The sequence below is a fragment of the Pygocentrus nattereri genome, chromosome 1, assembly GCF_015220715.1.
Source record: "Pygocentrus nattereri isolate fPygNat1 chromosome 1, fPygNat1.pri, whole genome shotgun sequence".
NCBI classification, from domain to species: domain Eukaryota; kingdom Metazoa; phylum Chordata; class Actinopteri; order Characiformes; family Serrasalmidae; genus Pygocentrus; species Pygocentrus nattereri.
This window is the reverse complement of record NC_051211.1, coordinates 47,354,722-47,498,900: the sequence shown is the minus strand read 5'-3', so window position 1 is coordinate 47,498,900 and position 144,179 is coordinate 47,354,722. Positions and strand designations below refer to the sequence as shown.

Genomic DNA, 144,179 nt, shown 5'->3' with positions numbered 1-144,179 from the left:
AAAAATGCATATGAATGGGTATCTGTTAGGATCTGTTTCATGCTGTAACCAGTAGGACAGTTTAAAATATGCATTACAGTCAGGCAAATTGATGATCCATCGAGAAGGCAGTGATTTTTCTAAACTGAGTAGCAGAGATCAATCGATTGTTTCTGAAAACCCTATTTCAAAGCGCTTGAGATGTTGTCTTTTGAATACCGCCAGTCCTGGCTCTGTCGCTGTTAGCTGCTTTGGAGTTTTGATGAGTCACCAGTAGCCGATCGACTGATGCAAATGTCACACTGAAAACCTCAGATGAGAAATGTCTTCGTGTTTTAAAAAGACTGAAGAGTGGGCACGGCAGTGTGTGTGCGCCATTTCCTTTTAAAGGCAGCGCTACTGACGGTTCTTTTTCTACGTGTTTGCTGAATTGTTTAAAGGGAAATTCTACCAGTGTTCGAAAATTTCTGCATAAATCAGCCTCCGACACGTAACCAAACTCATTGTGTGTTTTGATGTCAAATAGTGCAGAAACTTAATAGATGAGAATGTGAATTACTTTATAGTGGTGGTGATGGGAACCAGGGGTTGTGATGTCTATAGTGCATATATGCATATTTGATTTACTATCCACTGAACCTATACATGTTTTCTGTCATATTGGTGATAGTGGAGTAGCTGTAAATCTGAACAAAGATGTATTATTTTGATTTTACTATTGTCAAAACTATCATAAAACAATGCCTCAGGCATCAGGCTGAGTAATCATGGTCATTTCATATATAAGCTTTATGTGATGTAACTTTTAGATACTCTTCAGATGTCTGGTTCCTATCGCCACCACAGTGAACAATTCTGTAGAACTGCCTTTTGCATCAATCACTCTGAATGCCCTCGTTTACGTCTTAAACAGTTATTTATCCAGAAATTTTGAAAAATCAGAGGAATTCCCCTTTAACATGTTACGTAAGAGGCGAGTTCTTGCGGCAGGACATGGCAAATAGGGTTTACGTATGTTTACGTTGTGGTTATATTCAGAAGTGTACATGTTTGCATATAGGTGTGTTTGGTGTGGCAAAGTTGTGTCATGACGTTCATAAAACTTCCTGAATTGATTATGAACGTCATTAGCTGATGTGTGTCAGCGTAGCCTGTGCTCCTGTTTCAAAAGGAACTTTTCTGAAAGCCCTGACAGCCTGAAACTTATGCCAGCTGGTAATACAACATCAGAACAATAACAGATGTGCTTTATTTACCCCCTGAAACCCATCAGTTTAATAGTTATAACTGCTCAATAATGTATAGTGATTTCTGGAGAATTAACTCAATATTAATAACGGAGTAATATGTCTTTGGTTTAAGGGATTAGTCTCACTTATAGCCCTATGGGGATATTGTCGTGTGTGTCTGTGTGTGTGTGGGTGTGTGTGTGTGGGTGAGACCCAAGCTGGTCTTTAGTTCAGCTGTGAAACTGCTAGAGGGTGTGTGGTCATGCTTTTGCTGTTCCCATGTGACTTTGTGTGTTTACATCCGATGGCGAACAGGAGGGAAGTGAGCGATGACGCAGGAAGAGCCGTGCAGGAGCAGAGACTGCCGCCATTACCCTGCTGCAAAGAGAGAGCGAGAGAGAGAGAGAGCGAGAGAGAGAGAGAGCGAGAGAGAGAGAGAGAGAGAGAGAGAGAGAGAGAGAGAGAGAGAGAGAGAGAGAGAGAGAAATACACATAGCAGAAAGCTACGATGCAGTAAGAAGAAGCAGAGAAAGACTAAAACACAGAGGGAGACATGATACAGTAAGATGAGACAGAAAGACACAGAGAACAAAAGAAAAAGAGGCCAGTAAAAAGAGGGTGAGTAAGTGAGAGAGATAGAGAGAGAGAGAGAGAGAGAGAGAGAGAGTAGAACACGCTCTGCAGTGTGGGTTGGAATTACCATCACCTCTTGCACGCAGCTTTTAAAACTTTGTCATTTACAGACGCTTGACAAATCCCACTCTAACTTTAAAACACAGTCCTACAGCAGCTCTGTTTTACAACCAGAACAGGACATCCACCTCCTCTCAGACGTCCTCAAGCTCTGCAAAAGTCCTCCAGGCTTCATCAGAATGGTTTGACCCTCTGATTTAAACAAATTGGACAATTTTCCACAATTTTCCCCTTACCGCAAATTTGCTCAGTCATAGGCAAGTTTTGTGTGTACACTTTGCTTTAGCTTTGAATTGAAGCTACAAAGCTAATGTGGCTAACATGGGGAATTGTCATTTTCATTGGCAATAGCTCTGTGTTCCCATAATGCCTCAGTCATTTTCCCTCAACATGAGAGTAAGAGAAATATCCATGCCTCTGGCATATTTACAGCTGTACATATTTCGATGCTGCTTCCAAGTAGGTTGACTTACTGAATCACGCTCAGTGTGCACGTATTTGTTTTAGTCATAATTTTGTTTGAGATTTACTTTAATATCAGCATTGAAAAACGTTACCAATGTTGGCATTTGTGTTAACAGTGGAATCTTTGAGCATGTCATCAAATACAACATCCTTTTGGGAAATCCATTATAGTGTTTTTGTAAAGCTTGTTTCTTTATGCTCTAACGATGATACAGGGACCATAGAAGCTTGGGCACATAGGACCTTGGCTACATAGAACCTTGGGCACAAAGGGCCCTGGGGACATAGGACCGTGGGAACATAAAACCCTGGTAACACAGAACCTTGGAAACATAGGATAATGGGACTTTAGAACCTTGGGAAAATACTACCCTTGGAGCATAGAACGTTGGAAACATAGTGCCTTGGAAATGTAGCACCCTGGGAACGTAGAACTCTGGAAAAATAGAACTTTGGGAATATTGACCCCTGGGATCATTGACCCCTGGGAACATAGGATCCTAGCAACATGGAACTTTTTAAACATAGGTCTCAGGAAATATAGGACTTTGGGAACATAGGACCCTGGTTACAGACTACTTTTAGAGCATAGGACCCTTGGGACATAGAACCTTGAACATAGGTATACTCCCCTAACAAGAAGCACAGTTAACCACCCTGCAAATTACTCTAAATGCGAACTGCGTATCTAACTCTTCATATTTCAGCTGCACTGAGATGTTTAGTAATTGCAAATAGACCTGCATGTGTGGTTTCAGACACTGTAGGAAATGCTACCATCTATAAAAATAGACAAGTGTGTCTCACGTCAGAAGAAGCATTTTGAAGTAGAAACATCTTAAAGCTGGAGTCTGATCTGTACTTTTCTCAATATTTATAAATGACAGTAAGTTATACAGTGTCAGAAACCACATGAGGAAGTCTATTTAAGATTACTGAATAACTCCACATGGTTTGAGGCAAATGTGTGAGGATTTAGGGAACCGTATGCAGTTTCCACAGTGCTATTTGTTGAGGTGTAAGCTTCTGTTACTTGTTAGCCACATTAGCTCTAGTAGCTAAGGAAGCAGACATGTCTTGGCTGATAGATTGTGTTTGTGTAAGGGGGGAAATGTGTAAATCTTGATGTGTTGGCTTAAAGGTAGGGAATTACCAAGCCCAGTGAAGGCTTGGGGGGCAGGGCTGGGAGATATTTGTCCCCTACTCTCCTGGGCTCAGCCTTTGGTTCCCAAAGCGCTGAATGGGAGAAGAATGTGCCTGGGCAAGTGGAGCTGGCACCATCCCGGCCCGGGCTGCACTCAATGCGAAACCACATCTCACTCAGGACGCCCCTGACAAAGAGCAACTCTCCATGGGCACTCCACTCCACCTACTCAAAACCCCATCTATCAAGACCTGGCCTGAGTTTTATGTGAGAGAGAGGGGGGCTGGGGTGGAGAGTGAAACGGGCAAGGGCGAGTGAGAAAGACAAACCACATCTTTGAAAGTGACCGGCATGAAAAGGATACGTTTTCACAGAGTAATGACACAAGCTTGACTTGGCAGAGTCTGCCGAGAATGCTTTGATTGCAACCAAGCAAAGAGGACAAGATGTTCCTTATACACAGTCCATCCCTGCCTCAGCCAGAGCCCAGCGCAGCAGAGTTAGGAAAGCAGGGGGGTCAATAGGGACCTGCTGCAGTGTTGCACTGTTGTTACCTATGGCTGCCTCACAAGCTCTAGGGGTTATTGCATAAAGCAGAATTTCTCTGTAAAACCGGTCAGTTTGAGGGTTGGCCAATAGGGATGTTCGTGACCTTGCCTCCTATTGGACAGGCTTGACTTTGGGCTGAACCCTGTCTTACCTAACACATTGTTAGTGACATGTTCATTGACTTTGTTTTTTTCCGCTTTAACTCATTGAAAACTACCACCACTATAGTTGGGAGTGCAAGAAACAAATATTTTGATATTTTATTATTCATGTGAATGAATCGGCTAATAATGAATTGGCTAAAATGTGGCATGTACATATGAGGAGCCATAACAATACAATATTCTGACAAACTGAGGTAATATTTATCATTTATAAGAGATAAACTAACCCATGGCAATTTGTTTTAAACTGCTCATACTTTTAAGTTACATTAAGAAATAAGCAATTTGAGATGATACAGTGATAAGCTACAGTGTGATTTAATCTGATTAAAAAGTAATGTGAAATTTCTCTAGACAAGCTATGTGTAAATGTCTCCAGAATGAGTGGATTGTATTTTAAGATAATTATCCAGTTTTACGTAGCTAGCTCACATATATGATGCGGTAGCAGAATGAGCTCTGAATGTCCAATAGCGTTGTTAAGTAGTCTCTTAAGTACTTCTAATCAACGGAAACTGATATGTGTAACGTACCAACCAGATTCAGACGCTCATGGATTTAATTCACAATTCAGGTTTTGCTGAAAGATTCAAAGTTCAGAGTCGTTGTCACAAAACAGGCAGGGGTCAAATCCAAAAGGCATAGCAAAAAAAACAGATGTACATAACACAGGGCATACAGTTCAAACGGGAGAGGCAAAGGCGTAGTCAAAGATGCAGGCAAAAGGGTCAAAAAACAGAAGTCAGATGATAAGAGAAACAATCCACAGGGCAGAGCAAAAAGGCAGAGTCAAAAGAACGAAAGGCAAAGGTCATGCACAAAATAAAACCAATGACAGACCGCTCAGTACACCACTAAATGGATACAAAGCCTCCCAACTAGTTAAGGCTACAGCCTGGACTTATAAACTAAACTGTACTCTGGTTATGCAGAGCGCTGATTGGAGCATGATGCCAGGAGTCAGGTGATCTCTCGGAGGATTCTGGGAGATGGAGTGCGTATGAGTATCTGCGTCAGAGGGAAGTTCAGAAGTCATGTGATCTCCAAGAGGTGTCTACTCAAAATTATTTTAATTTTCAACTACTTAAAAAAGCTATTGGACATTCAGAGCTTACTGTGTTATATATATATATATATGTAAGCTATCTACATAAAACTGAATAATTAGCTTAAAATACAAGTCGCTTGTCCTGGAGACATGCATAATTCGTCTAGAGAACTGGCATGCTAATATTTTAATCAGATTAAATCACACTGCAGCCTAAAAAGGACACATTTCTTGGACAAATTATTGATAATGTTGAATAATCAGTTCAACCCTAGTTGGGACATGTGCATGTGCACATTGAACAATAAAATGCAAATTAAAGCTTTTTGTATAATGTAGTGGGTAACATGTCTGTCTTTTATGCTATAGACTGAGGTTCAATTCCTGCCTGGGTGAGCACCCTACACTGTAGCAATGAGAGTCCTTGGGCAAGACTCCTAAAACTACTTTCGCCTACCTGTGTAAAATGATCAAATGATCAAAGTCGCTCTGGAAAAGAGCATCCAGATGTCGTGAATGTACCCTGTTTTCTATCACAGTACGAAAGAAGCACAGTCCAGCGATTCAGTTCATTAGAGTAACAGTAATAGGTGACTAAGGCAAATCATTTGCTTGCTCGAAGTGGTACTTTGTGATGCGAAAATTGAAAAATCGACACATTTACAGCTTTGTTAGACCAGGTTGCTTTCATCTTAAAAGAAATGCAGTCAGAGCATTGAGAAATCGTTATTAAGGAGAAAAATACATCAAAAGGGAATAAGTAGAGGCCTTTTACTGCAGCATTAAAAGGTATCTGAGAAATATTGCTCTATACTTTCTACATAGATTTCAGTAAGATCCACACTCAAACACCAACAGAGGGGAATCAGGAGTGATGGTTATGAAGTGATAGAGGGATCAACCTATAATGTTTTAATTTCCAATGAGCAGGAGCAATATTGTGAGGAAAAAAGGTCACTTCAGGCCTTCTGAAAGTTCTAGATACATCACTCACTGAATATGTATGGCAGCTAATCAGTGAGCTGATAGAAACGGAAGATGGCAGAAGCTCTATACCATGCAAGAGTCACTATGAAACTGCTATAAGGTAAAATATATGTTAATATACCTGTCACAAGCTTCAGTTAAAACATGACACGTCTTTAAGAAGCTTTAAATATCTGTAGTTAATCTAGAACTGCTAAAAACATGAATGCATCACAGTTAGCGTAGTGCTAAAACAGTGCTAGAATCCCATAGGGACACTAGCAGAAGTTAGCATTACTGTAGAAGCTTTTTTCCTCATGTTTTGGATGAGTTTTGACATTTATGGCTCGAATGGAAAGAAGAGCTGTAATAGTCATGCTTCTCCACTGAAAGCCAAAAGTTTAGATGTGTAATAACTTCATCTGAAACATGTTGACGCCTGTAAAAGTTGTCCTAACCTTGACGATGATGAACAATCTTTGTGACCAAGTAGCTCTGTCCTCTTCCTGTTTGGCTGACATTCACTAACCTTTCCTTGACAGGCTTGTAATGAGAAATCAAAAAATGCCCTTCTGTCAGAGCAGCAGAACATTGTATTGGCCAGCCTCAGAGCCAAATGAGCTATCGTCTGGTTTTCTCAGTCTCGGGGGGTGTGAACTAACGGTAAGTGGTGGTTTTCAGACATTGGCAGAACTTTAGGTGGTGAATTCCATTACAAATTCCATTGTGGTGGAATGTTGTCGAGGCTCTCTGCAGTACCAAAAGGAAGCCGTGCAGTTATGTGGCTTGTTTTGTTGGAGCATGAGGCCTTTTGGGGCAAGTGGAAATCAGGTCAATTCCACTGGGTCATCTCAGTCAGAGGAAAAAGCTAGCCTCATCCCATATTTAAAACCACACCGTCTCTCCCTCACTGTCCCTCTTTCTCTCCCTCTCCTCTTGTGAAAAGCATGATGGATCTGAATGCAGCGGAGGGAAGCGAGTAAACGGGCAGAAAGAAAGCTCACAAACAGATCAATGGGACCCATTTGTGCAGCCAGCAGGATGCTATTAGTCCCTTCACCATGAGCTCGATTTGCACCCTCATTACCTTCACCTGGACCGCCGCTCTGCGGCTTTGGACGCATCTGTCTCTTGACCACGGAACGGCCTTTATTTCGCTTGTGCTGCCTGTCTGTCTGATAGCGGAGCAGCAGTAAAACAGCTGACTCATAATGGCCTCCACAAACATCCAGCAGGATTAGCCTATACAGAGTTATGGTCAAGTCTGTTAAGATAACTGATACTTCCCTCCAAAAGCATCTACTGCTGTAGAATCAGAATCAGTATCAGTTTTTATTTCGCAGAGAATGTTGGATAAACAGTCTTGTGCAAAATGTGGCTGCTCCTGGTCAAATTAGGTTTATGTATTATGTTTTGTTGATTTTCTGAAGAAAAAATAAGTTCAAACATACTCTGTAGAGAACAAAATAATGCACATTTTAATGCACAATTATTGTTTGTTTGCTGCATTTAATATATTGTGAGAAAATGAAATAAAAAATGCAGAGTGATGGCATATTTTGTATTTTATTAAGTAATCAAATTTAGCAAATAAAAGTCAGCTGTTGTGTTCATTTGTTTTCGTAATCAACAATTTAATTTGATGGGGGTGTTCAAATTTTTGCATATATCTTTACAGGGACTTTGTGAGCGAACACGTGCATGACATGCTGAACAGATCAGACAAGTATGTAAGATCATTAACAATATTTTCAAGAGAAAATGTGACATACAGTGCAACAAGTGCTGTAGCCGTGTAAGCATTGGCCCCGTCATCAGGAGACAGCAAGTCCAGTCCCCAATGATGCTACAGCCATCTTTGACCAGGGGTCCAAGACCATTGGCTTTCCTCTCTGGGTAGGTAGGTTGGCCTTCTCCCCCCCAGCATCACTGAGCGTCTGTTGGCTAGTGAAACAGATCTGGTGGTTAGCATTCTCCTCTAAGCGTGTTCAGCTCTCTAATGATGTTGCATCAGCAAAAAAATCGAGAAGTTAAACCAATGATGCAAAAGGAAATGCATATAATGACTGAGCTGAAACTGGTCTTGGTTTATGTTGAGTCTACTTTGTTGCAAGTGTTCACATTTTGAAGGTAGCTGCCTCAGCAAAGCTGTAAATCAGAGTTTTGTGCTTCGTTGAGATCTTTCTATGTTTACAGGAGTGGCTACACAATAGAAGAAGTTTAAATGTTTATTACACAGGTCCAGACTAAGCATGTGGTGCCATCATTCAGCATTCTGCTCATAACTGGCAAGCTGGAAACGGAATAGTACGATCAGTGCCAGCCTGTGGTTATAGTGAATGTTTGTGCCATTAGGGGTTGAAGTGTTCTAGTGGTCGTTCAGATAGTTGAGTGGAATATTCCACACGTCACACATGTTGAATGGAGTGTGGGAGTGTGTACGGCATGTTCACAGCACAGTGGTGAAGAAGGGCAATGCTAGTTAGCTCATAGATACAGATTGTTGTGTGTTCAGATGCTCTTTGTACACTCATAAAATCGTAAATTGCTAAGTTGCCCTTAAAAAACAGTTACAGTGATACTAGTTGTATGTTTTATGATTTGTGACATATCACGATACTACATGAACATTAGAGACCAAGCTAGCAAACAATATATCAGTAGTAAATATAACAGTTTCAGTATTGCATTAGACCTCTGAAGTTGTGCTTCATTTGTAGCTTGTCATACCCATATCAGGAACTCTGAGTGTAAACCATTTTTCTCTATGTGAAAACTCAATGGCATTTTTAAAAAACAAATTGCTGCTATCATGTCCTGCGGTAAACAAAAAACATGATGCATGTTGTCTTATGTAAATTTTTCCTCCAAATGTCACCAGATTTTTTGATATTCACTATATCTCCAAAAGTATTCACTCATCTGCCTTCACACACACATGAACTTGAGTGACATCACATTATTAATCCATAGGGTTTAATATGATGTCGGCCCACCCTTTGCAGCTATAACTGCTGCAAATTTCCTGGCAAGACTTTCAACAAGGTTTCTGAAAGTGTTTATGGGAATTTTTGACCGTTCTTCCAGATTTTTTGGGGTTGGATGAGAAGACCTGGCTCACAGTTTCCACTCTAATTCAGCCCAAAGGTGTTCTGTCGGGCTGAGGTCAGGACTCTGTGCTGACCAGTCAAAAAGTTTGCAGCATGAAATTGTCCAAAATTCTTTTGGTCTACTGAAGCATTAAGTGTTCCTTTCACTGGAACTAAGGGGCCGAGCCAAACTCCTGAAAAACAACCCCAAACCATAATCCCCCCTCCACCAAACTTTACACTTGGCACAATGCAGTCAGACAAGTACTGTTCTCCTGGCAACCACCAAACCCAGACTTATCCGTCAGATTATGCACTCTGCGCACTATGCGCCTCAGCATCCGCTGACCATGCTCTGTCATTTTACATGGCCGACTACTTCGTGGCTGAGTTGCTGTCGTTCCCAATCGCTTCCACTTTGTTATAATACTACTGACAGTTGACTGTGGAATATTTAGTAGTGAGGAAATGTCACTAGACTTGTTGCACTGGTGGCGTCTGATCACGGTACCACGCTGGAATTCACTGAGCTCCTGAGAGCGACCCATTCTTTCACTAATGTTTGTAGAAGCAGTCTGCAGGCCTAGGTGCTTGGTTTTATATATCTGTTGCCATGGAAGTGATTGGAACACCTGAATTCATTTATTTGGATGGGTAAGTGAAACTGGCTATTCATACGTCATAGAAGTCTAGATAATATACAGGGAAGGGTTCATTAGGCTACATGACACCTGCATAAGCCTTTCATGACCATTGACCTAAACCTATTAAAACAGGATTACCTAAACAAGGGTCAATTGTCCTAAAACTTTATGCCTCTATGACAGCTTAATAAAGCTAAGCTTTCATAAATGTTAATGTAGGTTTATGTCTTTTGCTATAAAAGTCTTATTTGGGTGTTTATTATGAATGATGCTCATTAGTAAACGTGTATAGTAAGCTTGGACCTGGGTTCTGGATATACGAAATACATATTGTCAAGGTGATAAATGAATATAAAACTAAAAAAATGTCATTTTGATTACAGGTTAATGTAGGTTTGTCTGTTGTTTTGTCTGTTGTCTGTTTTATTTAGGTGTTCACGAATGACACTCATCAGTAAAAGTGTATAATTAAAGTTTGGACCTGCCAGGGGGTTCCGGACATATGATATACATATTGTTGAGTAATAAATGTTAAAAATAGAATTGTGATTTGATAACATGACAGTTTTCTAACTTTATGAATTGACAGGGATGTCCACACGCAGCGTGTGTGTAGTGTGTGAGTGTGGCTCTACTTTAGCTTCTGCTTTCTCTCTCTCTCTCTCTCTCTCTCTCTCTCTCTCTCTCTCTCTCTGTCTCTTTTTGTGTCTCGGTGCTAGAGTGTCCTACATTCGATTAAAACGGACCTGGTATGGCCGCCATATTTAGCCACCGTACCCACACTCCTTCATCAGCTGCTGGGTCATTTTCTGCCTTATAATATATTTGGAAAGCCTGTCTCAGAGTACGTGCTGTAAAGTCTGTAGCAGTACGAACACAGAGTGCCTAAGAAGGTATAATGGAGGTTATTAATGGTATAACTGAATCGTAATAGGATGAAACACAATTGCAGTAATCTTGTTTGTGGTGGAGAGGCTGACAGTGAACTGACTTGTTTTGCATATTTGAAGTTAGATTATGCTAAATTAGGTATATTTCACTGTTGACAGATTGCAGTTTTTAGACTGCGGTTATCTCCGCATTTCCTTCTCCTTTAAGTCTCTGGAGTAGCAGTCAAAACCAGTAATAATAAACTTTTATATCATTCTTCCTCACCTGTATTTGTGTTTTCGGTCAGAAGTGCAGATTGTAAAAAAAATACATTTGTTTTGTTGATAAATAGTTGAGCTTCAGTTATTATAAATATTATTATTGTTATTATTATTATGGTTTTTATTAAAAGTTATTGTTATGCTCACAGTCTTGTTGGCAAGAAAATCCTTTACCACGTTTTGTTCTTTTTTTGACACCAAAAGAAGCAGAAAAGTCAGAAATGCAGACTCAAGCCTGTCAATACTGAATGTAAACCAAATATAAATAGAACTAATTACATTTCTACGAAAATGTGTTTTCAAAATTATGTCAAAGGGCCACATCATGGAAAACCAAATTTCCTTTGCTTTTTTAAAAGAAGGGTGTGATATAATATGTAAACGCTGTAAAAGGTATGAAAAATAAGCACCAAAAACTGTCTGTTTTCAATTTGTGTTTGTGATGTAACAAAAACCGACACATTTACACATGTCTGCTTGTTCAGTCTACCACAACACAGGACAGCCAATCAGAACAGAGCTTATTTAAATATATCAGTTTTAAAGGCACAGAAACAGCCTGTTTCATTTAAAGGGATAATGCGAGTTTATGGCTAAGTAAAAAGGTATTATGACCATTTTTGGTATACAAACCTATAAAACTTCATAAGTAGACCTATAAAAATGAAATGCTAGAAAAATGCAGGATATGGCGCCTTTAAGTAGTGTAGAGATGTGACAGTGATAACTCTCGACGTCTAAGAGCTAAAAGGCAAAAATGGGCAGCTGTGAATGAAGAACTTAAGCCAGTGTCAGTCTTTTCTAAAGGCGGTCGTTGTTGTTGTTGTTTTAATCATGTCAGTCAGAAGCTTGACTTTTTTGTTTTCCTCAACGCAAAGGCAAAATTGAACTCAGCTGCTCCCGACCGGCCACCCACACAATGCCATTACATCAGCACAAGCCGCACTGACGCAACCAATCAGTGACCTGCCACTGCGGTCATCATGACCATGCATTATTCTCCCGGTCCAGATCGGAGTGGACACACCTGCCTCCACCTAGTGGCCGTTTTGCAGTGTTTTTATACCAAGAAAGCGCTGATTTAGGAAGGCTCTTCTCAGAGCGGCTGGTGTGGAAGCTGGGGAACGGAGGGCTAAAATCGGTTTGTAGTGGACGAGAGGAAGTGGGGTCAGTGCCTGTTTGAGCCTGCCAGGTCTTCCAGAGCTTTCTTTAGTGCAGCCGGCGAGGCCTTTGACACGGATGATTTCTGCGCCAGACACGTAGGCAGCTGGCTGGCACACGCACGGAAGGAGCTGCTGTTACACTGCTGCTGCTTTACTAAACTCACTATCATTCAGAAGTTTGGATGAAATTTGTTTAATAATTCAAAACAATAGAAATAGATAGAAAGCATGTACAATAAGATCCTGTTATGATGCTACTGCTGTTTAAAATGGATGGCTTAGATGATTCGAAATGACTCTAACTATACCACGTAGGAAAGTGGTATTCAAACCTCAAGGCAGAAACATACAAAAATAGGTAATCACAGTATAAAATGCAACAGTTAATAATTTATTAATGTTTTCAAGAGAGTTCAAATAAAGAATGAATAAAGTATCTAAGCATAAAAAAATCCGCTGTCTGGTTTGAATTAGACACAACATTGCATGTTGGGACAAATACCTTGTACCTCCATTTATATATAGAGTGCCCTGCATACATATTTGCACCCTGTATAATCAAGAGCAAAATGAGCTGTAAAAATATTCTTAAATGCCAATTCTTTTGATCTTTCATCCAAAATATTAGCAAAAATATACCCTTTTAGAGTAAAATGAATGAAAGAAAAAACTATTGCCATGAAAAATACTCTTTCCCCAATTGTGGCACCCCTAGAAGTTCTTAAGAGTGAAATCTAACATTCCCATTCATAATTTATGTTTTTTAACTTCACCTGATTAGGAACACTTAAAAGGTCAGGCATGACTTTCTGTTTCACTGGGGAATATATATGAGATGAAACACAGGACAAATCCCCTCAATCATCCATCATCATAAGAAAGACCAAAGAAAACAGCAGTGACAACAGAAGGTTGTTGAGCTGCACAAATCAGGAAATGGATACAAGAAAACAGCTTGAAAATGCAGTTTTCACTACCAGGGCAATAATTAAGAACCTAAAAACAACTGGAGATGTTAAGAATGTGACAGGAAGAGCATGGATGTCTATACTGACCCCACACAGAGTGAGAAGGATGGTTTGAATGGACAGAGAATCTCCAAAGATCACATATGGGGAATTGCAGATAGTAGTTAGGTCTTGGGGTCAGAATGTCTCCCAAACTATAATCAAACATCATCTATATAACCACAAGTTGTTTGGGAGGGTTGCCAGAAGAAAGTCTCTGCTGTGAAGGACCAACAAACTCAAGCTCCTACAGTTACTGGATCTTTCAGTGGGAGCTATGGTGTTCTATGATCAGATGAGACCAAAATAGGAGTTTTTGACCACAAACACCAGAGGAGTTTGGAGTGGACCCCAAGATAGCCATGCAGAAAAGTGCCTCATTCCTGTTATGAAGTATGGTGATGGATCTGTGATACTGTACTGCTGTTTTTCTCCATCAAGTACCAACAGAAATAAAATCAAAACCTGACTGGAACCAGGAACCCTAAACCTTAGCAGGACAGTGATCCAAGGCAAACATCAAAATCATCACGAAAATGGTTCACTGAGCACAAGAACATGAAAGTTATATAGTGTATGAGTGTCATATTCGAATGGGTGAATAGAAACAGTACGATTATTTGGATTATAAACAGCATTTTCCCTTTTTTTGTAAAGTTACCACTACAAGGTAGCACAAGGAGGTACAAGATTTTGTACTTACAGCCCCTATATTTTTTTAAGGAGTAAAATAATTCAATTAAGAATATATTTTATTATGTGATTCTACATGTTTCTATAAATAATACTACATGTTTGAATGGTACCATATGTACAGTATATGTGTCACAGGGCTGCACATACAGGTTTATCTTTACACAGTACAGCAGTGATAAACACTCATCAGCCTTCAACGTTGTGTTGATATCCCTACTGAAACAGACACGTCAGCACAGCGGATACACACACAGGACAGACACTCAGCCGCTGGTCTCTCTGTTTTAACTTTGTTTTAACTATCAGTCCATTTAAGTTTTATTGTGTTCTGTTTATCTCTTTCTTCTCGACCCTTTAGTCCATCTGTAGTTAAGAGAGAGAGAGAGAGAGAGAGAGAGAGAGAGTGTGTGTGTGTGTGTGTGTGTGTGTGTGTGTGTGTGTGTGTGTGTGTGTGTGTGTGTGTGTGTTGAGCGGGTGGAGGAAGTTATTTGTGACTGTGTTCTGGTCATTACGCTCCAGTAGCCTTCTTTCTCTCTCTGTCTCTCTCTCGCTCTCTCTCGCTCTCTCTCCGTCTTTCTCTCTCTTGCGCTCTCTCTCTATCTCTCTTTCGCACTCTCTTTCTCTCTCGCATACTATTCTTTCTATTTCACTCTATCTCACTCACTCGCTAGCACTCTTTTATTGTGCCACACTCTTTCTTTCTCACCTTTATTCATCTTTCTGTCCCTCTCACACTCAGTCTTTTATTCCATTTTTCTTCCTCCTCTCTTGATCTGTCTAACTCAGTCATCCTCCTTTATTCTGTCCATCTCTTTTTCTCTAACTCTCTCTCTGTCCCCCTCTCTCTCTCTCACTCTCTCTTTCTCTCTCGCTCTCTCTTTCTCTGTCTCTCTCTCACATCTTAATTTATTTTGTTTTTCTCTCTCTCCCTCCTTCCATCTCACTCTCACTTATACTAGCTCTCTCACACTCTTTTTAACTCTGTCTCTTTCTCTCTCCCTAGCTCACCCGCTCTTTTATTCTCTCTCTCTCTCTCTCTCCCTCTCTCTCTCTCTCTCTCTCTCTCTCTCTCTCTCTCCCACTCCCTGAGGCCACAGCCCCCACTGTAGCATGCATGGAGAAAAAGGCCAATGCAACTGGATTATAAGGAATATAAGGCATATATCAAACTGCAGAACTAGGTATAAAACCAGACCACATGCAGACGCATACAGAGGCTGAGCAGAGTGAAATGCGTACATCATTCCCACATTAATAAAATGTATTACATCAAAGCAATTATTGCCAAAAACTAAATTGAAAGACAAGTTTGTTATATGTACATGTTATACAATTCATTCACATAGAAATGATGCACACTTTTTAACCAGTTACATTTAATGCATTTAATTTAATTTTTTCTATATGCTGACCCTGAGGCTCCACCACTGGGAAACAATCAGACATTTAACATCATTAATGTTGCATGCTCTTGTCCTAGTTCACTTCTGCTGTTCTCTTGTACTCTCACTTTCTTCCTCTTTCAAGCTCTCTCTCTTCCGCTGTACATGCTACTGTATATACGTTATATAACCATCTGTCTCATGATCTTAGTGTCACGCACGTCTGCTCGTTTCCCCTCTAAGCCGCTGCAGTTCGGTGCTGAGAGCAGCGCATGTCTTGCTCCGCTAGAGAACAGCTGCTTGCCTGTAAATCATCTCACTGATTGATTTTTCATATTAAATAATGCAGTAATGGCTGTAAGATCAGTAGAGATACATACCTTACGTCACAGCGCGGTAGGTTCATGCACTGAGTTACCACTAGAGGGCGTAGCTGCACTGATCCTGTGTGGAATATGATGTACTTTTGCTGGGGGGCTTTATTCAGTGGAATGGAATACATCTTTAATTGTATGACTTTGCAGGAGAGGCCTTGCAGTTATTTAGTTAGCAGGAGAGGAAGTGGTGAGTGTGGATGTTTATATGTCTGTTGGCTGCTGTGTTTGTGGTTTAACTTTACATCCCAGTGCTATTATCACGCTGAGAACACGAGTCTTCCTCTCATCAAGTTATGTACTACACAAACAACCTCACACATGTACACAAGGAAATTCGTAATTGCCTGCACTCAGAGGTAAAGCTTCACCCCTAGCATGCGGGAAGTCGTACAGTGACTTATGTCCAGAGGAGGACTCTTATAATACTGTCAGCACAGATAATGAAATAATAACTAACAATAACAAACGTGGTGTCAACAGTAGCAATGAACGCAAACTGAGTTACCACACATTCATTCTGGCTTAGGCCCCATTGTAGCTGGCTGAGGTACAGGTGTTTACCTGAGGAGCTGCTATAATTTAAGCGATTACCGTTGAAACCCATCATTTCAGTCCAGCAGTGTGCACAGTTCGTGCTAGTCAAGCAGTGATAACTGCAGAGTGAATGACCTTCTATGACTGGTTTTATGGTACACAAGCTTTCACAGTAAATATTGTTCTCTTCTAATGACCCTCACGCTAATGTAATTACCAGACCCTGCCAATTGGCAGAGTTCAGCGCTGTGATGTTATTGTTATATTCTCAGCACCTGTTTCATATGCATTTGCACTATAAGGCATCAATCTGGGCTGTAATGTTGTAGTCAAAACTGCTAATATCTGATTCCCAGTCAGAATCAAGGCCAGGACATGCCAAGACCAAAACCTGTAGTAGTCAAGTCCCAGTCAAGTCGAGACCTGGAGTATTTAATTGTACATTCACTGTCATTAACACACACACACACACACACACACACACACACACACACATACACACACACACAGCTTCAAGCTGCTTCTCCCTCAGGGTCGAGGGGGGTTTTGGAGCCTATCCCAGCAGTCATCAGGCGGAAGGCAGGATACATCCTGGACAGGTCGCCAGTCCATCACAGGGCAGACAGAAAGACATACACGTTCACTCACATACTCACACCTAGGGGCAATTTACCATGTCCAATTGGCCTGACTGGATGTCTTTGGACTAGGGGGGGAAACCGGAGTGCTGTTGGAACAAAACTTTTATTTCCATTTTTGTTGTTTTTCAGTTCTTGACATAATTTGAAAATGCCCATTGCTCTTTACATTGTGTGCAAATTTCATGATGAATGAATCAAGAGAATTGGATCAAAATGACTTGACTAATATATATATGAGCACACTTGCCCGGAGCGGTTGGGCAGTCTTATCCATGGCACCCAGGGAACAATTGGGTGTTAGGTGTCTTGCTCAAGGACACCTCTGTTATGCACTGTCAGCACTGGGGATCATACCAGCAACCTTCCAGTCACAGAGCCAGTTCCCCTCCAGCCCACGACTGCCCCATTCATGATGAACAAACCAACAGAAATGCCCAGAAATCACTTGGAAAAAATAATTTGTCCATTCACTTCCTTTAAAAGTTAAGAATGTTTTTCCATGTCCTGTAAAGTTTGAGATAGATGTTCTGACAGCAGCGATATACAGCTATGATTTTCAACCTGTGGGCTGTGCCCCCAGTGGGCCATGGTGGTACTACAGGTTTTTTTAAAACACAAAAAAACTGTGAAAATACACATTTAACCAAATGTGTTTTTAAATATGACAAACATTGTTGATTATTTGCAAAAATAAAACATTTTATGGAAAAATGGTAGCTAGTTATGTTTATATGCTGAGTGCAAGCATAAGCAAAATGAAAAAAATAAGTGAATATAAAGCTCTGGACTTCACCTGCATGAACTGAGTAACTACAACTCTGTGCTATTTACTCAGATAAAGCTTTGAAACCCAACAATTACTCCATGACTTGGAGATTAAATATAGTGAATATGTATCTAAACCTGTCGAATTAAGCCAGAACCCTCTGCCTTCCTCTCTTCATCCTTTCTCTCTTCAGTCTTTTTCTATTCAGCCTTCCTCTCTTCATCCTTTCTTTGTTTAGAATTCTGTTAGGTGAGAAAAAAATGATGTCATCAGTTAAATCCTCAGATGCTTTTATGGTCATTTGTGTGGGTTATGAGTAGCAAAGTTTGGGAAGCCCTGATTCGGAGGAAGGACAGTTCTGCTTTTGTTGATGTTCTAGAATAACTCAGCATCCAGTTAATTCAGACGGAGGCATCACACTTGGCTGGTCTTGACAACCATTTCTGAGTCCGCCTTTCCCCGAGACAGAGTCGAGGCTGAGTCCTGATGAGCTTGCGACCAAGATGAGACCGAGACCCCAGAGTATGGTCTTAAGGTTCTGGGCTCTAATTCTAAAAATCTACTGGACTGTTTGTGGTAGTGCGTAGGAATTACACAGATAGTCTGTCCCATGTTGATCCCTTAGAAATCCCTTACAAAACACACACACACACACAGACACACACACACACACACACACACACACCATCTTCCAATGTCTAGCTTAACAATTTGATTGTAAAGTAAAAAATTTCTTTTACCTGAATTTCAGAATTTCTCAGTATTTGATTCTATATGTTCCCCTTATGCTTTAATGACAGTGGGCACTGAGCAGTGGACACAAACTTAGGCAGAAGCCTCCAATGAGCAGATCAAATCCATCTTAGAGTCGTCTGAAAAGGTATTTGGATAATGGAAGCAAAGAAAGCTGTGCAAAAGTTTTGGCTGCTGAAGCAAATTCTTTTAAACCATTTATCTGGGCAGTTAGTGTGTATTTGTTTGCAAAAAACATTATAGATCAGTAAAATAAATACAAACAAATGCAGTAAAATTGTTTAAAACTGTGATATCGTGTGAGCTGATTATAATACAGATTTAGTTCCAGATTTCTCCTCAGTGCCCTCAGCCACACACATAGATTTACTAAATTCCATCAGCAGGACAGCGAATTTAACATTATGAAGTACTGATTAGTCAAAGCAGGGGTTGGTTGATTATTACAACTCTGGGCTGTTACGAGGAGAGATTTGGAAATGGCTAAATGACTTCATTGAAATACATAAAAATCACTGCTTACTGTGTTAAATTTATTTGTATTCTTTCTAATTTAAATGTTTTTCAGAGTAACAGAAATAGAGACAGAACTTTTTGCATTTAATTTAGATTCCTAACATTTCTGTACTGTATATAAAGATCCTAGTGTTCATCGGGATGCATCAAAATCTGGTCATCTCTGAATTTGAGCCCCAGACCACTTTATCCCCTTAATTATGTGTAACAGAACACAGAATAGCCTATTAGTCACAGTCTCTTAACACACACCCTCCCACACGCGTCCACTCCACTTGTTTGTGTGTGTGTTCCTGTATCTGGCTGGGCCAAGTGAATCTCTTTTATCCATGAGGCTTTCAGAGCAGATTTTCAAACTGCAGGGGTTCTTTTTGAACACTGGCGTCTAAAAAATGGAGCCCTCCACCCCGCCTACAGTGGACATACACAAACACACACACACACACACACAGATTTGTTTCTGTACAGTTTCAGGACATGGAGTCTTACATAATGTCCCTTTTGTGTTTTATACGTTATCTTCTAAGCCGCTCAGAGCTGAAGCCTATCCCAGCCTATCCCAGCCCAGGTCACCAGTCCATCACAGGGCGTACATAATACAGCAATGGTATTTTTATTTTATTTAAATAGATAATTACAGTATATTATTTATCATTATATTCACTAAATATACTGCTTGCCAAATAGTTTTTAGTATTACAATTCACAATACATAAGTTTCCAAACTGCAGTCATTGTGGAACCAAGTGATTTGCATCTTTACTTTAGTTTCATATTTAGGTATGAATATAAATTTAACTGAATTATTGAAAGTATACATTCTGCTGCAGCTTGCTTGGTCCTTCACTTAGCTATAACCAAACACACTGCTTATAAAATTAGAAAAACAAACCCTCTTTTTAGGGTCAAATTTGAGCTGATAAGACGAATGCAGTTAATTACAATTAATTACAAAAAATACCTACTTATCTTAATTGTACTGGCAGCCCTAGCAATTACAGTTGTATAAAATATCTTGAATATCTCTGGTCAAATGGCATGTTTTGTTGATTTCCTAAGTGAACACATCCTCTACAATACAAAAAAAATTCCCTCAATATGTTACACTCTGCGGATAAACAGTAATTGATTATTAAAATGTGTTCCCTGTAGAGGACGTGTTAACTTATTTTCACATATATAATCAACGAAGCGTCATTTAACCAGGGGTGCCAAAACATTTGCATACCTCTGTATCTGTATGTGATAAGAATTTAGAAGTCCAACCATAACTTTCACAAACGGTTGACTTTTCTAGCTTCTTCTTAAAAGCAGATTACAAAGTCAAGCAGTGATATTGCAGTGTGGCCTTATAGCCGGTCTTCGTTCAAAGTCTTGTATATCAAACACAAGGCCACAGCAGAGGTGATAAACAGGCAGGACCATCTCTGAGTGCACTTCGTTGTCTGATTTACAGAGAATGGCTACCTCCGTTGTAGAGCTCAGTGCTGAAGTGTGAGCTTCGGGGTAAAGTCTGTGTGTTTGAGCGTCATAAAGGAATGCAGTTAGCTGTCTAACTGAACATGACTCAGTCTGATCATATGTCATGCTTGTGTTCATGTCACGCTGTTGTCACAGTGCGTTCACTCTCTAAATAAATCAAATGACTCTTTGCTCCATTTGCCAGCAGGGCACATCAAAGGACCTGTGTGTTGCCCTACGGAAGCTTTACTCTTTCTGTGTGCAGCCGTGTGCGGATACTCAGCTCAGCTCATTTCTATGCAGAGTCATACCTACTTTCCTTCTTGGGTTCGGCTAAAAAAGTGTGTTCGGTCTAATAGACTGCGGATTCCTTAGTCATGATGGAACATAATACCTCTCTGACAAGCTCACTCTTTCTTATATGCATATAAATACAGTGCAAACACACCCATCTCGCGCTTCCTCCTTCATGTAAAACACAAGGCTGTACTTGTTCATCGTTCCTCTAGGCGCCCTACGCAGAGGTGAAAGGCGAAAGTGCGGACACAGGAGGAAGCATTGTCAAACTGAAAAATCCTTAGTCATGCTGACTAGTAGTAGAGCTATTTCGGCGTTTGTTTTTTTCACTACAAGTGGATTTTCAACATCTATCCAGTTTAAGAAATGTTTAAACAGCACTACAAAGGCCAAAAAGGCTGTCTAGCTGCTGGCTGACCACTGCATCTGTGTTATTTATTTATTTTTGAATTTCTATCCCATCTTTAGCGCCGTGTAGTCAAGGTCATTTAAAATGTGGGCAGTATAGCAAAAATACAGTAACACTTTCTATGTGTGTCACATTTTTATGCATCTATACACACATTCATAACATGTTATAATGCATTCATAAGGTGTTATAAACATGGTTATAAGTATTTATAAAAATGACTTACACTGAATTGCACTTTTACATGTTTATTATACATTATACATTATGAATTGTTAACATAGTGCATCATAAGTGGTGTTAATAGCATGTTATATTTGATAGACTAAGTTGGGCGAAAATTGGGGGGAAAAAATAGAAAAATAAATAAATAAATAACATGAGCATGGATTGTATTGTATCTGACTCTCAGTGTAAATAAATGAAAAAAATGTGTGTACATATGCAGTATTTTACAGTGGCTTTGAGCTCAGCCAGTCAGGTTCTTAGAACTGATCTACCAGACCCAACCAGAACCAGCTGGACATTACAGGCCGAATCAAGCGGATAAAGAATCCAACTGGCCGTTTCAGTACATCCCTGTGACACAGGTTCTGTGAATCTTCAGCTTGGGCTGGATGTAGATCTCTTAAGTGGTAGATCTCCAGGACCACATCTGGCTTAGGTGTGCTATGTGACTCTAGTCACCACATCCTTTCAAACAAGTGCACCTGCTAATGGAACATGATTTGATAGCTCAGCCTGCTTGGAACAGAACATTACTTGTGTTTTCATCAGATAACCGGTGCCTGTGTTGGCTAGAATTGCGCTGAGTGAAACAGAGAGAGGGAGGGACATCCTACCCACCCACAGACAGAGGTCAGTTATGTTCACTTGTGGTCGTTTGTGTACATCTTAAGTGAATCTTGGCATTCATTTTTCCCATCATACCCTACATGAGCTGAGTAAAATCTAGTCAAGGAAATGTTTAAGTGGGGAAAAAAATAATATATTAGTTTTCTTTCAGGGACCTCTTTAGACGTCTGGTTCCTATAACCACCACTGTGAAAAATTCGGACTTGGTATGTTTCTCTAGAACAGGGCATTTCACATTAAACTACTCGGAATGACTTTGTTTACATTTGAACAATTTAATTATTCAGACAATTTGAAAAATAAGTGAATTTCCCCTTTAAAATGCTTTATATAAGTGGCCATTGGTCTCCAGCATTTGTTAAACTAATCTTCAGCATATGATTGTTTACCACTGATGAAAATATGACTCTGATAAGAAAAGCACGGAAAAATCTTGACTCCTCATGCATTTACAATAGAAGCCAATGAGGAGGTGTTCAGCAACTGCCCATTGGCTTCTATTCTAACTGTGTCTTGACCCAACAGTTTTTCTGTTCTTTTCTAAGTACAGACAGAAGTATAAACACTATTGTCCACAGTAATTGACCATGCTCCACTCAGTCAGAGGGTAGACATTAGGTTAAAGTAAGCTGAAGTATTCCTTTAAGTGTTGCTCCTGGGGCTCTTGCTGAAGGTCACTTTTGCTTTAATGTATATTGCTTGTTTCCTATTGGCTGCCCGCTTGGACTGACACTGCCTTTAGCGCCTGCTGTCATCACGTGGCACCATGGCATTGGCAGAGGGATCTGGGTCATTTGTCATCAGTTTGCCAGAGTCCGTCTCCTTAGGGCTCGATCGCCATAGCAACCTCCCGGAGGGTCAGCATCTGGGAAGGCATGCGTGAGTCATTTAGCAATAAACGTCCTTCATTGTATTTTTCCCTTGTACACAGAGTGACAACAAAAATGTCCTGACTAAGTTAAAAAGAAGAGAGAGAATATAGAGAAGTGCAGAGAGAGAGAGAGGGTCCCCCTATGTGTCACTCTGTGTTAATAAGTAAAGAGAAGAGTTGTTAAATGCTCTGAAAGCCAGTGCATGTTGAATGGAACCCAAACAGTGTTTTAAAGTCTCAAGAGTTCTTCCATGCGTGCAGTCCAAGGCCTAGTTTATCGTTCACCATGTCATGTCCTTGACCTGTTGCCCAGTAACACTATTTCAAACCCAATAGGGGAGCAGATATTATAAGCATCCGGAACTATTGACTCGACAGCGCTGTTGTGGTGTAAACAGGTTACATTTTTGTCTTACATGAACGAAGTGCATATGGGCTACGTGACTCATCTGTGCTATGGGATACACGAATAGCATTGAGTTCTAGCCTTTCATCACGGTAGAGCCTGCAGCCTTTTCCCTGTAAGCACTTTTAGCGCTCTGATTCAAGAGCTGGGTGTGTGTGATTATGCTAAGCTCTTTAACCCTTTCATTTAACCTAGTCGTTTTGCTGTAATGGTGCTCAGTACCATGATATCAGACAGATATTATGCATAATTTGAAAATGCATATTTTCCTTTACATTGTGTGTAAATTGCATGATGAATGAACCAAAGAATTGACCAGAAATGACTTCGGGAAAAACGTCTGGTTTCATTGACTTCCATTAAAAGTAGAGAAGTTTTTTTCCTTCTCCTGTAAAGTTAGCATTTTGGAGATAGGAGGTTTTGTCAACAGTGATATAGTTGTCTTCAAAGGTTTGAACATGTTTTGTTGATTTTCTAAGTTACCACATCCTTTACAGTAAACACACCTCTGAATTTTGGGTGGAGGGCAAGGGGGCAGGCCCAGTGCTACTATTTTTGTATCATTTAAAACAGTTTCTTCTCTTTTTTCAGTTTGAAAAACTGAAAATATGTGGGTTAAGCAACTTTTTTAGCCCTTTAAAATCATTTGTCAGTCACAAATATTTTACTGATGATGTAACTAAAGATGAAAGCAGGACAAAAACCTCAAATTCCTGAAGTTGGCCGAACTTTCTGTAAGAATCAATAAGGCACTTGTTGCTCATGCTTTTTTCATTTTTTTCCTGCTCCTTTCCCCCCACTCTTTCTCTCTTTTTCTGTGTGTGTTGGAAAGCCTTGATAAAGTCTCAGCACAGATTGCCATGGAGATGTGGTGAATGTGAAAGCGCAGGGTCGTGTTGGGGAGATTATTTCAGCATCCATCGACTGAACTCTGTGTGTGTGTGTGTGTGTGTGTGTGTGTGTGTGTGTGTGTGTGTGTGTGTGTGTGTGTGTGAGTGAAAGCTCACCCACGTTAATAAACATTAACAAGGACGATAAGATAAGATAGAATGACCACCCACACATCAGCACAGCTGTCATGCCGTTGTCAGGGCAACACAATCATGTCACAACTGCCAAATCACACCACAGACTTTACGGTCACTCATCCACTACAGAATCACCAGGCGTCTGACCGGTGTGAGAATTTTATGACTGATAACAATTTTAAAAGAGCTAAAACTTTTGATAAATGATGTCAGCCAATATAATTTAGTATTATCAAAAATGAGACTCCAGTACATTTAGTTAAACAGTTCTTTACTTGCTGTTGTGATTGTTACCTGTGAAATATGATTGTCAGTTCTCAGTTGCTGCATCTCATTAAATTTTAGGACACCCCTCTGAATCATTGAGTTCAGGTGTTTCAGCCAGACCCATTGGTAACAGGTGGATAAAATCAAGCCCATAGCCTTGCAGTCTCGGGAGAGAAACACAGGCAGTAGAATGTATCGTAATGAACATGACTTTTAACATTGCACTGTCATAAGATGCCACCTCTGCCAATCAGTTTGTGAATTTCTGTCCTGCTAGATCTGCCCCAGTCAACTGTAAGTGCTGTTATTGTGAAATGGAAGCATCTAGGAGCAACAGCAGCTTAGCTACGAAGCAGTAGATTACACAAACTCACAGAGCAGGGCCGCAAAGTGCTGAAGCGCATTGTGCTTATCCACTGTTAAATTACTCACTACAGAGTTCCAAATTGCCTCTTTTCAGCTTCAAGAAATGGCTGAGCAGCTACACACAAGCCTAAGATCAAAATGTACATTTCTGTACTCTGTGAAGTGACTATTCATGTTTCTCTATTTGGCAGTCTGATGGATGAGGCTGGGTTTGGCAAATACCAGGAGAATATTACCTTCAAGACTGCATTGTTCCAACTGTAGAATTTGGTGGAGGAGGGATAATGATATGGTTTTTTTTCAGGCCCCTTAATTCCAGTGAAGGGAAATCGTAATGATTTAGCAGACCAAAAGATTTTGAACAGTTCTATGCATCCAACTTTGTGGGAACAATTTGGGGAGTTTGGCCCTTTTCTGTCTCAGTATGACTAAGCCCCATTGCACAAAGCAGGGTCCATAAGGACATGGCTGGGTGGGTTTATGGTTGAAGAACTTGTCTGGCCCCCATCAAACACCTTTCGGATAAACTAGAATGGAGATTGTCAGCCAGGCCCTCTCGTCTAACATCAATGCCTGACCTCACAAATGCTCTTCTGGGTGAATGAGCAGAGATTCCCACAGACACACGGCAAAATCTTGTAGAAAGCTTCCCAGAAGAGTGGAAGCTGCAGAGGGGGACCAACTCCATATTAATGCCTATGGATTTAGATTGGGGCATCATAAAAGCTCCTGTAGGTATAACGTGTCCCAATACTTTTGTCCATGTGTCTATAGTGTGAGGGGCAGAGCTTCACAGAATTAATTGTAGTTTTAAATTCTGTTATTCCTCTTATTTTTCAGTACTTCTATTCACAGATTTTTTTGTATGCAATGCTGTTCGCAAGCTAAATGTAAGCCTTCGATACATTTTACATATTTTTATTTTAACCATGATGACTAAGAAAAAGTTACGATATATTTTATATGCAAAAGATCTAACAACCCTGGTCAGATGTTATGTTTTGTTGATTTTCTATGTGAAAATAAGTTCACACATCCTCACCCTCATCCTCATCCTTTCACCTAGAAAATCATTTATCTTTGCAGGCTGATTCCAAATAGTACAACACCATCTCCATACCAGCACTGATACAGATACTTTCAGAAATCTGTGTGCGTGCAGAATGCAGGGTTATTTGTGAGAATATGGTCACAATCAATCTATTTGAAAGTGTTTGCAGTAGTAGTAAACAAACTGCTGCGTAAACTGACCGTTTAGGCCGGAAGCCACACCAGGGCTGGATGGCACAACATATTTGAGAGTGGGTCACACCTGTGGGTGGGGGGGCTCTATAACTGTGAAGCAAAAGCTCATAACACACTGAGATCATCACAGACAAATATCTGTGCTTGTATCTCTTGCTTTAAATACAAAATAATGCCAAAAATAACTTAAATATGCTTTTGTTATTCTACTATTTTGCCATTCATGCCTTCTGAATTGTTGAGCTGATTAATGATTTTGCCACATGCATTCAGAGTTGGGTAACTGTTTACTGTATGTATTGGCTTGTATATGGTGTGCTTGTGTTTTAAACAGGCAGTGTTTGTGTATTTTCAGTCCATATGGAGATCTACATGCTTAGCAAACACCTTATAATAATGGTCATTGTAATAAGACAATAAGATAATAATAGACTAGAGCCACTGAGACCATTCACGCTGCCTCAACTGGTTTAGGTGTGAAATGAGTACATGTGATCTGCTGTTAAAGCATAAAGCATTTGCTTGGTGTCATATTTGCTACAATCCTTTTCTTCACTTTCAGACTTTCAGTCAGTTTTATGGCTTAAACAAAACATGGTGACTCTTTGCTTGAACCTGCTACATAACATTGACCTAACTGTGCTTGACATAACAAACGTGTCATTGCAGTTGTCATAGGCTGTCATGATTCGCCAGGGCCGTAACTGGCATGAAAATTTTAGCGAGGTCCTTTTAATGTGACCTAATTCTCATAGTGAACAAACTAACTGCTCCTTTTTTTACCCATGCAAAACTGTTATGCGCCTTTTGCTTTCATTTGTTCCTTCCCCATCTCTCTAATCTTCCATGCGGTTGCATGTTATGAGTAGATAACAAAACACAGCTTAAATTACATTTTTATTATAGCAAATGTTATATGTAAGCCTATAGCATCAAGTTATTATTTTCAGGCCTGTATAGTGCCTGGTATAGATAAGCAGAGCAGGCAGTTAAGTCTAGGGCCAAACCACAACTGTTCTGAGGTCAGCTGAAAACCAGTCACTGCATGTTGTGTGTATATATATATATATATATATATATATATATATATATGTCCCTGTTTTCCACACTGAATCTCATAAAACCCTTCAGAAACTTCTGAATGCATGGCTGTCCGGACCTCAGTGTCCTCATAGCTAGTTACGGCCACGTGAGTCGCCGTGACAGATTTTGTTCAATGATAATAACAGTGTCATGCTACTATTATCAGTAACGTGACAGATGTCCTAGTATGTGATGTGATGTCCGAATATCTGATGACTAACTAGAGTAGATGAGCAAAAATGACATCATAAGCTGATATCAAACAGCATGGTATCTGTAATGACAACGACTGATGATAGTAACATCTTACATTACTGAATAAAGTCTGTCATGACTGTGTTTGACATCTGCAATGGCATGTTAATGATGTAGTTCTGCCAGTGATATTTAGCAGAGCTCAGAAGAAGTGTTATTTTAATGATATTTTAATGTGAAGATCAATTCTGAAAAAGAAATGGTGAGAAATATGGATATATCGATATCAAAATATTGACATTATTATAGCAGGCTTCCTCAGGTCTGAGCCTTGTTGGATAAACATTGTGGCCTGTAGATGGTGGTGCTTTACTGATGGGATTCTCACAGCTTCCAATCAGTCCACCAGACTTTGGATGATACTGTCAAGAACCCGATATATCAGTCAGGCCCTGGTGTCAACTGAACTTAACCGAGTCTAACGCTTTGATGGTTAGTTTGTGGTTTATAATCTTTCAGTCATCTTTCTGCCCACTCAACCAGAAACTCCATCCAGTCATCACACGCTAACGAAATAATCAACCGTCAACTCGATGTGGTCCTGCCTGCCTTCTTCAGCTTGTCTCAGACGAGTCCCTCTTTGTGCAATTGTGCTTGTGTTTGCACTCTCGCTGACCATTTTTTCCCCTGTTAATTGGAAACAGTTTCCGTTTCCTGTAAGCCGTAAGACACGTCACCCACATGGTCCAGTTAAGCCTGAGGGCAGTTAGGGACTTTTAATAGACTTCTGACCCATGACTGTTCCTGCTCAAGAAGTTTGCGTTTGAGTTAATGTCCTGTTTTTGTGCTAATACAGAGAAGTACGCACCCAGACTGCAGTAATGAAAGCAGTGTTTCCCTGAACTGTCAGAAGCTCTCAGGCTATTGTGTAGTTAAGGTTGATACTGTGTACATATGTGTGTGAGATGTAAATGCTGTTCATGCGTGTGTTGATATGTGCGTGGTCTTTGTCATGTGTGGATGGAAGGTTGCGTGTATGAATGTGTATGCATTCGCATGTGTATCTAAGGAGGGTTTCTGCAAATGTACTACTGAGAGAGAGAGAGAGAGAGAGAGAGAGGGAGAGAGAAAGAGAGAGAGAGATTTGTGGGGAGAGAAAAGAGAAAAGACAAAAGGAGGTGAGAGAGAGAAGGGGAGGAGAAAGAGAAGACAGGGGGAGAGAGAGATTAAGAGAAGGAGACAGAGATAGAAGAGAGAGAGTGAGAAAGAATGAGGAGACAAAGAGAGAAAGACAGAGAGGGAGAGAATGAGAGAGAGAAAATGAGAGGAGACAAAGAGAGAAAGACAGAGGGGGAGAGAATGAGAGAGAGAAAATGAGAGGAGACAAAGAGAGAAAGACAGAGAGGGAGAGAATGAGAGAGAGAAAATGAGAGGAGACAAAGAGAGAAAGACAGAGGGGGAGAGAATGAGAGAGAGAAAATGAGAGGAGACAAAGAGAGAAAGACAGAGGGGGAGAGAATGAGAGAGAGACAATGAGAGGAGACAAAGAGAGAAAGACAGAGGGGGAGAGAATGAGAGAGAGAAAATGAGAGGAGACAAAGAGAGAAAGACAGAGAGGGAGAGAATGAGAGAGAGAAAATGAGAGGAGACAAAGAGAGAAAGACAGAGGGGGAGAGAATGAGAGAGAGAAAATGAGAGGAGACAAGGAGAGAAAGACAGAGAGGGAGAGAATGAGAGAGAGAAAATGAGAGGAGACAAAGAGAGAAAGACAGAGGGGGAGAGAATGAGAGAGAGAAAATGAGAGGAGACAAGGAGAGAAAGACAGAGAGGGAGAGAATGAGAGAGAGAAAATGAGAGGAGACAAAGAGAGAAAGACAGAGGGGGAGAGAATGAGAGAGAGAAAATGAGAGGAGACAAAGAGAGAAAGACAGAGAGGGAGAGAATGAGAGAGAGAAAATGAGAGGAGACACAGAGAGAAAGACAGATGGGGAGAGAATGAGAGAGAGAAAATGAGAGGAGACAAAGAGAGAAAGACAGAGAGGGAGAGAATGAGAGAGAGAAAATGAGAGGAGACAAGGAGAGAAAGACAGAGAGGGAGAGAATGAGAGAGAGAAAATGAGAGGAGACACAGAGAGAAAGACAGAGGGGGAGAGAATGAGAGAGAGAAAATGAGAGGAGACAAAGAGAGAAAGACAGATGGGGAGAGAATGAGAGAGAGAAAATGAGAGGAGACACAGAGAGAAAGACAGATGGGGAGAGAATGAGAGAGAGAAAATGAGAGGAGACAAAGAGAAAGACAGAGGGGGAGAGAATGAGAGAGAGAGAATGAGAGGAGACACAGAGAGAAAGACAGATGGGGAGAGAATGAGAGAGAGAAAATGAGAGGAGACAAAGAGAAAGACAGAGGGGGAGAGAATGAGAGAGAGAGAATGAGAGGAGACAGAAAGACAAGAGGGGGGAGAGAATGAGAGAGAGAGAATGAGAGGAGGCAGAGAGAAAGACAGAGGGGGAGAGAATGAGAGAGAGAGAATGTGAGGAGACAAAGAGAGAAAGACAGGGGAGAGAATGAGACAGAGAAAGAGAGGGGAAGAGAATGAGCGAGAGAGAGAGTGAGAAGGAATGAGGGGGAGATAATAAGGGGAGAGAGAAAGGGGGAGAGTGAGTGAGGGAATAAGAGAAGGAGACAGAGAGATGGAGAAACAAGAGAGAAATAGAGAAAGAGGGCAGGAGAGCAAGTGGGAGAGAATGAGAAAGAATGAGAGGGGTGACAAAGAGAGGGAAAGAGAGGGGTAGAGAGAATGAGAGAGAATAAGAAAAAATGAAAGAGGGAGACAGACAGAGAGGAGGAGAGAGAATGTGAGAGAGATTGAGAAAGGGAGAGAAAACCAGAAAGAACGAAAAGAGAGAGAGAAAGAATGATAGAGACAGAAGAAAAGAATGAGAAAGATATTGAGAGAGATAGAGGAGACAGAGAAAGATTGACAGATAAAGAAGGAAAGAGTGAGTGAACAATTGAGATAGTGAGGAAGACATTGAGAGAGCAAGAGAGAAAGAATGAGAAAAATGAAGAGAGAAAAGAGAACGATTAATAGAGAATTAGAGAAAGAGAATAAGAGAGATTGATTCATATGTAAACACTCCATTAGAAGAAAACAAGTATATATTTTTAGAGTTGATGAGTTGATGATGAGGTTGGAAATTTCATTGCATATTTTTTGCAGTTTATTGGCCACATTCAGTTTGTTATCTTGTCATTAATCGCTCAGCATTAAAGGGCCCATATCATGTGAAGAAACTTTTTGTTTCAATAAAGGAGTTTGATGTGGAATGCAAACCTCATTACAGTCTCAAAATATACCGTTCACTCCCAGGTCAACCAAATCAGAAAACTAAGCTGCAATAATGAACCGCTTTGAATTCAGCTTTTGTGATGTCACAAAAATCAGTAATTTATGTATATGTGCCTAGCTCCACCCCCTCAGACTGAAGTTATGGGAGAGAAAGAGGGAGAGAGATTGATGGGAGAGAGAAAGAGAGAGGGTAAGAGAGATTAATGGGGAGTGAAAAGAGAAAAAAAAGACAAAAGAAGATGAGAGAGAGATGGGGAGGAGAAGCGAAGAGAGGGAGAGAGGGAATAAGTAAGAGGGAATGAGAAAGAATGAGAGGAGACAAAGAGAAAGATGGGAGAGAATGAGAAAGAGAGAAAGAATGAGGGGAGAGAGAGAGAGAGAGAGAGAGAGAGGCAGAGAGAATGAGAGACAAGGAGAAAGATGGGAGAGAATGAAAGAGAGAGAGAGAAAGAATGAGGGGAGAGAGAGAGAGGCAGAGAGAATGAGAGAGAGACAAGGAGAGAGAATGAAAGAGGGAGAGGCAGAGAGAAAGAGAGAGAGACCTCTTTGAATTCAGCTTTTGTAATGTCACGAAAAATCAGTAATTTATGCATATGTGCCTAGCTCCGCCCACTCACACTGAAGTTATAAGGAGCCTGAACTGAGCGTAGAATGAGGCACAATAAAGAGCAGCCAATCAGAACAGAGATCATTTGCACAAACTAGTCATAAAATGGAATTGAATTGCATGAAAATGCATTTAAACCTTTTTAAAGCATAAATTTATGCAAATATTAGTGGATCCTGGGGAGAAAATAAAATCGATGAGAAATGTACGATTTGGGTTCTTTCAAGCCTCTTAAATATCAAGGTATAATACTCTATTAGAATTTGATGCCGCTTGCTGGATCTCGAAGGACCTTGAAGGGAGTCTGTAATCAATTTGTTTGGCTGCATCTCCGCCTCATTTTCTCACAGTTGGCCGTATGGGCTGTGGTGGTGATGACACCAAATGTGCTGATAAGGTCAGATAGTGAAGTTCATTTTGTTTGTGCTGCTTCTTCTTATCTCTAAGTTTTCAAATATGTTGGAATTGTTTAATGTTTGATATTGGAGACATTTACACATAGCTGCACTGAGTGTAGGTTGTCAGTTTGATTGTCTGCATGAGTTTTGTTTAAAACAACATTAAAGTGATTAAAGGAGAAAAGCCAAACTGAAATTATTTCAGTATGAAGGAAAATATCTTGCAAAAATTCAAGCAACCCTAAACTGGCACTTTTTTCAGTGGAACTAGGTATTGTTATATAAAATGATATGCATACACAAGGGAAAATACTGTATATAGTTATATACAACTATATATCACTAGAATTATGCATTTACATCAGTATACTACAGTTTTGAAGTGTCTCAAACACAGCACTGATCAAATTAAGAGCATGAGCGTCTGTGCTGCAAATAGAAATACATACATTTTTGTAGTCAAAACATGCTTTAAGTGACAGTTTGTAAAACCAGTGAAGATCTTGAATTGTAAAAAACCCACTGAAAACATTTACATTCATAACAGAAGGGCTGTGAAAAGCTTTGTAAGACTGCTACCCACGCACATTTGTGCTATTTTCAAGCTCTTTTCAGAAGTAGTTTATCTGACGCTGAATGAATCAATGAGCTTCATTAATCCGTTTGTTCTAGGAATTCCAGAAATGAAGTCGAACTGAAGTTTAAGTTTGTTGATGATGAGGATTGTAATTCATGTATAGACACTCTCTCTCGGTCAGGATGCTGCTTTGGTGTTGCTTAAAGGGGAATTCCATTGATTTTTGAAAAATTCTGCATAATTAAGTAGTTGAGATTTAAACAGTCACTCAGATTGATATGATGTGAAATGATTCACTGTAGGGAAACTTACCAACTCAAATTTCTCTACAGCGCTAGTGATGGGAACTGTAACGGGTACAATACAAATATAGCCATCTTTTTTTAGTATTCAAAACCACCAGTGAAATCAAACATGTCTTCTGACTTTCATATGTAATGTTGATGTAGTGGGAAATCTGAAAAAAATAAGAGGCTGTTTTGCTGTACGATGTCCTGCATGTACCTCTCTGCCATAAATGGATTTTTGGCCAAAACCTTCTCAATGTCTTGGAGATCAGCCATCAAGTTTATAACAGTTGTATGTAATAACTTTCTGTGAGGGAGCTTTCAGATGCATTAAATTCAGACGTCTGGTTCCTATCACCACCACTGTTAACAATTCAGATTCAGTAAGTTTCTCTAGAACAGTGCATTTCACACCAAACCACTCTGAGTGACTTTGTTTACATCTTAAACATGTAATTATGCAGAAATTTTGAAAAATCTGTGCACTTCCCCTTTAATAGCACCTATAACACTGTTAGAGGAAAGAAAACTCTGGGAAAAACAAGTCTTGTCCATTTGTAACCATTAGATCTCCACAGATGTTGTTTTTTTGCTGCTTGTTGTTGTTGTTGATGATGATCTTGTGAAATATGATGTAAGATGTTGCAGCATCATCTTTCAAGCACAACATATTGGCTAATCCGATTTAAGTAGAAGATACTCAGACAAACTACATTCCAACATGCACAAACAGGTCCTGGTAAGCTGTAATCACTCTCTGTAGTTGAGGGCTTTTGGTGTCTGATGCTAATTTTCATGGGCTGCATCTGGACTTAAAGCACATTTCACACAATTTTCATCATTTCTGCATAATTAAACCAATAAAACTACATCATTCGGAGTGGTTTGATGTGAAATGGTTCATTGAAGAGAAACTTGGCAATTCAGATTTTTTTTCAGTAGTGGTAAAAAGGAACTGGTGTCATAACTATAACATTTTGTGTAATGAAGACCAGTTACACACATACACTGTGTTGCCAAAAGTATGCACTCACCCGTCCAAATAATTGAATTCAGGTGTTCCAATCACTTCCATGGCCTCAGGTGTATAAAACCAAACACCTAGGCATGCAGACTGCTTCCACAAACATTTGTGAAAGAATGGGACACTAGAGCAGTGGAGATGTGTTCTCTGGAGTGACGAATCACACTTCTCCGTCTGGCAATCCGATAAACAAGTCTGGGTTGGGTATGGCGGTTGCCAGGAGAACAGTACTTGTCTGACTGCTTTGTGCCAGATGTAAATTTTGGTGGAGGGGGGATTATGGTGTAGGATTGTTTCAGGAGTTGGGCTTGGTCCCTTAGTTCTAGTGAAAGGAACTCTTAATGCTTCAGAAGATCAAGAGATTTTGGAAATTTCATGCTCCCAACTTTGTGGGAAAAGTTTGAGGATGGCCCCTTCCTGGTCTAACATGACTGCACACCAGTGCACAAAGCAAGGTCCGTAAAGACATGGATGAGTGAGTCTGGTGTGGAAGAACTTGACTGACCAGCACAGAGTCCTGAGTCCCTATAATGGCAAATTGCATTAAAACACCCTACATGTGTAAAAAAGATGGTTCTTCAAGGGTTCTTCAGCAAAGGCAATGGTTATATTCAAAACCATGAGTTCTATATAGAGCCATTTCACGCTTAAATGGATCTTTGCATGGTGAAACGGTTCTTTAGATTGATGGAGAATGTGTATATGGTTCTGTATTGAACATTTTTGAAAATGGTTCTATGTAGCACCCAAAGGGCTATTGTTACGAAGTCAAGATTCTAACAGTAAAAGAACCCTTTTTGGGATTTAAACGGTGTGCTAAAGTACCTGTGATTTTTGCACAGTATTGTGTATATATACACTCACTAAGCACTTTATTAGGAGTGCCTGTACACCTACTCATCCATGCATCTTATGTTATCTAACCAGCCAATCGTGTGTCAGCAGTGCAGTGCAAATAAGCATACAGATATGGGACAGCAGCTTCAGATTCATGTTCACATCAACCATCAGAATGGGAAAAGTGATCTCAGTGATTTTAACTGTGGCATGATTGTTGGTGCTAGATGGGCTGGTTTGAATATTTCTATAACTGCTGATCTCCTGGGATTTTGATGCCCAACAGTCTCTAGAGTTTACGCAGAATAATGCAATGAAGAAACATCCAGCGAGTGGCAGTTCTACAGACAGATATGTCTTGTTGTTGAGAAAGGTCAACAGAGAATGGCCAGACTTGTTTAAGTAGACAGAAAGGTTATGGTAACTCAACTGATCACTCTGTGCAACTTTGGTGAGCAGAAAACCATCTCAGAGTGCACATCAAACCTTGAGGTGGATGGGCTACAACAGCAGAAGGGGGTTTCACTTCTGTGCAGCACACATACGGTGGGGTCAGAATTCGCACCAACAGCGAGAATCTATGCATCCTACCTGCCTTATGTCCACAGTCCAGGCTGGTGGAGGTGATGTAATAGTGTGGGAAATGTTTTCTTGGCACACTTTTGGCCTTTTAATACCGATCAGTCATTGCTCGACTGCCACAGTGTGCTTAAGTGTTGTTGCCCACAATGTGCATGTGCGCAATTTACCTTCTAATGGCTACTTACAGAATGATAATGCACCATGTCACAAAGCAAAAGTCATTTTAAAACTCGTTTCATGAACATGACAGTGAGTTCAGTGGCTTTCCCAGTCGCCAACACCTTTGAGATGTGGTGGAACAGGAGATTCAAAGCCTCAAAGCGAACCTGAAAATCTGTAGGAACTGCATGTTGGAGAATCTCAACGTTTCTAACATCTTGTGGAAGCCATGCCTTCATTAATTGATGCTGTATTGAGAGGAAAGGGAGGCCTTACCCAGTGTTACTGTAACATTCCTCATAAAGTGCCCGACGAGTGTATATGTGTATGTATGGGTGAGCAGTTGCTAGAGGCGATGTCACTCCTGATTGACAGCTGTAATGAGGACACAGATTTGCTTAGCAAACTCAGAGGGACGTAACTGCCTGTGGAAATCCTGTTTGTCCTTATTTTTTTTCCCTTTCTGTGTTGATTCTCCCTCTTTCTCCGCCTCTCCGACTGCGTGTTTGTGTGTGACTGCGTATGTGTGTGTGTGTGTGTGTGTGGGAGTTAGATGGCCTGTTGTCCTTCTTAGTGTTGACTGCTGGTGAGTGTGTGTTCTCTGCCTGGTTGTGCAAGCAGAATGAATCATCAGGCCACAGGTGATAAAAAGGAGCATAACAAAGATACAGGAGTTTGGAGGAACAGTGTTACCTGCAGTGGAAGAGAATATGTGTGTGTGTGTGTGTGTGTGTGTGTGTGTGCGCGAACATGAGTCATGCTCTAGTTTCATTAGTGAGAGAAATACAGTTACCGCTTCTGAATTTGAATTCAGAGAGAGAGAGAGTTAGAGAGAGAGGGAGAGGGAGCGAGCGAGATTCACTTGAAGAAGGGAAACGACTCAGCAGTGAGTGTTTGCGTGTTCTCTTGCGCTGTGCCGTGTTTTTCTGCTCTGTTCCGTCAGAAATAGAGATTAACGCGAGCTGAAGGAGAGTGATGGGCTGAGACCTGAGGTGAGTACACAGTACACTCTCTGTGCTTTGTTTTTTTTCTGTGATTCTCTCTCTTCCAGTTTTTGTCTTTAATTGCTTCTTGTTCTTGTTCTCTTGCGCTCTTTTCTATCTTGTTCTTGCATGCTCTGAGTTTTTCTCTCTCTGAACTCACTCTCGTTACTGCTCTTTCCCTTCTTTCTCTCCTTCTCTTTATCAATTCTTTCTCTTGCACTCTCTCTCTCTCTCTCTGCATTAACTCATTCTCTCTATCTTTTTCTCGCTCTCTAAGCTCTTTCACACTCCCTCTGCATCACCATACTCTCTCACTCTTTCCACTCTTTCTCCCTCTTGCGCTCTCATTCACTCTCTCCACTCACTCCCGCTCTCTCTCACTCTGCATTATCTCTCCCTCTCTCAGTTCTCTTTCTCACTCTTTCATTGTTTTCTCTCTCTCTCTCTCCACTATCTGTCTCACTCTTTCTCACTTTCGCTCTTGCCACTATTTCACTACTTATTCACCTTTTTCCCTCTCTCAGCTCTCTTTCTCACTCTTTCCCCTCTTTCTCTCCATCTTTCTCACTATCTCTCTTCATTATCTCACTCCTTATCTCTCTCTCCCTTTCTCAGCTCTCTCAATCTTACACTCTTCCTCTGCTCTCTCTGCATTATCCTGCTCTCTTTCTCACTCTTGCTCTCTTTCTCACACATTCTGTTACCTCTTTCCCTCACTCACACATGTAAACACACAGGTGGGGGTTTCATTCGTCCCCCAGTGGAGTTTTATTCAGTCAGTAGTTCAGCTTGTAAATGCTGTGTGTTTACTGTGAAAATGAGCTGATAGTTGTTTCTAGCGCTGTATTAATATAAGTGCTCTAAATGAGCAGCAACAGTTGAGTCTGATTTAGTGTTTTGTTCTTTGGGTGATGTGGAACTGAATGGTGATGTGCTGGAATGTTCCATGCTGGTGCTTGATGTTCTTTTCAGTGTGCTCAGTCTTCATGACCTTTTTGACCATATGTGATGGATCGTGTCAAAGTGTCCAGAACTGCTGGTTACATTGGCGCCTTTTTCTCCCCCGACTGTTTGTAGAATGATGTGGTGTAGCTTCCCCCCCCCGTGTGTGTGTGTGTGTATGTGCGTGTCTGTGTAGTACGGAAAGCGTGCACAGTCAGAACAGCACAGGAAGGGCGGGATTAGCCGCAGCGAACTAGTTCAAAAATGACTCGCGCCTGATTGGCTGCGCGAAGCGTCCATCAGATAAAGGGTCCTTGTGGTTGGGTGACGTTCTCCTGGCACTGCGCCAGACCTCCTGCGGGGATTTTACCTTTTTCTCAGGAAGGAGAGATGTGCTGGCCGGGGTTTCCGGGGACCGAGGCCCCTTCAAAACTCATGCGAAAACAAAACTCTTTTCAGTTCTGTAACTCGCTTTGCTGACATGTTTCACACTGAGAAAAACTCTTCACAGCTCGCAGCCGCAAATGGGACTTCATAGCAGCTCTCATTCTGAGAACAGATTTCTCTCTCTCTCTCTCTCTCTCTCTTTCATATAACTCTCATATCAGAAATGAGGGGATTAAAAATGAGCTGTTTATTTGCTCATTTGCATAATGTACTTGAGCTTCAGTGAGCTTCAGCAGTTAAGACCAGTGGATTATTAAAGAGGCAAGCAAATAAAGAGGGTCAGAGGGGGAGTGAGTGAGAAGGGGAGAGCAAAAGGGAGATAGAGGGGGAGAAACAGAAGTAGAGAGAGGATGAAGAGAAAAGACATGCAGGTATATACAGTAGTGGATGCTTTGAGAGAGAGAGAGAGAGAGAGAGAGAGAGAGAGAGAGAGAGAGAGAGAGAGCATGCCAACCAGAGAGTGAGACATACACAAATACGTGACAAGTAAGTGATTAAGAGGGAGCAGGAAGAGGAGAAAAGAAGTGCAGGAGAATAAGATAATGGATAATTTATAAAAGAAAGAAAGAAAGAAAGAAAGAAAGAAAGAAAGAAACAGAGAGAGAACGAAGAGCAGAAAAGAAGGGTGGTGGAATAAGATAAGAAACAGAGAAAAGGTAGATAATGCAGAGAGAGCAAAAGAAAGAGAGATAAAGATAAAGGTAACTTGAAGGAGAGAAACAAAGTTCAGCGGAATAAGCGAATGGATTGTTCATAAAAAGAGAGAGCAAACCAGAGAGAGAGTGAAAGAATGAAAGAGAGTGAGGAAAGAAGTGGAGAAAAGAGAGAAGAAATGATGGAGAGAGTCAATAAAGAGGAGAAAATAAGTGCAGGGGAATAAGATAACACATAGTTTATAAAACAGAGAGAGAGAGAGAGAGAAAGAAAGAGAGAGAAAGACATATAGAGGGAACCTGAAGGAGAGAAAGAAAGTTCAGTGGAATAAGCTAATGCAGTTTATAAAAGAAAGAGAACAAGCGAGAGAGAGCATGAAGGAGAGAAAAGAAGGGGTGAGATAATGTAGAGTATAGAACAGAAGATAAGAGATAACGCAGAGAGAGGGGTGAAAGAGTAAGAGACAGACAGGAGAGAGAGAAAGTCACATAGAGAGAGTGAAGAAAACAGCGTAGATGGGAGAGATAATGAAAAGCTTATAAAAGAGAGTAAGAGAGAGAGAGAGAGAGAGAGAGAGAGAGAGAGAGGACCGGGAGCAGAGAAAGAGAACAATGGCCAAACAGAAAATCAGAAGTGGTGTATCAGGGTGGAAGAAAAGAGGAGAGATGGATGGAGGGATGGAGGAGAGAAACCTGGAACCCTGATCAGGCATGGTGCAAGGAGGTGATGCCAAGAAGCACATTCTTTGGCAGGATAGGTGGCCGCTGTAAAAAGGTACTCTGGAACACAATGTTCGGGCTGAGAACTCCAAGAAACACACAGCGGTAAACAGGGCTCACGTGTTGGGCAGGCAAGTGTCGCAGTAACCCTTCAGGTGCATCAGGGCGTCTGTGGAGTAGGAAGAAGCTCGGGCGAGTCCCTTCCTGTAGTTTCTAATGATTATATGAGTAATCATGTAAACTGAAGATTATTTTCAAGATTAATTGAGTAATCAGAGTTTCATTGAAAGGCCTAACATTGAAAATGGACTTAATGAAAGAGTAACAAAGTACGTAGAGCCTTTAAAGATATATGATATATTCAGAAACAACAAACAAGCCTTTCAAAAGGCTTAATTAAAAAAATCGGTGTGTCCAGAAATACATGAATGTCTAATAAGCTCTATTTTTTTACCGTAAAATAGACCAGTGGCAGAAGATAAAGGGGAATTCCATTGATTTTTTTTTTTTAATTATTTCTGCCTATACCAGTGGTTGAGACGTAAACAAAGTCGTTCAGTGTGGTTTGATGTGACGTGGTTCATTGTAGAGAAACTTGCTGACTTAGATTTCCTTGCAGTGATGGTGATGGGAACCAGGGGTTGCAATATCTACAATCCCAGTACAGCTGTTTTATCAACTATCTATAACCATCAGTGGATCTACATGTGTCTTCTGAGTTTTTATATGTGATGTTGATGATGATAAAACAGGGAGGTCTGAGGGATAAAATGCCTTACAATGACCTGCATGTACTGCTCCACCATCAATGGCTTTTAAAAAGCAAGTTTTGACCCAAATTGTTCTCGAACTTATCACAAAAAGGCACCATATTCATAACCGTTTAAAGGCTTTTCAGACGTTTTCAGGTTCCTATCACCACCACTGTAAACAATTCTGAGGCAGTAAGTTTCTCTAGAATGATGTATCTCATATCCGTCCACTCTAAATGACTTTGTTTACATCTCATCAATTTAAATGCACAAATTTTTGAACAAAAAGGTGCTATTCCCTTTAAAACAATACCATTTTTAGGTTAATTGAGTAATTGTGACAGGCCTAATTGCATCAGCATAAGTGTAGATGGCTTATTCCCAAAGATGCCCACCTTTATCCAGACCCCTGTCCTAAGCATCTCCGCTCTGCACGGTGGGACGCATGCTAAACTCAGTTATGTCAACACACATCCGTGTAGAAGGGTTTGGATAACATCATGGGAACTGAGCTTGGCTCACAATGAAACTGTTTAGTCACTCGTACAATTTGTCCATTCACAGATAAAAAGAGTCCTGAGATGTTTACTTGGAATGACTCTCCCTCTTGCGCAGAGGTGCAAGTTCTAAGTCTGCACACAAGGGGGGGCTGTGGAACCTGTCTCAGGTGCAAATCCCTTCACTTTGGTGAGAATAGCTGAGCTCCTGCTGGTGAAATGTGTGATCTGGGACCAGCTTTCTGTGCATCAGCAGTAAACCGAGCTTCTTTATCTCATTAGTGTGAGAATGTTCTGGGATCCGAGCCTGCAGGTTTTAAAGCGACCCTTTTCTGCCTGGTGTTCTGACTGAGAGTCTGATGTCTGTGTTTTGGATGTACAATGACTGTGAAATGCTCTGCGACACTTTGCCGTCTTTTGAATATTTGATTATCACACATACTTTTCGTTTAATTAAAGAGAAGTCTTTTTTTGGGGGGGTACATGTTTTGCAGCAGTTTTTTTGTTCATTGTCTTCTTTGATGTGAAGAGTAGGTTTTGCCTAAAAACCTTTGGCACATAGGTGATTCAAACAGCTGAAAGAGTTGAGTGCTGATGAGTTGTTGCTTCCATTTTGTATGATGTTTTTGCAAGTCTAAACAGTTTCTATGTAATATTTTACTTCAAGGTGACAAAGAAAACATGATTGGTTGCTTTCAAAAGCTGCCCCTATACTTCTGACAGGCAGTGTATGTACAGTTGTATGCAAAGTTTGAACATCTAGGGTCAAATTAGCCTGTTTTGTTCGATTTTTCACATGAAAAAAAATTGTAGAACATATAGGAAATTCTCTACAGCCATACTTTTGCACACTTCATGTTTTATATATATATATATATATATATATATATATATATATATATGCATGTATATGTGTATGTATAATTTTAAAAACATGACATTTGACCAGGGGCATCCAAATCTTTGCATATTCATGTTTGTTGTGTCTGAGTGTGCTGGGAAGTGGTGCAGTGTCATTACCCTGAGAGAGGAGACCACTCAGCAGAGAGAGACCTGTTAATGACGGCAGGTTCTAAAAACAGCCGTTATTAAGAGATACAGCAGACAAACAGCTACAGAGAGAGAGAGAGAGAGAGAGAGAGAGAGAGAGAGAGTGACAGAGAGAGAGAGAGAGAGAGAGAGAGAGAGAGAATGAAAGAGCATGCACAGCAGATGACAGAACGAGGAAAATAGAGAGACAGACAAACAGACAAAGAAAGAGAATGGCAATAGAATAAAGAGAGTGAGACAGAGGGATCAGAGTGAAAGAGGGAGGAGAGCGAGTGTGGAGGGGAAGAGGGGGGAAATATAGAGAGAGTGAGAGAAAGGGAAAATGGAGAGAGACAGACTGAGAGTGGAGAGAGAGAGAGTGGCAGAATGGTGATACAATAGCAAATCATATAGCATAGAGAGCAAGAGAGGGAATGGACAGAGAGAGACAGAGTAAAGAAAGAAAGAGAGTGAGACAGTGAGTGCAGAGAAAGAGGAAAATAGAGGAATGTGTTAAGAAAGGAAGAAAGAGAAAAACTGAGAGAAAGCGAGAGAGAAGGGAGAGAAAAGGAGAAAGACACACAGACAAAGAAAATGGTGACAGGAAGAGAATTGAAAACAGTGCGAGAGAAGGAAAACAGACAGGCACAGAAAGAGACAGAGCGGAGAGAGAAAGAGGGAGGAGAGAGTGTGACAAGTGGACAGAGTGAAAGAGGGAGGAGGCAGCGTGAGTGGAGAGCAAGAGAGGGAATGGAGAGTGAGAAACAGAGTGGAGAGGGAAAGTGAGTGAGACAGGAACAGAGTGCAGAGAAAGAGGAAGAAAGGAACATAGAGGAATGTGGAAAGAAAGAGCAAGAGAGAGAAATTGAGAAAAAGAGAGAGGAAAATGAAAGACAAAAATGTAAAGAGGAAGAGAGAAGAAAAGAAGGAGAAAGTGAATAGAGAAGTAAGTCGAAGGAGAAATAATGGGAGAGAGGGAGAGAGAAATGGAGAGAGTGGTCAGGTTGGTGTACGGATGGTGAGGGGTGTTGTCCGGTGGCATAGCTGTGGTTCAAACACATGCAGGCTTGGAGGAGCTCCCGGAACACCAAAACAGCTTTTTAGAGGCACTGGCAGAGGCTGTTCTGCCCAGCTGAGCGCAGGGCCGGCTGGAGCATCTCACCACTCAGATGGTTTGGTCTGGCCTGGTCTGTGATGAGGTTTCTCAGCCTTACACGCTCGACATGTTGTTCACAAACGCTTCCCGAGCTGCCGGGGCTCTGTGTGAAGAGAAGCTTCAGTGCTTCTGTGCAGGCTGAGAGGCCCTAATGTTTTCAGTACCAGGACTAGTACTTGAGGAAAAGTGAGAGTCCATGGCACCTTTCATTGAATTAAATAAAAAAATATATATAAACTAAAAAATCCATGTCCACAGCTATGCCCTGCTAAAGGCTCTTTAATTCAATGAGTGCCTGTGTTCCTCATGTGTATGATGATTTATCTGCCTGTAGATTTCTCTCTAGATTACATTTACATTTACATTTACAGCATTTAGCAGACGCTCTTATCCAGAGCGACTTACAAGAAGTGATTATCACTAATACTAATGCATTTACTCCCATTGCAATTCCTGAACAGTATTTTTCCTATTAAATATGATTAGTAATCAGTAGGAGTGCAGTGCAGAATAAGCATTAAGTTTAATAACATGTACAGTGCTATGTGCCCCTGCCGTCAAATGACAAATGATTTGCAATGAGCTGTTGCTAGAATTTTCTGGATTATTATCTTGAGATAACAAGTTAACTATCTTGTGACTTCAAGGTACTTCACTCTTTATCTAAAGATAACAACTTTGCTGTCTTGAGATCACAAAATACTTAACTCATTATCTAAAGGTAACAACTTTGTTATTTTGACATGAAAAGATACTTAACTCTTTATCTCAAGATAACAGCCTTGTTATCTTGAGCTCATAAGATACTTAGCTCTTTATCTAAAGACAGCAACTTTGTTACCTTGATATCAAAAGATACTTTACCTCTTTATCTCAAGATAACAACTTTGTTATCTTTGCATCATAAGATACTAACTCTTTATCCAAAGATAAAAACTTTGTTATCTTGACATCAAAGGCTACTTAACTCTTTATCTCAAGATAATGATTTTGTTATCTTGAGGTCATAAGATACTCGACTCAATCTCAAGAAAATGACTTTGCTATCTTGAGATCACAAAATACTTCACTCATTATCGAAATATAATGACTTTGATATCCCAAGAATGGAAAATACTTAACACGTTCATCCCATAAAAGTACTGAATGTGAACTCTGAGCCCAGCATTAGAAACTACTCTTTATTTGTGTTTGTGTGCAAAACACGGTGTGTAATCAGAGCCCTTGTATCTGATCAGTGCTCAGTATTGCTGTCTAGATATCAGAATCAACACTGAAAGAGAATTTGCATCGCAAATTTTTGACAGAAGTAACTTTCTAATCAGCATTCGCTGCTTGCAGTGAGACTCACACAATGTATGTCCACTTCACATAAGAGACTGTAAGCTTTATATGTTCCTGATTGCATCTCAGGCTAAGTATAGATGGCATTTACCTCTGTTCTGTAATAAATCCATAGGTGTCATAGCTCAACGAGTGTTCATTAGGTCCACTGAGCCGCTTCCTTTTAAGAATCTTCAGCCGATCGATCCATAATTTTCTGGGCTGGTATTGATTCAGGATACTCATTAATAACATCTCCGCTAAGTGGCTCGATAGTTCACTGAAAGAAAAGTGTGGTTTGGGAGGGCAGTAGAGTGCATGTCGGGTCAGCTGTCCTGAATGCTGATAGACCGCTGTGGTAATAAGTGACTCATGAGTTTTATAAGAAGAAGGTTGTAGAAAGGAAGAAGCAGTTTGACTGGAATGATGATAGAAGAGCATTTCAGATCTTTTCAAATATGACAAGTGTGTGCGTGCTTGTGTATACAGTCCTAAGCAAATGTTTGAACACCCCTGGTTAAATGACACATTTTGCTGATGAGTGAATATATCAACTCATCATTTTTGTCAACAGTATAAACAAACTTCAATAGAACATTGCTCTGGATTAGAGCACAAGCTTTGTTTTATCTGCTGAGTTTAACATATGGGGAAAAAACTAAGGAACAGAAAAAAAGGCTCACAGGTAGCCATGATCTGCTGTAAGAAGTGCTCTTTATTGAACACACTAGCAAAAAGGGGCACAAATAGACCACCTAACCAGTAGCCATACTCGGTGAGCCCTCACCGTCACACAAAACAATTAACACATGTACACACAACTTAAACTAACAAACAACAGCACAAACAACAGAAATAGTCCCTTTTCAGGAGGGTTTGACCAGATCATAAGCCTTTGTGTATGGTCGTCTACATAGCCACTTCTCCAAAGTTTCAGACAGCAGCACCAGCGCCAGGCAGAAGCAGAACATTGCAATATGAAATGTGCCCTAATTTTTGCGCAGGTCACATGTTATGTTTAATTCTGCAAATAAACAGTGAAAAATGTGTCGTCTGTTGAGGATGTGCTCATTTACTATCACTAAGAAAATCAATAAAATGCCATTTAACCAGAGGCACCTAAATGAGTGCAGATGAATGCAGTTTATGTACATTATCATTTATAGGTTTGGAGTCGTTGTTTTCAATAAGCCTAATCAATAATTTTTTACCATTTTTGTTGTATGTGTGAGTCGATTCTATTATGATGCTGATACAGTGCAACTTCAATAATAGACATAAAAAATAGACATCATATTTGATGTAGGTGATTCCATAGTGACTGAGAAAGCTGCAGAACATTGAGAATGAAGTTATAATAAAATTAACATCCAGAGTGCCACATATTTGAAAGTGTAGGCAGATGACTCATCAAGGAGATACTGTAAATAGAGAATTACAACATATTATTTATCATTTAAAGTCTTCTTGATGATCCCAAAATGGCATGGGAATATTGAATAAAACATCTTGAAATACCTTGTGGTGTCTGGTTTATTACATTTCAATCAATAGTTCCAAACGTTTTGTAGTGTGTGTGTGTGTGTGTGTGTGTGTGTGTTGCACCCACACTCATTGTCCATTTTATCAAGCCCATTTACCAACTAGAAGCACTTTGTGGTGGTTGGTTAGTGTAGTGGTTAACACCTTTGCCTTCTACGCTGTAGACTGGGGTTCAATCCCCCACCAGGGTAAGCACCCTACACTATACCACGAAGAGTCCTTGGGCAAGACTCCTAACACCACCTTGGCCTACCTGTGTAAAATGATCAAGTTGTAAGTTGCTCTGGATAAGAGCGTCAGCCAAATGCTGTAAATCTGTAAAATAAAACTTTGTAGTTCTACAATTACAGACTGTAATTGACAGCGCTGCATTAACACTGATGTTAGTGTGCATTGTGCTGGTATGAGTAGATCAGACACAGCAGTTTTTGAACTCTGTGTCCACTTGTTCACAAGTGTGTTCTTTGTGGATGATGTGCACCTATGTTCACCTAGACAATCTACAAAACATATCATTTGATCAGGTGCACCCAAACTTTTGCACACTGTTATTTGCACTAATGCATGCCGGAGCGTGATTGGCATTTTAGCATTCTGACCACTCTACAAAGAAGATAGAGGATGCTTAAGATGTGAGTTAAGGAGTACGATCCTACCTTTCCTGGTTGCTGCTGAAGTGCAAGGTCAGTGAGTTTATGTTCACACAGGCAACTGCACTGACTTTATATAATCTAACACAGTCACTGAGGCTGTTTCCAGGCTGTGTGGGAATATTTAGACTCCGTAGTTTAATATATAGGCTCTGTTTTGTCGTGATAATGACGGCGCGTTTCCTGCGGTTAAATTCACACCAAATTAAAATATCAATAACACCCCGTGTTTTGTGTCACCCAAAATGATGTACAGCATCTCCATGGCGACGGATGAATAAACATCTGAAAGGGATGTGTTAGTAAAGGAGGCGCTTGCAGCTCTGAGGCATATTACACGATGGAATTATATAACCCGTCAGGCAAAGAATTGTTCTGGACGCTTTGTGGCATTGCGCTGAGGTGTGAGAGAGTTGTGAGAAGGAGCTGGAGGGTGACCAGGCGGAGCGCTGGAAATGTGTGTGCTTGAAAGATTCATTGTGGTATGTGCAGCTTCTGATCAAGGTTAATGATGATTGCAGGGAGCCAAACAGCTTGTGCCACTGCCATCAAGGTTAAACACGTGCATGAACACGTGTGTGGGCATGTGTGTGAAGCCTGTGTCTGTATGTGATGTCAAGGGTATCTATAAGGCTGTGCAGTTTGTCAGCCTCCCTGATGCTGCCAGGACCTTCAGCTAGTAGTGGGCTGTTGAAATTTTACAGGTATGAGTTTTATAATAACTGTTATACTGGTGTAACACAAATAACGAGATGTACAAACAGTGTATGCCATGCTAATGATATCCGGTTTAGCTGAATGTCAGAGTGTTTCACGCACATTTCAAGCAAAAATGAAAGCACAGCAGTCACCTACTGCTGTTGAGTCTGATACATCTGAAATTGTCTGCTTTCTTTTCGAGGCAGCAGACATAAAGGAGGATCCATTTTTGGAGGTAAGTCTTAGCCTAATTTGGACACTAAACCTTTTTTCTCTCGTACTACCTGAGGAGCTGGCTTATTCTGTCAGTCGCATCAGGCATTATAGCCTTGGACCTGGAGCCTTGGAGTGCCTATATTATTTTTCCAAATTCCAGCAGTGTCTGATGGTCAGAGGCGTGTATATATATATATATATATATATATATATATATATATATATTTATATATATATATATATATATATATATATATATATGGAGTATACGTTTTTAGCAAAGCCACAACACACTACCTTCAGCAGAGCTCATAATATCTGATAGTTAAGACTGTATGAGTGTTGGGTTAGTTACTAAAAGACAATCAATTACAAAATACTGTAATGGGATTCCTTTACTTAATACTTTACTTAAAATTAAATGCGCTACATATTACCACTGCTATACTTTCTAAAACACATAGACATCTATACCAACTGTACTGTACAAGGAAAAACTTCAGTAGTCCTTTCAGTGCTTTACTTAGACGGAAATAGACAGTGAACATCATTTAAGAGGCATGTGACTGTCCCTGCCTTTGCTCTGACAAACACAGATCCAGTTATACTTGATTCAAATCATGAATTTGACTATTATTTGAACACATAGAAAACTAGTCAAAAACAAATAGAAAACAGCTTGAAATAAAATCTTCATGAATAAAATGTAAAGTTTACAGAGCTGTTTCGGAATGAAAATTGAGGCCTGTTTAGGTGAAGTTCTCTCTTCTTCAGCACAGAGATATTTATCTGTCAGTGTCATATCACTGCACTGCTCACACTGGCAGTTCAGTAACTGTAATGTGATTACAGAAATGATACTGTAATGTGTTACACTGCTTCATTACGGGAAAAACTAATAACATTACCGCAGCGTGTTACTTTGTACAGCATTCAATCCAGCGCTGTTTGTGGGTTTGTGAGTTTGTGAAAAGGTAGATGTGTGTGTGTGTGTGTGTGTGTGTGTGTGTGTGTGTGTGTGTGTGTATTTCCTTTGTTTACCTGGCCAGGAGAATGTGAGGAATGTGTATGTGTGTGTAGGCGGGTGTTTGCCTGACGTTGCTGCAGTACTTTTGGCCTCTGTTCTCCACCACACCTTTCATACTGAACTTTACCTCTGATCGGCTACAGCTAAAAGAGGATTAATGAAAAATCCCCTTCAAACATTCAGCAACAGCATTCCCTCACACAGCACTGACAGGAGGCTGTGTTCTGGAAAACTGACTTTTACTTGCAATTTTGAAACACATAATTGAAGAACTATGCAAGTTTCAAAATGAACTGTTCACCCTGTACAACCTATACAGTCCATATATGGAAACTAAGGCTGCATTCAACAGCAGCTTGGAACTCTGCATTTCAGGCCTCCAACTCAAAAACTAAAAACAAAACACCCCCCCTCAAACTGTGAATTCCATGAGAGACGAAGCAAAAGTGAAAGAAAACATGGATTTTGATTTCAGGTTGACCTTAAACAGTGTGAAATTCCTGAGTGTCAGGAAGCAGATGTACACCGATCAGATGTAATATTATGACCACATCCTTGTTTCTACGCTCATCGTCCATTTTATCAGCTCCACTTATTATATAGGTGCACTTTGTAGTTCTACAGTTACAGTCTGTAGTCCATCTGTTTCTCTGATACTTTGTTACCCGCTTTTACCCTGTTCTTCAGTGGTCAGGACCACTGTCCACCAATCAAAAATATCCAGCCAACAGCGTCCTGTGGGCAGCGTCCTGTGACCACTGATGAAGGACTAGAGGATGACCAACACAAACTGTGCAGAAGCAGATGAGCTGTCGTCTCTGACTTTACATCTACAAGTTGGACTGACAAGGTAGGAGTGTCTAACAGAGTGGACAGTGAGCGGTCACAGTGTTCAAAAACTCTGATCCACAGTGTGTGTACCAACACACTAACACACCACCATGACATAAGTGTTACTGCACTGCAGTACTACTACAGTGCTGAGAATGATCCACCACCCATATAGTACCTGCTCTGTGAGGGCCCATGGGGGTCCTGACCACTGAAGAACAGGGTAAAAGGGGTCTAACAAAGTATCAGAGAAACAGATGGACTACAGTCTGTAACTGTAGAACTACAAAGTGCGAAGAATCCAGATATCCAAAAGTGGTCAAGAAGGTTCAGCCAGACTTTCAGTTTGACCATAACAGTTGGTTCTATACGTTTCAGTCTGCACTGCTTTTTGACTGTGACACAACAGAGGACAGCCAGCAGGAACAGCCAGTTTAATTCTATGGGATGAAGAGCGGTTGGAAAATTGGCATGTAAAGATGAATTACAACACGAAACCACACAAGCGTCTTTAGTGGACCTCAGAACAAAATGCAAAATGTGAGAGACACATAATGACACATAATGACAGGCTTCACAGATTTTTGTCCTTGGTCGTGCTTTAGTCCCCCGCACTACAAGATTCGCCCACAACTGAACACCACACACTTTCGGATTATGGTCACGAACCAGTTGGGTTGTCAGAATTTATTGCGAGCAAATCTGGCCTTAGATCAAGACAAACATGGTGGACAGCAGTTATGAAAGCGGTGTGTGGATTTTGCAGTAAAAAGTAAAAATGGTTTAAAAAGAGTTTTAAACCATCTCTCCATACCTGTGAAAGGCAAATCCCTATCAGCTTAAATAGGATGTGCAGTCCAACTAGTGACATTTAAATGCCCATAAAAGTTCATGATGATCGGATACTCATGTAACTACAGGGAAGGAAAAACGATGGCAAAAAACAACTTTGGCTAAAAGTTTCAATAAGCTTTAGGCTTATCTTTATATGTGACAGCACTGGTATTGCATGAAAACAAAGCAGCACCCAATGTTTCATTAGTCCAAATCAGCTGAGTGACATCTGTAGGTTTTTGTGTTGGATGAGTAACGAAGGCTGCCTCAGATGATAATGAACAACAGAGCTAACGAGTGTCACACTAAATACTGATGGGGACTTGCTATCTTCAACATGAGGACTTTTCTCCTCCCCACATGTTCCTTCTCAGAGAAATATTGTTTCTGTTTGTGGTCCCAGCTAATATCAGCTAGAGTAACTGGCATAGTCACGTCATCATTGGCAATACGCTCACATTCACACACCTACGTTTTTGAGGAGCGAAATACAAGCAAAACCGATGTTTCACTTAATTGTTGATTGTATATTTTCTCTATCATCCTGTGATGAAATAGCGATATCAGTATTTAAATACTCACCTCACACGGTCTACTACCAAGTACTCAAGTACACCTCCCTACAGCCTGAGGTCTACTGCTGGGGACGGCAGGAGAATAGACAGATGGATGGATGGAGGAAAGGAAGAGAGGAAGGAAAGTGTGTCCTGCTGATGAATTCCTACCCTCAGCACAGCTGGAGGGGGTCTGGGCTGTGAATGTGTGAATGACATACAAGAGAGAAAGAGAGTGAGAGTGAGACAGAGGGTTGTGAATCAGGAGGGGATAACTGGGTAAAGGGTCAGTGGGCAGAGAAGGACGTTAGCACATACAGACTCTACAGTCACTGGCCATCACGTTCCTGTGAGCTGAGTCACATGACCACAGCATGAGTCGCTCCTCTGCGGCGCCAGAGCCAATCCCGTCTGCCATAGTGTATCTGAGTGTGTGTGTGTGTGTGTGTGTGTGTGTGTGTGTGTGAGGTCTGCCACTGGATTCCAGACCTGTGACTTGCAGAGGCACCTGCCAGAGTTGCCAATCTGCGGATATCCATTCTGTTTGGTGGTAAGGATGAATGTGTATATGTGGAATTTCCCTTCACATGCAACCTTAAAGAGAGCAATAGGGCAAAGGTACCTGCCATTTTTCCATTAAGCATGTGCAAAATGCTATTTGCTACATCAGTATGGACAGTTGAAAGAATGTGTTGCTTGTCAACTAACTTATTTCTGCATGTTTAGTTTGTACTATATGTAGTGGGGAACACCCGAGACCTTGTAGACCTTCAGAGAGGGTCTAATGATGTCTGTGAACTAAAAATACATGGCTTGTTAGTTTATATTTAATAGAATTGTCATGATTGTTGTGGTTAAAGTATTTTGTATTACTCTTATTTCATTATTTTCATTAAGTTGTAACTGGAAACAAATGGGATAAGATCTTGAAATGGACAAAAAATTGTCCAATCAGGGCTTTTTTGTTATCTAGGTAGATTCAGGTAAGCAAGCTCTCCCTTTGATTAGGCTTTAAGGAACTGAACAGAAGGCTTTACACATTACCAGCATCACTAGGAATCATCAGTGAGAGTGGCCAATCACGTTTGGATAAACAGTGGATGGAACCAGTTTCTTGATAAAAAAAAAGTCACACTATGCACCTGGAAGTCCAAGATGCATCATTGTCTGTGAAAACATGCAGATGTGATACTGTCAGGATTCTTTACTGGAAAAGTGCAAAATGGCAAGTAAAATATATGTTGTCTCTTACAAGCTTCACATAAAAATATGGAATTTTACAAGGTTCAAATGCCCCTGTTTAAAGGTGAATGCCACCTTATTTTTCCAAACTGATGCCTAATTCCATCATTTACATGAGAATAAAACCAAAGTCAGAGTTTCAAGGTAAAATGTTGACCCTACATATTTTTTTTAAAAAAAGTTTAATTTTTTGACAGATTTGCCATACAGTGTCTTGCATGTACTTCTCTGTCTTGAATTTACCATAAACAATGATTTGAGAATCATGCAGCATTTTCAAAACCATTTTGTGTAATAACTTTCTGAGAAGGAGCTTTTATGCTTCTGTTAAATGCTTCAGCTGTCTGGTTCTTATCAGCACCGTTGTGCACAATTCTGCTAAGTTTCTCTGAAATGGCACATTTCACATCAAACCACTCTGACTTTGCTTACATCTTATTGACTTACTTAGGCAGAAATCTTGAAAAATGGTTGGAATTCCCCTTAAATGTATTCAGCCAAAAGATGCTTTTGCGCACCAGTGTTATCGTAGTGCTAGCATAATCTTAGAAATCTCTGTATGTGTGTGTGTGTGTGAGGTCCTTTCCAGCAGTAGCAGTGTTGGTCTTTATGTAACTTCATGTATTTATCTCATTGTGGGGACTAAAGGTTGCCAGGTTGAGGGAAAACATAAAAGCAGGTGGCATTGTGGGGACCTTTATCATGTCCTCATTAGGAAAATGTGTTTTTACTAAAAGTAAGATTTTATTGTGAAAAGAAGGAGCATGAAGATTTTCTTTTGCCAACTGAAGTCATAGTGGTGACATTAGCTTTTAGGTAAGTACTAATACAGAGGTCAATGGAAAGGCAGTAATACAGACTAGTGTGTGTAAATGTGTGTGTGTTTGAGAGAGAGAGATATGTGAACTGCAGTCCATTTGATTTTACCGAAGCAGTAAGTGTTTATCTTACGACTAGTTTGGGCAAAAGTCTCCCTCTTCCTTTCCAGATGATTATACGTTTGGAGGTTCCAGCAAAGAAGAAAAAACCTGTCTGAAACATCTGTTGCGGTGACATGTTGTTTTTGATTTTCACTCTGTCGTCCACTGTGTCCACTCCCACTGACCGTCCCTCACCCTCCATGCACAAACCCGTGAACGGCGTCTGTCTGCACGACTGTGAAGCACCTGAGCGGTGTGGTATGAGGGACGTGTGCGCTCTGGTGGTGAGAGAAGTGAAGTGCAACTACTGATGACTCAGATTTAAATTGTTTACTGAAAGAGCAAAGGGGGGAAAATGTGAGGGAGTTTTGGGGGAGGGAGAGAGAGAAAGAGAAAGTGAAATGAGATTGCTTAGTGGTTGAGTCATTTAGAAGGCATGGATTGACTGGATGTGTCGTATGTGACTGTGTTACTCAACATGCACTCAGGCAGATGCAAGAGAGGCTGCTCAGATCATTCGGCTCAGTACGCTGCTGGAGAAAGAGCTGCTGGGTCATTCTGGAGCTCACTGGCACTCTTTCACTCTGTCTGTCTCCCTGTATTTAACTCTCCTGCTCAGAAGTTGTTGGAGGCCATCAGCATGGACAGCCGCACCGGCCGAGAGATCTGACTGAGTGAGTGTTATGCTTTCATCTGAGCTGAAGGTTCAGGTTGTAATAAGGCTGTGAGTGCAGGTGTAGGTGTATTAGTGTCTGACGCTTTCTGAATGTTGTGTAGTTGATAAAGACGGCATGATATTTTAATTTTTCACTGAAGTATTTCACTTAAAGGGGTGATTTGGTCAAAAGTCAAATGCAGTTGTTTTACTTAACTCAGATAAAGTCTATTGGCCAAGACATCTTTGGTGTCCACATTTTGCTTCTTTAGTTTTAAAATGGAACTATGAGGCTAACATTGCTAACAAACACAAGTCAATAGTCACCCAAATCATTATTTTTTTAATTTGTGATTTAAAATTGTATTGTTTTCACTGTAATTCTTGTACAGGAGGATATTATATTAAGCCAGCACAACAAATAGAAACATTTTGCAAGCATATCTAGGAAAACAGGCATATGTTAGTCTCAGAGTTCTTAAAAAGCTATAATAATAATGAATATGCCAGTCAACACAGAAGTATGAAAGAATGTTACAGAGCTACAGGTCAGTTGAATTTAAGTACTCTACAGCCTTGCTCCACATCTCATTGTATAGTTTATATTTTTATTGAAAGAATGGGATGCTTGTTCTAGTACAGCCCCTCAAATATTTTATATATACATCCAAACTTATTTCAAACAGCTTGAATTGCATCCAGGTATACAGTATGATTGCACAGACTTGCTGATGTGGTTTAGAGTAAGACTTACTGTAAACTATACACATGAACTTCCCCATGCAGCTAATTTTGGTTGATTTATAGTTCACAGTAAGTCATACTGTGTCCTAAACCTCATCACCAAGTCTGTACAAACTTAGAGGATGTGGTTTCCACACATTTAGACAAGTTATGGAGATGTATTTACAGGAAAGATTTGGGTGACTATTGACTTGTGTTTGTCATCATTGTTGGCCTCAAAGCTCCAGCAATAAACTACAGAAGCTAAAAGTTGGATGCCAAACTTTGCTTGCTTGATCAATTTCATCCAGGGTAAGTGGGTAATTCTGTAAATTAGATTTTTTTTGTCAAACTGTCCCCATAAGATGAGTATCTAAGATGAGCCATCATGCACAAACTATTCAGTCTGCTACCCCACTGGAAGACCTACATGTCTAATAACTCACAGTGTGAGTGATGGCTGTTTCAAGGATTGGATCAGATTCATTCTTTTTTGTTATCCAATATTAGTCCAACATTTTCTGCTGATATCAGCCTGATACTGAGACCTGGTATCGGCATCTTTAGTAGTTGATTATTAGTCAATGACGCAGCAGATAAAGGCACTGTAAGTAATACACACTGTAGTACATGGTAACTTGTAATGGATGATAAGCTTCTGTTGAAATCAAATATTTACAGAGCAGCTGTACACTGCAGGTTCTTGATAGTCGGATAAGGAGGGTTTCATTTTGTGTTATGAGCAGCAGTGTTTGACTCTAGTGTGTGCTGCTTTTGCCCAGAGGCTGTAAATAAACAAATATGTTTACAGCTGATTTCTCTGAATGGAGCAATTATGTGGAGATTCTGTGCTAATCTCTCTCCAATCTGTATCTCTCTTTCCTTTTCTTAAAGACACATCCCACCAGGGGTGGAGATACAGCTCCTAAAGTGGTGGAGCCAAATGTATTGGTTAACTGCAACTGCCACTGACTGAGTGACAAATCACAAACTGCTCTGACTGACAAAAGAAAAGTAGCTCACTTACTAATGACAGTGACATATGGCAGATGTCATGGCTGCAATATAATGTCCCATATATACGTATTCATAAATAGTGCCTGTGTTTGTTTGGATCCTGCGGGTTCACTGGATTCCACAAGAAATTCCTTACATTATAAAGGAGGAGGAGACAGTTCAGTGATTTAATAATGAACGGGATCCCTCATATTGTTCAACATGGCGCCTGCTTATGTGGAAAGTCCTGCATTTCAATAAAAAGCCCGTTGGCTTTTTGGGAAATATGCAGGGTAACAATCCTATTGAAACTGCCATTTAATACATTTCACACACTGTGGAACATAAACCGTGACCAAGTACCTCAGTTCGTGTATCACAGTAAAAAAAAATTTTATCGGGTTTGAGATCGTTGTTGAAATTTAATTGTTCTGCTGCTAAGTTTGTCTGTTCGTGCCTATAAGTCGGCAGAGACTTTCAACGTAAGAGTCCTGCACTCAATAAAAAAGTGGTGGGGCGTCACCCCTGTACTACCCCTGTACAAGCTTGCCCCTGTGGTTTCATGGCCAGGGTCTGGTGATGGGTTTGGTCTTGTTTGTGTTTTGTTTGTTTGTGGTGTGCCCATGCCTAAGCTTCAGGAATGATGGTGTATGTGTGTGTGAGTGGTGGGTGTGGTGAACAAAACCTTTAAACCTTTATTAAAATCTTTATACAACACCTAATATAGATACAGATACAATTGTGCACCCATGATTCTCAGTAAGATGCTATTTTTATTTCCTAACATACCTTACCAGTTAGCTTGTGAGCTGCTATAGGACCGCTAGACGCTAGTGGGTGGAGTAGCTTGTTAAATGCCTTGAGAACATCATCTTTGATACCTAGCAATAGTAAGTAAACTAGCAAATGACATTGCCTGGTTTTTATTCTGTGAGTAATTTGTGTATGGGGGGTGAGGTGAGATGGTCCATTCATTTTTGTTTGCACTGGGGCTCATAAGATCCCAGTTACACCTCTGGGTCTGTGTGGGTATTTGCCGAAGTGTGTGCAGTTGTTAGGCCTTATTCTGTCTCCAGAGTTGCTGATTCATTGGGGTTCTGGAAAGTTCACTCTCGTTAGTGTGTTAGCAACCTGCTTCCTCATCACTCAGTGTCACCATGTGCTTTAATCACAGCTGGCACTAATGAGACTGGGACCACGACGCAGGATGATGATGTCAGCACTACTGGAATTTTTTAGGTCAGGGCCAAATGCAGTTAGCCACGGGCGTGAGGAGAGCGTGTACTTCGGAAGTCTAGCATAGTTTAACCTGAGGTTTAGTTATTTATCTTAATGGAATACTCCAGCATCTCTGTTGGCCACATCTGTCAAGTACCGTCGATTACTGCAGACAGTAACTGAGATGCTTTTTCGTAGACAGCGGAAAACCTGTTGACGCAAAACATGCGTATAATAGAAGCCAATGAGCAGATGCTGCACAGACGTTTTACAATTGTATATAAATATGTGTTTATTTTCCCTGACGCTGAAAAATGAATAACTTGTACTGGTCATTTTGACTGGAAGTTAAACAAATGGATGGTGGTCTCTGATTTTGCACAGTACTGAGAGAGTACAGAGAAAGAGAGAGAGAGAGAGAGAGAGAGAGAGAGCGAGAGAGAGAGAGAGAGATAAACGGAGATAGTGGAAGTTGGAAGGGGAGTTCCATTCCGCCCTATCAGAAGTGTGTGTGTGTATGTGTTTGCTCGGTCAGGACAGGGTCACCCAGGCATGAGGGGTGAGCTACACTTCCTCTCCTCCCAGATCTCCAGGGTAACAGGCCCTGGCACTACACTAACTGTAAGCAGGCTTACTGTTTGGGCAGTGTGTGAGCGGCTTGACATTTAAACACCACTGAGCTGCCTTCACTGGCATACAGGAGGCACCCGAGCCAAAAGAGGCCGGATGGGCAGCGGGGGAGAGTCTGAATGTGTATGGACTGCAATGAAGCTCTCAGACAGTAGCTACAGTGCTGAACGATTAATCATGTTCTTTATAGAAATCCAATCAAATCACACATTTATGAGCTTGTTAAATTTCCCTGGAATTTAACAAAAAGCATGGGCATTAATGTTAAGTTTCCCATTAGCATTAACCTTATCCTTCAATGGAATTAAGAAGTCGAGCCCAAACCCTGAAAAACGGCCCAAGACTCAAGCCCAAGAGTTATCTCTCCTCCACCAAACTTTATGCATTCCAATAGGTGGTGTTTTCCCTGTGTCCACCAAACCCAGATTCATCCATCAGACTGGCCACATAGTCAAGTGTGATTCATCACTCCAGAGCACACTTTTCCACTGCTTCAGATTCCAATGAAGGTGTGCTTTACACCATACCAGTCAGTGCTTGATATTATGCGTAGTGATCTTAGGCTTGTGTGCAGCTGCCTGGCTGTGGAAACCCATTTCATGAAGCTCCTGGCACACAATCCATGTGCTGATGTTTCCAGAGGCATATTGGTTCTCTGTAGTAAGTGATGCAACAGAGGCGATATGCGATTTTACACACTACATGCTTCATCACTCAACGACCCCACTATGTAAGTCTGAGGGGTCTACTGCTTAGTGGCAGAGCTGTTGTTGCTCCTAGATACTTCCATTTCACAGCAGTAGCACTTACAGTTGACCAGGGCTGATCTAGCAAGGCAGCAATATTCACGAACTGACTTGTGGGTAAGGTGGCATCCTATGACTATACCGTGTTTAAGGCCACTGAGTTCTTTAGTACAATCCATTCTACTACCAGTGTTTGTCTGTGGAGATTTCGTAGCTGTTTTTTACACCTGTTATCAATGGCTGTGGCTGAAACACCTGAACTTAGGAGGGGTGTTAGGAGGGGTAGTTCATGTACCTTTGACCATATTGTACATTTTCTGCAAAGCTTTTTGTAAAATCATCAGTCTTTTAAGGGAATTAGCATCTATAGAGTCCATTTAAGTCCACTTGGATAAAAACAAGCACTGTAAGAGTGAGTTCAATGCTGGTGACTGTAGTGAACCGCACACTAACACAATGCTGCCAGTATAAAGACCTGCTAATGTTAGTGTTCACGCTGGGAGAATTGTGGAGCTGTGTGTGTGTTTGTGAGACAGAGAGAGAGAGACAGAGAGAGAGGGAGTAAGAAAGTGCCAAGGAGGGTGAGAGGGTGGAGTCGGAGTAATTCTCTCGCTCTCTCTTTTTCTCAGTGTCTCTCGCTCGCTCCTCAACGGTGCCATATTTCTCTAATTCTCTTTCATGGGTGTGTGCTTCCTTTTCTTTTTTTTATGACTGCATGTGTTTGAATGTGAACGTTCAGGAGGGATTAGATGGACACACCCAGTTTTAGAAAGAGATCCTCAAGTGTACTCACTCACACTCCCTCTCTCTCTCTCTTTCTCTCTCTCTCTCTCTTTCTCTCTCCGCACAGCGTAATTGGCGCTCCAGATGCAGGTGCTTTGCAGGGGCCGATGGTAAACGAGTGACCGACCGAGCCAAGCAGGAGCGTACAGAGAGGTCTCAGCAGGATCTCCCTTCGGACGCATAGAGGTGAACGAATCACTAAAGTCCAACCAAAGGCAGACAGTATGAGATCAGGTCCCATTTGAGGTATGTGCGCATAGTGCTGGGGGCTTTATGGCTTACGAGTATATGTTATTATTCTGTGATTTTGTGTCCAGATTGAGAGTCTGTGTGCGTACGTACGTACATCTGTGTGAAACTGAGAGCTGAAAGTACGTCAAACGGAAGGTAACCGAATCTGGCCAGCTCAGGCTAACACTGCACTGCTGCTTTACAGTTTCAGTACTTGGTGCTGCGCAGTTTACCTGCTCAGGGTGCGAGTATGTGTGTGCAGGCTTGTTAGTGTGTGATGTATGAGAGAGCGAGGGAGATAGAGGGAGTGATAAAAATAGGAATAGTCATGAAAGAAGAGAAGAGGAAAACAGTGAGAGAGGGAAATGAGGGCCAGCAGGAGAGAGAAAAACACAGAAACAGGATAAAATGAGGGCACTCTCTCTGACGTAAATTTTGTGTGTGAACCACACCCCCCTTTCGCCAGTGTGCTTGTGTGTGTGTGTGTGTGTGTGTGTGTGTGTGTGTGTGTGTGTGTGTGTGTGTGTGTGTGTGTGTTTTAGGTATGCATGCTCTCTTGTTGTGCAGACAAATGGAGCCCCCGGGAAGACTAGGGAAAAACATGTTTTGTGGAGGGAGGCGAGCTATTGAGTAACACTGGCCGGATTTAATGAAGTGTTCTCACACCAGCCGGCAGGATGTGACAAGCTATGACGACATCACTACGCACAGGAACAGTCAATGGACTGGAACTCACATGGCCTTGTATATGTGTGTTTGTAGTGTTGATATCAGACACCATGGAGCTGTGGTAGGAGGCAACTGGGTGAGTTGATGGTTACTTAGCTTGAGTACAATTAGTTCATAGTACTGTCTTGTAGACTTAGTTGTTAAAGAGGAATTCCCCCAACTTTTCCAAAAATACAAATGTAATTTGGTCTTTGAGTTGTAAACAATCATTTGGAGTGGTTTGATGTGAAATGGTTCATTGTAGAGAAGCTTATATATATATATATTTACCTATCAACACACCACATGTACCACATTTAAAAAATATATTTTAAAACTACCATTAAACAGTGTCTCAGATATCAGGCTGCACACAGTTTCCTTTACTGTGAATTAGTGAATAGTTAGAAGCAACATTAGTGTATTACTTTAATTTTGTACAATTTTGGAGTGAAAAAAGAAAGGAGCACCGTGCAAAAAATTGGGCAAACCAAGAGATTTAGGCTCTCAGATAACTTTGGCCTGTGACAGACAATAATTAGCTTGTGAGGGCTATGGCTTATTCACAGTCATTGTTAGGAAAGACCAGGTGATGCAAATTTCAAAGCTTTATAAATACTCAGACTCCTCAGACTTTGTCCCAACAATCAGCGTCCATGGAATCCTCTAAGTAGCTGCCTAGCATTCTAAAAGCTGAAATTGATGTCCACAAAGCGAGAGAAGGCTCACAGAAGATAGAAAAGCTTTTTTAGATAGCCATTTCCTCAGTTCGTAATGTAATTGAAAAATGGCAGTTAACAGGAACAGTTATGAGGTCAAGTTAGAAAGAAAACTTTCAGAGAGAACTGCTTGTAGGATTGCTAGAAAGGCAAATCAAAACCATTGTTTCACCGCAAAAGATCTTCAGGGACATTTGGACTCTGGAGTGGTGCTGAACTGCTCTGATACCTGTCATACCTGCACAAATACGACCTTCATGGAAGAGTCATAGAAAGAAATTCTTTCCTGCATCTTCACCACAAAATTTTGTATCAGAGGTTTGCTGCATTTTGGAAACAAGTCCTGTGGACCGATTTAAGTTAAAACATCATCTTAAATCTGTTGATAGACCTTAAAATATCAGTGCATGCAAGATGGCCCAACAATATCACAGAACAAGAAGACTTTGCAAGAAAGGATGGGCAAAATTCCACAAATAAGAATTGAAAGGCTCTGGACACAAGCTGGCTACAAAAAGCAATTACAAGCTGTGATACTTGCCAAAAGGGTGTTACTAAGCACTGTCCAAACAAAGTGTCCAAACCTTTGCTACAGGCTTCTCCTTTTTTGTTATTTTGAAACCGTAGAAGATGGAAATTAAATTGTCTGTTTTTTTTAATCGTGCCTTTAAAACTGCTGTGTGTAAATGTTCTCTGTTCTGATTGGCTGCCCTATATTGTGCCACATTCACAAAGCTGTGCAGGCTAAAACACTCTTTATAGCTTCAGTGAGAGTGGGCAGAGCTGAAGTACTGTAAGCTGAATTAAGTGCTTAGAATTTGCACTTTTCACAAAATTTCTCTGCTTGTTTTAATGAGCTACAGGTAAGAAATAATTAAACAAAATGTAAGAAGAGGCGAGAGGTAAACAGTTTGAACAACTTGTGAACAGTAGCGTATATACATGAGTTCTTGGGTATCTGAACGATGTGTGATTGCGGTTGAACTCTATATTTGCTTGACTGGTTCAGCGTGTGTCTGAAGGCACGTAGACTGTTGTGTGTTTGAATGAATAATGAGATTTGGCTCACCCTTTAGTGTTTGCAGTAGTTAGGTCATGAACGGGTTTGGTCTGTTTCGGGTTTCTCTCGGGACCAGCACAGCAGCACCAAACCATGGCATCATTGTTTTCAGAATCAGACTGATCAGGCCAGGCTGCACTGCGCTGTGTGATTGTGTTCTTTAGTTCAGGCTGTAAATATTCTTGAACTTTCTTCAAAAGTTCTCTCATTTGAGCATTTCATAAGTTCCTCTGTCTGAAGAACGAGTGTGACGGGACACTCCACAGTCAGTGCTGATGAGACTGTGCTGTGTGAAAAAAAACATTTAAAAATATAAAAGAGACATTTAGATCACATTCGTTTAACATTCATCTAGCATCTAAAAGTCATATAGCATTCATATAACATTCATATAACATTATATAGCATTCATATAACATTCATATAACATTATATAGCATTCATATAGCATTCATATAACATTATATAGCATTCATATAGCATTCATATAACATTATATAGCATTCATATAGCATTCATGTAATATTCATAATCACATTTCACTGAACACTGAAGTGAGTGTGACTGTCTCTTACTATTTCTGTCTCTTTTTTCTTTCTTCTGCCTCTATAACTCTAAGGCTGTCCCTCTATACATGTGTCTATCTATCTGTCAGTCTTTGTTTCTTTTTTCTTTCTATCTATCTATCTATCTATCTATCTATCTATCTATCTATCTATCTATCTATCTATCTATCTATCTATCTCTTTCTGTCTCTATATCTAACTCTCTCCCTACCTCTCTCTCTCTCTCTCTCTCTCTCTCTCTCTCTCTCTCAATGGTGCAGGTATTTCAGTGTTGCAGCTCTAGTTAGCTGTAAATGTGGCCTGTGAGATGTAAATTGCAGCAGTCCAGGCCATGTTCAGCATGTTGTAGAGTGTCCGGTTACTAAATGAGCTCACACATTGATTTATTGGCAGAGCGAGACGTAAAGGATCCGTTTGGTACAGATATTGATTTTAAAGGCGGCGTACGCTCCTGTGGTAATGCAGGAGGACTGTAAAGTTACTGAAGTAAGACATCAGAGAGATGAGAGTTGGCATGATGCCGCAGAGTGTTTAGGAGGAGCTAATCAGCTAATCACTGCGGGGAGGGGCAGAGAGGTGGGAAGACAATTAGACATCGCAGGGGACTCATCGCTTTAATGCACGGAGGACGCAGTGCATTGATTCACAGTGTAATGTAACCGTGCTGTGAAGAGCTGGAGAGCATATTTGGAAAGTTGCAGTTTCAGTTCTTTGGCCTTCTATTCAGGTGTGCGGAACTGTTTTAAGTGCATATTATTTAATCATCTTGTTCTGCAACATCAATGCACCTCCACAAGCTTTTGGCCAGAGCAGGTGGCTCATCAGGTTCATGAAGATTTCAATCAGAGTGGAGCTCTGTTAGGTCATGAATACTCAACCCTACATGCATGATTTATGGTCAGATTTTAGGCTTTTCTTTTTTGGGGTTCTGTTTCTATTTTAGGGTGCCTTCACACCTACCTCATTAGGCACGGACCAATCTTTTTATTTAGTTTGGTTCGTTTAGATAGGTGAGAACACGGCACTTTATTATGCCATTATGCCAAAAACTGGAAAAAGGCAAAAGTGGAGCTACAAGGTTTTGTTCTGACAGCAGTGACATATTTGTAATACCTTGGGCTAGGAAACAGCAACCTGATTGGTTAAATATAAAAATAAAGCAAAACTAAACATAAAGCCATGTGCATTATGATTATTGTTTTTTGTTTACGACTGTGATACTTAAGACGTTAAGCATCTCTATTTTAATGATTATGATGCATGTACAGATGCATGCCAATTTTGGGTGCCCCCAAAATGTAGGTTTACATGTAGTGCACAACATAATGGGTGTGATTTTACACTTTATCAAGAATATATAGAGATATAGATCTTTATTATCTGTCTTATGAAAGTTCAAATATAGACATTTTAGTTCTGAAACATATAAGTAACAGAGAGCTTATATCTCCGCAAAATGCCTGACCAGTCATAGGACACCCGCTTGGTGCACTTTACTTATGGCAGTTGAAACCAGCTGAACCAAACGAAAAGGTACAGCATCAGAAAACAAGCAATGTTAAAAAAATGCTAAAAAAATTAGCCAATGTTAGATGTAAAAACAGCCTTAAAGTGGTGGTTTGGCTAAGTACGAGATTTTCACCGTACACCAAACGTAGTCAGTCCAAGACATGATGTCTGAAATTCAGTTCTTTAGCTTTGTACTGGAGATACAAAGCCAGAGGAGCTACAAAGTAAGGAAGCTAATGCCTCGAATTGGCATTATGCAAAGTGCATGCCTGAATCATCACACATTGCCTCGAACAATGTCAAGTTGTTACATAATCTCAAATAGGCTTGAAAATGAACAAAAATAAAAACAGTGTTGAGATACTAATACTATTTTTAGCTATGTAACACATTTTTATAGACCACTGAATGTTATACAGTGTTGGAAAGCACTTAAGCAGGTCTGTTTAGGATAACTGAACAACTGAAGATGATTTAAGGCAAGTGTGGTGATTTAGTCATGCAGTTTGTACAATGCTAATTGAACAGGTATAGTGGAGTGGACACCACATGTGATTTGGCAACATTTAGTTAACACCATATGTGGCCAGGGCCAGAGTTTTAGCTCAACCGGTTTGCACTGAAATCTCTGTAATTACTGAATAATAAGCCTTAGTATGTAGTAAGACTGGGATTTTAAGGGGTTAAAGGGGGATTTTGAGTACATTTGGCAATCGTCCCTTGTATTTGTATGGCTTTAACTTTCATGAGCCTCTCTTCTTCCTTAATGGTGCTGCATTTCAGTTTAAAATTCCCTGAATGGAGCAATAAAAGGCCGCATTAACCATTAAACACACCCACTACAATGTAGGTGAGTAGGTGTGCTGACACATATCAATGCGCAAGATTATGGAAGCGCAGGCTTTGAAGTTGGTGTTCTTTGATACTGCTTTGATTCCTCACCCAGCGTCCCTCCGCGGTGCTAGTTCACTAACTTCTGAGAGGTTATTATTGTTCGGTACAGTCATCCAGCTCCTGGTAATTCCAGGAAGGAGAGGGGTGTTTACTGTAAGTCCTTTCTTTCTTTTTTTTTCCTCAGCCGTTTCGGTTTTTGGGAAGTCATCCTGGCCCAGGGCCAGAGAGTCGAGAGCTGAGGGATTTCTCCTATATGAGTCGCCCTCGCGGTTAGCTTGAAGGCCACAGCGGAACGCAGCCCATCTGCAGGCCGTGAAAGCGACAAGGGTGTCCGCTGAACGCAGTCAACTGTGGCTCCTTTTTTCACCCCTTTTTTGACCATTAATCATCACCAGAGGTCGGCGCCTTGACAGGCGGAGTGATTTAAGGGCTGCTTGTCCCCTGACTCAGAGGAAGTGAGGCTCTAAGCTACCGCGCTGAAATGAAAAGCAAATGGGACCTGATCTTAGGAGAGAGAACCAGGTGCAGAAGGCCAAACAGAATGCTGGTTGCTTTGGGGCAGGGGGGAGGAGGTCGGGGGTCTCTGGCTGGCAGCTATAGATGAGTCATTTAGAGTCATATAGCGCCTCTGCTTCCACACACTTCCAGGAGCCTTTAACCCTTTAAATGGCAAGGGCCTGTATGTGGCTCACTTTCAGTACTGCATAGAGATAAGTTCCATAGTGAACTATTGATCTAGTCATGCTCCATCCACAGATATGTTCTAACAACAATTGAGAGGTTAGACAAAGAACATAAATCTGGTTAAAACTGAATTAACTCAGATGATAAACAATATTTATTTTGTGTGAGTGTGAAGCTCACGCTAGCTACGCTTGCATGCAGCCTAATAATCCGTTCATAATCCAACGAATAGTTCAATCAGAATAGAATACATCCATGTATATACCTCAATCGAAATAGACTAGTCCAGTTGAGGCCATTTGGAATACAGTTTCTATCCAAGGTAGGGAATCCTGTAAATAATCTGTTTAATAGAAAAATAATAGCCATGTAAACACTTGTATCTGATTACATTCCCAATCAGAGAGTTTATGTATGTTCTGCATCTGCGTCACGTCATAGTGACAGTTTATAACATTCAACAAGGCGGGAGCAGAAACTGGTCTGCAGAGGAGATGAAGATTATGCTCTGATCTTTAAAAGACGGCGGTTGGATAGACGTCCATCTTATGTGTCTCAGAACAAGACGTCTTCCTCTCGGCCTTCTTTATTAAGGACATGCGAAGGACGTTTTTCTGAGTCTGACGTCATTTAAAAGCAGTTAAAAACACAAGCACTGCTCACTGCTGCTCATCTCACTCTGACTGGACTCACGTGATGCTGGTTGTCATGGTAACATCTACACTAAGTGGGACTCTTGCACATAATTTTGGATTAGATTACTTGTAGTGTGCCTGTAAACTCAGCTTTTCCAGCAGACTGTTGAACAGAGTGAATATAAACACCTGTCTTAATCTGTTATTGGAATGAATTCAATTGGGTTGGCAAAAATCTTTGCATGTAAACACAGCCACTGTTTACTGTGCATGTGAGGTAATATTTGTATGGTGGCGAAATTGTTATTTCTAGCCTGTCTAACGTCAGTTAGGGACAAAGTCAGCTGAATCAGCATCTGAAGTCATAGTGGCATATGATGTTCACATGCATTCATTCGTAGATTAGAGTGTAGTATCTACTGCTCTAGTGCATTGAATGGTGGTGGCAGCAGAGGGAGATGCATGAAGGCAAGACCTACAAAAGTCTTATATAATGCCTGATGCGTGAGAGCAGACGTAGCTGTTCACAGTCGAGTGACAACAATGCATGGACGAAATGAAAACTTCCCAGTTCCAACATGTTTTCTGCTTGCACTGATAGTGAGCAAGTGCTTGTAACTAAGTAGCAATGTTGGGGGTAACAGGACAAAGTAACACTCTGCAGTAAGGTCACAAAGTTATGTAACACATCACATTTTAAATTCTTGTAATTACAGTTACTGACTTCATAAGAAGTGCAGTACCTGCATTCTTCATATTTCGGTAAGAGAAAAAAAAATTGCATTGAAATCATAAAGTATCTTTAAATATATATTGCATTTCATTTTGTATGGTTCTGGTTTATTTTGTATGGTTTTGTATGGTTTGTATTATTCTGGTTTAGAGCTGTTACTACCGGTTAGTTTCTTGGTTTTCAGCTTCTCATAATTTTAATCAGCAATACTGGCATCTTGTTAAAGGCAGGGATATGGACATGTCTTTTAAGCAATGTTAATTTTACTGTAGTTGACTTTCTTTCTGAATAACCTTTGTTCAGTCAGTTCAAGTGGGTTTTAGAGAGAAACGCAGAAGTACTTAGTAGTATTATTAGAAAGTATTACTCTTTCCAGAAGGTAAAAAGTAATGTAATCTCAGTACATTTTGAGAGAAGTAATTAGTAACTTGTAATGGATTAAATTTTTTGAATAGCTACCACAAAACTGCTTAAGCCTAAATGGTGAATGTCAGCACAGTAAAGGTAACATTAAGCTGGAAAACTTGGAAAACAGAACATTTTATGAAAGAGAGGAACATTCCAGTGATGAAGGCCTGCATTGTAAAGCTAATGCCACACTGAGGGAGCTGTTCAACGATGAAATCGTAAAGCTCCAAACTAACGGTATAAGTTTTAGATTCTTTTGGGACAATGATGTTGCTAAATTGGTAAAATATGTAGCCATAATATCTCACAATATGACAGTGATTGTGTTCATGCCAGTCATAGTGTTTAAGGCAGAAAGCTTTAGCTTATGATGTGTCAGTTGTTTCCCAGGCATTTAAGACGCCCCACTCAGAATCATATAAACAATGACAAAAATGGAAAAGGAGGAATGATTGCAGTCTAGAAATGAGGAAACAGGAAAGGTGGTAAATTGAATTAAAAATTAGACCGTTTGGAGACTTTATTTTTCACTGAAACAGGAGCCCAATCATTAAATTGATTGATTAAATGAAAAAAAGTAGTTGATGGATCACATTTAATTATGGACATTGTTAATTGCAGCCCTGCTGTTGGTTTGCTACAGCAACATAGCCCAGTTTGGTAACACAGCATTTTAAACCCAGAACTTAATGTTATGTGGGGACTCTAAAGAAGGATTGCTATGATTTCTCATTGGATTGAATGGGATATTTCATCCTATGTTAAGCTTGTCCAGTATTGCGACAGCTGCTATGAAAACTATGCTGTTTGTATGTGATTTGATTATAGCACTTACTGAATAATAAGTCTTAAGATGTGGAATTGAATCATCTTAAGGGACACTTTAAGGGCTTAACTCAAACAGTGCTCTTTTCCAAGGAATTACTAATAATAGTTTAGTGTTACGTCATATGTCTGGTGCTGGTTTATGTTTGGTGCTGGTATGGTTTTATAGTAGTACTGTGCTCTGACGGCAGAGAGCAATTGATGTGGATCTTTTTAATGGGTGTAGGCGGGCAGTGGAAGGTTACCTGTGGTTGGCGTTGAGTAAGTCATGTGGTCATGCCGAGTAAGATGAGACTTGCAGGAGTAAGGAGAGAAAGACTGAAATGCTGCACTGTTGCTTTTGGCAAAGTATGTTCTAATCAGAAAAATGCTAGAATTCCCAGAAGCTGGGTTCTCTGTAAGGCTCAGCGTGCGAGGGTCTCATTTACGGAAATATCGTAGAGACACAATCACATTTCTTCCTCTGATAAGGAACTTTGCAAATATTTTGTAGGCCCAAAAACAAAAACATACATGCACACACAGAGGAGTAAGATGAATGGTCTTGGTGAGTCACACTGCCCATTATTAAGAGAGGAGTATTTAATATGATGCAGCCTGCATTACATCCCCTCCAGCATCCCACCCGTGCCATACTGAGTGTGTGTATGTGTGAGGCATAGAAACACTCATCCTCTCAGCTTGCTCAAGAAGAGCTGGATCTCTTCCCACTCTCTGTTGTTCTGTTCAATACTGCTCTGAAGTGCTAGATATTTTCTCTGGCCCTAAATTTAGAGCTCCCCTCCAATTAGATTGTTAGGATTGTTTATCTGTTTTGCCACGAAAGGTCCGTTCTCCTGCGGCTGTGTCACACTGCGAGAGCAGAAGTGGGCCAGAGTTCAGCCTCTTCCTGTAAACACATCAAACGGACCAGCCAGATGTTTGAAATTCCCCAGAAAAATGACCAAAGATTCTGGAGAAATTGCTCACCAAAAGCTGGCCAACCCCAGAGCCTCAGGACCACAGGCTTAAGGAGAGAAAATATTTAGCTGCAAGTGTCCAGGAAAGAAAGCGCCACAGCTCTGGTTGTGTTTTACATGTTTTGCATGTGTGGGTGTGTGTTTGTCCAGCTCTGGGTGGTGTAGTGAAGATTATGTATTGTGTTTGATAGGCTCTGGTCTATAGTTCAGTGGAGTATATATAGAGCTCATTCTCTCATAAAGTTATCTGTGTGTCTGTGGAACTGAAGGAAGGAAGAAACATCATTGGTCATTAATATGATAAATATGCATGAAAGAGAAAGAGAAGGAGAAAGCGAGGGAAATAGAGGGATAGAATGAGAGGCCAAGAGAGAAACACAGATAGACAGATAGATAGATAGATAGATAGATAGATAGATAGATAGATAGATAGATAGATAGATAGATAGATAGAAAAGAGAAAGTGGGAGAGAAAGTGAAAGAGAGAGAGAGAGAAAGAACAATAGAGAGGGATAGAGAGAAAGATAGACAGAGGGGGATAGAGAGAAAGATAGACAGAGAGGGGGGGTAGAAAGATAGAATAAGAGGGAGAAAGAAAGGGAGAGAGGAGAGAGAAAAGAGAAATTGGGAGAGAAAGTGAAAGAGAGAGAGGGAGAGAAAGAACAATAGAGAGGGATAGAGAGAAAGATAGACAGAGGGGGATAGAGAGAAAGATAGACAGAGAGGGGGGGTAGAAAGATAGAATAAGAGGGAGAAAGGAGAGAGAAAAGAGAAAGTGGAAGAAAAAGCGAGAGAGAGAGAGAGAGAGAAAGACAGACAGAGAGAGGGAGAGCGAGAAAGACAGACAGAGAGAGGGTGAGCGAGAAAGACAGACAGAGAGAGGGAGAGCGAGAAAGACAGAGAGAGGGAGAGAGAGAAAGACAGGCAGAGAGAGAGGAAGGGAGAGAGAGAAGGACATACAGAGAGAGGGAGAGAGAATGACAGACAGAGAGAGGGAGAGAGAATGCAGTATCTGCTGACATTATAGCTATCACTCCCCATGGCCCATACATGAACCCAGCAGCACTTGCTGCTGTGCATTAACACACAGCTGAACTCTGTAGGCTGATCTATATTACCCCCCACTCTCTATCACACACATACACAGCTGCATTAAATCGCTCATTTCTCACAGTGGATGGCTTTTATTAGCTGTGTCAGTGCTGTGGTGGGCACTTGGCAAAACTAATATCCCTCAGCTCTTCTCAGAGGGGAGTCTTTAAGAAGATCCTGCCACACAGACTCTCTGCTCTAGACTGCTCTAGACTTCTGCTCTTTGCTTTGGTGGGCCAGGTTATTAGGCTGATGCCTATTAAGGTAATAGGCTTGTTTTCGCATTAGTTTGTAGGGTTAGGCTGAAAGTACGTTAAATGTTCTGAAATTAGGTTTTCTCTGCCTGTTTTAAACGAGTCGCTCTGTTTCAGTGGAAACTGTTTTGATAAGTTGGTGCTTAGTGTGTGTGCGTGTGTGTGTGCATGTGTGTGTGTGTGTGTGTGTGTGTGTGCTCTTTTTTCAACTAAAGTTAAGATTAGGGCTTGGTTTAGCGGTAGACTTAGTCTTAGGTATTTATAATGATAAGTGAATGCTATATATATATATATATATATATATATATATATATATATATATATACATACACACACACATATGTAGCATTCACATTCCGTTCCACCTTACATGACACCACCAGAATGTAACTGCTGCATCACTTAAGGTGGAACGGAAATTTTGAATAAATTGGCAAATAAGAAGGCAGCTTCAGCTTTGTGCATCCATAAGGGATCAGGTCGCAGCAGTAGCGTCTGGGCCTTATTGGGTCGGGCTTTAAGTTTGCAGGGATGAATCATGTTCAGGCTTCAGTTTCATGCCTGTGGAGACCTCTCGACCGAACATCCTGCCTTGTGTGAGTGTGTATATGTGTGCACGAGGCCCTGGCACCAGTGCAGATGATGCGTAACAGTCTTATAAGTGTTCTGTCAGGTTAAGCCCAATTTTATTGTAGCCCTTGTTACAGCAGACATTGTCACAAAGAAGCTTTACAGAAATTGTTATCTGATCACAGGGCTGGTTAAGGAGGCCTGGATTTTATTAAGCAGACGTTTTATCCCTCAGCTGCACTGTGGACCTGTAGTCGTCCCCTACTGCCGCCCTTACTGGAACCTCACTGTTTAATGACTGCTCCCCTAAGGAGCACTTACAGGAATAACACACAGCTCAGAAATCAGCATGTGTGTGTGTGTGTGTGCGTGTGTGTGTGTGAAAGATTAACAGATTCAGTGCCGCTGTGTGTCACGCTTTGATAGCTCGCCATCAGCTAAGTGCTAATTTGCTGCTTTTAATAATAATAAAAAAAATTTCAGCATGAGATATGAGTCACGAGTCATCATATTTATGTGAGAGGGAGAGATCTATACATATCTCTGTCTCCAGCGCAAAAATACAGGATGTCGTGTCAGGACTCTGCATGCTGTGACAGAAATGGGACAGATGATTGTTTCCCCTTTGTAACACTGCAGGGCTGGCTAATAGAACTTGTCATAATAAAGTGGCTGAGTGTTAGGTGCAGTGTGTATGTGTGTTTGGGTTTTGTCGGACAGAGATGGTGCTAATGTGTTTTCTTAAGCCAGAGAGTGGAACCTGATGACTCACTCTCGCTCAAGGCAGTACGATACCTCTCTAAAACGAGGACACACATACACATGTATGACACACGGGAGGGTAATTGTCTCTGAGGCAGAACAGCCTTTTTGCGTGTGTGTATGTGTGTGTGTATGTGTGCCTAATGTTTCCTGTTCAGTGACGGGCACATCCTTCTTCTACCCCCTCCTCAGTTGCTTATTTCTCCTTGACGTGTGGACTACCTGTGTGGACCATTCACATATCCTCTCCTGCCCTTCATCAGTACGCCATACTGACGTGCCTCTCTTTTTTTTTCAGAACAGCCCTTTCTTGTCCATACTGTGCATATGGAAGGTCCTTTCAGCTCAGAGTTGGAAAAATCTCACATCATCAAATCGCACAGAAATGTATGTAAATGTATAACGTCGTCATGGTCAGGACAAAACCTCATATCTCCAGTATCAGCTGTTCAAGTCGTAATTTGTCAGCTGTTTGGAAATTCATGAGTTTATGAGGACCGTCTGAATGTGCCATAAGCTTCTACTTATCTTTACACACCAGTTTTTGCTGTTAAGAACATGCTAACAGAGCCGCTTACCTGAACGGCTGAGCTGCTTCTTTAAGGACTCACTTGTCTGCCGCTGTGTGGTCACTTACAGCCTAAGTTAATGTTATTTAGAGAGCAGAAAGAACTGCTGGACTCTTGCTGAACTGAGCCTCGATTTAGCCTTAGCATAGCAGCCTACTAGCCAACCTGTGTGTCCACTAGCCATACCTGCAGGTCTCGCGGCCCATCGCTTCAACATGAAAGTCGCTTATACTGACTGGTGATATTTACTGAACTGACACTCAGAGACACAGCGTGAGTGAACAAGACGCATGTATGAGACCAACGACTTGAGAAGTTTGGATGTGAAACAACATTCAGCTGTTTTGTAGCCAGAGAAACTGCTGTGTGCTGATGTGGAAACACCACAGGTTTTTCTGTTTACTGTTCGCTCTGTTTTTAACCGTTTTGTACAGTAAAGTTATTTTATTTTAACGTATATTTTACACTTGCTTAAGTTGTTAAACAGTGTTCCTAATTATATAAGTAAATACTAAACTAATTTTCTTAAGCATCTAATAAATATAGTATATAATAAAGTAAATGCCATCTAGCCAAGCTGAGTGTTTTATTTGATGGAGAATATAGATATTACCAAAATAAAATATTTTTAAAATGTAATTTTATAAATATCAGGACTTATATGTGAGGTTAGATAGAGTTAGTATCGGTATTGGTGCGTGGTATCGGCTGATACTAAAGGATCAGGTACTGCTATTGTTATCGGAAGGGAAAAAGTGGTATCGATGCATCTGTAATGGGAGGAGGACACAGGTATTTGACCAGTGTACGGATAGTTCTTTGTTCAGATTTGTAACCATACCGTGCTGTGCCGTACTGCCCAGTGGAATAATGCTATGACTCAACCAAGAGCCCAATCGAACATTAGTTGACTCATCGTCTTAGAGGGAGTGGCCCTACTATATAGTGAATAGGGCATAGTTTGAGAGTGCCATCCTCGAGTATATGCGTGAATAATGCAGGCCTAGCAGAGGGGAACACACCACCCCAGGCAGAGCTGTTTACCCGTTCCAGTTGGGAGCCTGGAAGGCTGTGACTAGGCGCAAAAAACACCGTGAAAGAAGGAGGGTGAGCAAGTGAGTGAGCAGGGAGAGGGAGGTTACATAAATGCCAGCTCTCGTCACTCGCCAGAAAACAAGGCCACGCAGGAGGCGTCAAGAAAAAGGGTGATGTCATCGGTGCTAGTGATCCACGAGCAGCCATTCATCGGTGTTTGTGTGTGTCTCTGCATGTCACTTCCTGGGAGAGAATGGAGCGGGAAGTGGCTTGAGTGGTTGGAGGGAACAACGTCTCTATGGTGGGCCTTTCTCACACATACACTGGAAGTGTATTCACAGCACTGCTCTGCTCTGTTTTAGCTTGTTGTCTGCTGGTGTCTATCACTGCTGTGTTTATATCATGAGGTTTAAAACTGAAACACTGCCCTCTTCTGTTTTCTCACAGAACTGCAGACGTTGCTGCTGCCCAGTTTTCCTATAGGAGCTGGTAAGACCACATTCATTGTGTCATCCAATATCACACACAGTTGTTTTTGCAGTTTAATCCAGCATCTTAACTACTACCTTTTAGCTACTAACCACTCTGCTATCTCCCTGTGTCTGTGTCTGTTGCTGCAAGCCTCAGGGGGTTTGAACCTGCTCATACACGTGACCCACAAATTGATATTTTTATCACAGTTGCTGTCATCTATGTCAGATTCGGCAAAGCCATTCCACCCCAGGGAGTTAGCAGATGACAGTTACCTGTCAGTCTGTGTAGAAGTCACGACTCTGCTTATATAAGAGCTGATCTAGTTCTCATTCTCTCAGCCTTGGCCTTTGTTAATGCTTAAAGCATGGCTGATGCGAGATCCTGTCCTGATGCCACAGATGGACGATCTGGTGGGTAATAATCACATCTGAAGGTGATCTCTACGTGTGGAATTTTAGCAGTGGGACAAAGCAACACTTGCAGTAGAGATGGGTAAGATGGCAGTAGCGTGAGACAGCCTGCCTCTGCTAATGTGCTGATGAGTGTTAAAGTCGTGCGTCATGCTTCTGAACTCCTTCTCGAAGTCGCAGCAGATGTTGCGTTGCTAATTTGGTTGGATTTCTTGCCGTTCAGCATGCACAGACAAATGGGTAAAATAAAAATGGACAAAAATATGTCATATAGCAAAAAAGAATGAAATCTGTACTTTTATTGACAATTTTGTTTTACAGTGGTAGAAAACACACAATGTTGCTGTCATGCAAAAAGTTAAGTACATTTTTGACATTTTGTTGTTTTTTTGACATCATTTGCCAACAAAATGGTCAAATATTACTTGGGGATAAAAATCTAAAGAAAGTTTTTCCTTCTGTAAAGTTACCCCAGTTTACATGTCTTCCCTTAGGCTGTTTGTGTTGCTGTGCCTTTAAGACTGATTATAAATGAGCTCTGTTCTGACTGACCCTGTATTGTGCCTCATTCTGAAAGCAGTCCAGGCTGAAATACTGCTTATAACTGCATCATAAAAACACTGAATACAACAGAAACAGTTTTTTTGTATATTTGGAATATATGGACTGGGAAGTGAATGGTACATTTTGAAACTGAGCCTGTTTGAAACAGTGTTTGCAGACTACATCGAATTCTTCAATTAAAAAAAAACAAGGACATCTTTTTAGGGTTTTATATGATATGAGCCCTTACATGGCCAGGGCCGAACGACCCCAAAGATTTATTTTCACACTCAGAAAAGCTCAACCAGTTTGCATTGAAGTCCCTGTAGTTACTGAACAATAAGCCTTATTATGTAATAAGATTGGGATTTTAAGGGATTAACAAGTTACTCATTTATATTAGCCTCTTAGCTCTGCTGCAAAACTAAAGCAAACATCTGACACATATCTTGGCCAGTTGATTACTTTTGTTAAGGGTAAAATTGAGCAAGTTACATTTCCCTGAAGTTTCAGCACCACTTTAGCCATCAGCTTTAACTGAGTGACTAATGCTTTACCTGCTTACCTCATCTGAAAGCTTCCTGCAATGTTTAGTAAACAGTGACTTGCAGACTCTACCATCTAATCAGAGCTTTTTTCAGCATTTGTATCAGAATCCTCCAAAGTGAAGGGAACGATTTGTGTGCACAGATTTAGTCCTGGACCTTTCAGTCCAGGATTTGCAAAGGACGACTCCATTTAATATGGTCATTTAGTCATGGACACAGCAAGCATGATTGGTTGTTTCCTCTAGAAGTACCACAGGTAAAAGTTTCACTGCATGTCCAGTTTATCTTTGTAAAATCAGCCCACTGAATGCCACATCACAGGTCAGGCAGGTTCAGTGACCGAGGTCCAGACCCAGTTTAAATGATGATATTGTTTAGAGCGCTCTCCATGACTCATGTTTTCCGACTCCCGTTAGTCGCCCTCTGAAAGTGCAGACGTCATCCTCCCACGGCAGTAACTGATGCAGGGATTCTTCTGGCCCTTTTAGACGCTGATAAACAGCTAAACAAGGCAGCTTATTACACAAATACAAAGACACAAAGTCACCCCATCATCGTGACATTCTCCTCAGCTGATCCGCCACAACACTGAAAGCTGAAACCAGGGTTGGTCGACGTCAGTGCTCATAGGTGCACTGCCCTGGCAACCATGACGGTGACATTTGTTTTAACAGACACAGCCTCTTCCTGTTACAGTGGGACCCCTGCTATGTCAGCCTTTCTCCTTTACTGTTGTCTCCCATCGGCCTGGCCTGGCGATACCATCAGACAGACGAAAAAAAACTTCTCCCGGATGCTGGTTTCATATGGTGGTTTAGATGTGTTCTATCCAGTGTCTAGCACCATTTGAAATCAGTGTTCCTGAAGAAGAATGACGGCCAGTGTACGGCTGTGGAGTTGGGTCGTCATCTGTGGTAGAATTTATGGCAGAAGAATGTGGAGTGGACACTCCAGATCAGCCTATGTGGAGTTAAACAAACCTGGCTGGGTTTCCCAAAAGCGTCTCAGCACAAAGATGATTCTTAAATGGTAGATCATCATATCGAACATGGCCTCTACCAGTTAAGATAATCTTAATACCACAATGCATTTGGGAAAACTGGGCCTTGTCCGTTACTGTTCAAATACCTGGACTTCTCAGTAAGGGGGATTTCACAGATTGTTCTAAATCTCTACATAGATAATGAAAAGGTATACAAGGTCATTCAAAGTGGATTGATGTGAAAAATATTGCATCCTGGGGAAACTTGCTGAGTCATAATTGTTCACAGTGTTGGTGATGTGAACCAGACGTTTGAAGAATTTGATGTCTCCCTTTCTGTAACCTGTAACGTGAATTGGTTATGAGACATTGTTTTATCATATTTCTGGGGGATTTTTCCAGCTTTCTTCCCAATTTAGTCATATATAATTTCACCCACTACTTTTCACCCCCCCATTCACAAAATACCACCACTGCCAGGAGAGCGAAAGCCAGCACAAGGTTCCTCTGAGTCATGTGAACTGAGCCACTGCATTGAACTGTCTCTAATGCAACATCATTGGACAGCTGAAAGCGCTTGGCCAACATTTAGTATCATGTTGGGGGGGGATGCCATCCTGTCCACCCAGGGAAGCAAGGCCAATTATGCTCTCTATAATTTTATGTAAGTTTCTTGACAATTAACCACTTCACATCAAACCACACCATATCAGTGGAATTCCCCTTTAAGCAAGAAAGGACTGTCCAATAAGAATGTCCCTTACCTCTTCCCATATTGGGCAGCCTTGACTTTCGGTTAACCTGACTTCTGACCTGACAAACTAAGAAAACCTCCTTTATGAAATGCCCCCAATTTGCAAAGCATCAAGCCCTTTGAAGTTGTATTCCACTGATTATTCACATTTTCTGCAAAATGAAAGGGTAAACAAAATCATTCACAGTGGTGTGACATGAAATTCTCTGTTCTAGAAAAACATGGAATCAGAATGGTTCTCAGTGGTGGTGATAGGAACCAGACATCTGAAGCAAAGTTAAAACTCTGAGTTAGAAAACTCCCCGCACAGAAAGCTGTTATGCAAAATGGTCATGAATATGCTGCCTGATGCCCAAGACATTGTTAAATAATAGTTTTGTGATAGGATTTTGGTTTTAAGTCTATTTTTTAAAGTCCATTCTTGGTGGAGAGATACATGCACGATTCTGTATAGCAAAATAGTCACCAAACAAAACTTGTTTTAGGTTTACCACCGTTTTATCATTATCCATTACCATTATCAACGTTGCCTGTATAAACTCAGAAGAAACATGTAGGTTCAGTGATTGTTTTGGATATGAAATAAAATAATTATATTTGAGTTGCTGGTTCCTATCACCACCACTGTAAAGAAATCAGAGGCAGTACATTTCTTTAATAATGAACCATTTCCCTTTAAACCACTCTGAATGAATGTTTTTTTGAGGTACACCTAAGTGAGGTATACCTAAGTGCATATGAGGAAAATTGAAAGCTTAACTGTACTTAAGCCATCGAAGTGATTAGATTAATAACTATTGCACAAAAATGTCAATAATGTTGTCTTTTGTGTGCTTGATGACCAAATCAGGGTTTCCTCCTGAACCTTGCTGTGTGGATGACTCATGAGAGCACTCCGTCACTTGCTCTCTTTCTCACCAGGCCTCTCTTGCCAGCATTCCCTCCCCACTGAAGGATGACTGATTTCCTCTGGTGCTTAGAGTCAGTCCTGTCTTCTAGCACCATTTGAAATCGGTTATAATGACTGGGGATCAATTCTTCATTCTCTCACTGAACTCAATGAACCAACGCTGCGCTTTTCTTGGGAACTGGTTAATCTGATCTACACATCCTGGCACAGTCATGTTTAGACTTGCTTAAACATTCTACCCATGCTAGAATTATCTGTGAATAAAATATCTTCTCATCCAGATTTGGTGTCTTATATATGAGATAATTAATCCATTTAAGCCACATTCTGATGTTCCAGAGAATATACACTGAAGTCGGCTCTCACATTTCTCTTTGTAATTATTGCAGCCCCCTGGCTGCCCTCATAACTTGTCTGACTGTGTTTTACCACTAACTAATCCCACTGATCTTTCCTTTCTATCTGGGTGCTACTATCACCGTACTAAGAAGTGCCCTACAAACTAAATTGGTTTTGATCCGAACTTTGGCTCTGAACAATGTTTTATTTCTCACTTAACATACTTCTTTGTAATCTTCACATGTTTCTGACCTCTCTGATCAGGTGTGTAAGATGAGGGTTGTAACTGAACTCCACAGTTTGAGTCCATCTCCAGGAGTAGTGTTAGGAGCCACTGATCTAGAGCAGGGCTTTTCAGACCCACTGCCCTGCATGGTGTTAACTGTTCCTTGCCCTATCACACCTAATCAAACTCATGAAGGGCATGATACCTAGATTATCGGGGAGCTAGAGCGGAGACTGCTTCCCTGAAAACCTTTTGTCTGCTGTATTTGTGGTGGATGGGGGTCGGTACGGCTTCGATTTGATTTTAAAAATTAATCTTGTTACTGAAATACTACAAAATACAGAAAACAGGTTATATAACTATATTGTATAAAAATATGTCGTCTTTTTGGGTGAGATATGAAATGAAACATTTTCTCAGGCCAACTTCAGCCCATGAGCCGCAATTTGAGCAGCCCTGATCTAGAGTATTTGTTCTATGGGCCTCGTTTCACACTAAACACAAATCTGTGCCTGCTTAAAACAAATAGGCTAAAAAGTTTGATATTTGGAAAAAGAAAAAGCTATTAAATTCTTCAAACAGTGAAGTGGGAATATGGTTTATGTTCTCCATGTGACTGTAAACCATATAGATTGTTAAAGCTGCCCTCTGCTGGCTGGGACAAGACATAACATACACCACTAAAGACTTTTTCATATCCATCCATCCATTTTCTAAGCCGCTTCTCTGTCAGGGTTGCGGGGACCTATCCCAGCAGTCTTCAGGCGGAAGGCAGGATACACCCTGGACAGGTCGCCAGTCCATCGCAGGGCAGACAGACAGTCACACACAGGGGTAATTTAGCATGTCCAATTGGCCTGACTGCATGTCTTTGGACTGCGGAAGGAAACCGGACGAAACCCACACAGACACAGGGAGAACATGCAAACTTCACACAGAGAGGACCCTGATCACCCGGCTGGGGAATCGAACCCAGGCCCTCCTCACTGTGAGGCGATAGCGCTACCCACCACGCCGACTTTTTCATATGTGGACTGTTATACTTAGAAAGAATATATCATTATCAAATTGTAAGCTAATATTTTATATATAAACATTAAAGCATAACAAATATGCTTTACTGAAAGCTCCATCTTGCATTCTACAAGCAAGAGAAATAGTCAAACGGTGTATATGTTGCAGTAAAGCTTTACTTGTGGAAAAACCTACAAGGCTTTGCTCCAAGCATTTCAGTCAGAAAAGAAGTAGAAAGGACAGTTAGTTCTCACTCAGTCTTCTCTTCTACATCCAGGGGGTCAGAATAAAAAATCTTACTGCCTTATTTTTATAGTCCATGTCTGTTAGATCTGTTTTTATATATCAGTGTCCGATTTAGCAGACTGTTGATGCAGAGTTCAGCTCAAAGGCAATAATAGTCTACTAAATGGAGCCTTTGTGCGTTAAGGCTGATGTGTGATATTCAGTGGGTCACAGTATTTAAACGCCACTGTACACTTCAAGACCATAATATAGTATTCATTTGTATATCATACATTTATTTGAGATTCCACATGTTGTTTGATAATGTAGAGTTTCAGGACACATTCGCAATGTACAGTCACCCTTTGGTTGTGCATAGAGGCTGATGGGTGATATTTAGAGGGTCACAGTATAAACGGGCCTCTGTCATTTATTTTCTACACCAGTATTGTATTCCAGCCCTTCTTACCTTCTTATATATATATATATATATATATATATATATATATATATATATATATATCTAGCAAGACGAGATCAATTTCCACAGTGTTGTCATATTCCATGTGCCTTGGGTGAGGTTTAGCAAAGGTTATTCTTTCTGATAAGCCATGCTTTTAATGGCCCAGTAAATGTGGTGTGAGGTCAACAGATGATCTGGCCGCCCGAAAACGACTCTGCAGCAAAGGTGCCCAACACTGCTACTCGTGGCTGCATAAGGCTTGACTTTATCTTCTTCTTCTTCTTTCGGCTGCTCCCTTTAGGGGTCGCCACAGCGGATCATCTGCCTCCATCTTGCCCTATCCACTGCCTCCTCTACTTTTACACCAACCATCTCCATGTCCACCTTCACTACATCCATAAACCTTCTCTGAGGTCTACCTCTTCTCCTTCTACCCGGCAGCTCCATCTCCAAAATTCTTTGACCAATATATCCACTATTCCTCCTCAACACATGTCCAAACCATCTCAACCTGGCCTCTCTGGCTTTATCTCCAAACCGCTCCACCTTCACTGTCCCTCTGATCTGCTCATTTCTATTCTTGTCCATCCTTGTCACTCCCACGAAAATCTCAGCATCTTCATCTCCGCCACCTCCAGCTCAGCCTCCTGTCTTTTAGACAGAGCCACAGTCTCCAAACCATACATCATAGCATGACGCACTACTGGCTTGTAAACCTTCCCTTTCACTCTTGCTGCTATCCTTCTGTCACACATCAGCCCTGACACCCGTCTCCACCCACTCCATCCTGCCTGCACCCTCTTCTTCACCTCTTTTCTACACTGTCCATTGGATGGTTGACCCAAGATATGAATCGGTTAAATATCGCCCTCTCGCGGGGAAATATCGCTAGAGCGACGTTTTAAGGTGGACCGGAAAATTAAGCGTTTTTATTGAGAAGGGCTTGACTGCAGAGCCGCGGTTTGAAGCCAGTGGTATTCAGCGCATGCGCCGACACTTGCAGGGTTTTTTTTAGCGAGCTTTAGCGTGATCAACATTACAGTCGTTTTATGTGGGTTTCCAATAAATTAGCGTTCGGCTAACATCATATTTTAAGCTTGAGGCCAACACAAAACTTTGGTTTGAACACATATAGAGATACACAGGCTAAATACTACGCGAAGTACACCTGCTGTGGCTCTGGGTAAACTAATGAGCTAACTGTGGACTGTTAACTTAGCCTTAACACGGGGCTTTGTGTACTCTTACTCTTACAGAAATAACTTTACCTTAAGCAAGGCTTAAACTGAGCATAATATTAAGCTTTACGCTAAAATAAACAGGTTTTTGAACGCGTCCTTGCTGAAAGAAACCATTAAATGTTTTGGTTTCTGATGGCTTCGTAAAGTGCTTTGTCTGGTAGGTTAACCGGTTGCCACTGACTGATTCGTATGAGCACCGTCCTGGATGCTAATATACATGGCGACATATACGACATATAAAGGGTTATGATGCAAATATGTGTGGACTTTTGGCGTCAGAAACGGCAGAATCGATTTATTGTGACGACATAAGAGATTAATAGATTAATCCACGACATTCCGAATCTGACTGACTGCGTGTTGTGTTGAGTCCTGGGCTGCGCCGGTTTTGTGTAAGTTTGTACTGTATTACATGTCTATTACATGCTTAACTAACACTAATTCGTTTCAAATGGTCATTTTACTCAAATTAATTGCACAAATCCTTACGTAATGTCTCAACTAGTAACTGCTAACGTATAACGTAATTACGTGTTCAGACAGTTAAATGTGCTAGTTTAGCACGGGAACACGAGGGCAGCATGGAAAAGGTATCCAGTGTAGGACAGTAGGCTAGTATTTGTCCCACTTCTGCAGTTTTCTTTTGGGATTTGTTCGTGGGAACCAGTGGTGGACCAAGTACACAAATCCTGTACTGGAGTTAAAGTCGAGACGCCCAAGGTTAAATATTACTCCAGTAAAAGTAGAAGTTCCTCCCTTTAGACCTCCACTTGAGTAAAGGTACTAAAGTATTTACCTTCAAATGTACTTAAGTATCGAAAGATAAAGTACTAGAATTGGATTAATTATGTCCTATTAGCATTTTTGTAAGAAATGTTTGTGAAAGTCCTCCAGCGTCTCTCTTGGTAAAGCAGTCTTTTAATAGAACGTCATTAATTAGTGACGCTGGCGTCTATTAAAATGATCAGAAGCACAAAACACTGAAGGTATACAGTTTCCATCAGGGAGAACCGAGTGGCTCTGAAATCACTTTTTACTAGCAAGATTTAAGATTTATCTGCAACTTAGTTCCAAGTTTAAGTTTAATAAAAACTGGCTTTAAACTCTGGATCACAAATGAGTTTCCTTTACTATGTTGATCTGTAGGTCCCTGTTCATAAACATAAACCAGCCCAGACTAATTTACTATAAATATAATGAAATGGTGTTTGTATAAATTCAGAAAAAAAATACACATCTGTCACGACTGTCATGTCTGTGGACTATATTGTGCTCTATTTACACAAAGTTAGGTTAGTTCATCATTTATGTTCACAAAATTTTACGCTGATGCGCTGACGTTGAACCGTGTGCTGCACTGGGTCGGTATGACCAACAGGTCAAAACCAGCTCTAAACAAAGGGACAGCTATGCCCTGATCGGTGTTCTTGCTTCTTTCGTTTTGACATGTTATGTTTTTATACACACAAAAACCAAAAAGAACGACAGATTTCACAAAATATGGAGTAAAAAGTCAGATATTTGATTTTGAAATGTAGTGGAGTGAAAGTAAAAAGTCTCCCAAAATGGAAAAACTTCAGTAAAGTACTGATTCACAAAAAACTACTTAAGTACAGTAACAGTAAGAACATAATGTTTTGAACAGTTTTGAACATCGCTGCTCACTTGCAAAATCAGCATATTTTGTGTTTTGGATGCTGGTATGATGGTCAACCAGCAAGAACCAGACCAGCACTAGAGCTCCAAACCAGCTGTGCTGTTTATTTCAGCAAAGCCCGGATGAGGAAAAAAATAAATAAAACAAAAACACAGCACATACCAACATGCTTCCCATGTTTGTCTAAGCTGTTTTATGCTGGTCTGGTTCTGGTTTAGCCCATCATGGTCATGCTGATTAACTAGCATTCACAACTCAACATATGGTCTATGCCTGTTTTGAGCTGGGTGCTTAGTTTCAAACTTTTGCTAAATTCTGTTGCAACAAATTCGTGAATAGCTACAAATAATTGTTTTCTCTCTCTACTCTGATGAAATGGTATCTCACAGTTAATTTGTTCAAATTATGAAATATAAAGATGATACCATCAGCAGCCTGGTGCACCAACAATGCCCTCCAGCTTTATACATCAAAAACTGTAAAGTTTATTGTTATTACAGGAAAAAAACAGACTGCAAAAACTCCAGTGCAGAATTTGGGACAATCAAGATGTGTTGTAAAATCTTTCAGATTTTTGGGGACTCACATTAGCGATTCCTTGAAGTGGAGCATCAGTATTGATCATATCTTCAAAAAATCTCAACAGCGGTTTCTGAGACAATTAACTATTAAAAAGTAAGAAGATCTGTTGGTTAAATTGTATTTGTCCATTATTTTGAGTGCTCTTACACTTTGGTATGGACATGTAGATATTCAAACTCATAATAAATTGCAGGGTATTGTTGGTAAAGCTTGAAAAATGATTGGAACATGACTCTGTTTAAACACAGTGTAATAATTCATAATTAAAGATTCCTCTCATCCAGTGTACATTGAGTAGGGAGTATCATAGTCATTCTGTGAGATTTTCAACCTTAAAACCGTAAAAATGCACAGATGCACAGCAATTTTCCATCAGTCCTCTATAACAAGTGTATTGTCTGTTGTTTACTGTATATGTATTATATTGCATGTTTATGCGTACTTGTTGCTACAACAGAGCTGAATACAGTTTCCACATACCTACATGCCGTGTGGCAATAATTGAATGAACGAATCAATAAAATGCTCAGAACCATCAATAAACCCACTGCCATGAAAACGCAATAGCAGCTTTCACTGACTTTTTGCTAACAGTAGAAAGAAAAATCCAGTACAGAAGACAATGATGTGCAAACATTGCAGTTCAAAGTAAGTGCCGTTTCACAGCCTCAGTGAATGTACTGGGGCTGTTGCATAATGTTAGACGTCACTTTGTTCACCAGCTGTCCTAAATATCTGCGAAACTAAGGCATAGACGGCACAAACTCCTACCAACTTATCTGTGGTTTTGCTACTTCCTTTATGTATTTTGAGTGCATTTGATTGTGCATCTAGTTAGTAACAGTAACTTTAAGTAACTGTGCAGCTAAGAACAGCTTTGGTCATCTTGAGAACTCTTAACAGCAGGTTAAGAAACAGACCTAAGATGGAAGAACCTCTCCTCTGCTCTTTGGAAGAAGAAGAGCTGATTCCTTCACTCGCAAGGGAAATGTACAAGACAGCCAAAGGTGAGTTACAAGCCTCCGACTAATCTCATAGGGTTTAGTGTTGCATTGCGATAAATGGGATTTAATAATAATCTGATCAAAATTGGATTTATCCATTATCTGATTATTCAAATGGTCATGCAAACAGCATGCTCTGATTTCTTAGATCAGAGTGAGATCTAGAAATCCGATTAAGGGAGCTGGATAAAGAGAGCTGGATTTTAGCTGAATAATCAGATTTCTCAGTGCATGTAAACGCTTTCGGATTTCTTAGTCTGTGCATGAGTGCAACAGACCGCGGTACCGGAATTCAGCAAGCAGCACTACCACAAGACAAAACAGCAAAACACTTCTGGAGCGATGCGTAAATTAAATACATGCTTGACGAAATGAAGAAATAAAATATTCCTCATCATTTTAGATGATGTATGTACATATTATTAGGTAAAGTAGCGTGATATTGTGAAAAAAAGCCATGGTATGAAGTTTGAGTTTTAATTTTTTACGTCACGTCTTCTTCTGTGAGTTCATTGGCTGGTTGCAAAGCAGAAATCTGATTACTGCCTGACTCATGTAGACCTGGAGCTTCCCCATTATCTGATTACTCAAGTGCATGTAAATCAGTTGATATGATTGCTGACAAAATCTGATATTCTGCAGTTATCGGATTGTTAAAGGCATATAAACACACTGTTTTCGACAGTTGCAGTTTTCTGCCTCTGTCTTGTCTTTGTTCTGCTTCATGCTTGTTATAATGTTAGCTTCTCAGTATATGCATTGTCTTTTATTTGAATTGTTTCTGGCTTAACATCAGGCCTCAAGAACTACAGCTGAAAATGAGCCAGCTGGCTAACACTGGCCTTAAACCTTGGGGTTGATTAATATGCATCGTTCCTGATATATGACTAAAATTATTTTTTTTAAAAGTACACACTTTAGTAAAGTAAAGGGTCCTTTTATAAAGAAAGTGGTTCTATATAGAACCGTGACCTCCCAAAGAACAATTGTATGATTAAAAGGTCCTTTATCATGAAAAGATTATTAAGATTGATGGAGAATGTCCTGTAGATGGTTCTATACAGAATCTTTTTCAGAAAGCATCTACAGCACATTCTTAAGAACCCTTTCATGTTGCAGAAAAACATTTAATCATAGAAAGGGTTCTTTGAGTGTTCATGGTTCTATATAGAACTATTTTCTTTACTAAACAACCCTTGGAGAACCATCTTTTTAAGAGTGTAGGTTATAATATACCTGGTTAATGCACTCCACAAAATATCATCTTCTGACAGTGTCCATTTCTGAGGAGGTGTGGAAGATTCTGAGAGAGAAATCACAGCTGAAGCTGGCCCTCTTAGAGACCTCGCAAGGGCCGTCACGACTTAAGGTTGGTTTGGCATAAAAAAAAGGCCGATTTGTTTTCTGTGTTGTTTTGTTCTTGTTATTGTCCAAAAAGCTCTATTCAGAAGCCCATCTGTGGGACTGTGACATGAAATACTCACCTTATGGAACTTTTTTCCCAAGTCTGGATTTCTTCACTCTGTTTACAAAGGCCTCCAGTGTCTCTGTGCTCTCTGCAGCACCCACCATGCTGTACATCTGAGTGACTAGGCATGGTCTGGTAATTAGATCAGAAGTATATTCAGCTGTGCTGTTCAAAAGCAATTAGATTGTGTGGTCCAAGTTGAGAAATGACCAAACGTGAAAATCGGTTTGTTGATTTTAACCCCTAAAACGCCAGGCTTATTACATACTAAGGCCCATTATTTAGTAACTACACAGACTTTAATGCAAACTGGCTGAGCTGTTCTTGGTTTAGTTTAATAAACTTATAATATTAACATAACAATTATCAGTATTTCTCATTTTGTTAACTTTCTTAACTTTTAAAATAATACAAACCAGTAATAACAGGTTCCTTCCCTTTACTGCACCATCTATCATTGAGAGAAAATGCTCAGCTAGCTCAGAGACCCTCCCTGTGTTTGAGTGGAGTCAATACAATGGATTATGATACAGTTATGTTCCCTGACTAAAGGTACTGAGATGTACACTCGAGGGCACCACCCCTGTGATAAGAGGGGTACTGCCCCAGTGACCGTTTCATACCTTTATATCTGAGAGTGTAGGGGCAATTTAGCCTGTCCCTTTGGCCTGAGTGCACGTCTTTGGACTGTGGGAGGAAACCCACACAGGCACAGGTAGAACATGCAAACTCCATACAGAAGACAGCGCTACCTACTGCACTGTGCTGCCCACTGCCAAATCACATGTAAGATCTAGTCGCAGTCAGTATTATAGCCATTTTACTCACTACAATTAATATATCATTCAGTAGATCTCTGAATCTGATTTCTGATTCATGTTGACTTGTTAGTTTAAGTGACTTCTTTTAAGTTAAAATATTTTTTTTTAGTTTTAACTTTTTTTAACCTTTGCAAATGCCAGTTGCCATAAACCTTCCATGGCGACTGGGATAACTGAAATTGTTTATTTTAGGTCTTTTTAGTGGAATATATTTGTGAATTAAACACCATTTTTTATCCTTGGGCTTAAATTTGATTCTACCTTGCTACAAATTAAAGCAATTAGCTGCGAGAGACCATGTATTACATTGATTTTATTACAGGCAAGGGTGTTATTAGGTATGACATGCCTAATAACACCCTAAGTCCCTGATTGCCTAATTCTCACACTGGGGCTGAATATCAAGTAGCTCCGGCTCACTATGCAGTGCAACTAGGAATGAACATACTGCCTCCCAAACCCAAAAAGTGCATGATGTGTCTAACAAATAGTCATTTGGGATTAGCCACATCTCCACAGTTCCACACTGGACAAACAAGGCACTGTTTGGGAGAAGAAGTGAAAATTTCATAACTTACATATAAGAAAACAAAACCCGGTTCTTTCTTTATCATTAATTCCACTGGCTACTATTAATTATTCCATTAACAGCATGATGTTTTTTATTGACTGGGCACAGTAATACAGAATTTGATTGTTATGAGGCGGTCATAGGTGTGAGTATTTTGAGTATTTTACAACAATCAGATTTTAGGACTGGATTGTCCACGTTCCAAAGGAGGTTTTATAATGGCCATAGCATAAAACATCCTAATCCCAGCTATTTATACTATAGCCACTGAGGAGAGCTCTAAAACCATCAAACAAGGCAATAGGTTAAAGCAGATCCTTCATAGATGAAATGTTTCGGATGTCTACCTCTTCTTTGAAGATTCTTTAGTAAAGAAAATAGTTCTGTAGAACGATGAACACTAAAGAACACTTTGCATAATTAAAAGGTTCTTTACATCATGAAAGGGTTCTTAAGATTGATGAAGAATATATAGGCATTTTTTTGCAAAGGTTTCTATAAAGCACCAAAAAGGGGTTCTATTGTTACAAGCTTGACATCATAACTTTAGAAGAACTCTTATAGGTGCTACATAGAACCCTTTTCAGAACGGTTCTATATAGAACCGCATATAACACAATCTCCGTCAATCTGAAGAACCCTTTCATGATGCAGAAAGCTTTCTAATCATGCAAAGGGTTTTTTCAGTGTTCATGCTTCTATTTAGAACCATTTTCTTTACTAAAGAACCCTTGAAGAGACATTTTTTAAGAGTGCACCTTTAAAGAAACGAAATATTCAGACTTCAATGAAGATAATGACGTTTCTCTCTTTTTTTGTTTACATCTTATATCGATTACTAGTCATTGTTTGTGCTGTTATGCTGTTTTGTGTCTGATTGAAGGCCACAGTGTGTCAGCACGATGTTTTAAAGCATATTTGTCAGGCTCCAGTCCTCGTGGGCCACAACACTACAGACTTCAACAGACTGCCTCATTAAACACAGCTCATTCAGCTCATCAGCTAATTAGCAAAGCCTTCATGAACTGAATTCAGAGCATTAGATGTCTATATACGTCTTCAGAGACCGAATGTCTGAGACCCTTTGTGCTTTGTGAGTTGTTTGTATAATAGGAATGTTCACAGATCACTTCACATGTTAAATAAAGGGAACTGTGCATTATCATTTACTTCTTTTCACAAAACATGCACTTTGGCCTGGGCCACCCAAACTTTTTCATGCAACTGTATTACTGGTTAATATTATTTTTCCCTGACTGCTGCTGCCTTGCCAGTGACTCATTTTCAAGGCAGGCAAAAGTCATTTTTAATGGAAGATTGCAAGAAAACAGAAGTCTTTTAAGAGATATGATGAATCATGCAGCACATGAAGTAACAAAGTAAAAAGGTCAGTTTTGATATTAAGTTGAATTTAACATATACTTTTTTTTAGTTTTTGAATCCCCAATGACCACATTGGGGATACAAAAGTTTTGTCATGACAGCAATGATATGCATCTGAAGTGTAAACATACATGATGAATTGGACAGAATTGAATCACAAATGTCAAGGTGCCATTTTGATCCAATGAACAATGACTAACACGTCGCTAGAGTGGTCAGAGACTATTGTGGAAGTTGTATAGTTCATGCATTCATTTCTTCTGAAGGTTAGACATTCCTTGAGTTCATTGTCTTCGTTTTTGTTTCCTTCTCTTTCAAGGCATTTGTTGATCACATGGAGCATGCAAAACGGCTGGAGCGTCAGTGCAAGTCACGGTGGCAGAGAATTCACAGTCGTGTGCTGCTGATGTACAAAGCCTCTGAGGTTAACACTGACCGCACCGCCCTGCTAATGGCCAACAACCCAACACAAAACCACACTGATATGGACGGAGGTGATAGCCCAGCCAAATATCTGCCCTGTGAGCTGTTCACCAAGGTACTGCTTATACATTTCTTCTTAATTGTGCTGAAATAACGAGTCCAAGGCTGCCACTGCACTTCCCAAAAGAAGCTAAAGCATTTCAGCTGCTTTATTAAAGGCTATGGAGTCAGTTGCCATTGGATTCAGATCATAATTCCAAATAATGTTAGCATTTTGAAGCTTCTGAATGTATTGTAAGCATTTGAATGTATTATGACGTAATGAAAGTCATAACCAGATGGATGATGATCAGCGCTGAATTAATGCATAATTATACATCACCTCTCTAGAGGATGCCCATCTTCAGTCATCAACACAGGTTACCTGCTCTTACTCATCCACTTCAGCTAACAACTCGCTCATTGAAGGACACCAGTGGCCTGGGCAGCAGGTATGTGTGGAAAGCATACTACATTCTATAAAAGACATGCTGTGGTTGTGTGACCTGTATGGGCAGCTGTAGGAAGCCCCGCTTACTGCAATCATCATGCTTGTTGTATTTAAACTCTGCAAGTACTGTATTAATTTCATTAGTAAGTTTTAGTTGGAAACAAATAGGTTAAATACTCGAAACGCCCAACAGAAAACAATCCATCCATCCATCCATCCATCCATCCATCCATCCATCCATCCATCCATCCATCCATCCATCCATCCATTATCTTCCGCTTCTCCGGGGTTCGGGTCGCGGGGGCAGCATCCTAAGCAATGAAGCCCAGACCTCCCTTTCCCCAGCCACTTCCACCAGCTCTCCAAGGGGGATTCCGAGGCGCTCCCAGGCCAGCTGGGCGATATAGTCGTGCCAGCGTGTCCTGGGTCTTCCCCGGGGTTTCCTCCCAGGTGGACTCGCCTGTGACACCTCCCGAGGGAGGCGTCCAGGAGGCATCCTAAACCAGATGCCCGAACCACCTCAGCTGGCTCCTCTCGACGTGAAGAAGCAGCGGCTCTACTCCGAGTCCCTCCCGGATGACTGAACTTCTCACCCTATCTCTAAGGGAGAGTCCAGACACCCTGCGGAGGAAACTCATTTCGGCCGCTTGTATTCGCGATCTTATCCAATCCAATTAGGTTTTATTTTCTCTACGTCGATACAGCCAAGCAAGCTTTCCTGTTGGTTAAGACTTCAGGAGCTGAACAGAAAGCCTAACATGTCAGATTTGCTGCTAACATATTTAGGCAATGGGTGGAATTGATTTTGTGAGGAAAAACTCAAAGCCTTCTGAAAGTTGACTATGAATACCAGCTGTAGTCTAACCAGGGGTCAGTCAGCTGGTAGAAATGAAAAACAGTGACAGCAGCTCTTTGTTCCCTGTTCACCAACAGTCACTGTAAAACTGCTACAAGGTAAAGTATATGGTAATGTCTTTTACAAGCTTCAAATGTCCGTGGTTTCATCTAGACTGGCCACCAAAAGTTCAAGTCAATCTCAGTTAGTTTAGTGCTAACATACTTATAAGAATCTTATAGGGGTGCTAGCAGGAATTTGCATTGTCATAGAGGTGTTGTTTCCTTGTTTTTGACAGAGTGTTGACATTTATTTTATTATCTCTTATAGTCACAGTTCACCACAGGTCAAATTCAGTTGGCTGAAATTGTAATGCTGGGTTGACAAATCAGACACACGTGGATAAAAGATAAACCGTCAGTTTTATTAAAAGGAGAATTAACCAAAATAAGAGAGTTAACACCAGATCAGGTCAGAAACCAGATTACCAAAACACAACACACGGGCAAAGACGATAGCTGAGTTAGATAAACAAGTGAGGGTGGTAACCACCAAGGTCATACACAGGATAGCTATCAAACAAGAGAACAGCTTGGTGTGCACTGACTGAACAGAAGCAATACTTTGCAGTGACAGGGTGCAAGCAGGCTTATACACATAGAAACACAGGTGATTATCATCAGTACTCAGATGGCTGAGATCTGCTAGCTGGCTTGTGATTGGTTGGTGGAGTAACGTGACAAACTGAAGGGTTCTGCGGAGTGGAGTGTAGAAGTGTAAATTCAATGCATGACTTTTTTCAGGATGTAAAATTATTTGTTTGTGACTATCAGTAAGTCATTCAGAGTGGTTTGATGTGAAAAGGTGCATCATACAGAAAATTACTTTCCTTTTTTACAGTGATGGTGATTAGGAGTCACAATATCTACAACACAATTTACTATCCAAGATGACCAGTGAACATACATGTGTCTTTTGTATTTTATATGTAATGCTGATGATGGTAAAATAGTGGTAAATTAGTAAAAAAAAGTGACTGTTTTGCCTTAAAACAGCCTGTATATACCTCTCTGCAATATACATTTTAATACATAAATATTTTAAATGTATAAACAAAAATCTTATCACACCATCTATTGCAAATCATTAAACCCCTTGAATGACTTTGTTTACATCTTCATATGTTGAAAATTTTGGAAAAATGACTGAACTTCCCCTTTAATGAAGACCTGTCCTGTTATAGCTAATAGAAGATGTTAATCCACAGATCTTCAGGTCTGTCAAACAGCCACTCTGTCCATTTTCCTGCACCAAAATCCACTGTGTCCAGCAATCAAGTTGGAACAGAGGGTGAGTTACCACTTTTTCAGTTTAAATGAAAGCTTACACTCAAAAAGTAGTGCATTGAATTTACTTGACTTTGACTTACTTTAGACTGTTTTGATGTAATATATATTATTAATGTGGAAATGATGCACACATTTGAATCAAGTAACTTGACCACATTACTTTTTTCAGTTTACACAAGTAGCCTCAGCTAAGTGGCTCGTGTTCCTCTGCCAAGAGACATTACTGTTCACACTAATGACCGTCTCTACCAGGTTCCCACACATCCATCCGAGCGGCAAGAGGCCAAAGCACTTCACTCTGGGAGCCCCTCGACTTCTCCTCCCTGCTGAAGGTCTCACCAGTGGTCACTGCGCCAGGTCGGGGGGCATTCCGCCGTGGACAGACAGCTTACTGGAAAGTCACCAGTAGCACTGATGCAGAGACTATTTGTTAGACAAAGATTTAAGTGTGCTGTGATAAATCTTCTGAAAAAGCTAATATGATAAAAGTTATGTCTTATTTCTTATTTTTCTTTGACCTGTGGCCTGTTTCAAATTTTGTGGATCAGTCAGAAAAGCGGCAAGCTGAATGTACAGTGTTAAAACGTCATGCAAAATGACTCAGATGTAATAACATAGTTTTATATTTGTAATTCTGTAATGTATTATTTGCACAATCAGTGTTCATAATACACAGATCCCTTCAAAACAATCACTCTTCAGTTTCGCTGTCAGTTTTGAACTATAGTGGGTGGAGAAAACGAAGCCTGTTCAGTTGGTTTCTGTCTTTTGCAACTGTTCTTGAGAATATTTGTTTAATGTGCTCCTTTGTCTTGTTGATGAGCAATCAGAGACTGAGTGGTCTGTTTCCAATGGGTGCCAGCTCATGTGGGTGTTTAAGAGCCACCTGCCAAATGAGCTCAAAGCTGAAAGCAGCAGAATGTGAAATGTGATGAATAGAGGGGAGTTTAAAGGGGAATTCCACCGTTTTTCAAAATATTCTGTATAATTCAGCAGTTGGGATGTGAACAGTCGTTCAGAGTGGTTTATTGAGAAATGGCTCATTGTAGAGAAACGTACTGACTCGTTTTCTTACAAAGGTTGTAACAGGTACCAGGGGCCGCGATGTCTGCAGCACGAATATATCTATATTGGTGCAGACCCCTGAAAAGATGTTCTATAATGATCACCATTTCTTTGTGTAGAAATTTTGAAAAGTCGCTGGAATCCCCCTTTGAAAGGCACTCTTGGGGGAAAAAACCTTATGATTTACTTTAAAGGTGGAGAGGAACTTTCCAAAAACTGCAATCACTGTGGTGTAGACACATGAGGTCGGGCTGTATGAAACGTTTTTAGTTTGTTGCTAGCTGGCTAATGCAGAAGGAAGTCAGATAAGTAAGGTTAAGGTTAGGAAGCCAAATATTACTCCTGGGTTTATCAGCCTCCACATGGGTACATCGGCCTTCTCTCAATGTTTGTGTTTTTGGGGGGTGGTGTTATGACGCGCTTGTGTAATGCATGCTGGGAATTGTAGTGACAGACCGTTGATGGACGTAAACAGTAAGTGAAACAGCAAGTAAAACAATACAAGAAACTGATGAGGCGGAGGGATGCAGCGCGCTACAGAACCACATAACACGACAAAGAACGCATTAAATAGTCATTTTTAACTTTAACTAGGCTTTAGGCTTTAACTAGGCGGGAGCATCTGTGAAATTTCGTTTTTAACCAAGAGGTGGCAGTAGTGTGCCTGTGTGAAAAGTGTTCTTGGTGTTTTGACCAAGTACTAAAGGGCCTGTAAGCAATTCGCATATATCGCTTATCACGTAGTAAACACGGTTAATAATCCCTCTCGGCTAAGAACTCAGAGTGAACACCTGCAAACACCGCCATGAGAGGCTGAAGTTCACCGTGTGAGGCTCCTTATCAACGGGCGCCACGCATTGCCCCGCCCATGTCAGCCCGTATCCTAGCAACCATGACCTACCGCCTTTTTTATTGGTCGAAATTCAAGGTTCCGCCATATTCAAACCTCCTCCAGCGTCCGTTTGAATTTATCTCCTTCCCCATTTTTTTCATTTTCATAAATATTACATTCATATCAGGCTATTGTGCGCTGTGCATCGGTTACGGCCCCCTACATTGTTGGTCATTTATTTTCAATGGAGGAAACAGACGAGCCCCAAACAACAACATTACCCGAATGTACGAATGAGAGGCCGAAAAGGAAGGCGAGCTGGAGGAGAAAGTCTGCTGTGGCGGACGCAGAGCCCGAGTCTCCGGGGAGCAACGACAGGAGACGGTGAGGAGGGAACTTGGCGATCAGCCGCTCGGACAGCCAGCCAGCCAGCCGTCGACTGCCTTACTTAGTTAACGCTAGCTATAAGTGCTGCGCTGTTGTTCTCGACACCTGTTGTGCCCACAGAGCTGAAGTCAGCCTCCTATTCGACCTCTTCTTGTTCCAGTTTTCCCGTTCAACTTCCAAGAAACCGGCGAATAAGAATCCAACTTCAGCTCAGCCTTGTGTTTTGCCCTCTTTACAATCTCTGCAACGTTACTCGATGCATTAAATGATCTTTTTTTGCTGTTCGGGTGGTATTTGGTCGAGTGTTGCTCGGTTTTTCTTTGTGTATAACAAGCTTAGCAGTCATTTAAACTAGCTAAGTTAGCTGTAGTTAGCTAACTGGTCGGTGATGCTACTTCGCGTTTAGCCTTAAGGCCTCACTATTTTCTCTCACGTTCATAACGTGTTTTATCTCCATTAATGCTATCGTCGAAGCAGTTAGGTTCCCTTAGTTAGTAAAACCATTAAAAGTCATGGATTAAACTGTAATAATAAGAAACTTGGTAACTTTAGCTGAATAAAACATGGTGCCCAGCTAACGTTAGCTAGCTATGCTAAAGTTTTTCCATTGTGTTATCAGACGCGGTTTGGGTACTTAACCTAGTTAGGTTAACTTACATAGCAAAGTACGTTACCTGACTAGCTGGGTAAGTTAACTTAAAACAAATCATCTAATGTTTGTATTTTTTTTTTATTAAACTTGTAACTATATCGCTAGCTATATGTTTACCGGAAAACAAGACCTTTAGTTACGTGTTCTAACATGCCTCACTTAAAGGGGCATTCCACCAAATTTCAAAATTTCTGAACAGTTCAGTCCCTGAGATGTAAATAGTCGTTCAGAGTGGTTTGACATGAAATGGTTCATTGTAGCTAAATTTACACACTCAGATTTCTATACAGGGTTGGTGATAGGAACCAGGGATCACTGTGTCTACAATGCAAATACAGCCATTTTATTTACTGCCCAAACCCACCAGTAAACCTGCACTTGTCTTTTGAGTTGTTATAGGTAATATTAATAGTGGTAAAATAGTCATAACTCTCTAAAGTAAGTTTTCTTTGGGGGCTAATTGGCCACACACTTGGCCCTGTGTGTACCTCTCTGCCATGAATCAAGTTATTTTCACCCATTCAAATACATTTTAAGCCAAAACTGTCATAAAAAGTATGTCACACACCAAGCAGCATATATCTAACCATTTCATGCAATAACCTAAGTAAGAGAGCTTTTAGAGGTGGACAACTGGTTCCTGTCAGCACCATTGAGCAAATCTGGGAAGTTACTAATAGAATGGAGCATTTTGAACCAAGCTGCTCTGAATGGCTTTCTTTGCATCTCAACATTAATAAAGTAGTTTTTTTGTGGAGTTCCCCTTTTAAAACATCAACTGCACACCATTTGTATTGCTAAACTGGTTATGTTAGCAGTGAGAAAGTACGTTTTGCAGGGTTATGATTGATCACTGGTCTGTTTAACTACATGGTCTGTGTTATACTGCAGTTCTCCGTTTTCCCCTCACGGTGGAACTCTGTTCACACTGATAAGAGCACATCGTTGAGCATGTGCGCCTTAGAAGTTCAAAGTCAGCCTGTTTGCCTGAGTATAAAGATGACTCACTTGTGTCACACTGACTTGCTTATTTAACTGTACCATATATACAAGCTTTTCTGGAAATATTTAACAGTCTGAACTGTTATCTTGTTTTTTAGTGGTAATATGAAAAATGAGAACCTGTCAGGAACCTGGGCCATCGCTCTAATCCATTTGAAGCAACTGTAATACTGTTCTCTGAAAGTATGATGTTCTTCCAATAATTTATGTCCAAAACTGGTCCAAACAGTACTGACCCAATATATTTAGCAAATCTCTCCAATAAGCCCTGTGAAAGGCCACGAAGAGCATGAAAAGGTTGTTCTAGTTTGAGCTAAGATAAGAAGGCGAGAGTTTATGTTGGCATAAGCTGCCAGTTTCCGCCTTCGTCTTGGGTGCTTTCAGTACCTCCTGCCAAGCTCCATGACCTCTGTGACCACTCAAGCATCAGATGTGCTATATCTTCATTACCAGAGGAACATTGGAAAATTATGACCATGTAACTTTGGAAATGGACTCCCTTTTGGGGATGTGCAGTTGCTCTGGCTATTAACCCTAATGATGTATTTAGTAAGGAAGAGTCAAAGGTATAATTGTTGTGCTTTATGGTTCCAGGGTTGTCCTTCCGTAGCTGTTTTGCTTTGGCCTTTATAGGCTGATAAAGGTTTGCTTGCATTGTGTTCATGACATTACTGTAAAGTTTGTATAAAGCTTGTTTTGACTAATCAACAACCCAGAACATTAGCTAACAGATTTGTACAAGCATGATGAAAGACATCCAAGTTGTGTAACATAGTTTTAGTTTAACATGACCCTAAGACTTCCTGTAGGTTTGTTCAATGATGCCTTGAGGAGTAATGACTATCATTTGTGTCGCATGTGCTTTCAGTATTGTTTTGATGTTACGATGAGGCAACAGATTTGATTTTCATAAAACTAAGGCCTTTACTGTAAAGGGAATAACGAGGCGACGCCTTGTTTGCAGGTAAAACTGATTACAAAACATCTTTTTCTCCATGCCAGTAATTACCTCCCCAGAATTTCTTTTCAGCAGAATCTTGTGGCTCTTGAAGTTTCTCAGTTGTTCTTGAATGCACAGGGAATTTTTCAGTCACCCGCTCTGTTACAAATACATGTTAGTTGATGGGCTAGAGTTTAGGCCTGCTTGCACTAGACTGACTAATTCTCTTTGTCCTTGTTGTTATAATGACCACTGAGTGACTTCATATTATAGCCTGTAGACTGGGCCCTCTTTCGTTGCAATGTAATATCATACTCTGCATCCCAGTTACGTCGCCATACAAGATTCAGAGACTTTAATGGTGATGTCACATCAGTGTACGCAATTTGGCAAGTTAATACCTTATTGGTGTGCACAATCGGAAGCGTTCCCACACTCTTAGCCATTTGACACGCTTTTGCTCTCAGGCTGTTTTTTATTTTATAGAGTACAAAAGTTGTGTGCTAGCAGTAAATATCGCACAGGTATTTGTTATAAGAATTCTGTGGAATTTTATGGTAGCTGTGTGAGTGCGTCAGAAATGCTTTGTGGGTGTGAGGAGTCTGTTTTAAACACCTATATGTGTGTGAATGCCCTGAATACTCACAAGACCCATGCCATTCATACCAGCACCCAAGGCACTGTTGTTGTTGCAGCTTCCTGAGAAGACTGGATAATTTCCCCTAAGCTTGAGCACTGTCTGCACCACCTACGCCTGTCCCACAAGCAAGCTGGACTCATCCGCTGTTTCTCTTTGATCAGACGACATAATGCTGCGATCATGTTGAAAGTCCTCCAGACCTTAAGGCCATTCATCATTCAGTCTTTCGTTTCTCTCAGCCATATCATATTCTCTTTCATGGGTGTGTGTTGCGTTCAGTTTGCTCAACACCACCTTCTGGTAAATTATTCTATGGTGATATGATCCTAGATCATACCTGCCCTTGTTTGCTGCATATGATCTCACATTTTTTAAAAGCAAGGTTCTGGTCTGTTTGAATACAGTTGTGTGCAAAAGTTTGAGTGTCCCTGGTCAAGTCTCTGTGTTTTTTTTTTTTTTTCTTTTTCTATGTGAAAATAAGTTTCTCCACAGAGAACAGGTCTGCACATTTTAATGTACAGTTAGTTTTTTTTTTTTTTTTTGCATTTAACATGCTGAGGAAAAATGAAACAATTGGCACACGTGTTGTACGGGTATACGTTAGGCTCAGCAACTTAATATAAATTGTGCAGTAATATATCTAGAAAAATCAGCAAAGCATGCAATTTTCAACAGAAGTGCTCCAATGTTTGCATACATTTGCATGTAAAGAGTACAGGGGCAGGTTTTGTGTGTGAGGTGTCAGTTCGCCATATACAGGGTGAGTTAAAAGTCACAGGACAGGTTTTAATTTGTTTTGTATTTTATTATTGACTTTTAGCTCTGGGATCATCTCAAATAAACTATATGCTGAGAAAATCCGCAACAAACGCCACCTTCAGCACCACATCATGGAGGCTAGTGACAGCATAAAAAACTAAAACGGTGTCCTGTGACTTTTGACTCACCCTGTAGATTTGGACCTTGCTGTTGTGACTGTTCAGACCACCCACAGCCTTTCAGCTCTCTGTGGATTTGTTTTTAGGATTCTCTGACCCTCCCTGTTCACCACTGTGCATCTCATATCAAACTTAAGCATTATTGCTCATACAGGCACCATGTAGAAATCATTTTACCGAAAGGCACTCCTTTTGATCGAACCAGCATTTGGTCATACACAGGCACGCTATTACCTTACTTGTCTTTGCCCAACTCTATTCCAAGGTACCTCATTTGAATGCTTGACAACTGATGGCCATTAATTTTTCCACCCTTATTTTATGCACAAGCTTGTACATGAATTTACGTTGAATCTTTTAGTGATTGTTCATCCAGAAGATGGCTATTTTTTGCTCCTCCTCTTTTGGTGTTCGTATTTATTACCTTGTTGCACACACTAAAAGAATGCATTTATATGCTGTGACATGCGTATGCGTTTGAATGCTGGGTGGTCTTTTGCTCCTCTCCATGCTATGCCACCTGCACACATTCCCTGGTCGATGCATGGTTGAGTGAGAGGGCAGCTGAGTGGCACAGAGTTAAGGTGTATTAGTTGCACTGTCAGTGAATACTGGGTGCTCATGCAGTTTTCTGCAGTTCAACCTGTTGGGCAGGACCATGGGATCACCCCCTGCTAGCATAAAAATATTTCTTTCGAAAGCTTATTTTATGTTTTAATGTTGATGAAGAAAATAAAATTCTGTGGCCATATTACAGAAACTTCTTTAGTCACCATGACCGCTTGACTTGAGCCTGAATTTAGGATGGAAGCTATTACAGAACAGTTCTGAATTTCATCGTCCTGTCCTAGACTAATCGTCTGTGTAGATTTTGGTATGTCAATGCTTATTGGCTCACAGGTGCTAAGACTGACTACTTAGATATTACAATATGGTGTGGAATAATGTGGAATCTCTATAGTACTGAAATAATATATTTGGTACTATAAATGTGTTGAAGTTCAGTACTCAGCTGGGCAATATGATAGTGTTGTTATGATAACTATATAAAGCTATATAAAGAAATAATCAGTTGTATTGTTTTTGATTGTATTTGATGGCACTAGTGGCTCTTTTTATCAGATGTCTGAAAAATATTTTGTGTGTTGTAAAGTTTTGTCATATCATATTTTTGCCATATCGTCCATTACTGCTTAGCTCTGCTGACCACTGATATTAAGTTTTTACTCGTCATTGTTCACAAAAAGAATATAATAGGCATATATGGGCGGATGCAACTGGTCATTATCATCATGTGATTTAACCACACAATAACAATCAATTTCTTCCGCTGTTTCTTTCCCTGATCCACTCAGAGTCTGTGGACTTTGAGTGGTGAGCTAATCCCTGTCAGGGTTTTTAGACTGCAGATAAGCTGATGAATGCGAGAATATTTCAGTGTGGGGGGCCCTCACCTGTGCGTCTGAAAAAGGACTCTTGTTATCTGTGCAAACATGACCTCACGGGCACAGTTGTTACCAGGTCCCAAATAAAGAGAGAGGTGCAGGGCTTTGTGGGCTGCCGGAAACAGAAAGAGAGGGGCTCAGCTAGGAGGAGAAGAGGTAGCATGTTGGTTTGTCTGAATGTAATGGATATAGAGGGCAAAAGAGAGAAGAGTTAAGACCCTGGTCTGAGAGCCCACGGTTGACAGCCCTGTTTCTCTCTGACTGGCTTTACTCTCTGCTGAAGATGCAGCATCACAGGAAGCAGCGCTACACCAGGCTTGGGGTGTGGTACGTATTGTAAGCGTGGAAATGTGTGATTGATACAAATAAATCCTTAACTTTTTTCCCTCATATTTACACAGTAACATGGATTTGTATTACTGCTACTACTGTGTTCAGGTCGGGGTCTTTATACAGTTTGGTGGTGGAGGAATGCAGATATATGGCTTCTGTGCCACATATAGCTTACACAGTTCTAGGTTCATTGGGCTGGATCTTGTTTGTCTTGGTTGTTGTTGGAGCATGTTTGGTCTGGGAAGACCAGATAAAACTACAGTCGTTTTATAACCTTTGGATCATGATTCATTTTGTTTTACTCCAGCTGACATGCATGACTTAGTTCATCATTTTTTGAACTTGGTCAGATGTCACTTCGAGTGTTTTTATAGTTCCATGATTGTTGTATATGACTTTTTTTTCCCCCTCCCTCTCTCTGTAGGCCTCCTTTGAGAAGAGGAAGTTCTTTCACATTTCGAACACCTGGTCCCCAGTGGGACTTCAGTTTGGTAAGTTCAATCATCATGCATGCCTTTTCTGTTTCTGTTTGGGTGTCTTTTTTTCCCTCATGTGAAACAATTGTACTGAGAGTTGTATTAAGAGCTAGGGAAAAAAATGGTGGAAAAAAAATCAATAATCACTCTCAAAAATACCCCCAAAATCTGTCAGTTCCAGTACACGCAGACTTGTTGATATTGATACACTTCACAGTGTAGATAAATGTAAATGTAGATAAATGTGCAAGTGTGCACATTACATTTACAAATGGTGGTGGTTGTTGTTGTTGTTATTCAAACTAAAGATATGCTTATATATAGAAATAACATTAATCATGAATGTAGTATAGCGTCCATATGCCTGCTTGATGTATACACATGAAAAGAAGGGGTAGGCTAACATCACCAATCACAACAAACACTGACTCAATAGTTACCCAAATATCTTAATTTTTTTGCTATAGAATTATATCCCCAAAACTTGTCTCAGCTCACTTAAATAGCATCCAAGTCGTCATGAAGGTCACACAAACTTTCTGATGTAGGTTAGAGCACATTATGACTATGACCGTGAGCTATAAAATTTAGTCACTATAAGAAATGCTGACTCTAGATCAGCACTCCTGCTACTGAGGTGGTTGGTGAATAACAGACTCTGTAGTCTAAAGTGGCTGCCTGCAGTTTTGTTCATTTTTACAGTTCACAGTAGATCGTTCCATGTCCTCGATAAAGTCTGTGGCTCCGTAATTAAGACCCGAATGCAGTTTGCACTGATGAAAAGAAGTTTCGGTCATTATATTTTTACAGAACTGAGTTGGGCTGTTTAGGTGACTATTGAGCCCTAGTGTTTGTTAGCAACGTTAGCCTTGTTACTTTAATTTTAAACCATAGAAGCAAAGACATCAGTCTTGTCTTAACTGATAGGCTACATCTGTGGTGAGTGGAAAATTGGGTAAATTAGATTTTTGCCAGACTGCGTTGTCATCCGGTTACATACATTTTACAAAATATAATTGGGATATTGGTAGAACATGGGTCCCCAGCTAAAGGGCCACCATCCAGCACAGTTTGGTGATTTGTACAAGCACACATGATTCAACTTGGACACTGTTTACCAGGTTTAGTAGCTGTGTTAGCAGTAAAATCACCAAACTGCACTGAACTGCATCTCTACAGTACTGAAATTGCGTACCACTGTGGTAGACCATATAAACGTAATAGATGTGTTTATCAGTAAAGTGTTCTTGTTCCCATCCACCACCCCCTTCTGATTCTCAGACAAAAACAAGGGACACTATGGTGGGTCTAAAGGTCCCTGTTTATAGATTTTGTACAAAACATATTGTACCTCTCCAAACCCCTCCTCTTTATGTGATACAAACAAGAGCCCATAATCTTTGAATGTGTGCATGCATAGGGAGCTCAAAGTGCTCTTCCTGTCCTCCACTGTCACCTTGGTCATAAGCACAAGTGACAGGGTTGCTCTGTTCATTCTCACTTTCCTCTGCTAGTCCATTAGCTTCAGTGACGATATTTTTTTTTTTTTTTACCGCTTTGTTTTGTGTCCGTCGTTTCCACAGTGTCCTTCCCATCTGCTACTCCCGTGAGTTGTAGTCTGAATTCCTTGGTCCTCCTTTTCTGTGTGTGTTGGAAGTTTTGGACTGAGTATGCTGAGCATTTACATTTCATTGTCTTTTTGTGCACATTCTCAGTTTGTATTTAGGATTTTGTGTTTTAGATCCTGCTCAGTACTGAACAGCAGTGTTAGACTTTATGTTGTAATATCCCAAAAGGCCACAAATGATGCATATAACACTGAGTGGAAACTGCGTTGCAGCGGGACCCCCGGAGAAAAATGAAGAAATACTGCTCTTATAGATTGCAGGAGTCTCGAGTGATTAGCTGTTGCTCTGTAGTCTTGCCATGATCGGCACCCCAAACGTGTCTGTCTTTTTGTATTTATTGTTATTGTCTTGAATGCAAGATTTCTCACCTATTTCTCACCAAAAGTGTGTGCAGGGAAGGTTCAAAGGCTTTGTAAGCACAATGAAGTGTTTGAGACTCCTAAAGTTCTGCTCTTCAGATACAAGTCTAAAGACCCTGTGCTCTTGTTAACGTGCTGGTTTATTTAACATTGGTTTAGATGTGTCATCTTGATCACCTGCCTTCTTTTTTGAAAGTAATCAATTGGAGCATGGTCTTTTTAAGTGGAAAATACAAATTCAGCATTTCCCCATGTATTTTTATTTACTTATCTATTTATGTATTTATTTACACCTAGTTTGTAGCCTTCACTGAAAAATAAAGGTCATGCATTGAATGGAACCTTAAAATCTGAAGTTGATGAAGACTGTAGGATCCTTCAAATGCAGCCAAAAAATGTTTGAGAAATCCGAGGTCTTTACTGTTTAATTCACGTGTAGAGCAAAACGGGTGTTAAAATAGCAGAAATGGCTGCGAGTAGTGAAATGTGAAATGTAACAATGTTTTAAGTGTAAAATTTAAATGTTTCGTATTGCATACGCCATTAAGCCATGACGTTAGTGTGGCCTGTTCAGTCTGCCTCGAATGTGTATGAGCACTGAAGTGGAGGCTTTGTATATCAGGACTGCCAAAGTCTCGCCTACCTCGTCTCTAGCCCTGACTTTTACACACGGCTTCTGTAAGGTTTAGATTTTCACCGTACAACACTTCTGTCCCAAAGTGATGTCAGCAGGTGAGTTTAATCCTTTCATATAAGCTCTAAGGCTGTTGCGTGACTTTAACCCATCTGATGTAGATAAACAACAGATTCCATGATTCCACAAGACTGCCTTTCTCCAGCTCTCTTTTTTTTTCTTCTTCTTCCCATCATAATAGAATTAGCATAGCTCCCATTCTGCCCGGATCAGTTAAGTGTCATTTGATTTAAATGTAAACTGTCTCTGATTTAAACCAGGGAGCAGGAGGGAAGATTAGAAAGGGGAAAAAAAGCCTGAAGCATTCCACAGTTTATGAAGGCCAAGTGAAACTCTATCCATCATTCATCTGAGGAGAGTGAGAGAGGGAGGGTAGGAAAGAGAGGAAGAGAAGAGGGGATTGCTTCATCCTGTGCCAAGCGATTGCTTTGATATGGAGGGTTTTTTCTTCTTTCTAGATTGTACGTACGCATTAGCTCATCAGTATAACACATGGGACTCATTAAGGTTCCAATTGAAGCTTCATTATCTCACCTTCAGAACCCTGTTGAGGTAAAAGATGGGCACACTTCACATGCCCCCCACCCACCTGTTACATCTCCATGCCAACCTTTTGAAAGGTGAATGCGGGTTGGAGACTTTGATGTGGAAACACTTCCGTAGCCTGAGTTAAGGCAGATTGCGGAGCCTCAGGGATAATACTGTATTGAAAGCGTTCGAAGGTTCTCTTGGAAAGTCTGCATAATGAAAGATGCATTTCGGACGTCTGCAATGTTGAGATTGTGTTGAGTTTCCTGGCCTATGCCAAACTACACATGAAGCTTTAGTCTCGAGTATGAAGGTATTTACAAGAGGATTTACTGTCACTGTCTCAAAGCATATGTCTGGTCATTCACATGCTCTTGGTTTTTATAATTGAATTCGGTTTGCTTAACAGCGGTGACTTATATTAATTTGTAGAACTTATGTGTTTGAGACTCATTTCTGTACGTGAAATTGTCAAATGGCACACCAGTTCAAGATTATATGCTGAAATCAGTTCAAGTTCAAGAGGATTTGTCATTTTAGGTATAAACAAGTACATAGTGAAGCAAAACTGTGTTCCTCCAGGACCATGGTGTAACACAAATGCAAAATAATGTAACATACACAGTACAAAGAGTACAGTGCAATAGGTATGAAAGACTTGGAATAAATACAAAACAAGATTAATGAACACAGGACAGGTAGTGTAGATCAGAGTTTTATCCTTTGTTTTTAGTGTATTGACGGTGCTCTGTTAATTGCGTGCATTTAAACTTGATGCTTTTTTTTCCGGGCTTTGCCTCAGGGGACTGCTTTCTGAACTCTTTTGGGGGGGAAAACTTTTTTTAACCTTTTTAACTGCTCACGAGTTTTCATGTCTAATTGCTTGGCCTCATGAGAACAGTAAGGAGGAGTGACGACCTGTCAGACTGGATTATTTCTGTACCCTGCTGCTGGAGTAAGGCAAAGGAAATGTCAACATTTATTGTTTTTGGATACAGGTTCTCTATTAAATTGCACAGTTTAGGCTGGAGTCTCTAGATAGCCTAAATATTTCTGTTTGTGCTCGTCACTGCCCACTCCTGATGTGCCAGTTTAGTATTATTTGTTTGGAAAATTCATAATAAAGCAAATACTGGATTGGCTCACCTTCGGAAATATCTTCTCTCTGCAGTCGTTCCTGTGAAAGTGCTTGTCGGGCGTGTTGTGTATTCAGGCTGCAGAGCTCTCTGTGCTGTTATTGTGATTTCCATTTGAATCTGTTAGGCCATAACAAAGAACAGCCCCCTGAAACAGGGAGTGGCTTTGTTCTTTTTCTTTTCCTAGCTAGCTATTTTAAAACAGTTAAAATTAGACCTTTGGTCAGAGTTTGTGAGACCTTGGAAGTAATGAATGAGGTTACGTTGTTACTTAGTATGTTGCAGTGACATTAATGCTAAGTGATTGGTTCGGTGTTTAAACCATTGTTTGTTGGTTAACATCAGTATTTCTTAGACTGAGAACGTCCTTTACAAAAAAATTCTTGTCTTGGAATAAATATCAACTAGTTTCCCCTCTTACATTACTAGGTCTTCCATGCTGTTAATTAAGCACTAGAGCATCTGACTGAGCTCCCAACCTCCAAGTTTGATTGTCAGAGTTTGTCGGAAGTGGAAATTGGGATGAAAACTGATTAAAATACCATGTAGTGTACAAACAGCTTTATCAACATCTGTGTATCCCAGCCATATTTTCAGTAAGATTGCACTTTAGTTATGCTTCTTCTATTCCATAGAAGTGCAAACGAGTCCTGTCTCGTTCCAGCTTAGTTTGTGTCACAAAATAACTGAGACTTGGGCTGTTGAATGCTATGCTATATACATTTTGGCCTGATTATAGGTTGTGTGTCCTTATTGCAAGTAGACAAGAAATTCTGTGAAATACTGAAGTCCAAGATGCTCACAGTTTTGTAAATCTTTGGTACCCATCTTAACTCTTTGGGAATTGGAAACCTGCTCTAGAATCAGACCTTGTCTTTTGATTCGATATTATTTGTTTGAAAAGTACAGAAATATGTGATTGTATAGGCTTAACAGATTCTACTTTACTCAAGATTTCACTGAATCACCTGTGTGTGTGTGTGTGTGTGTGTGTGTGTGTGTGTGTGTGTGTGTGTGTGTGTGTGTGTGTTACTGACTTCATTGCTACCCTCAGCTGCCATCTGCTGCCACTTTCTGCTCATTTTGGCCCACACATGGCATTCTGTTAATAAAGTACTCACAAATGGACAATATAGTCCTTTGGGCCTCCTCATAAGACACTTGAAATGTACTGTTGTGAAGAACTTTTCACCCATTTGTGTGTCCTTAAAAGTTGAAGAGCTTCTGCCTGCTTTGTGACTTTACAGAGCTCTAATTTGCCACCAATTAAAACGCCAAGATCTTGTATTTCTAGTTTTGCGGAGTGACTTCTTGTAGTGAAACAAGCAAACACACTGCAGGTAGTGCTTTTCACCTGCTGAGCCTCAACACTTAAACATTCACACACTTGGATGCTAAAATCTCCTGGGGGTAAGGATGTCCTTCCTGATTTTGCTGGGTCCCCCTTGGGGGCCATTATAAATCACAGCTATGTCTGCCTTCAGCAGACACCCAGCCTGCAGGCCATGCAGTCTGAAGCAGCAGGAAGCAGAGACTTTATTCAAGCTTATTTTATTCTCACACCAATTTTATACAAAAAGTGTGTATTGCCATGTCTGTATGCTAATTTGGCTGTTTGTGACCGCATTAAGGTTTGTTTTATGGTTAGAATTTTTAAATATCTTTGTTTTGTTTTTAATTGTCATTTTTTTTCTCTACACAGAAACGTAAGCGCAGAGAGAAAGACGATGATGCTGTCAGTCTTTGCAGCTTTGACTTTAAGGTGAGTGGCACATGAATTCAGCTTGGAGAGGACTTGTTTAGACAACTTATTGACTTCCCTAGTCTCTAGAGCATGCTCAGAATGCAAGTCCATATCAGACCTTCCTCTGTTCTATATATAAACCACTAAAAATAAAGTCGAAGAAAAGCGATAAAAACAACCTTGCAAGTTTCTCAGAAGCATCCTAGATCATCAGGAGATGATAAAGTATAACTGATTTACAGTAATCTCAACACTATTTTTGGCTAGCTGTTCTTAGGAGTCTGATAAAATCATGTTTGTTTATAAGAGCAAGCAATCGGGCCAGCCATTATAAACTTCTGGAATTTAATCTCCACATGTATCCATAGTTAATCCCTACTGTGTTCTTCTGAAATGTAAACCTTGCATGATTAAACAAAATCATTACTCTTAGATCTAGAAAGTTCAGCATGGTGATACTGTAATGTAGGAAATTGTGCCAGGTGTAGAACTGTTTTGCAGTTCTGCAACTCTCTCTCTCCTGTGATCTTCTGTTTTTCTTTTTCCATAATATCTGCCATTGGATAATTAGCTCCCGTATACTCTTCCGTAGGAATTTTCCTGTTGTGACCGCTCAAAAAGCAGCTCATGCCTGCAAGCTAGATTAACCGAATAGAGAAATAATCATTAGTTGCAACCGTAGTGTTATCCTGCTTACAAATGAGAAACCAATGTAACGGTAATGTAAACAAAAGCAAATTCAGGTTTCTTACGTTGTTTAAATTTATTTCAGTGAGAAAATGAACTAACTGAATTAACTGGCTCTTGTTAACTGGATAACTGGATAACTGGATGATGTTAGCCTGGAGCCTTACAATATCTTTATTGAAATGCTACCTCAGTATGGTGTTAATTTCACTACACTGTACAGGGGCTGGCCAATATTACACTCTTTTGTCGTTATCGTGATAAAAATTGTCACAATACTCTTTTCTGTTCATATTTCGGATGTCGTCGGTACTTAAAGAACACGGACCAATTTGCAAAGAGAGCAAGATTAATTCTGTTTAGAAAGATTTAGTGCTGCCTGACATATATCATGACATATTTTTTCCATATTCTTAATTCTGGCAGTACTGGGGCTTTTTTTTTTTTCTTTTTTTTTTTGAGTTCTAACCTATCAAACTTCAGAAAAATAAATCATTATACATGTTGTGAAAACGTCTTCGAGTATTGCGATTAAAATTTTTGCCTTCTTGCAAACCCCTGTATTATGCTCAGCTTCACTGAAGTGATCCTCTTTTCCACAAGACGTTCTGTTTATCAACCTGTGCGCTTAGGCTAGTTAGTTTAAGCACTTCCATCTTCCTCTGTCAACAGGAACAGAAAGTGTCTTGGAACTCAGGTGCATTAGTATAGACCCCCTTTACTCACATATTGTACTTTTTGTAATGTGCTGTGACTTTTGTGGGTGTTTTTTTTTTTTTGCCACCATTACTTAAACTTCTCTCTGTAGCACATACAGTCTCTTTTTTGAAACACACAGACGGAAGCTATATTTCCCCCATGCATACAGAGTACATTGAAAGCTGCCAAAAATAACGTGCATACTAACATTATTCTGCAGTTTTTTGTTCACAATGACTATAATCAATATAGTCTGCTTTGTCAAGACATCATTGTAGCTCTAGATAACACTGCACTTTGTGTTTCTTCTCTATCTTTAGTTTATCTTTTAACACTAAATAAAGCATAAAACATATGCTACACTAAACCGTAAAACTTGTGGATTAGAAAAGATTTGTCATTTAATTTCCATGATTACTTCTATGCCAGTCTTTTTCCCGTAAGTATTACGTTATCCTCCCTGTTTGAGAACGTGTTTTCATTCTATTAATAACAAAGAATGAAAACTAGAGCCAAATTCAACTTTTTATACCTTCCTCTCAAATTCCTTTGTCTCTGTTCTGCCTTTGAAATCTCTTTTGATTAATTGCTCTGGATTAAACATTTCTGAGATAAATTAATGAAATTTCTCTTTTGGAATCTGTCGCGCACAGATGCGATTGTGGGGACACTTAGGCCACAATCTTGGCTGAAACCACCGTGTCTGAGTCCAAGTTGGTGTGAAATACACACATTTGTTTCTTTTAGCTTCAGTCTTGTCGTTAAACATGTTTCACCAGGCCATGTTCTAGGCTTCCACCTTTCACCCTACCCCCTGTTTAAACATACCGACACACACAGATGCGCAAAGCCTAATCTATGCATGACGTACGGGGGAAGGGGACCTCCAGGTGTTCTCCACCTCCCCTAGTATTGCCTTGTAACCCATAACAAGAGAACAGAAGTGTTGGTACCATGAACTTTAAAGGCCAGCAGAAGTGAGTAAACTGACACACACACACACACTTGTATTAAGTGACTATCACTATCGTCAGAAGCTGCTTCAGGAAGGATAATCCTTTAAAAAACAAAGGTGCAAGTCAGTTTTTAAAGATCCTGGATTTTCACATGTTTACAGGGAACAAGTACATAGAGACAAGCCATGTCATCTCCCTCTGTAGACTCCTGATTGCAGAATTTCCTATTAGCATTTCCAGCTACAAATTACTCTTACTTCTGAAATGACATCTAGTCTCAAGTATTTCAGTTGAATATTCTGAGACTGTTCTGCCAAATCCCCTGTATAAACAATCTGATTAATCAAAGGTGATTAAAAATAATGCATTGTGTACTGCAGTGTGCTAATCACTGCTAATTACAGTGTCACTGAAAATAATAGGAACTACCCTAAGGCTGTTAAAGAGTCTGTGTGTTAAGTAACTGTAGTATGAGCACAACATACAGTTAGTCTGTTCCCGCGTCTGCCGTGTAAAGTCAGCGAGGTGTATCTGTGTGTGGATATTAGTTACCTGTTCTGTTTGGTGGCAACCGGCTCTGTTTGAGGGTGTGCACACATAGTCAACTCCACTTAAATAAACTATTGTGCAACATGTGGAAGTTTGATTTCATGTATTTTGATTCAAGTGCCATATAGTCATTCTGTGTAAGATTAGCTGGTGTGATTAATAGAGGGAAAATAATAATAATACCACACAACAGCAGGTCCATAGATTTTGTGTACAGCTGAAATACTGCCAGAGGATTTTCTTCCTGGGCCCAGTCTGACGCACACAATTGCATTTTGAGTCCAAACTCAATCTGAGCCTGACACGATTCTGTCTAAAACCAGCTTGACCTGAACCGTGCAGAACTGACCTGAGTATAACAGTAATGTCTGAAACAGACCCAGGCCTGAATAATACCTGACAGGATAGCAAAGGATAGTAACGCTCATCATTAGTGCAGATAAGTAAAGCGTAAAACAATATAGAATAATATGCTATAAAACAATCTGCTGTCTAAAGTTAAGCTTAAAGTCTGCTTGAAAGAATTAGTCAAATCATGCTTTTAAACTGCATTTCTCTTGTTTTCTTGTTTGGATAAACTTTCCTTGATGCACTGTTCTCATGCCTCCACCTGCGTTATCCTAAAACTTCATTTAATTGAATAGAACACATTACATGTAAAATTTGGAACATATGAAAGTTTTTTGTCCAAACAAATTACACATTGCTTATTATTTTAGCGGTACGAAGCTGTAGTTTTCTGAATCTGTTCACTGTTTGTTCTGTTTTCTCACAAGCCTGTGTCTTGTGGACTTTGGTGCTGAAAGGGGGGGGCTAAGATGCTAAGATGAAACTATAATAGGTAGCAGTGAAAATTAAAGGTTAGGATGAAATGCAGTATAGTCTGTTGAGTGTGAGGTGGGCTGTGAAAACCTAATCTTGAAATTTGAACCCAACCCAAGCCTGAAAATGTTCAGGAAATGATGTCGAAACCCAGTATGAGCAGTTTCTGTCTTGTTCAGACAGATATTCCGAGCTCTGATTTTGTAGCATCTAGACAGCTACACTCTCAAAAAACACAGAAGTGTCACAAAGGGTTCTTTTTGCAGTGCTGTTAAAGAAACACGTTTTTGAAAAAGAGATTTGTGATTTTAATATTCACTTATTTTTCTCATCCCATTCTTGTCCCAATTGAAACAACTCTGTGTAGTTTTGTAAAACTCTGGAGATAACCTCCAAAAGTTATACGTGGGAATTGTAATTGGAAACGTTGTGTTTAATATTTTTAGCTCTAGACAGACTGTACATGCTTCAGACTTGCGTTTTACTTGATTTTATAAACTCCAGTAGAAAGTTGAACACCACAAATGAGCTGTGAGAGTGAAGGAATTAAGGCATCACGTAATAGAAAGGTTTTGTGCTAGTTTAACCTAGTTCACATAACGTGAAGGGTCTTTAAGCATTAAAAAGTTTGTTCACACACATCTCAGTCACAAAAGTAGTTCTCTACAGAGCATTGAAAGGGAAACAAACGTGGTTCTTCAAAGAATCCTTAGTATTTTTATCAGTGTAGCTAGCATAAAACAAAATATCAGTGATATATTTCAATTGCCTCTGTAGGACACTGTCCAGTGTTTCTGTTCTGCCCTTCATAGGAACTCATATTTTGTAGAGATAATGACTGATATCTGTATCATAAATCACATGACGGTGTGAGTCTTTGTTCGAATAGTATTGCAGTGTATTTTCAGTTTCTTTCTTTGTAACAGGATGAAACCTATCACTTATCAGAAATTATGAAACTGTGTGAACAGATTGAGCTACCCAGAAATGTCTGTCTTTACAACATATAGGCAGTGGGTGGAATGCTAAATTCTTTAGGCCTCCATGGAACTGTTTTCTTAGTTACATTAACCTTGTAGCTCCATAGCGAACTACAGAATCAGACTTTAGACACCAGTGTTCCTGTATATTCCTGTAAGGTATGCAGGAGAGGGAATAGAAAGGAAACATTTCAGGAAAAAAAAAGGAAGGATAAACAAGATTCCAGGAGAAATGCAGGTGATTTACACTGAGATAGGAAAAAAAGAAATAAATAGGATTAAAAAAAGCGAAAGAGATGAGTAAAACATCAACTGCTCTGCCTCTTACACACTTCCCACACACAAGTAAACATAAGGCTTTTGCGTACATACTGTGCAGGCTTGCTTAGTGTTCTCACACCTTTTGTTAAGGAGGTTGTCATCTCTTCCGATCTGTTCAAATAAGGAGTTTTCTACACACACCATCATCTTCATCTGGAAGTACATCTTTGAAAAAAATGCAACCGTGGGATCCCCACCCCCTCATGACCACTGAAGAGAGGGTTACCATAGTTTACCTTTTTGTGTTTGTTTAGTGCAAGTGTTTAGAGTGTGGAGTCCAAAGATAGTGAAGTAATGTGAGGGAATAAAATGGATTTCTTGGATCATAAATGCAATGGATCATGTTTCTCAGGAGATCTCATGATGCTTCAGCATCACTGCTAAACATGATCCTTTTGACATTCTTTTGAGTCTATTAGTGAGGCAAAGATCCACCAAAAATACATTGGTATTAGAGGTTCCTCTGGTCTGCAGTACCTCAGCTTCCATAAGAGGGCAGCAGTCAGCTCAGCTGAGAAGTGGCAACTGCACAAATAGCTCTGCAGGCCTTATTCTGTGGAATTGTGCGACTGAGTTGTCTGATAAGAAGCATCAAAGGATGTTCAACATCCCTGTTTTTGGTAAGGTAGAGTGTAGTGACTCAAGTATGTGGGTGAGTGGGAGGTATGCATTGAGTTTCATACCATTTCTCCAGGTGTCTGGGTGTTACCCTGCAGGAAGCAGAGCCTGAGGTGTTGTGCAAGTTCAGCCATGTCTGCCATCCAAAAGACTGCCAAACCCCTTGTCAAAACAGAAAGGACAATGTGCCGTATCTTTCCATATTATAAGTGTGGAGGCTGCTGTGTTCTCTAGTTGATGAACACACATACACCAGAGAACGCCCAGTGAGAGTTTCACCTAGCTTGCAGAACCCATTTTAGCCATGATTACTTGATTAAACTTGATGTCAAAGGGACAAAACGATCTATTAGCCTCAACCATAACTATTCATTTACGTTCTCAGTGAATTTGGAATGATTAGTTGGCAATAGACCTGTCACGATCGTGAAATCTTTGCTGACTGCTAACTGACATTTAAATAATTGTGATTAACATTGTCTTTTATGTTCACTGTGTGCAACTCTTAAGGTACAAGCTTTAAGTGGCCATTTTGGCTGATTAGTTATTTTGCCTCCTAGTTGTCAATGCTCAGTAGCTCCCAACTGATGGCGTCCCAGTAGCTCCCAACTGATTGTGAGAGCAGTGTTGGCAATTGATTAAAATGTGTAATTAAAATTCTGCCTTTGAACTTTTACAGTAAACAATTACTTTTTTCCTGCCCACATTATGGTAACATGTATATAAAAAAATATTTTGTAACCATCAAAATAATAATTTGCTTACTTGGTAACTAATATAACTATCATGATTAAAACCTGAAATAAATCAAAGCAAACTGCTACACTGTAAACCAAGTAAAAAGCAAAGCCTGCTCCTATTTTAACCCCAGTACCACAAGGCAACTTTCCATGCAAGAGCAGTGCTGCATATGTGCAGTTTCACACTTCAGTATTTACATAGCAGGGTGAGTGGAGGGCCACTAAACTACTGTCCTCCATTTGCTTAGCACACTCAAGTCTTATTTACACCATTTTACACCTAGCTTACACGTACAATATGCTCAGCTCCATTTGCACAGCTGAAGCTTTTATTTAACTGTATGGGAAAGTAGCAGTAAATACTGTAGGTGTAGACTCTCACCACATACAGCACACCGCAGGGGTCATTTTTGTACTCCTTACAAATGTAGGTGAACTGGTTGTGCAGCATTGGATGCAGAGTGTAGATTGATGTGGAAGGTTTTGTTCAGGTAGTTCTGTTTTTTTGGTGTGGCCACGTTCAGTTTCTCACTTCTGTCTACTGTGAAACTTTTTGTTACCTTTGGACCAAACTACCCCCACCTTTTAATCAATACACAGAGACCAGTGGGGTGGATGGATAGGTGGGTGGGTGCCTCAGCTTTTACTCCTTAAAATTTCTACTGATCACCCCGCCACCCCCTGGTCCTCCTGCCCTGCTTTGCCTGATGAGGGTGATAACGACTCTCTTCTTTATTAGGCAGATTTCAGAAAACAAGGCACTGCACTTTACACCTTCCATACAGCTTGTCAGTGGCTCTTGTCCCAGTTCACATTTACCCAAGTCGTGGACTTTTACTCCTCTACTTTAAGCTTAATCACTTGGCTCATGTCTCTCTAGTCATGTTAAATTGAGAAAAGTGTTGTTTAAATGCCTTTGAAAGATGTAAAACCTTGACTAATTCCAAACAAGGAATTACTTAGTGTTACAGTAGTGTCAGCTGTATGAGTAGAAAGCACGCATAGTGTAACTATTTATGTATTAGTTTATGATGCTACTTGAAAAGCTCTCTTATTGCAGTCAATGAATTCTGATGCTTCCAAGTTAGAGCTGATATAATTTTTATAAAATGGGTTTAGTTTAGATTGTGCCAGTATTGAACCTCTTTTTGCCTTATCACCTTTATGAATAGTCTATATAAACTTCTGTGTACTCCTACACTTGATCGTTCATTAATTCCTACTACATATTTTATGTAGTTAGACTACTCTGTACACAGAGGTTTTTTGGCTGTCCTTCTGTCTGGTTCAGGACATTTTTCTTATTCCCACCCCTTTCTTTCTAAATTGGGTGTGGTTTTTCAACTAGGCCCCTCCTTTCCCCAGCGCTAAGTATTTGAGTTCTCTGCCCTCCCACATCCACAGAACAAAGTTGGAGGTTATCAGAGCACACCGTGTATGCGTTTTTTTTGTGTGTGTTTTTAGAAGTTAGTGCCGCTCAGGCGGACAAAAGTTTTAGGGTTACAGACGTGGTTTTTATTCTGTTTGTTTTTTTATTTACTTTTTTCATTCTTATTTTTTTAACTGTTTGTGGACTATCGCTAACTCTTGGGAATAGAACAACCTTACCAGTGGATTTTACTGAAAGAAATGGTGGCTTACGATGAACCTGGTGTGGTGCCTATCAAACGGACTCTACAGAACATAGACTACCAGAACCAGGCTTGTAAAGAACTTGAGGTGAGATTCAAATGTTTCAAGATGCCATTATACTATTTAACTCTGGCAGTGTTTTCCTGGTTTGTACATAGGGGAACATGTTACACAGTTTGTTCCCACTGTGCTATCAGTTGAGTCAGAACCTTGCCCTGGTCTTATCTTCACCTTAACAACTCTGTTCTGTGAAGGCCATGCAGGTGTGTTTCTCTAAGGTGTGTGTTAGAGTAAATGTGTGCGTGTTAAAAATCATACCCGCGAAGCAGGTCAGAGGTCCACTGCCTGTAGCCACTGGACTAGCTGATTTTGACTTGCTGTCTAGATATAAAGGCATTTTGGACTGGCCTGCTTTAATGTTCAACCATGTGTAAATGAATGTGCCTGGATGGAGTGAATGAGTGACTGCAGACCTGAATCGCAGGTAAAGCAGATCGGTAGACTGAAGTGCCTTCAGGGCTGCACACACTGGGATAAAAAGCATTCCAGCATTTTCACACAAATGACAGACTATGGCAGCCCATAACCCAGGTGTGCCCCACCACCCATGCTCCACCCAAGCTTGCTGAGAATAGCAGCAGTACTGTGAGGAAAGAGGATTTAGATAAAGAGCTGGTTTGCTAAATTCTGTACTTTGGTCGCTTCTTCCCTTTTGTGGTTTCGGCTCTGGTGACTTGGAAGTGGAGAGAGAGAAGTGGTTGTGTTGCCAGGAAAGCTGAATGAGAAGTCCAGCAGAATTATGAATGAGTTAAGTAATTTAGGAACTGGTGTCCTCAGACTTCATTTTTTGCGGTTGCCTCATTCCGCAGTACACATTATATTTCTCCTTTTTCTTTTCTTTTCTTTTTTTTTTTTAAGTTACCCAGCAGTTTCACAAAAATGCCTTCAGCCTTTTTCCTGAACAGTAATCTGAACATTGGTGTGGTCTGCATTGCAAATTAATGGTTGTTCATCTGGGGACTAAATAGGGGACACTCAAATCCACTACCCACCCCGCTTCATCCCCAGCAGAGACCACAATCTGACCAACAGTATGTAAACTGGTTCCTTAGGGGGGCTTCCTGGGGCAAGGGCCTGCTCTCCTGCAAGGTCCCTCACAGTCAGCAGTGCCATAAATAGCTACCTCTATCTGTCTATCTGTCTGCCTTGTTGCACTTTCCAAAAGATAGTATACAGTGTAGGGGGACATTTGTTATTGGAGTGCCACTTAAAATGACAGTAAAAATGCTATCAGCAGCTGAAACCTTGCCAAGGTTTATTTAAAGCCACCAATCACTTCATCACTTTACACATAAGTTTATTCTTTGGCTTCATTAGCTCATGCATTTAATTTTAGTTGCCAGCCTTTATCTTCAAGTCAGGCTTCTTCTAATCCAACGTAAAGGTTTCCCCCTCCTTGCACTTCCTGTGAAGGTTCATATGTGATCATACATTCATATATGAAGAATAGCAGAGTGAATTATTTGGTCCGTTTGTCTGTCTGGTGGTCTCAGATAGCCAAGTTGGACCTCGGTGGAGGTTCCAGCTAAAGTAAACTAGTGGATCTACTCTGCAGCTGTTTGTACTGGTCAGAGCCTGAATAGCAGGACTGTTCATCAGTCTCATTTTGGCAAGCTGAACACAGCCCCCATCACAGTGCTGTGAACAGGAAGCCAAGTGCCCATATTTAATAATGCATTTGAAATGAATTATGTACATATAGTTGTTGTTGTCATACTGTTATGTTGCAAGTGCAGTGTTTTAAGATGGTGATTTAAAGTTTAAAGCAATCCTGGATGTCTACTTTGACTTCTTCCCCCTCCCCCTGACGGTTTGTTGGGATTGGCTCAAGTCCCAGTCATTATGGAGTTCAGGTGTGCTTCTCCCTCTCATGCAAAAGCCCTGTAGGGCCTGTCTCAACACGAGACTATCAGCTTCACTCGAGGATTACAAGCGAAGCATGAAGGAAAAAATGGAAGGGCAATATGGAGGGGTGTGTGTCTGTGTGTTTGAGGGGGGACTTAAGTGCGCCTTGTTTACAGGGCTTGGATCTATTCCCTTGGTCTGGACTTGGGCTTGTACATATATATATCAATGATGGCACTTCAACCCCTGTGGAAGTAAATTAAACAAGAGAACAGAAAATTATAATGTGCTATTGTCAGTCCCCTATGCTGCAAAGAAATTATGCATTTGTGTCAGCACAGCTGAGCAAGGGGTCTTGAGCATTCCACAGATGCCTCAGACCCCCTGATCTCTAGGGCTGCATGCAGAAAGGGCCCTTTGTGCATTTTTTTTTCTTTCTTGCTGAGGGGTCTTCCACACATGATGTGCCCCACAGCTGCTGTCTCCAGGGATTCCAACTTCTGCCTGCATGTCCACAGCCCAGGAAACGCCAGCCAGTCTGACCCTAAATCCACCCCTTTAGCACCTCTCCCCTTTCCTCTCCTCCCCCCTTCCATCCATCTCTCGCCTAGCCTGGGCTGCTCCCAGGCATGCGGTGGAGTCCAAGAGGAAAATGTGTCCTGTGACTGGTCATGCACCTCCTTGTTTTCATGCGAGTTTAGTCAGCCGACCAGCTCCCGTGTCCTCTGGCTGTTTCCGAGCCTCATTCTGATTGTGTCATAAGACACAGTTCAGTTTTTAATTAAGCTAAAGTAATTTTTGTCACTTGTGGTCAGATAGGTAGATACAGATAAAATATTTATTTTGTATCTCTCTCTCTCTCTCTCTCTCTCTCTCTCTCTCTCTCTCTCTCTCTCTCTCTCTCAGGAACCCAGTACTAAGCGCGTGCGGCCATTGGGCCGAGTTACCTCGCTGGCGAATCTCATCTCCCCCGTGAAGAATGGGGCCGTCCGTCGCTTTGGCCAGACCCTCCAGGCCTCATTTCGGGGTGACGGGCGGTCCCCAAGTGTGCCCCAGCACAAGGCCTGCAGCAAGGCAGCGGCACCCACACCCCCCAAGCGCCGCAACAGCACACTGTGGTCCGAGACCCTAGACGTACACCAGAAAGGCACATTCTCCACTAAGGAGATCAAGCGACAGGAGGTGAGTTGGAGAAAGAGAACATCACAGAATAACCTAGACTAGGAAACCCCCCCTCCCAACCAGACGCTACTGAATCAGGCAGAGAGACTTATTAAACCCTAAGGGCCTAGGGCTTGGACGCTTTCCTGTTTTTTTTTTTTTTTCTCTCTCTCTCTCGCTGGGGCTGGCTTTGTTTATTTGGTGTGCTCTGGCTGAACAGAGTGGAATAGAGCATTGCAACTGAATTTTTGTACCTCATAGCCAGACACTCTGAGCTAACAGAGGCCCACTGGTGTGACGCATAGACCTCCACTCTCTAGCCTCCTTAGACAGACATTACAGCTGACTGTCACAGCACAAACACATTCCGCACCTGAGAGAGAACTGAAGAGGGGGAAAAAGCATGGCATTAAGTTCATTCAGACCTAGTTAATGGATGCCTTTGCTGAAGTAGTCTTTTTTAGGCTTGTTGATCATTTTGTTACAAACATACGAAATGCCTAAAGTAACACTTCATGTACTTTGTTTTATTCAGGCAATCTTTGAGCTCACTCGTGGAGAGCAGGACCTGATTGAGGACCTCCAGCTCGCTCGCAAGGTTGGTATCTTTACAGATTAGTGCTTAAGTCAAAATGCAAACAGGTTGTATAAGAGCTTGGCTGTGCTCTCATACAGTCTAAACAGTTGCCTTTTTTAAGTAACATCACAGTGGACTGTTATGAACCGATGGATTGGTTCTTTGTTTACAGGCATACCATGACCCAATGCTGAAACTGTCAATCATGTCCGAGGAGGAGCTAACAGCCATCTTTGGTGATCTGGATGCTTACATCCCACTTCATGAAGGTGAATATAACACTCTTTCTCCTGTCTTTGTGTCTGTGTTTGTAACATTCAGTGATGCTAACATCTCACCCTTCTGCCAGATCTGTTGGCTCAGTTGGCCAAGGCTACAGGTCCTGACGGCACAGTGGGAGAGATCGGCGAAATCGTAGTCAACTGGGTAAGAGCTACAAGTTCAGTTTCATTCTTCTCATTACGTAGTATCAAAAGTGTTATTTAAGTTGCTGACACTCCATCTCTCCATAGCTGCCAAGGCTGAACGCATACCGGGCGTACTGCAGCAACCAGCTGGCAGCCAAGGCCCTTCTAGACCAGAAGAAGCAGGACCCACGGGTGCAGGACTTCCTGCAACGCTGCTTGGAGTCGCCCTTTAGCAGGAAACTGGACCTGTGGAGTTTCCTAGACATCCCTCGCTCACGCCTAGTCAAATACCCACTCCTGCTGAGAGAGATTCTCAGACACACGCCGCCCGAACACCCGGACACCACCAGCCTGGAGCAAGCTGTGAGTAGAAATAGAACGATTTAGAGAGAGAAATACGCAAGCACATTTCCAGAAGAGTTTTACCTGTAGAGACATTAGGGAGTAGTTTATAAATGGTCTTGTATGTTTACATCCTTGCAGGTCAGCATCATTCAGGGCGTGCTAGCAGATATTAATATGAAGAAGGGAGAGTCTGAGTGCCAGTACTACATTGATAAGCTGGAGTATCTGGATGACAGACAGAGAGACCCACGCATAGAGCAGTGCAAGAGCCTGCTGTGTCATGGGGAACTGCGCAACAAGAGTGGAACGGTAAGTCTTACACATACAGACACATCACTTTTTCTGCCTGTATCCTCATGAGAATTATCGCAAATTACTAGCCAAAAAAGTCAGTTATGCAACACCCGGTTCTAATCTTTAAAGTGATGACAAAGTGACCCAGGAATTTTTTTTTGTAATGATCACAACATGGAAGGCAAAGAAACTACTTGGTTTCTAAGTGTCTAGACAATCTGTCCAACAGTCTGTAATCTCTTCTAATCTGACCTTTCTACTCTCCTCTGCAGAAACTGCATGTGTTCCTCTTTACGGAAGTTCTGGTCCTAACTCGGCCTGTGACGCGGAACGACCGCCACTGTTTCCAAGTATACCGCCAGCCCATCCCAGTGCAGGACCTAGTAGTGGAGGATCTGCAGGACGGAGACGTGCGCATGGGCGGCTCATTCAGAGGGGCCTTCAGCAATGCTGACAAAGGTGAGATGAACTTTTTCTCCTGCAACCTTGCTGCATTCAGTGCCGGAACTGTTTAACATAAGTGCTGAGAGCTCACAGCTCTTAGGCAAAATATCAGAACTGATATCACATTAGCCTAAGTGATTGACAGCACAATTTGGTTATGTAATGACATTAGAAGGACCTTAATTATGTAAGAGACTTTGTCATATTGGTTTGGGCTATTGGTTAATCTGCAGCCCCTCTTTTTTTTTCTCATTCATTTAACACTGCTCATTATCTCTCTCCTCCTGCAGCCAAGAACATCTTCCGTGTTCGCTTTCAAGACCCAGCGCAGGGCCAGTCTCACACGCTTCAGGTCAATGACATTTTCCACAAGCAGCAGTGGCTCAACTGCCTGCGCAGTGCCATGTCTGTCATCCAGAGCGAAGCCTCAGCCGCCAGCCCTGATGTCCGCTCCAAACGCCGCTCCTCCACAGTATCTGCTGTGGTCCATATGGAGGAGACAGATGAGAACCAGCCCCAAAGTGCAGCCCCCAGCTCACCTGAGAGCGACGAACCCCCCAGCCCTACTCCCTCTGCCACCTCCACCCTCTCTACCTCTTCAACATCCTCCTCAAACTCCACATCTCCACCCCGCAAATCCAAAAAGGATAAGCGTGTGCTCTGTTCGCTGGGAAAAAGGAAGGAGACCATGGTTTAGTACTAACCAGAGGACTCTTCCAGGACTTAAGCTCATCCTTGGGCAACCCCAGGGTACAGTGGACTTGTATTTATGTGTGTGTGTGTTGGAACCATGTGGTTCTGCAGCAGTGTTTTTGTGTTACTGTCCTTAATGGCAGCTATACCCCCTCCACTCCAACCCGTCCCACAAGGGAACAAATCCGTTCCAGAGACATGCAGGACTCTCAAGATGGACTGCCTGTTGTGATCTAAAGGGATTGATCACGAGAAAAGATTCACATGCACATGCACATATTCTGTAAGAGGCTTTGTGCGAGTGAGCATGAGATCACACATCTCCTGTTTACTGTTAGTTAGGTATTATTTTTGATTTTGTTTGTAATGAAAGTTTTACCTTTTTATATATTTTTCAATCAGAAATTTACTGTAGCTCTTTTGTTTTCATTGAACCAGCACTGTTTAGCTTTCAGCTGAAAAAATTGAGGATATTCAAGAAAAGCAATAAAGTATGAACACAGCAAAGAAATGAAGAAATCGGAACTTGGAAACATCCAATACTCATAAAAGACTGATTCAAAGCTCTGCTGGAAGAGTCTTATTTCAGTACATTCCTATCAACCTCCATTTCATCACCCAGACTTTATGGCCATGTAAGATTTATCACAGTTGGCATTAATTTAAATCCAATAGTTTTATTTTTTTTTTCCTTTTCAAAAACACAGAGTAATGGCAGTGAAATGGTCATGTAATTTACACTGTTGACAGATCAAAAAATGTGGTATTTTATTTTACTCATGTAAAATTGAAACTGAGCCATGTTGGCTTTTTTATTAAGAAAGCTGACTCCCCCCAACATGAAATGGTTTATTTTTCAATGTAGCATCTTGCATGGAGCTTTACTTGTGGAGTCCTGTCTGTGTGAACAGAATGGACCATGGCGTGTATATGCTTGTCTAAGCACAGGAGTTCACTTAAACGACAGTCATCGATTGCTGGCAAGGAACCCGTAAGTTGTATGAGGGCTTGAGAAAAGTTGACGCAAGAATTGATGGAAACTTTGTATTGTATTGGATGAGAAGAGACTGACTTTGATTCAAGGTGCTGCACACAACTACAGATGTGGGTCTGATTTGTGTTTTTGTTGTGGTCTCTTGAGCAAAGTATGAAAGTTTGATGCGCTGGTGAAAAGCCTGCGAGTGTTGTTTTCAAAGAAAGATGAAAAGCATGTTACTAGAAAGATGGAATTGTTGAAGGTTGAAGAACGTCAGTAGAACATGGAATCTGTTTGTATAAAGACAAAGGAATATGTTGAATTTTGAAAGACTGCAGTGGGCTTGTAAATGTGTTTTGATGTAAAAAAGAAAAAAACAATTAATGGAACAATAAAGGTCTGTGTAAGATTTGCATCTGAAAATGGATTTTTTTTGTCTTTTCCAAACCAGCACCTCCTTGTTTCTTCTCTCGCGCTCTATCTCTCTCTCTCTCTCTGTATATATATATACACACACACACTTTGTAGTTCTACAACTACAGACTGTAGTCCATCTCTTTTTCTGCACTTTATCCCCCTTTTACCCTGTTCTTCAGTGGTCAGGACCCCCATGGACCCTCCCAAAGGAGGTACTATTTGGCTGGTGGATCATTCTATATTAAGTAGAACTGATAAAATGTACAATAGAAACAAGGTGCTCATAATGTTATGCCTGATGGCTGTATGTCTAGGATAACGAGGATACCCTCGTTCCTTAAAAAACACCACCTGTTTCACAATTCCCAATGAATTCAAGAAATACAGCCCACGAGCTGGCACGATGTCAACAAGCTGAAACTGCATACAGCCTCTAGCTCAGTTTAAGCCACAATTAGCCACTCGTTGAGCAACTTAGAGCTTACACAGACTATATGGCCGACCACTTCCATTACTCATTTATGTGTTTCCACTTTTCACCAGCAACAAAGGAATAGCCCATCGTGGCATGGTTCCATAAAACACCTTCCATTTTGTCCACCCCCCCAATCTTAGTTCACTTCCAGTACGCCCCAGAATGCCACTTGGTAGCTGTATAAAGAAAGCAAGTCTCCATTAAACAGATTCTTCCATTTATCTCTCGTTCTCTCATTCCAAGGCTTCGCTCTCTGACGCTATTTAGCTCAGCCTTAATCTCTTTCTGCAGGAGCCTCGGTGATGAAAGGCCCATCCGGAGCCACTTAACACATCCAGAAGCATGCTCCCGCTTTGTCTCACACCTGATGACCAATCATTGAGGCTGTGTTGGTTTACGCTCACAGGGAAGAATGCGACAGGCTTCGAGCGGATGAGCTCATGGGTTGGAGCGAGACTCTGAGGGCCTCACTCGAAAGACTTTTACACGACTTGACTGGCCTCGCTGGTTTTTAGGGCCTCTAGTTTTTATATGGAAACTGCCTCATGTCTGCCTTGTAGGGATGAGGGAATTCTTTGACTCTTTGTTAATTTTTTACTGTGTCCGCCTGCTGTTGCCTATTTACATTAATGAAAGTCTAATGCCTGCTGGCATAAGGGGTCTGGAGGTCAGCCGCTGGACACGCTTAGCAGCGTAGTGACGTCTGTGCAATATAAGCCTCGATTGTGAAGGAATACATTACGGCACATTATTGTGGTTTACTGTGAGGGAAGAAACTAAGCCTTCGTACTTAGGAAGTCAAAACCGAAGCGACTCATTTACAACAGAAAACAGATGACGCGTGTACTGCTAAGCGTGGGTCTGAGGGGGCGACCCTGTTATAAAAATAACCATCATTGATCAAAATCAAGCCATGTTTGTGTCTTATATTGGTGACACTTAAAATGTAGAGTGATGAGCCGTAATGGAACGTCCTGGAAAATCCTTTTAAAAAGCGATGAATCACTTAAAGGGAGGCCCAAGCATCTGCTGCTGTTTGCTTTACGCCCTTGGCGTCTCTAAACAAGTGGAGGAGAGCTTGTAGGCGATAAAAGGGTTGGATGTGTTGTTCATACGAACAACCCCAGTTGCATAACGTCTCAGTGTGCACTTTTCAAATGACTAGTTACACAACGTATGGCCTGGGACACATAAAGTCACGCAATATGAAGCTATTGAGGTCAATGACACCCTATAGACAGGGACAACGATACAGTCAAACAAAAGATTGACTAGTCTATTGTTGTTTTGTATATTAAGTGACTGTGTGCTGATAAATGGAAGCTTTCGGCTACTGGATCGCTGGTGGGAATTGATCTATGCTGACGTGTTTGTTTTGTGGGTCACTTCACAACATACACAAGATACAAGCTGATGATAAGTAAATTACATTTCTCTCTTCAATGCTTTCAGGGCGTAGGGCGGGTTATGATGGGGCACGGAGGTGTTATCCAGTCATCACTTTGAACTGTTGAACTGAGCAGGGAAATGACTGGAACAAACAGCTGTGCACTCGCGTACCACAGAGCAGAACTCATTCACAAAGTGACTGCCCTCTTTTCTCTTAAGCAGGAAAAATGAAAAAAGTGTCAGGCTTCAAGATTATGATATTATTTTTAGCTATACAATGTACAATGTACAGTCTGCCTGCTCCAGCTCATTAACTTCGTCAGAAGCCCTTGATCAGTGGGATAAGATGCAGCATGGGGGTGGCAGCATGTTAGATTAAGGTTGGAACTAAACTCCACAGGAAAGTACATCTCCAGGAGGGCTGGTGACCACTGTCACATTATTATTACCTGGGCAGATTACCCCACTGAGACCTTGGTTTAATTTACAGTGGGGCCCTGTAAAACATAAAATACATTACATTAGTTTTAGCAGTTGCACACTATGACAGATGTCAGTGACAGAGCGCTGCATGACAATGCTTTTTTACCAGATTCTGTAGATGAGAATGGTACATTCAACACCAGCCAGTCATTACTTCTGAGACATATTTCATTTGTTCAAACTGTATGGAAAGATTAAACGATGGAAGCTGTTTAAACAATGCTTTATAAATAAAAAAAAAGAGTGATGCTTTCGTCTGTGTGTGACAATGACGAGCCAACTTTACAGAACAGCTTACAGCGATGGGTTTCAGTGGTGGACGAAGTACAGAAATCATGAACTTGAATTAGGGTCGAGACACCCAGGGTAAAATATGACTAAAGTAAAAGTAGAAGTTCCTCCCTTTAGACCTCCACTTGAGTAAAAGTACTGAAGTATTTACCTTCAAATGCAGTTAAGTATCAAAAATAAAAGTACTAAAAGATTAATCAACTTACTTCAACTGAGTTACAAGTTTGTTTAATAAAATTTCCTTTAAACACAGGTTGTAAGCTAATTTACTATAAAATGAAATGGTGTTTGTATAAATTCAGAGAAAAAACACATGTCTGTCACGACTGTCATGTCTGTGGACTATATTGTGCTCTATTTACACAGAGTTAGGTTAGTTCATCGTTTATGTTGAACAGACACTGACAAAATTTTACGCTGCTGCGCTGACGTTGAACCGTGTGCTGCACTGGGTCGGTATGACCAACAGGTCAAAACAAGCTCAAAACAAAATGACCGCTGTGCCCTGATTGGTGCTCTTGCTTCGCGCTTCTTTCGTTTTGACATGTTAGATTTTTATACACATAGAAACCAAAAGGAATGACAGATTTCGCAAAATGTAATGGAGTAAAAAGTGAGATATTTGACTTTGAAATGTAGTGGAGCGAAAGTAAAAAGTCACCCTAAATAGAATATATATATAGAATACATATAGAAACATATTCAACACATTCTCCATCAATCAAGAACCATTTCACCATGCAAAGAATAGTTTAAGCCTGCAAAGGGTTCTTTGAGTGTTCACGATCCTTTTTTTTTACTAAAGAACCCTTGAAAAAAACATCTTTTTAAAGTGTCTATGTAAGGTGTAAGATTTTCTGCCAAACTATTCCTTTAAACTGTTGAAGAGAAATGGATTGGCATGAACAGCTGTGTGTTCATGTACCGAATCAGTGAAACCGATTATACTCGCACACAAAACGTTTTATGTAGGCTGACCTCTTCTCTATTGACCCTGTGGTGCCATAAGCAATAAATGAATCAGCCAAAGCTGGAAAGTGGGGTGGATTTCTCTTACATCTGATGACTCACGCAGCCTCACAGATAGATCACTGATGATGCCCGTTTCTTTCACTAATTTGACTCTCAGGACGGTGCATTATTTCACACATAGGTCAGGTTTCAACCCAAAACATGCATGGTAAAACGAGCAGTGGAGTGCATGCTCCCTCCCTCTGTGATTCACCAATACTTTGCCTGGATGACTAGAAGCTCTGGTCAAGGCGGAGTCCTGCTGGGCAATGATTTCAAGGGAAGCAACAGAAAGTCAGGAAGGAGGATCTGGTAACCCCTCTGCTGTTATCTGTGGGAAAGCCTGCCTCACCCTTCTGTAACCGATCTCTGACAAATGGAGCACACTTATAGGTCAGGAAGAAGACACTGTCTAAAAGAGAGAGAGAGATTCATGGATCATTCTACTGAACTGTTTCAAAGTCAGAATTATAAAACACATTTCAGACTGTAAAACCTCAAATTTAGACTAAAACTATTTTGGTGTGAATGACCCTTAACCTTACTTATTATTATAGATACTTTACTAAAATAAATGACTCCATTTTGTCACTACCAATTGAAAAAAATGCCACTGACCCTTACCAAATGAAGTTTTTATTTCAAAATTAAACTCAAAGCTAAAATACCTTTAACACGTGGAAAAAACACATCATTTTGGACATTTCAAGACGCGGTTTGGGAATTTGATGTTCAGTGGTGTTGAGGTCAGGGCTCCATGCAGGCCACTGGAGTTCCTTCATGCCAAACTCATCAAACCTCAGATTTCGCACAGAGACACAGTCATGCTGGAACAGAAAAGGGCCTGGGAGGCATCAAATTGCCTGAAATGTTTCCCTTTACTGGAACTAAAGAACCCTCTAGAAGTTCACTGGAAAAGCAAACTTAAAAACAGCCCCAGACCATTACACCTTCTCCACCAAACTTTACTGTTGGCACTGTGCATTCCAGTAGGTAGCTTTCTAGGTAGCCCAGATGCATGTGCCACATAGTAGATTCATCACTCCAGAGAACTTGTTTCCACTGCTCCAGAGTCCAGTGGCTGCAGTTCTTACACCACTCCAGCCAATTTGACATTGTACATAATCATCTTAATCTTGTGTACAGCTGCTGGGTCAAGAAACCCCTTTTTCTGATAATCCTGATGTGCAGTTATTGTGCTGATTTTGTTTGATACTCTGCACTGAGTGACACTACAGCAAGGCAATTTTTGTACACTACACACTTCAGCACTCTGCAGTTCTGCTCTGTCAATAAACCCCTGTGTCTGAGCTGTTGTTGCTTATAAACATTTTCATTTCACAATAATAGCACTTATAGTTGACTGGGGCAGATCTAGCAGGGCAGAAATTGCACAAACTGGCTTGTGGCAAAGGTGTCATCCTATGACAGTGCCACGTTTAAAGCCACTGAGCTCTTCAGTATAATCCATTCCACTGCCAGTGTTTGTCATGTGGAGATTGCAAGCTTATGTGCTTGATTTAATACACCTGTTAACAATAGGTGTGTCTTAAACACCTAAACTCAATAATGAGGAGGGGTGTCCACATACATTTGGCCCCGTATATCACTCTCTCTATACATATACAAATAAGTAGAGAGTGTGAGAGAAAGAAAGAGATAGAGGAAGATCCAGTTCTAGGGAGATGTTTGAGGGAGGTCAGATTTTAGTTATCTAAATTAGATTTGCTGAAGGGAGATGAGAGTATCTGTACCGTCTTGCACAGACTCTTGCAATGTTGGAAGGAGGTGAACATTTTTTTTTCATTTTGTACTTTCTGAGGTTACATAAGAAGATTTGTTCCCAACTTTTATTTGGGTGTCAAAAATCTGCCAACCGCACCTTTGATATGGAGATTTTTGAAAGCTCCCGTCTTTCCTTTCTCCTGCCATAGCGCAGAATTTATTGAAGTTGAGTAAATGAAGGGATGATTAATGTCATGCTCTCTCTCCAGTCCCTGCAGATTCACTTTAAATCTTCAAAATCTGGTGCAGCTCTCTGGCATCGTCACATTAAAACCTTCATCATTTCCACGATCATTTCTTTTTTTCAGTTTTTATTTTGTTACACAATTGGAAAACACCAGATACTTTGTGATGAATGGAGCAATATGTGGAATAACAGATAACAGAACACTTTATCTGGAATGGTCCTTTGTAGATGACTAATAAACTCAACAGTTTATTAGTTACACATCAACAGCATATCAATGAAGTAGCAGTAGTGCAGCATCTGAATACATTGAGGTAAATATCTAGTATATGATCTGTTGATACATGACTTACATTAAATAGATGTGTTGTTAATATATTACTTCTATTACCCAAAACCTAAATCTAACCCTGGCCCTAATCCTAAATCTCACCTTAACCTCAACCCAAAACCTAATCCTAACCCTGGCCCTAATCCTTACTCTCACCTTAACCTCAACCCAAAACCTAATCCTAACCCTGGCCCTAATCCTTACTCTCACTTTAACATCAACCCAAAACCTAAACCTAACCCTGGCCCTAATCCTTACTCTCACTTTAACATCAACCCAAAACCTAAACCTAACCCTGGCCCTAATCCTTACTCTCACCTTAACCTCAACCCAAAACCTAATCCTAACCCTGGCCCTAATCCTTACTCTCACCTTAACATCAACCCAAAACCTAAACCTAACCCTGGCCCTAATCCTAACTCTCACCTAAACCTCAACCCAAAACCTAAACCTAACCCTGGCCCTAATCCTTACTCTCACTTTAACATCAACCCAAAACCTAAACCTAACCCTCGCCCTAATCCTTACTCTCACCTTAACCTCAACCCAAAACCTAATCCTAACCCTGGCCCTAATCCTTACTCTTACCTTAACCTCAACCCAAAACGTAATCCTAACCCTCGCCCTAATCCTTACTCTTACCTTAACATCAACCCAAAACCTAATCCTAACCCTGGCCCTAATCCTTACTCTCACCTTAACCTCAACCCAAAACCTAATCCTAACCCTGGCCCTAATCCTTACTCTCACCTTAACATCAACCCAAAACCTAAACCTAACCCTGGCCCTAATCCTAACTCTCACCTAAACCTCAACCCAAAACCTAAACCTAACCCTGGCCCTAATCCTTACTCTCACTTTAACATCAACCCAAAACCTAAACCTAACCCTCGCCCTAATCCTTACTCTCACCTTAACCTCAACCCAAAACCTAATCCTAACCCTGGCCCTAATCCTTACTCTTACCTTAACCTCAACCCAAAACGTAATCCTAACCCTCGCCCTAATCCTTACTCTTACCTTAACATCAACCCAAAACCTAATCCTAACCCTGGCCCTAATCCTTACTCTCACCTTAACCTCAACCCAAAACCTAATCCTAACCCTGGCCCTAATCCTTACTCTCACTTTAACATCAACCCAAAACCTAAACCTAACCCTGGCCCTAATCCTAACTCTCACCTAAACCTCAACCCAAAACCTAATCCTAACCCTGGCCCTAATCCTTACTCTCACTTTAACATCAACCCAAAACCTAAACCTAACCCTGGCCCTAATCCTTACTCTCACCTTAACCTCAACCCAAAACCTAATCCTAACCCTGGCCCTAATCCTTACTCTCACTTTAACATCAACCCAAAACCTAAACCTAACCCTGGCCCTAATCCTTACTCTTACCTTAACCTCAACCCAAAACGTAATCCTAACCCTCGCCCTAATCCTTACTCTCACCTTAACCTCAACCCAAACCTAATCCTAACCCTGGCCCTAATCCTTACTCTTACCTTAACCTCAACCCAAAACCTAATCATAACCCTCGCCCTAATCCTTACTCTTACCTTAACATCAACCCAAAACCTAAACCTAACCCTGGCCCTAATCCTAACTCTCACCTAAACCTCAACCCAAAACCTAATCCTAACCCTGGCCCTAATCCTTACTCTCACTTTAACATCAACCCAAAACCTAAACCTAACCCTGGCCCTAATCCTTACTCTCACCTTAACCTCAACCCAAAACCTAATCCTAACCCTGGCCCTAATCCTTACTCTCACTTTAACATCAACCCAAAACCTAAACCTAACCCTGGCCCTAATCCTAACTCTCACCTAAACCTCAACCCAAAACCTAATCCTAACCCTGGCCCTAATCCTTACTCTCACCTTAACCTCAACCCAAAACCTAATTCTAACCCTCGCCCTAATCCTTACTCTCACCTTAACCTCAACCCAAACCTAATCCTAACCCTGGCCCTAATCCTTACTCTTACCTTAACCTCAACCCAAAACCTAATCATAACCCTCGCCCTAATCCTTACTCTTACCTTAACATCAACCCAAAACCTAAATCTAACCCTGGCCCTAATCCTAAATCTCACCTTAACCTCAACCCAAAACCTAATCCTAACCCTGGCCCTAATCCTTACTCTCACCTTAACCTCAACCCAAAACCTAATCCTAACCCTGGCCCTAATCCTTACTCTCACTTTAACATCAACCCAAAACCTAAACCTAACCCTGGCCCTAATCCTTACTCTCACTTTAACATCAACCCAAAACCTAAACCTAACCCTGGCCCTAATCCTTACTCTCACCTTAACCTCAACCCAAAACCTAATCCTAACCCTGGCCCTAATCCTTACTCTCACCTTAACATCAACCCAAAACCTAAACCTAATCCTGGCCCTAATCCTAACTCTCACCTAAACCTCAACCCAAAACCTAAACCTAACCCTGGCCCTAATCCTTACTCTCACTTTAACATCAACCCAAAACCTAAACCTAACCCTGGCCCTAATCCTTACTCTCACCTTAACCTCAACCCAAAACCTAATCCTAACCCTGGCCCTAATCCTTACTCTTACCTTAACCTCAACCCAAAACCTAATCCTAACCCTCGCCCTAATCCTTACTCTTACCTTAACATCAACCCAAAACCTAATCCTAACCCTGGCCCTAATCCTTACTCTCACCTTAACCTCAACCCAAAACCTAATCCTAACCCTGGCCCTAATCCTTACTCTCACTTTAACATCAACCCAAAACCTAAACCTAACCCTGGCCCTAATCCTAACTCTCACCTAAACCTCAACCCAAAACCTAATCCTAACCCTGGCCCTAATCCTTACTCTCACTTTAACATCAACCCAAAACCTAAACCTAACCCTGGCCCTAATCCTTACTCTCACCTTAACCTCAACCCAAAACCTAATCCTAACCCTGGCCCTAATCCTTACTCTCACTTTAACATCAACCCAAAACCTAAACCTAACCCTGGCCCTAATCCTAACTCTCACCTAAACCTCAACCCAAAACCTAATCCTAACCCTGGCCCTAATCCTTACTCTCACCTTAACCTCAACCCAAAACCTAATTCTAACCCTCGCCCTAATCCTTACTCTCACCTTAACCTCAACCCAAAACCTAATCCTAACCCTGGCCCTAATCCTTACTCTTACCTTAACCTCAACCCAAAACCTAATCATAACCCTCGCCCTAATCCTTACTCTTACCTTAACATCAACCCAAAACCTAAACCTAACCCTGGCCCTAATCCTAATTCTCACCTAAACCTCAACCCAAAACCTAATCCTAACCCTGGCCCTAATCCTTACTCTCACCTTAACCTCAACCCAAAATCTAAACATAAACCTGGCCCTAATCCTTACTCTTACCTTAACCTCAACCCAAAACCTAATCCTACCCCTCGCCCTAATCCTTACTCTCACCTTAACCTCAACCCAAAACCTAATCCTAACCCTCGCCCTAATCCTTACTCTCACTTTAACCTCAACCCAAAACCTAAACCTGGCCCTAATCCTTACTCTCACCTTAACCTCAACCCAAAACCTAATCCTAACCCTCGCCCTAATGCTAACTCTCACCTTAACCTCAACCCAAAACCTAAACCTGGCCCTAATCCTAACTCTCACCTTAACCTCAACCCAAAACCTAAACCTAAACCTGGCCCTAATCCTTACTCTCACCTTAACCTCAACCCAAAACATAATCCTAACCCTAACTCTGACCCTAATTCTAACCCTAACCACAACCCCAACCCAAACCCGAATGCTAACTCCTTTTTTCCACATGTTTCTGACATGTTACTGAGAGTTCATTGAGTGTTTGGTTTTGACTAAAAGCCCAACTGAAAGTAAAGTGTCAGTGAGATGCTTCTGCTCCTTGGTCTATTTAAAGAGTTTCATTTCAGCATGCTGCATATCCATCTGTAACTTTTCATTTTGGATATACAGCCAACTCCAGAATTGTTGGCACCCTTATAAGTGATTATTAGAATCACTTTATTTTGCCAAGTATGTCCTATTTTCTAAGTTGCTTATCCTTCCGGGTCGCAGGGGAAGCTGGAGTCAAGTAGGCATGTGCTATCAAATATAATGTAACAATATTATATAGAATATTACATTGAGTAATATGAACATTTGTAAAAAAATTCTTTGTACAGTAGTGCAAATAAGCATTATGATGCAGCAAGTGTTATACTATAATACAGTAAAGGAAGTTTGTTGGTTTGGCTGAAGTTTAATCAATAGGCCACCAATACAATGTGATATTTTGTACTTAAACAAATGAGTAAGTTGTGTATTTAAAGTTTTACGCTGTGTCAATCCTGACACATTCTCTGGCCAGAATAATGACACTGAGCTGCTTTCTGTATTGCTTGACTAGGTTGGTGGACACTTGATGGATCTTGAACCACTCCTCCATGCAGAACATTTCCAGATCCTTGATTTCCTTAAGTCTTTCCTTGTGAACTGCCCTTTCTACAGCACACCAGTTTTTCAATTCACGTAGAATCTGGAGACTGAGAGGGTCATTGCAAAACTTTTTTTTTCTGTGTGGATTTTTTTTGTGCTTGTGGTCATTATCGTGCTGTAAGGTCCAACCACAACCAAGTTTCAGCCTTCTGGCAAAAATTCTTCTGGCAGACAGATTATATGCTAAATCTACCAGTTTTTAGTGGAATACATTGTGCCAGACCTGTCCAGGGTGTATCCTGCCTTCCGCCCGAAGACTGCTGGGATAGGCTCCAGCACCCACCCATGACCCTGACGGAGAAGCGGCTTAGAAAATGGATGGATGGGTGGATGGATACATTGTGCCATTGATTTTCACAAGAACACCCTGAACCACTCGCAGCAAAACAGCCCAAAAACATTGCTGATCCACCACCATATTTGACAGTGAATATCAGGTGCTTTTGCGTTATATGCAGTTATATGCAGTTTTTTTTTTTACCAAATGTGAAATATGTGTCCATGACCAAAATGTGCAAGTTCCATCTGACCATATCACATGATTCCATTTGAAGTACCAGTGAAATGGTGCAATGTTCAGACACTGCATTTTATGGCTTGGCTCTTAGGAAAGGCTTGTTTCATTGGACTCTTCCAAAAAGCCTGTGGTGATGGAGGTGGCGTCTGACAATTTGAAGCAAGATTCTTCTTAACACAAAGATAATTCTTAAATGGTAGAGTGAGCATCACATTACACAAACTCTCTACCAGTTAGGATGATCTTCACGCTAAAATGCTTTTGGGAAACTCAGCCCTGTGCAGTTCTGAAAACGTGATGTCTGGGTTCCTCTTTGCCTCTCCTACCATCCACATCTCTGTAATGTGTGGTGTTAATTAATGTAAAACCTCTTAAACTTTCATGTAATAAAGTTCCACCACTGTTAGACCAAAAGCAGCCGAATGTAGAATGTATTGAGGCCAAAAGGCCACACCCATTGCATCTGCGTTCTTATGTTCTTATCTAATCAGTTAGAATCTAATAGAGCTACCTGGGACTATGTGTAAGCAAACATTACACTATATAGATACTCTCTGTCTTGAGCATTATAGCATAGGTTTCTAAATAAGTAAACAATTCTGAAAGCTTGAAAGTAAGCTAGGCAAATAAATGTGAAATATTACAAGTAGCCACACAGATTAGAGTTAAACCCACTGACACCGCTGACTCTGCAGCTGAACCCTCTCTTACTGCTGAAACTTCAGCTCAGCACATCAACTCAGTTGCTGTGTAATTGGTAAATTACAGGCTACTATGATTGCTATAATCGTCTTAAGTCTATAACCAGGATTCTGGGAGTAGCCTAAGCTCGTCTTCAGATGCCTTCATTCAGTTTTAATAGAGATGTGGATATGTGAAACAACAGGGCCGCTAATCAATTGCAGTTGCAGGGCCCATGTCACGGAAAATATACTTCCCTCGCCTCTTTGAAATAAAAGAGTTTGAAAGTTTTAAAACTTACCATTCCCTACCCACTCCATACAAAAACAGCTCATTTTGAATTTACTGTTTCTTTGATGGCTCCAGAACCAACTCAGTTACATATACCCACCTAGCCAGCTTCTTCCTGCCCCCCATGATGCTTGTAGTGGCTTCCAATGAAGCATAAATAGACATTAGATGCGTTCCAAAGCCTAGGCTGCAGCCAAGGTAGCACGGGTTCTTGATAGGCCTATCCTATGAAGACTCCCTGTCGGTCACAGAAATGGAGCAGTCCTAACAAGGTTGTGTGGTGATGTCACCAGAAAGGTCCGTCCTTTGCAATTGCGACACAAAACTTGTGAGTGAACTGGTAGCCTGTTGCATTGTGTCTGTTGCTATGGTAGCTGATACATCAACAAGCCTATGTAGTATGATAAACTACATATCACTGTTGTCAGAACAAAACCTTGTATCTAGAGCACACAGAGTAGAAGTGTTTACACACAAAAAAACTATAAAGCGATGTTCTTACATAGCAATGTAGAAATAGCAGTGCACTACGATAATGCTCCTTCTGTTGCCACTATGGTAGCTAGCTATGTTACATCAAGCAAGTGAGGTTAGCTCAGTGCTATATGGAATTTTATATGAGTTCTATTTTAAACAAGGACACTTTTAGCTGGTTATAGGCACATAAGAGGTGATCTTTACTTTATATGTCTCAGCTTAAGGGCTTGAACTTGGAGTCTGTCTTTTATTACTGTAGAATTAGCCTAATAGTACCTGCTACCTGCTTAGCCTATTAAGGAGGGCAGAAGGCAGATAAAAAGAGAACATAACGTGTAAACAAGTTAAAGAGAATCTGTTAGGAGCAAACAGCGACGTTTAGCTGGCAGATTTCAACTCTAACAACTGGGCATCTTTTTTAAGCAGTGATTATGAAGCCACATTCCCATGTCTGCTGAAGCTCTGTGCTGTTTATGCTTGTAGCCTCGCTGTTCCTGCTGTAATTCCCTCTTCACTCGGCTGCACTGGCAGCCACAAACTGCACAACTACACAAACTTTTCTGTCCCAGAACATTTCAGACAACAGAGTGTCCCAGACTGTCTGACTTGGACTCGAGTGTGACTCGAGTCACAAATTTGATGACTTGAGTCTTGATTTGAAAAAATCGAGAAAGACTTGGGACTCGACTTTGACTTCAACACCAATGATTTCCAAGTCATGATGCTCAAGACTCATCCTGAAGCTGACTTTTTATTCGTCAGCTTATATATTACAATTTGATGCTCCGCCATAACTAGTTCAGCAGTTAGGCGCTGCAATGAAACTGCTGCACCATTAAAGTGGAACGTCAAATTGTAATATATAATAAGAAGCTGGCAAAAAAGTCCACTTCTGCTTCATACATTCACCATAATTTTATTGTCTTTTCTGTAAACTTTTCTCAGCTCGGTTGTTGGTTTCTGGTGTCGTCTAAATTCAGTTAAAACTAGCAGCTGTTTGTTGTTGACATAGTTTGTTTCCAAACATCATCAAAAACGATTGTTCAGTAGTACTTTTAAAACTCTTTTCATATGTAGTGTGCTACTATTTGTGTATGTAGCATGCCAGTTATGGTTATCTGTGTACCATGGATTTGTATATTTTTTTGTATTTTGGAAGGGCAATAAATAAATAAATAATAATAATACACAGCCATACACTGCTGTCATTAAAAAGCTATAGTACTGTTACTATTATTCAGTGTTAAATTAGCTGAAGAATCCATACTGACTTGTTTAGGACTCTGAGATTAAGACTACTGACTTGAGAATTGCCTTCCCTGACTTGGGACTTCAATATGAAGACTTGAGACTTTCTCATTACTTGCAATGTAGTGATTTATTCCCACCTCTGTCTGAGACATGTAATGGGACAAAACCAAAAAGTTTAAGTAAAGTAAAATCACTTTCTTTGAATTCGGTAAACAAATGACACTTCTGTTTTCTAACCGGATATTTCAGCCATAGTCTCGAAACACAGTGGTGATGTGAAAAAAAAATGTGGATTCAGCCTTCAGACCTTGTAATTCTTTAGTTTTATTTTTAAAAATATCCCTTTTGAAAATTACAGCTACCTTTTACACACTTTACACAAACTGAATGATGAATGGATCAGCAGAAATGGACTAATATAACTTATAAAAAAAAACCTCTTGAAAAGTTACCATTTAAGAGACACATAGTGTTCTGACAGTGTTTATAAGTTAGTTTAGGGTTTAATTAGGTTCTCTGTTCTTGGTATTCTTGGTTTCAGACCTTCATGTTTAGCTCCTTTTTCCTAATTTGGGTTTGTTTTTATTCTCTTTGGTTTGATCAGCGTCTGCTTTGCCGGTGCTCGTGCCTCTCACTTTGGGACTTCAGCATTTTGTTTTAGACAAAAAGGATTCAAAAAGAAAAGAGCGATGCCTGAAAAGCTTTACTTTCTCTGCTTTCAGGTGATGTATTAAGTGCAGAGGAGTTTTTGTCCTGATATTTTTATACTGATTCAAGTTGCTTTTACTACTTTTACTTCTGCTTGAGTCAAAATTTAGTTGAAGCAATAGTGTTTTTGCTTCTCTCTGGTTTTAGGCTTCTCTGCACTAGTACGACTGTGGTGTAAGATAAGTGGCACAAAAATGGTAACATTTTCCATCAAACCATCCAGACAGAGCTTCGGAGCGCCCTCAGGCCTGGCCCTCGTGATGTAAGATGCCCAAATGCCTTTTCTTTTTTAAAGAATTAGAAATGTTAGGTAACCTTTACATTTGATAACATGCTCTATTTCTCTGACTGTACTTCAACAAACTAGACGTGCTGTTATTCAGATACTGTAACGTCTGCCCTGTTTAATAAGTCAGAGCAGCCCTTTCATTTCCTGTCTGGAAGCCGGTGGGCTTTGGTGGGCTGAAATGCTGTGGCTGAGGAGGTTTGGTGCTGAAGGAGCAGACAGTTTATCTTGGGTCTCTGCTGCTCTCTCACTTCTCCAGCTGTGAGCAGATGTGCGTATATGCCGAGGGAGAGAGCAAGAGAGACGGTAGTGTTTGGCATACAATGCACTGTACTCCCTTCTGATGGTCTCTCTCTCTCTCTCTCTCTCTCTCTCTCTGTCTGTTTGCCTGTTTCTCTCTCTCTCTTTCGCTCTCTCTCTCTCCGTCTGTTTGCCTGTTTCTCTCTCTCTTTCTCTCTCTCTTTCTACCTCTGTCTTTCTGTGTCCATCTCTCCCTGTCTCTTTGCCTCTATCTTTGTCTTCTGCACTTTTTCTGTGTCTGCATCTCTCTCATTCTCTCTCTCTCTTTGTCTCTCTCTCTCTCTCTCTCCCTCTCTCTCTCTCTCTTTGTCTCTCTTGCTGTCTGTTTGCCCGTTTCTTTCTCTCTTTCTGTCTGTTTGCCTGTTTTGCTCTCTCTCTTTATCTCTCTCTGTCTCTCTCTTTCTCTCTCTCTCTCGCTCTTTGTCTCTTTCTCTCTCTCATTCTGTTTGTTTCAATGCTGAGGGTGCTCTATAGTGACATTGAGAGTGTGCTGCAGGTCAACGGTGGTTTGTGCGCTCCTTTTAAAGTCGGGAAGGGAATCAGACAGGGTTGCTCTTTGTCAGGAATGCTATATGCTATAGCTATTGAGCCCATGCTCCGCTGTCTCAGAAGGGAGCTTAGTGGCGTTCAGGTAGCCAAGGGTATTCCACCTTTCTATCTGGCGGCCTGTGCTGATGATGCGGTTGTGGGGATCACTGGAGATAGCGATGTTAATACTTTAAGTAGTATTATACATGACTTTGGCATTGCTTCTTCTACAAAGGTTAACTGGGGAAAAAGTATGGGGTTGTTGGTGGTGAACTGACTAGGAGGAGAGCCAACGTTGCCAGGGGGGCTGGCTTGGTCTAAGAGGGGTTTTAAATATTCGGGGGTGTTCTTAGGTGACCAGAGTATAGTGAAAAAGAATTGGGAGGGGGTTTTACAAGCTGTATGGGACAGGCTGGAAAAGTGGCGGTGGCGTTAACCAAAAAAGTATGTCTTTTAGGTGGAGGACACCGATAATTAACAATTTGCTCGCCTCATCTCTCTGCCATCGTTTGGCTGTCCTTGAGCCTCCACAGGGTCTTTCAACTGGGATTCAGGCCCTCATTGTTGATTCAATCTGGGATAAGCTTCATTGGGTCCGACAAAGTGTTTTATACTTGTCTAGAGATGAAGGGGGGCAGGATCTTATACATCTTGATAATAGGAAAGTAACTTTCAGATTACAGGTCACACAAAAGTTTTTATATGGTTCTATACATGCTCTTTGGAGGTCTATGGCAGGTGTTGTTTTACGCAAGGCTGGAGGCTTAGGATTCGAGAGGAGTGTCTTCCTACTGCACACTGATTAACTGTCTCTTCTCGGACTTCCCTCCTTTTATGTCTGTGTTTTTAAAGCGTGGCAGTTTTTCAAGGTGGAGAAGCAGACTTCTCATGACTCCTTTTACTGGTTTCTACAGTAGCCAGTTGTCCATGGAGCACGGCTGTCACTCATGGAAGGAGGCCTGTCTGAAAGGATCAGAAAGGCGGGTCTGGTCACGGTGAGGCACCTGTTGGAGTCTGCTGGAGTGGATCTCAACGATGCAGAGGCACTGGCACAAAGACTTGGTATGAGATCAAGCAGAGTTACTATGCAGATGCTCCACAGGGTTCAACAGGCACTGGCTGAAGAGGACAGGAAACTATTGACAGGGTGGACACTTGATCAGACTGGTAAGGAAGAAGAGGGCCCCTTCCCGTGTCTGTGGGTTAGTCTGACGTCACTGTCGCTGACACAGGGAGCCCCCTATTGACTCTTGAGGGGTTGAGCAGACTGCACCTTGACTGCCTGAATGCCAAAGTCATGTATAGAGGGTGTGTTTAGCAGCTCAATCAGTCTAAACTGACAGGTCAGGTGGATAGTCCTTGGCGAGCACATTTTGGACTGGCCAGTGATATAAAACCTGCATGGACTCTACAAACCGCCATTGACCAAATCCACTGGGGACATGCAATGGAGAGTTTTATATGCTATAGTTGCTGTGAATGTTTTTTTAAACCCTACAGTCTCCCCAGAGTGTCCATTCTGCTCACTGAGGGAAACGGTGTACCATTGTTTTACACAGTGTACAAGGCTGAGTGGGTTGTTTATCATTTTAAGTTTAAGTAGCAGAAAGATGAAGCTGGACTCTGTGAACTGTGATGTCTGTGAGGTTTTTAAAGGCCTGGCATGGTCCAGGATTAAAATCAATTTTGGTTTCTACAGGTTAATGCAGGACTATGAGGGCTTTGAGTGGGTGTGGGATTATGGTGGGGTTTTATGCACCATCCATGATGGCGTCTTGACATTTTCTACTGTCCTAATATAAGACATTTAGTCACTTTTGATTGTTAATGGTTTTCTGAGTGATTAACTGAATAGTCAATAAAGGATGGTAAACTCGCTCTCTCGCTCTTGGTCTGTTTGCCTGTTTCTTTCTCTCTATCTGTCTGTTTGCCTGTTTCTGTCTCTCTATCTGTCTGTTTGCCTGTTTCTGTCTCTCTATCTGTCTGTTTGCCTGTTTCTGTCTCTCTATCTATCTGTTTGCCTGTTTCTTTCTCTCTTTCTGTCTGTTCGCCTGTTTCTTTCTCTCTGTCTGTCTGTTTGCCTGTTTCTTTCTCTCTTTCTGTCTGTTTGGTTGTTTCTTTCTCTCTGTCTGTCTGTTTGCCTGTTTCTTTCTCTCTTTCTGTCTGTTTGCCTGTTTCTGTCTCTCTTTCTGTCTGTTTGCCTGTTTCTTTCTCTCTTTCTGTCTGTTCACCTGTTTCTTTCTCTCTGTCTGTCTGTTTGCCTGTTTCTTTCTCTCTTTCTGTCTGTTTGGTTGTTTCTTTCTCTCTTTCTGTCTGTTTGCCTGTTTCTTTCTCTCTTTCTGTCTGTTTGCCTGTTTCTGTCTCTCTTTCTGTCTGTTTGGTTGTTTCTTTCTCTCTTTCTGTCTGTTTGCCTGTTTCTTTCTCTCTTTCTGTCTGTTTGGTTGTTTCTTTCTCTCTATATCTGTCTGCCTGTTTCTCTCTCTTTCTGTCTATTGCCTGTTTGTCCCTCTCTCTCTCTCTCTCTCTCTCTCTCTCTCTCTCTCTCTCTCTCTCTCTCTCTCTCTCTCTCTCATCCATTTGGCTACTTTGTGCTTCCAGATTCACCACAGCATAAAACACACACAAAATGGTGCTCTTGTCTCTCCAGCTGGGTATATATTCTGGGTACATTTTTCCAGTGTTTGTTCCAGCCTCTCTCTCTCTCTCTCTCTCTCTCTTACACACACACACACACACACACACACACACACACACACACACACACACACACACACACACACACACACACACACACACACGCACGCACACACACGCACACAATCTTCGATCCAAATGTCTTTTAAACCTCTTGTCTGAGAAACTCATTTGGGCATCCAAATCCACAAACACAGCATGCTGAGCTGCTCCTCAAGTGAACAGTACAGCATGCATCATTACGGCTATGGGAGGGTAGAATATAAAGGAACATTTGGGGACAATTTTGAAGATAAAACTTTTAAGGAAATATAATTTTTTATTATTTATATTTTTTATGTTGTTTTCCTGTTCTTTATTCTTCAACATTCTCCCACTACAATACCCAACCAATCCTGACTGCGAGCCTAGCCAAGGAGATATGCTAATAAAGACAGCCTAGATAGCATTAGTGTAACTCTAACCTCAGTCATTGAAAAACATAGCAAAGAAACCAGAGAGTCATTATTTATTCAGTGCAAATCAGACGCCAGGGTCACAGATCAAAGAGAAAAGAAGCTGAACTGAGGTGAGGTCTCTAGGCACTCTAGCTTTAGTTCTTAGCTTATTGTTCTCCTCATCTCATGAGTCATTTCTCTCAGTTGGGTAATCTATTCTCTCCATTGCGATGACGAATCAAAGTTACTGTAGTCATACGGCTGCAATAAGATATTTGGATTCCTAGCAGTATCGTTAACTGTCTGTTAACTATTTCTTTCTGCTACAAATCAGCTACAAAAACTAACTAACTAACTAACTAACTAACTAACTAACTAACTAAATAAAAACAGTGAACTACTAGAGATTTTCTTATCTTTAAACCAGACAATCTGTCAAAACAGAGATTGTAGTACCATGCTGTCTGCAGGCTGATCAAGATGGAGCAGACTGGTGCTGATAAGGCACCGACTGAGGCCTGTGTTATTGTGTGTGAGGCAAAATCAATCAGAAATCTTGTCACAGTGTTTAAAGTAACTCGGGGACGTGGTTGTGTGGCTGATTGCCAAGTTTCAAACAAACAGGAGCAGTGACAGACAGTGAAGTGTGAAGTGTGTGTACGTGTGAGTGTGTGTTTTTTTTGGGGACATTTTCAGGACAGAAATGCTCAGACTTTGTAGAAAACCAGAGAAAAACAGGACCAACCTACAATGTCAGACCCAACATGCTCCTGACTTTGAATTTTTGCCAAAGTGATTTCTTGATTTATTAAACTGAACACATTTCTTTTTGAATACTGAGGCTCAGTTTAGGATTAGATTTAGGTTTAGAGCAACATATTGCTGTTGTCTGAAGAAAACCTTGTAAGTCCAAAATGACAGCTTTACAGGAGAAGGAAAAAGCTGCTTTACTTTTAATGTAAATCAATGGAACCAGACTTATTTCCAACTCATTTTGGTCCATTCATCATGAAGTTTAGACACAATGTAAAGGACAACAGGCATTTTCAAATTATGTAAAAAACCAAATAACATTACAAATGGAGATATGAGGTTTTCTTCCGACAGCAGTGATATGTAGGTGGACGTAGGTTATATATCGTCAGATCGTAGTAATCCTAGTAATGGTTTGTGATGAATGGACCAATGTAAAGGACCCAAATTCACTAGAAATGAAAAAGAGATACACAATTTTATTACACCAGCAATGATGATATATCAGCCATAACATCAATGCCACCTCTTTGTTTCTTCAGTCTTTGTCTATTTTATGATCTCTTCATACCATATAGGACCACTTTGTAGTTCTACAGTTACAGCCTGTAGTCCATCTGTTTCTCTCTATACTTTATTTGCTCCTTTTACGCTGTTCTTTAATGGTCAGGACCCCCACAGAGGAAGTATAATGTGGTGACACTGACGTGGTGGTGTGTTAGTGTTGTGCTGGTCTGAGTGGATCAGACACAGCAGTGCTGCTGGAGTTTTAAACTCTGTGTCCACTCACTGTCCACTCTATTAGACACTCCTATCTTGTCAGTCCACCTTGTAGATGTAAAGTCAGAGACGACAGCTCATCTTCTGCTGCACAGTTTGTGTTGGTCATCCTCTAGACCTTCATCAATGGCCACAGGGCGCTGCCCACAGAACGCTGTTGGCTGGATATTTTGGTTGGTGGATTATTCTCAGTCCAGCAGTGACACTGAGGTCCCTTTGAAAACTGGATCAATTTGTGTCTTTAGACCCCAAACAATTATTAAGTGCTGTTAAAAAGGAAAAGTGATGTAGCACAGTCCCAACTCAATTTGGACTGAGCATATATTCACTACAAACACAGTTCTTAAGGTAAAACATAGAATACTCTGCTTTTATACCATTTTCCATTGAATACAGGTCAAACAGAATTTATGAATCACTCTTCTTAGAATTTCCCATACTGTCCCAACTTTCTCAGAATTGTGGTTTGTTTGTCTTTGAAATAAATTTCACTTGAATTTAAGGTTCAGTTATGATTGAAAATAGGTGTATCCCAACTTGCCTGGTAGTATATGTATAAGTGGCGCATTTGTATGTCCCACTTTCTGACAGTGTATGAAACAAACCTGTGTGTGTCTCTATTTGTATACATGTATATGTAAATTCATAAATATTTACATTCAGAAATTTCCAAGTGTATTAGACTGAATTCACCTGTGTACTGTGTATGTGTGTTTATGACCTGATTGTCAGTGCTGTGTGTGTGGAGGGACTAGGTCTGGAATACAGTGTACTAAAAAAAGACAGTGATGGGCCTCTGATGTACAGCTGCAGACATTTATACTGCCGCCTTTATGTATACAACTCTGCCCTAATGCAAGTCTGGCTCATAGTTCACACACGTATGGAGGATTGCATTTGGTCTGAGACAGACCAAACGGTCCATCTGCGTTGGCTCTATCACAATCCACATGAGGGCTTAAGACGGTTATTGGACCACCCACTTCTGTCCCTGGATAGATCCAACCCTGCTTGGCACTTTTATACTTCTGGGTCTTTTTTTATTCCTCTAATGCTCTTTAATCATCTCCAGAAATACTGTGTTTGTCTCAGGAGAGCAGGCGATAAACACTGAGACCCAGATTTAGGACAGAGAGATGGAGCGCTTGTGATTGCCATTGTGTTAAAAGAAAAAAAAAGTGGGGAAAACCCAGTCCTGGGTGGAGTTGTTGATTGGATGTGGTCCAAAATACATACACACTTGCACCCTGGGGGGTGTATTTTCCCCTCATGGAGAGCCTCCTCTCTCTTCCTGTGCTTTTCACAGAATTGGAAAAAAACAGGTTTGGAGCTCGAAAGGCCTACCATGAAGCCCCTGCTCCATTGTTTTCTCAGTCACCCCTTGTGACCTCTGTGTCCATTGACTCCTGCCTGTCTGCTCATCAGCACCTTTGTGCAGTCCCAGTGGCGCTTTTGCTGACAATGATGGACACACTCTTTCTACCCCATCTAAATTAGTACTTAGAACCAGTAGTGCCCGGTCTTGGTCGTGGAGTATGCTGTCCTGTCCAGATATTTTGACATTTTTCCACTCTAACATTCCTGATCCAGCTAATCAGCTAATTATCTCTTTGCTAAACCCCACCTCTGGATTACGGTAGCTAGCTTGCTAGTTAGTGTTATCAATTAAACCTAGCAAAAGCTAGCTATTCAGACTTTCTAGTTCGCATTACCATTTAAACCCATTAAAAGCCAACTATCCACTTGCTAGTTAGCATTGCCAGTTAAACCTTTCAAAATCGAGCCATCCTGTCTTGCTTGTTAGCATTACTGATTAAACCCATCAAAAGCTATTCAGACTAACATGCTGGTATGTTGCCCACAGCCCAGAGAAACAGGGCTAAGTGTTGTCCCAGTTAACTCATTCAGCTCATTTGAAGAGGCAGTCGCTGTTACTCACCCAACACAAAACCTACTGATTTCTCTCAGCTATTTTCAGTGATGGACAGTAACTAAGTAAATGTAATTTGTTACTGTACTGAAGTAGTTTTTTGTGAATCAGTACTTTACTTTTTGTTTTCACTCCACTACATCATAAAGTCAAATATTTTACTTTTTACTCCAATCTGTCATTCCTTCTGACTTATGTGTGTATAAAAATGCCTAAAATAAATAAGCACAAAGCAAGAAAGTAAAATTGTGGGAGTGTCTGTTCATCATAAATGATGAACTAGCCTAACTTTGTGTAAATAGAGCACAATATAGAAATATGTCCACATATGCAGTCATGACTGATGTGTCTTTTTTCTGAATTTTTACAATCACTATTTCATTTTATAGTAAATTAGTTTGGGCTCGTTTATGTTTATGAACAAAGACCTACAGATCAACATAGTAAAGGAAGCTCATTTGTGAAGTTTAAAGTAAGTTTTAATTACCTTAAACCTGTAAGTAAGTTGCAAATAAATCTTAAATGGAAATTTTGCTCGTTTACGAAAAAGTTATTTCGTAGCCACTCTACCTGATGGAAACTGTTTACCTTCAGTGTTTTGTGCTTATGATCATTTTAATAGACGTCAGCGTCACTAATTAATGACGTTCTGTTAAAAGACTGGTTTACCCAAAGAGACGCTGGAGGATTTTCACCTAAAATGAGTTCATGAAGCCAGTCTTATTACAAAAATAATAACAGGACATCAGAGCCATAATTACTCTTTTAGTACTTTTACTTTAGATACTTAAGTACATTTAAAGGCTAATACTCTTGTACTTTTACTCAAGTTGAGGTCTAGAGTAAGGACCTTTCTTTAACTAGAGTAATATTTTACCTTGGGTATCTCTACTTTAATAGAGTATGACATTTTTTACTTCGTCCACCACTGGTTATTTTTGAACAATAAAAGCATGTTTTCAAGTGTGTTCTTCTGTGTGCGGCTAAATGTTTGTGCAACACCAGTGCTGTCACCTAAAAACCCTACCCTACAGTCCTACATTAGTGTTGGCCAAAATCTTTTTCCCTTATTCTGTCTTTCCCTGCTGTAAACTGATTATCTTTTCATTAACTCTTATGTATCC

The 144,179-nt window shown here is 40.8% G+C and overlaps 2 protein-coding genes across 3 annotated transcripts; both read left to right on the top strand.

The window, feature by feature from the left end:
* Nucleotides 1–70,935: 70,935 nt before the first annotated feature.
* On the top strand, nucleotides 70,936–91,558 carry LOC108436000. The gene is made up of 8 exons (XM_017712191.2): nucleotides 70,936–71,024; nucleotides 72,689–72,730; nucleotides 83,513–83,616; nucleotides 84,888–84,982; nucleotides 88,176–88,394; nucleotides 88,670–88,770; nucleotides 90,872–90,954; nucleotides 91,206–91,558. Exons 3-8 carry the CDS (start codon nucleotides 83,535–83,537, stop codon nucleotides 91,385–91,387), a joined length of 762 nt encoding a protein of 253 aa, XP_017567680.1. The 5' UTR covers nucleotides 70,936–71,024; nucleotides 72,689–72,730; nucleotides 83,513–83,534; the 3' UTR covers nucleotides 91,388–91,558.
* Nucleotides 91,559–92,985: 1,427 nt separating this feature from the next.
* On the top strand, nucleotides 92,986–120,981 carry net1 (neuroepithelial cell transforming 1). Of its 2 annotated transcripts, XM_017712192.2 has the most exons (11): nucleotides 92,986–93,234; nucleotides 99,612–99,678; nucleotides 105,711–105,770; nucleotides 116,568–116,843; nucleotides 117,358–117,420; nucleotides 117,572–117,668; nucleotides 117,749–117,825; nucleotides 117,912–118,169; nucleotides 118,290–118,460; nucleotides 118,718–118,904; nucleotides 119,180–120,981. In XM_017712192.2, exons 1-11 carry the CDS (start codon nucleotides 93,095–93,097, stop codon nucleotides 119,584–119,586), a joined length of 1,803 nt encoding a protein of 600 aa, XP_017567681.1. In that variant the 5' UTR covers nucleotides 92,986–93,094; the 3' UTR covers nucleotides 119,587–120,981. The 2 variants fall into 2 exon arrangements, with proteins under 2 accessions (XP_017567681.1, XP_017567682.1); XM_017712193.1 differs by lacking the exons at nucleotides 92,986–93,234; nucleotides 99,612–99,678; nucleotides 105,711–105,770 and adding an exon at nucleotides 113,541–113,843.
* The last annotated feature ends 23,198 nt before the right edge of the window (nucleotides 120,982–144,179 follow it).

What these genes read in the sequence shown, in the direction of transcription:
- LOC108436000 (XM_017712191.2), top strand. Translation starts at nt 83,535, where the DNA reads ATGGAAGAACCTCTCCTCTGCTCTTTGGAAGAAGAAGAGCTGATTCCT. An exon ending in AATGTACAAGACAGCCAAAG is followed by an intron (nt 83,617 to 84,887) that starts GTGAGTTACAAG and finishes ATCTTCTGACAG; the next exon opens with TGTCCATTTCTGAGGAGGTG. An exon ending in CCTGTGAGCTGTTCACCAAG is followed by an intron (nt 88,395 to 88,669) that starts GTACTGCTTATA and finishes TCACCTCTCTAG; the next exon opens with AGGATGCCCATCTTCAGTCA.
- net1 (XM_017712192.2), top strand. Translation starts at nt 93,095, where the DNA reads ATGGAGGAAACAGACGAGCCCCAAACAACAACATTACCCGAATGTACG. An exon ending in ACCTCCAGCTCGCTCGCAAG is followed by an intron (nt 117,421 to 117,571) that starts GTTGGTATCTTT and finishes CTTTGTTTACAG; the next exon opens with GCATACCATGACCCAATGCT. An exon ending in TTACATCCCACTTCATGAAG is followed by an intron (nt 117,669 to 117,748) that starts GTGAATATAACA and finishes CCCTTCTGCCAG; the next exon opens with ATCTGTTGGCTCAGTTGGCC.